At 49.0% G+C, this 144179-nt stretch overlaps 1 protein-coding gene and 1 pseudogene across 1 annotated transcript; one reads left to right on the top strand and one right to left on the bottom strand.

Moving 5' to 3' along the window:
* The first annotated feature begins 47766 nt into the window (after positions 1 to 47766).
* Positions 47767 to 123749, top strand: LOC139228318 (NACHT, LRR and PYD domains-containing protein 3-like). The gene is made up of 8 exons (XM_070859504.1): positions 47767 to 47791; positions 52456 to 52622; positions 74069 to 74240; positions 74344 to 74409; positions 85040 to 86777; positions 89672 to 89758; positions 90466 to 90636; positions 123338 to 123749. Exons 1-8 carry the CDS (start codon positions 47767 to 47769, stop codon positions 123747 to 123749), a joined length of 2838 nt encoding a protein of 945 aa, XP_070715605.1.
* A 6185-nt stretch (positions 123750 to 129934) lies between these two features.
* On the bottom strand, positions 129935 to 130169 carry LOC139251486 (U2 spliceosomal RNA; annotated as a pseudogene).
* Positions 130170 to 144179: the final 14010 nt, after the last annotated feature.

The raw sequence follows: 144179 nt of genomic DNA, 5'->3' as shown, positions 1-144179 counted from the left end.
TGCCATTTATTAGTGTAGTAGTTCAATCATGTTGAAAAGTTGAGGTAACAATATTGGATCAGGTAAGAAATAATTGTTTTATTTTTTAGAACTTGGAGCAGCGTCATTTAACAGAATAAAACTTCCAAATGTAACCTCACACATTAACATTCTGCTGTTGGAAATATTATTGAAATATATTTCTAATTTATGACACACTTATGAACAAACAGAGATTGAAACTTTTCATCATAAACCACAGCCTGTAACAATCACGGCAATCCTATATTTCCAGCCTCAGGATATTTAAATATTGACCCACATTATCCTGAGAATGCTTGGACCCAGTGGTGCCTTACCGGGGCAAACTCTATTGATGAGTCCTTTCGTCACTTTGTTGATCACTGTGGGGTGGCCTGAATCCGTCTGTCCTTAATATTGTGGCTAGGTCATTCATAGTCATCGAAACCATATCCCTCAGAGGTAAAATTCCACTTGTACAGTCAATTAACCATGATCAACATGTGCGGTAAGGTGCAGTATAAAGCTATAGCAAGTAACTCAGACAAATGTCAAGAAAAGCGGTAATCGAGAGGACAGAGAGAAGCATAGAAAGCAACAAAGGATACCAAGAAAATATTACGAACCCTGAAAAGGGAGTATGAAAATACCTTGAAAGTAATATAAAAGCTAATAATTAAAATGCATCTAAAAATATTAAGGTTAGGAGGGTGGCTGAGTGAAACGTGATCCATGAAAGACAAATACGGATGATGCGATGATAGAAACATAGAAACATAGAAAATAGATGCAGGAGTAGGCCATTCGGCCCTTCGAGCCTGCACCGCCATTCAATAAGATCATGGCTGATCATTCCCTCAGTACCCCTTTCCTGCTTTCTCTCCATATCCCTTAATCCCTTTAGCCGTAAGGGCCATATCTAACTCCCTCTTGAATATATCCAATGAACTGGCATCAACAACTCTCTGCGGCAGGGAATTCCACAGGTTAACAACTCTCTGAATGAAGAAGTTTCTCCTCATCTCAGTCCTAAATGGCCCACCACTTATCCTAAGACTGTGTCCCCTGATAGCTAACAAGGTAACAGCAGAATTATTTCACGAATACTTTGTCAGTTTTTAGAGTAGATGAAAAGGACAAAATACCAGCAAGAGAAGGCAAAATAAAAATAAATGAAGGGGAGGGACGTATTGTGCTCAGAATAGTAAACATGTGATGGAGAAAATATTGGATGTTAGGGGATACATCTCTCGGGCCTGATGATTTCCACCCAAGGTTATTAAAAGGTTATTAAAAGGAGTACGGTAGAAATTGCAGAAGTGTTAGTTAGAATCTTTCAAAGCTTTCTTGATTCGGGAGTTGTGCCGTTAGACTGGGAATTGCTAAAGGCGCTCCATTATTTCAGATGGCTGGGATAGAAATGGAAGTAACTACATACATGCCAGTTTAACGTCAGCTGAGCGGCAGCGACAAGAATCAGTTGTTGAGGATAGAGTGATTGGGCGAAATGGTCTGATCAGAGAGAGCCGGCATGGCTTTATAAAGCATTTCTGACTAATCTCGTTGAATATTTTGAGGAGGCCACTTAAAAGGTAGGCAAATGCGTGTGTATGGCTCAAATCTATGTCGCAGAAGGCATTCGTTAAGTTTCTGTGCAAAAAATAATTGCTTTAAATGAGAGCGCATAGAAACATAGAAATATAGAAACATAGAAAATAGGTGCAGGAGTAGGCCATTCGGCCCTTCGAGCCTGCACCGCCATTCAATAAGATCATGGCTGATCATTCCCTCAGTACCCCTTTCCTGCTTTCTCTCCATGGAGGGAGCATTTTAACTTGGGGTAGAAATTGTTGGGGAGTTGGAGAAATAATGGCATGTACTCAGATTGACAGGCTGTATACACTTGGTTTGTATTCGCTTGAGTATAGGAGTCTGAGCGGTGATCCAACCTCGCTGTTTAAAATGTTAAAACGTTTCGACAGGGTAGATGGAGAGAAACTATTGCCGCTGGTTGGAGAATCAACGTCAAGGGACATAATTCAACTTTAGAATGAGGTTCGAACCTAATGAAACTACAAAAAAGACAAAATAGTGGAATTTTTAACATGCAAATGTGCGAGCAAACAGTAAAGAGTAATGGAGATAACATGAGGTCAGGGTTGGTGCCTGCTTCATTCTGGTTGGTAGCAATTCCCGAACTTGTAGCAACATTGGGCCAGGATAACGTGGGGTGGACTTTTGGATTGTACATAACTTCCAGATATTATTTGTGATGGATGGGGAATCTAGACAAGCGACAATATGGAGAGGGAAGCAGGGCAGGTACTCAGACATGGGGCAGGTAGTCTCTGCACTGTTTAGTAACTTGTAAAGAAATGTAAATGTATCCTCATCCGTTCCCTGTACTGCTTTCATCTGCAAAGTGCTACATGTAACGTGATTGGTGATCGGTATTGAACCGTATCCTGGAATGTAATATAAACCTGTCCTTACCTGCTCCATGTAATACCCTCATTTGCACAGTACTACATGTAACATGATTTATGGATTGTACTAAACTGTACCTTGAAATGAAATGCTCACTAGTGCATTGTATGGAACTGCTGGCAGCATCCAAACCAATTGTATGGAATTGCTGACCGCACTGTAATGAGCTATTTTCCAGTGTATTGTGAAAATTTTATATGAATAAAGTATATTTTTGGAAAAAAAGACATGGGGCAGGTGGAACGGAAAGGAGCGGGAGGCCCATCAGATGTGGGAAGGTCAGACTGGGAACAGAAAGAAAGGAAGGAGAAGGCTTAAATTAGTATTGCAGCAGTTGGGGGAAGGAACAAAGGGTTCGGGGGAGTGAGGGCTGGAGGAAGCTTGTAGCCCCCCCCCTTTTAGCCAGGGGGCACTTGTATTATTTGTGTTTTTGGTGCCCTCAAAAAAAAAGGGGGTCACTTAAAGTTTTTGGAGTGTGAGCCCCCTTTAATCAGGAGGCACTTGTTTAATGCTCACAACTAAAATAGTTGTAGAGTAGAAGCTGGTTACTGATGTAGGGTGAAACTAGCCAAGGAACATCTGGGGAAGGGAAGTTAGAAGTTAGGACCGAGTCTGACACACAACTGATGGGAATGGGAACAGGGAGCGAGCCGGCAGAATCGGGTGTGGGAGAGAAGCAAACATTAAAGGACAGGCAGCGAACCGGTGGGGGAGGCAGACAGGTCAAATGTAGGGGTTCAGACACAGAGCAGGGAACACAATGGGAGCGGCAGCGTACAGCAGCAGCAGGAAGAGGAATAAGACACGGAGCAGTCACAAGAGTGAGCGTGAACTTTTAATACTGATATTAAATACAAGTCATTAGAAACTGAATTGAATGCTGTGAGTTTGCCAGTCTCACAATAAATACATCCACTGTCGAACTGTTGAAATAAATATTAAATGAAAAGGTGAAATTACATCCCGTTCACGAACAGATTGTCACTTGTTTACCGCACAACCTGGCTGATTCAGTTCCAGTTCCTGAAACCTGGAGCCTGATACATATGGGTGTGAACATCATCATTAAGGTCCAGGCTGTTAATCATTAACTGGAGACTATTTGCTGGAGATTATTATCAGCGAACTTTGTCCATTGCCGTCTCTGCCCTTCTGTGGTCCTATAATTAAGAAGTTTTATGGGGAATAATAACATAGAAACATAGAAAATAGGTGCAGGAGTAGGCCATTCGGCCCTTCGAGCCTGCACCACCATTCAATAAGATCATGGCTGATCATTCCCTCAGTACCCCTTTCCTGCTTTCTCTCCATATCCCTTGATCCCTTTAGCCGTAAGGGCCATATCTAACTCCCTCTTGAATATATCCAATGAACTGGCATCAACAACTCTCTGCGGCAGGGAATTCCACAGGTTAACAACTCTCTGAATGAAGAAGTTTCTCCTCATCTCAGTCCTAAATGGCCCACCACTTATCCTAAGACTGTGTCCCCTGATAGCTAACAAGGTAACAGCAGAATTATTTCACGAATACTTTGTCAGTTTTTAGAGTAGATGAAAAGGACAAAATACCAGCAAGAGAAGGCAAAATAAAAATAAATGAAGGGGAGGGACGTATTGTGCTCAGAATAGTAAACATGTGATGGAGAAAATATTGGATGTTAGGGGATACATCTCTCGGGCCTGATGATTTCCACCCAAGGTTATTAAAAGGTTATTAAAAGGAGTACGGTAGAAATTGCAGAAGTGTTAGTTAGAATCTTTCAAAGCTTTCTTGATTCGGGAGTTGTGCCGTTAGACTGGGAATTGCTAAAGGCGCTCCATTATTTCAGATGGCTGGGATAGAAATGGAAGTAACTACATACATGCCAGTTTAACGTCAGCTGAGTGGCAGCGACAAGAATCAGTTGTTGAGGATAGAGTGATTGGGCGAAATGGTCTGATCAGAGAGAGCCGGCATGGCTTTATAAAGCATTTCTGACTAATCTCGTTGAATATTTTGAGGAGGCCACTTAAAAGGTAGGCAAATGCGTGTGTATGGCTCAAATCTATGTCGCAGAAGGCATTCGTTAAGTTTCTGTGCAAAAAATAATTGCTTTAAATGAGAGCGCATAGAAACATAGAAATATAGAAACATAGAAAATAGGTGCAGGAGTCGGCCATTCGGCCCTTCGAGCCTGCACCGCCATTCAATAAGATCATGGCTGATCATTCCCTCAGTACCCCTTTCCTGCTTTCTCTCCATGGAGGGAGCATTTTAACTTGGGGTAGAAATTGTTGGGGAGTTGGAGAAATAATGGCATGTACTCAGATTGACAGGCTGTATACACTTGGTTTGTATTCGCTTGAGTATAGGAGTCTGAGCGGTGATCCAACCTCGCTGTTTAAAATGTTAAAACGTTTCGACAGGGTAGATGGAGAGAAACTATTGCCGCTGGTTGGAGAATCAACGTCAAGGGACATAATTCAACTTTAGAATGAGGTTCGAACCTAATGAAACTACAAAAAAGACAAAATAGTGGAATTTTTAACATGCAAATGTGCGAGCAAACAGTAAAGAGTAATGGAGATAACATGAGGTCAGGGTTGGTGCCTGCTTCATTCTGGTTGGTAGCAATTCCCGAACTTGTAGCAACATTGGGCCAGGATAACGTGGGGTGGACTTTTGGATTGTACATAACTTCCAGATATTATTTGTGATGGATGGGGAATCTAGACAAGCGACAATATGGAGAGGGAAGCAGGGCAGGTACTCAGACATGGGGCAGGTAGTCTCTGCACTGTTTAGTAACTTGTAAAGAAATGTAAATGTATCCTCATCCGTTCCCTGTACTGCTTTCATCTGCAAAGTGCTACATGTAACGTGATTGGTGATCGGTATTGAACCGTATCCTGGAATGTAATATAAACCTGTCCTTACCTGCTCCATGTAATACCCTCATTTGCACAGTACTACATGTAACGTGATTTATGGATTGTACTAAACTGTACCTTGAAATGAAATGCTCACTAGTGCATTGTATGGAACTGCTGGCAGCATCCAAACCAATTGTATGGAATTGCTGACCGCACTGTAATGAGCTATTTTCCAGTGTATTGTGAAAATTTTATATGAATAAAGTATATTTTTGGAAAAAAAGACATGGGGCAGGTGGAACGGAAAGGAGCGGGAGGCCCATCAGATGTGGGAAGATCAGACTGGGAACAGAAAGAAAGGAAGGAGAAGGCTTAAATTAGTATTGCAGCAGTGGGGGGAAGGAACAAAGGGTTCGGGGGAGTGAGGGCTGGAGGAAGCTTGTAGCCCCCCCCCTTTTAGCCAGGGGGCACTTGTATTATTTGTGTTTTTGGTGCCCTCAAAAAAAAAAAGGGGGTCACTTAAAGTTTTTGGAGTGTGAGCCCCCTTTAATCAGGAGGCACTTGTTTAATGCTCACAACTAAAATAGTTGTAGAGTAGAAGCTGGTTACTGATGTAGGGTGAAACTAGCCAAGGAACATCTGGGGAAGGGAAGTTAGAAGTTAGGACCGAGTCTGACACACAACTGATGGGAATGGGAACAGGGAGCGAGCCGGCAGAATCGGGTGTGGGAGAGAAGCAAACATTAAAGGCCAGGCAGCGAACCGGTGGGGGAGGCAGACAGGTCAAATGTAGGGGTTCAGACACAGAGCAGGGAACACAATGGGAGCGGCAGCGCACAGCAGCAGCAGGAAGAGGAATAAGACACGGAGCAGTCACAAGAGTGAGCGTGAACTTTTAATACTGATATTAAATACAAGTCATTAGAAACTGAATTGAATGCTGTGAGTTTGCCAGTCTCACAATAAATACATCCACTGTCGAACTGTTGAAATAAATATTAAATGAAAAGGTGAAATTACATCCCGTTCACGAACAGATTGTCACTTGTTTACCGCACAACCTGGCTGATTCAGTTCCAGTTCCTGAAACCTGGAGCCTGATACATATGGGTGTGAACATCATCATTAAGGTCCAGGCTGTTAATCATTAACTGGAGACTATTTGCTGGAGATTATTATCAGCGAACTTTGTCCATTGCCGTCTCTGCCCTTCTGTGGTCCTATAATTAAGAAGTTTTATGGGGAATAATAACATAGAAACATAGAAAATAGGTGCAGGAGTAGGCCATTCGGCCCTTCGAGCCTGCACCACCATTCAATAAGATCATGGCTGATCATTCCCTCAGTACCCCTTTCCTGCTTTCTCTCCATATCCCTTGATTCCTTTAGTCATAAGAGCCATATCTAACTCCCTCTTGAATATATCCAATGAACTGGCATCAACAGCTCTCTGCGGCAGGGAATTCCACAGGTTAACAACTCTCTGGGTGAAGAAGTTTCTCCTCATCTCAGTCCTAAACGGCTGACCCCTTATCCTTAGACTGTGACCCCTGGTTCTGGACTTCCCTAACATCGGGAACATTCTTCCTGTATCTAACTTGTCCAGTCCATCAGAATTTTATATGTTCCTATGAGATCCCCTCTCATTCTTCTAAACTCCAGTGAATACAGGCCCAGTCGATCCAGTCTCTCCTCATATGTCAGTCCTGTCATCCTGGGAATCAGTCTGGTGAATCTTCGCTGCACTCCCTCAATAGCAAGAATGCCCTTCCTCAGATTAGGAGGACAAAACTGAACACAATATTCCAGGTGAGGCCTCACCAAGGCCCTGTCCAACTGCAGTAAGACCTCCCTGCTCCTATACTCCAATCCCCTAGCTATGAAGGCCAACATGCCATTTGCCTTCTTCACCGCCTGCTGTACCTTAATGCCAACTTTCAATGACCGATGTACCATGACACCCAGGTCGCGTTGCACCTCCCCTTTTTCTAATCTGCCACCATTCAGATAATATTGTGCCTTCATGTTTTTGCCACCAAAGTGGATAACCTCACATTTATCCACATTATACTGCATCTGCCATACATTTGCCCACTCATCTAACCTGTCCAAGTCACTCTGCAGCCTCTTAGCATCCTCCTCACAGCTCACACTGCCACCCAGCTTAGTGTCATCTGCAAACTTGGAGATATTACACTCAATTCCTTCATCTAAATCATCAATGTATATTGTAAATAGCTGGGGTCCCAGCACTGAGCCCTGCAGCACTCCACTAGTCATCTAATTGAGAAACAGATTCACGGTGCAGAACACGATTTCAATGTGGCGTCCTATGAACCGCAGATGGAAGAGCTGTGGGGAGATTTAGTCATTGTTACCACGCAGAGGATTAATGATTTGGGGAAAAGATCAGTCATTTATCAGAACAATTCAAACTGAATGATTCAGCTCGAGCCCTGCAGCAGAGAGCAGGGCGGGAAGGGATTGTACTGATCAGGCTGCTCCTGGGCATGGCCAAGGGGGCTAAAAGGATCAAGGGGTATGGAGAGAAAGCAGGAAAGGGGTACTGAGGTGAATGATCAGCCATGATCTTATTGAATGGCGGTGCAGGCTCGAAGGGCCGAATGGCCTACTCCTGCACCTATTTTCTATGTTTCTATGTTAATACGAAGGGTTGAAGTTATGCTCCAGCTCAGGCGTGCGCAATTATTTGGGGTGATGGCCGCCCACCAAGGTTCCACCAATCGCGTGGTCCCATGCAGGCCACTCCCAAGCTCCTGCCACTGGAAAAGATACTGCGCATGTGCAGCTGCATGGTGGCTGGCCACGCAGCTAATTTAAAGGTACCGCACGCGAACAAAAATAGAGGGAACATGCGCATAAACGTAAACATTGCATCAACATAAATTCAGATAGTAGTCCAATGCTATCTTACATACACATGTGTTCGATACTGCTTAGAAATAAATCAAAGATAAAAAACTAGTTGTCGTGTCTTCTGGTCTCTGTAAATCAGTGCTGTGAAATAAAACGTCACGCTCTTTGAAGCGTATGTCAGCGTCAATTCCCCACCTCAGTCATCCTGATGTCCCTGTGCAATGATTACTAGTGCCGACCCAATTGGTGCCAGATGAAAACTCCCTCGCTGTTATACTCAGGATACCGGGAGAACAAAGATACAACGCTGGTCACTTTCTTCGGTAAAAGATTTGTGGAGATGAGCTGCCATGACTCCACTCTAAAATGCATTCTGGGTATGCAGTGCATTCTGGGTATGGAAGTCTGCCATTGGCGCCCAGAATCATGGAAGGGATCCTTTTAAGATCGGGCCAGGGAGAATCGCTTTTGTGAATTATTAATTTGAATGAAATATTACTATGTTTTTTCATTGCCTGCAGTTCAGTTGTGTCTCTGATGCATGAGAACTGAAAGTGGATAGATGAATGTGCAGCTCGCGATCCGGTTCGTGTTCGATTTCTGTCCCATTCAGCGAGCCAGATAGAATGACTTGGTGGCCTGATATGGCCCGCGGGCCGTATTTTACCCACCCCTGCTCTAGCTGCACAGAGCTTAGATTAGATCCCATTTAAAGTACTGTGTTAAGTCCTAGGTACCGCACCTCAGAAATTATATCTTGGCTTTGGAGGGTGTGCAACTGAGTTTCACTAGATTGATACCGGGGCTAAAAGGGTTAAATTATGAGGGCTGTTTACATAGACAATCGTGTATTACCTTGAATACACAGGCTGATCTAATGGAAGAATTTAAGATCATCAAAGGATTTGATAGGATAAAAAGAGATCAACTATCTCTTCTGGTGGACGAATCCAGAACAAATTGGCATAATGTTAAAAGCAGAATGAGACCGTTCACAGATAATGTTGGAAAGTACTTCTTAACACACAGGATATTGGAAATCTGGAACATTCGCCCACAAAAAACTGTCGAGGCTCGGCCAATCGTCATTTTTAAAATTGAGATTGATAGATTTTTGTTAAGCATGTGTATTTAGGATTAAGGTGTGTAGATGGAGTTAAGATAAAGATCAGTCATGATCTAATTGAATGGTGGAACAGGCTCGAGCGAATGAATAACCAACTCAAGTTCCTATGGTCCTATATTCCTCTGCTTCTATTTATAAAGCCATGGATCCACCATACTTTTCTACAAAGTCTTCTGAAACTCTCTTGTCATCTTCAAGCAGAGGGTTCAACTGTAAACTTCTCTCCTCTCTGAAAAACATACTTTCTGCCTCCTTTCACCCCATCCAATTTATTATCCACACTGCCATTGCACTTTTAATATGATTGGCTTAAAGTTTGTTACCATGTCCATTTTGTGATAATTCATCATAAGCTTTTGGAATGTCCATATTTACATCGTCAACTGCACAACCTCCCTCAACCCTCTACCTTATTTCATCGAAGAACTCAATCCATTCATTCGGACCCGGTTTGCCTTTAGATAATAGTTTTGGATGTCATTTATTAGCCCATGTTCTTCCAAGTGGCAATTGATTTTGTCTCAGATTATTGTCTCTCGAACTAGTTACAGTTGCCTGGGTTACCTCTCCCCTATTTTGAACATCCTCCAGTACTCTAGCACCACTCGCATGTCCACGGAGGATTGAATGATTGTGGCCAGAGCCTCCACAATTTCCACCCCTCCCTCTTCTACCGAGGATGCGCTCCATCCGATCCTGGTTAATTACCTACTTTGAACGCTGTGAGCCATTTTAGTGCCTCCTTTAACTATTTATGTCCTGTCCAATGTCTTTACCTTTACAGTAAAATTTGCAGCATCCACTTCTCCAGTGAAGACAGATGCAAAATACTCATTTAGTAGCTCTGCCTCCAGAAGAAGATTGATTGCATTTTAGGTCCTTAATCTGCCCACCTTTCCTTCGCCGATCTTGTTATTCTTCATATGTTTATAAAATACATCAGTTTTCCCTTTTATGTCACCGCTAAACATTGTTCACACACTCTCCGTGTACCTCTTGTTTCCTTTTACAGTTCTTTCTGTACTTTCTGAGTTCAACTTGATCGATTGCTTCCTGTGCTGTTGTTGCTGCTGTGTGTTTATTATACAAATGTCAGCATGTGTGAAACAGCACTATACTCAATACAATGTCTCAAACGTGGTTATAACTTAATGCTGGCGAATAACTTTAACTATAGTTTGGAGAAATTACTGATCCGAGACTGAATTGCTGTTACATTTCCCCAATGGGAAAAGGAATGGAAGCTGACTTGTTTGGATGTAGGTGCGTGGGCTCACAGACAGCGATGCATGTGCACAAGTGGAGAATACTGATTGTAAAACAGCAGTGAAATCTACCGCTTATATGTTTATGATTTTTCTGAGATTAGAAGATCCCTAAAGATATTCCACAGATAAATGCGATGCATCAGCTCACAATGTTAATATCAGTGGAACAGCGGTAAATGTCCATACTGCCTACACTGCTCATTCATAGGCAGTCCCACAAACGAGGATGACTTGCTTCCACACCAGGAGGGATGAGTTGACAGATGTTTCAATGAAGGACCGATATTCCAGTCCTGAACTCCAATTAAAAGGGTGGAAGATACCTGTGCGTGGATTTTTTTAACGTGTGGTGGCCGTTGCAATTCAGTCACTACACGGGCTTGACACGGTCTTTATCCAGTGGCAAGGGTTAACCAGGGCGACTGGAGACCTGCTCTGCTGCACGGACCGAGTGCACACACATATCGCAGTGTGGGCTGGATCATGCTACCCCTGGGCCCTCGGCTCTTCTGGCCCCGTTACACTCATTTGCTGCACCTCCGCCACGATCTCTCACCACTCCTCCGTCACAAACATTCGCACCTCCGCCACGATCTCTCACCACTCCTCCGTCACAAACATTCGCACCTCCGCCACGATCTCTCACCACTCCTCCGTCACAAACATTCGCACCTCCGCCACGATCTCTCACCAATCCTCCGTCACAAACATTCGCACCTCCGCCACGATCTCTCACCACTCCTCCGTCACAAACATTCGCACCTCCGCCACGATCTCTCACCAATCCTCCATCACAAACATTCGCACCACCGCCACGATCTCTCACCACTCCTCCGTCACAAACATTCGCACCTCCGCCACGATCTCTCACCACTCCTCCATCACAAACATTCGCACCTCCGCCACGATCTCTCACCACTCCTCCGTCGCAAACATTCGCACCTCCGCCACGATCTCTCACCACTCCTCCGTCACAAACATTCGCACCTCCGCCACGATCTCTCACCAATCCTCCATCACAAACATTCGCACCACCGCCACGATCTCTCACCGCTCCTCCGTCACAAACATTCGCATCTCCGCCACGATCTCTCACCTCTCCTCCGTCACAAACATTCGCACCACCGCCACGATCTCTCACCACTCCTCCATCACAAACATTCGCATCTCCGCCACGATCTCTCACCACTCCTCCGTCACAAACATTCGCACCTCCGCCACGATCTCTCACCACTCCTCCGTCACAAACATTCGCACCACCGCCACGATCTCTCACCACTCCGTCACAAACATTCGCATCTCCGCCACGATCTCTCACCATTCCGTCACAAACATTCTCACAACCGCCACGATCTCTCACCGCTCCTCCGTCACAAACATTCGCACCTCCGCCACGATCTCTCACCGCTCCTCCGTCACAAACATTCGCACCTCCGCCACGATCTCTCACCGCTCCTCCGTCACAAACATTCGCACCTCCGCCACGATCTCTCACCGCTCCTCCGTCACAAACATTCGCATCTCCGCCACGATCTCTCACCGCTCCTCCGTCACAAACATTCGCATCTCCGCCACGATCTCTCACCGCTCCTCCGTCACAAACATTCGCACCTCCGCCACGATCTCTCACCACTCCTCCGTCACAAACATTCGCACCTCCGCCACGATCTCTCACCGCTCCTCCGTCACAAACATTCGCACCACCGCCACGATCTCTCACCGCTCCGTCACAAACATTCGCACCTCCGCCACGATCTCTCACCACTCCTCCGTCACAAACATTCGCATCTCCGCCACGATCTCTCACCACTCCTCCGTCACAAACATTCGCATCTCCGCCACGATCTCTCACCACTCCTCCGTCACAAACATTCGCACCTCCGCCACGATCTCTCACCACTCCTCCGTCACAAACATTCGCATCTCCGCCACGATCTCTCACCACTCCTCCGTCACAAACATTCGCATCTCCGCCACGATCTCTCACCGCTCCGTCACAAACATTCGCACCTCCGCCACGATCTCTCACCGCTCCTCCGTCACAAACATTCGCATCTCCGCCACGATCTCTCACCGCTCCGTCACAAACATTCGCATCTCCGCCACGATCTCTCACCGCTCCGTCACAAACATTCGCATCTCCGCCACGATCTCTCACCGCTCCGTCACAAACATTCGCATCTCCGCCACGATCTCTCACCGCTCCGTCACAAACATTCGCATCTCCGCCACGATCTCTCACCTCTCCTCCGTCACAAACATTCGCACCTCCGCCACGATCTCTCACCTCTCCTCCGTCACAAACATTCGCACCTCCGCCACGATCTCTCACCGCTCCTCCGTCACAAACATTCGCACCACCGCCACGATCTCTCACCGCTCCTCCGTCACAAACATTCGCATCTCTGCCACGATCTCTCACCGCTCCGTCACAAACATTCTCACCACCGCCACGATCTCTCACCGCTCCTCCGTCACAAACATTCGCACCACCGCCACGATCTCTCACCGCTCCTCCGTCACAAACATTCGCATCTCTGCCACGATCTCTCACCGCTCCTCCGTCACAAACATTCGCATCTCCGCCACGATCTCTCACCACTCCTCCGTCACAAACATTCGCATCTCCGCCACGATCTCTCACCACTCCTCCGTCACAAACATTCGCACCACCGCCACGATCTCTCACCGCTCCTCCGTCACAAACATTCGCACCTCCGCCACGATCTCTCACCACTCCTCCGTCACAAACATTCGCACCACTGCCACGATCTCTCACCACTCCTCCGTCACAAACATTCGCACCTCCGCCACGATCTCTCACCGCTCCGCCACAAACATTCGCATCTCCGCCACGATCTCTCACCACTCCTCCGTCACAAACATTCGCACCTCCGCCACGATCTCTCACCACTCCTCCGTCACAAACATTCGCATCTCCGCCACGATCTCTCACCACTCCTCCGTCACAAACATTCGCATCTCCGCCACGATCTCTCACCACTCCTCCGTCACAAACATTCGCATCTCCGCCACGATCTCTCACCACTCCTCCGTCACAAACATTCGCATCTCCGCCACGATCTCTCACCACTCCTCCGTCACAAACATTCGCACCTCCGCCACGATCTCTCACCACTCCTCCGTCACAAACATTCGCATCTCCGCCACGATCTCTCACCGCTCCGCCACAAACATTCGCACCTCCGCCACGATCTCTCACCACTCCTCCGTCACAAACATTCGCACCTCCGCCACGATCTCTCACCGCTCCGTCACAAACATTCGCACCACCGCCACGATCTCTCACCGCTCCTCCGTCACAAACATTCGCATCTCCGCCACGATCTCTCACCACTCCTCCGTCACAAACATTCGCATCTCCGCCACGATCTCTCACCGCTCCTTCACAAACATTCGCATCTCCGCCATGATCTCTCACCGCTCCGTCACAAACATTCGCATCTCCGCCACGATCTCTCACCGCTCCGTCACAAACATTCGCATCTCCGCCACGATCTCTCACCGCTCCGTCACAAACATTCGCATCTCCGCCACGATCTCTCACCGCTCCTTCACAAACATTCGCATCTCCGCCATGATCTCTCACCGCTCCGTCACAAACATTCGCATCTCCGCCACGATCTCTCACCGCTCCTCCGTCACAAACATTCGCACCTCCGCCACGATCTCTCACCACTCCTCCGTCACAAACATTCGCACCTCCGCCACGATCTCTCACCGCTCCTCCGTCACAAACATTCGCATCTCCGCCACGATCTCTCACCGCTCCGTCACAAACATTCGCACCACCGCCACGATCTCTCACCACTCCTCCGTCACAAACATTCGCACCTCCGCCACGATCTCTCACCACTCCTCCGTCACAAACATTCGCACCTCCGCCACAATCTCTCACCACTCCTCCGTCACAAACATTCGCACCTCCGCCACGATCTCTCACCGCTCCTCCGTCACAAACATTCGCACCACCGCCACGATCTCTCACCGCTCCTCCGTCACAAACATTCGCATCTCCGCCACGATCTCTCTCCGCTCCTCCGTCACAAACATTCGTACCTCCGCCACGATCTCTCACCACTCCTCCGTCACAAACATTCGCATCTCCGCCACGATCTCTCACCACTCCTCCATCACAAACATTCGCACCACCGCCACGATCTCTCACCACTCCTCCGTCACAAACATTCGCATCTCCGCCACGATCTCTCACCGCTCCTCCGTCACAAACATTCGCATCTCCGCCATGATCTCTCACCACTCCTCCGTCACAAACATTCGCATCTCCGCCACGATCTCTCACCACTCCTCCATCACAAACATTCGCACCTCCGCCACGATCTCTCACCGCTCCTCCGTCACAAACATTCGCACCTCCGCCACGATCTCTCACCGCTCCTCCGTCACAAACATTCGCACCACCACCACGATCTCTCACCACTCCTCCGTCACAAACATTCGCATCTCCGCCACGATCTCTCACCACTCCTCCTTCACAAACATTCGCACCTCCGCCACGATCTCTCACCACTCCTCCGTCACAAACATTCGCACCACCACCACGATCTCTCACAACTCCTCCGTCACAAACATTCGCATCTCCGCCACGATCTCTCACCACTCCTCCTTCACAAACATTCGCATCTCCGCCACGATCTCTCACCACTCCTCCGTCACAAACATTCGCATGTCCGCCATGATCTCTCACCACTCCTCCGTCACAAACATTCGCACCACCACCACGATCTCTCACCACTCCTCCGTCACAAACATTCGCACCTCCGCCACGATCTCTCACCGCTCCTCCGTCACAAACATTCGCATCTCCGCCACGATCTCTCACCGCTCCGTCACAAACATTCGCACCTCCGCCACGATCTCTCACCGCTCCTCCGTCACAAACATTCGCACCACCGCCACGATCTCTCACCGCTCCTCCGTCACAAACATTCGCATCTCCGCCACGATCTCTCACCACTCCTCTGTCACAAACATTCGCACCTCCGCCACGATCTCTCACCGCTCCTCCGTCACAATCATTCGCACCACCGCCACGATCTCTCACCACTCCTCTGTCACAAACATTCGCACCACCGCCACGATCTCTCACCACTCCGTCACAAACATTCGCACCTCCGCCACGATCTCTCACCACTCCTCTGTCACAAACATTCGCATCTCCGCCACGATCTCTCACCACTCCTCCGTCACAAACATTCGCATCTCCGCCACGATCTCTCACCACTCCTCCGTCACAAACATTCGCATCTCCGCCACGATCTCTCACCACTCCTCTGTCACAAACATTCGCATCTCCGCCACGATCTCTCACCACTCCTCCGTCACAAACATTTGCACCTCCGCCACGATCTCTCACCACTCCTCTGTCACAAACATTCGCATCTCCGCCACGATCTCTCACCGCTCCTCCGTCACTTACATTCGCACCTCCGCCACGATCTCTCACCGCTCCTCCGTCACAAACATTCGCACCTCCGCCACGATCTCTCACCGCTCCTCCGTCACAAACATTCGCACCTCCGCCACGATCTCTCACCACTCCTCCGTCACAAACATTCGCATCTCCGCCACGATCTCTCACCACTCCTCCGTCACAAACATTCGCATCTCCGCCACGATCTCTCACCACTCCTCTGTCACAAACATTCGCATCTCCGCCACGATCTCTCACCGCTCCGTCACAAACATTCGCACCTCCGCCACGATCTCTCACCGCTCCTCCGTCACAAACATTCGCACCTCCGCCACGATCTCTCACCGCTCCGCCACAAACATTCGCATCTCCGCCACGATCTCTCACCACTCCTCTGTCACAAACATTCGCATCTCCGCCACGATCTCTCACCGCTCCGCCACAAACATTCGCATCTCCGCCACGATCTCTCACTGCTCCGCCACAAACATTCGCATCTCCGCCACGATCTCTCACCACTCCTCCGTCTCAAACATTCGCATCTCCGCCACGATCTCTCACCGCTCCGTCACAAACATTCGCACCACCGCCACGATCTCTCACTGCTCCGTCACAAACATTCGCACCACCGCCACGATCTCTCACCGCTCCGTCACAAACATTCGCACCTCCGCCACGATCTCTCACCGCTCCTCCGTCACAAACATTCGCACCTCCGCCACGATCTCTCACCGCTCCTCCGTCACAAACATTCGCACCTCCGCCACGATCTCTCACCACTCCTCCGTCACAAACATTCGCATCTCCGCCACGATCTCTCACCGCTCCTCCGTCACAAACATTCGCACCTCCGCCACGATCTCTCACCACTCCTCCGTCACAAACATTCGCATCTCCGCCACGATCTCTCACCGCTCCGTCACAAACATTCGCACCTCCGCCACGATCTCTCACCGCTCCTCCGTCACAAACATTCGCATCTCCGCCACGATCTCTCACCGCTCCGTCACAAACATTCGCACCTCCGCCACGATCTCTCACCACTCCTCCGTCACAAACATTCGCATCTCCGCCACGATCTCTCACCGCTCCTCCGTCACAAACATTCGCACCTCCGCCACGATCTCTCACCGCTCCTCCGTCACAAACATTCGCACCTCCGCCACGATCTCTCACCGCTCCTCCGTCACAAACATTCGCACCTCCGCCACGATCTCTCACCGCTCCTCCGTCACAAACATTCGCAGCTCCGCCACGATCTCTCACCGCTCCGTCACAAACATTCGCACCTCCGCCACGATCTCTCACCGCTCCGTCACAAACATTCGCATCTCCGCCACGATCTCTCACTCCTCCGTCACAAACATTCGCATCTCCGCCACGATCTCTCACCGCTCCTCCGTCACAAACATTCGCATCTCCGCCACGATCTCTCACCGCTCCTCCGTCACAAACATTCGCACCACCGCCACGATCTCTCACCACTCCTCTGTCACAAACATTCGCACCACCGCCACGATCTCTCACCACTCCTCCGTCACAAACATTCGCATCTCCGCCACGTTCTCTCACCACTCCTCCGTCACAAACATTCGCACCTCCGCCACGATCTCTCACCGCTCCTCCGCCACAAACATTCGCACCACCGCCACGATCTCTCACCGCTCCTCCGTCACAAACATTCGCATCTCCGCCACGATCTCTCACTGCTCCGCCACAAACATTCGCACCACCGCCACGATCTCTCACCACTCCTCCCTCACAAACATTCGCACCTCCGCCACGATCTCTCACCACTCCTCTGTCACAAACATTCGCATCTCCGCCACGATCTCTCACCGCTCCGCCACAAACATTCGCACCACCGCCACGATCTCTCACCACTCCTCCGTCACAAACATTCGCACCTCCGCCACGATCTCTCACCGCTCCTCCGTCACAAACATTCGCACCTCCGCCACGATCTCTCACCACTCCTCCGTCACAAACATTCGCACCTCCGCCACGATCTCTCACCGCTCCTTCACAAACATTCGCATCTCCGCCACGATCTCTCACCGCTCCGTCACAAACATTCGCACCACCGCCACGATCTCTCACCGCTCCTCCGTCACAAACATTCGCACCACCGCCACGATCTCTCACCACTCCTCCGTCACAAACATTCGCACCTCCGCCACGATCTCTCACCGCTCCTCCGTCACAAACATTCGCACCTCCGCCACGATCTCTCACCGCTCCTCCGTCAAAAACATTCGCACCTCCGCCACGATCTCTCACCGCTCCTTCACAAACATTCGCATCTCCGCCACGATCTCTCACCGCCCCGTCACAAACATTCGCACCTCCGCCACAATCTCTCACCACTCCTCCGTCACAAACATTCGCATCTCCGCCATGATCTCTCACCACTCCTCCGTCACAAACATTTGCATCTCCGCCATGATCTCTCACCGCTCCTCCGTCACAAACATTCGCATCTCCGCCACGATCTCTCACCACTCCTCCGTCACAAACATTCGCACCTCCGCCACGATCTCTCACCGCTCCTCCGTCACAAACATTCGCACCACCACCACGATCTCTCACCACTCCTCCGTCACAAACATTCGCATCTCCGCCACGATCTCTCACCACTCCTCCTTCACAAACATTCGCATCTCCGCCACGATCTCTCACCACTCCTCTGTCACAAACATTCGCATCTCCGCCACGATCTCTCACTGCTCCGCCACAAACATTCGCACCACCGCCACGATCTCTCACCACTCCTCCGTCACAAACATTCGCACCTCCGCCACGATCTCTCACCACTCCTCTGTCACAAACATTCGCATCTCCGCCACGATCTCTCACTGCTCCGCCACAAACATTCGCACCTCCGCCACGATCTCTCACCACTCCTCCGCCACAAACATTCGCACCACCGCCACGATCTCTCACTGCTCCGTCACAAACATTCGCACCACCGCCACGATCTCTCACCGCTCCGTCACAAACATTCGCACCTCCGCCACGATCTCTCACCGCTCCTCCGTCACAAACATTCGCACCTCCGCCACGATCTCTCACCGCTCCTCCGTCACAAACATTCGCACCTCCGCCACGATCTCTCACCACTCCTCCGTCACAAACATTCGCATCTCCGCCACGATCTCTCACCGCTCCTCCGTCACAAACATTCGCACCTCCGCCACGATCTCTCACCGCTCCTCCGTCACAAACATTCGCATCTCCGCCACGATCTCTCACCGCTCCGTCACAAACATTCGCACCTCCGCCACGATCTCTCACCGCTCCTCCGTCACAAACATTCGCATCTCCGCCACGATCTCTCACCGCTCCGTCACAAACATTCGCACCTCCGCCACGATCTCTCACCGCTCCTCCGTCACAAACATTCGCATCTCCGCCACGATCTCTCACCACTCCTCCGTCACAAACATTCGCATCTCCGCCACGATCTCTCACCGCTCCGTCACAAACATTCGCACCTCCGCCACGATCTCTCACCGCTCCTCCATCACAAACATTCGCATCTCCGCCACGATCTCTCACCGCTCCTCCGTCACAAACATTCGCACCTCCGCCACGATCTCTCACCGCTCCTCCGTCACAAACATTCGCAGCTCCGCCACGATCTCTCACCGCTCCGTCACAAACATTCGCACCTCCGCCACGATCTCTCACCGCTCCGTCACAAACATTCGCATCTCCGCCACGATCTCTCACTCCTCCGTCACAAACATTCGCATCTCCGCCACGATCTCTCACCGCTCCTCCGTCACAAACATTCGCATCTCCGCCACGATCTCTCACCACTCCTCCGTCACAAACATTCGCATCTCCGCCACGATCTCTCACCGCTCCTCCGCCACAAACATTCGCACCACCGCCACGATCTCTCACCGCTCCTCCGTCACAAACATTCGCATCTCCGCCACGATCTCTCACTGCTCCGCCACAAACATTCGCACCACCGCCACGATCTCTCACCACTCCTCCCTCACAAACATTCGCACCTCCGCCACGATCTCTCACCACTCCTCTGTCACAAACATTCGCATCACCGCCACGATCTCTCACCGCTCCGCCACAAACATTCGCACCACCGCCACGATCTCTCACCACTCCTCTGTCACAAACATTCGCACCTCCGCCACGATCTCTCACCGCTCCTCTGTCACAAACATTCGCACCACCGCCACGATCTCTCACTGCTCCGTCACAAACATTCGCACCTCCGCCACGATCTCTCACCACTCCTCCGTCACAAACATTCGCACCTCCGCCACGATCTCTCACCACTCCTCCGTCACAAACATTCGCATCTCCGCCACGATCTCTCACCGCTCCTCCGTCACAAACATTCGCACCACCGCCACGATCTCTCACTGCTCCGTCACAAACATTCGCACCACCGCCACGATCTCTCACCGCTCCGTCACAAACATTCGCACCTCCGCCACGATCTCTCACCGCTCCTCCGTCACAAACATTCGCACCTCCGCCACGATCTCTCACCGCTCCTCCGTCACAAACATTCGCACCTCCGCCACGATCTCTCACCGCTCCTCCGTCACAAACATTCGCATCTCCGCCACGATCTCTCACCGCTCCTCCGTCACAAACATTCGCAGCTCCGCCACGATCTCTCACCACTCCTCCGTCACAAACATTCGCATCTCCGCCACGATCTCTCACCGCTCCTCCGTCACAAACATTCGCACCTCCGCCACGATCTCTCACCGCTCCTCCGTCACAAACATTCGCATCTCCGCCACGATCTCTCACTGCTCCGCCACAAACATTCGCATCTCCGCCACGATCTCTCACCACTCCTCCGTCACAAACATTCGCATCTCCGCCACGATCTCTCACTGCTCCGCCACAAACATTCGCACCTCCGCCACGATCTCTCACCACTCCTCCGTCACAAACATTCGCACCACCGCCACGATCTCTCACCGCTCCGTCACAAACATTCGCACCTCCGCCACGATCTCTCACCGCTCCTCCGTCACAAACATTCGCACCTCCGCCACGATCTCTCACCGCTCCTCCATCACAAACATTCGCACCTCCGCCACGATCTCTCACCACTCCTCCGTCACAAACATTCGCATCTCCGCCACGATCTCTCACCGCTCCTCCGTCACAAACATTCGCACCTCCGCCACGATCTCTCACCACTCCTCCGTCACAAACATTCGCATCTCCGCCACGATCTCTCACCGCTCCTCCGTCACAAACATTCGCATCTCCGCCACGATCTCTCACCACTCCTCCGTCACAAACATTCGCAGCTCCGCCACGATCTCTCACCGCTCCGTCACAAACATTCGCACCTCCGCCACGATCTCTCACCGCTCCTCCGTCACAAACATTCGCAGCTCCGCCACGATCTCTCACCGCTCCGTCACAAACATTCGCACCTCCGCCACGATCTCTCACTCCTCCGTCACAAACATTCGCATCTCCGCCATGATCTCTCACCGCTCCTCCGTCACAAACATTCGCATCTCCGCCACGATCTCTCACCACTCCTCCGTCACAAACATTCGCACCACCGCCACGATCTCTCACCACTCCTCTGTCACAAACATTCGCACCACCGCCACGATCTCTCACCACTCCTCTGTCACAAACATTCGCACCACCGCCACGATCTCTCACCACTCCTCCGTCACAAACATTCGCATCTCCGCCACGATCTCTCACCACTCCTCCCTCACAAACATTCGCACCTCCGCCACGATCTCTCACCACTCCTCTGTCACAAACATTCGCATCTCCGCCACGATCTCTCACCGCTCCGCCACAAACATTCGCACCACCGCCACGATCTCTCACCACTCCGTCGCAAACATTCGCACCTCCGCCACGATCTCTCACTCCTCCGTCACAAACATTCGCATCTCCGCCATGATCTCTCACCGCTCCTCCGTCACAAACATTCGCACCTCCGCCACGATCTCTCACTCCTCCGTCACAAACATTCGCATCTCCGCCATGATCTCTCACCGCTCCTCCGTCACAAACATTCGCATCTCCGCCACGATCTCTCACCACTCCTCCGTCACAAACATTCGCATCTCCGCCACGATCTCTCACCGCTCCTCCGCCACAAACATTCGCACCACCGCCACGATCTCTCACCGCTCCTCCGTCACAAACATTCGCATCTCCGCCACGATCTCTCACTGCTCCGCCACAAACATTCGCACCACCGCCACGATCTCTCACCACTCCTCCCTCACAAACATTCGCACCTCCGCCACGATCTCTCACCACTCCTCTGTCACAAACATTCGCATCTCCGCCACGATCTCTCACCGCTCCGCCACAAACATTCGCACCACCGCCACGATCTCTCACCACTCCTCCGTCACAAACATTCGCACCTCCGCCACGATCTCTCACCACTCCTCCGTCACAAACATTCGCATCTCCGCCACGATCTCTCACCACTCCTCCGTCACAAACATTCGCATCTCCGCCACGATCTCTCACCGCTCCTCCGTCACAAACATTCTCACCTCCACCACGATCTCTCACCACTCCTCCGTCACAAACATTCGCACCACCGCCACGATCTCTCACCGCTCCGTCACAAACATTCACACCTCCGCCACGATCTCTCACCACTCCTCCGTCACAAACATTCGCATCTCCGCCACGATCTCTCACCACTCCTCCGTCACAAACATTCGCACCTCCGCCACGATCTCTCACCGCTCCTCCGTCACAAACATTCGCACCTCCGCCACGATCTCTCACCACTCCTCCATCACAAACATTCGCATCTCCGCCACGATCTCTCACCGCTCCTCCATCACAAACATTCGCACCTCCGCCACGATCTCTCACCGCTCCGTCACAAACATTCGCACCTCCGCCACGATCTCTCACCGCTCCTCCATCACAAACATTCGCACCTCCGCCACGATCTTTCACCACTCCTCCGTCACAAACATTCGCACCACCGCCACGATCTCTCACCGCTCCTCCATCACAAACATTCGCACCTCCGCCACGATCTCTCACCACTCCTCCGTCACAAACATTCGCACCACCGCCACGATCTCTCACCGCTCCGTCACAAACATTCACACCTCCGCCACGATCTCTCACCACTCCTCCGTCACAAACATTCGCACCTCCGCCACGATCTCTCACCGCTCCTCCGTCACAAACATTCGCACCTCCGCCACGATCTCTCACCGCTCCTCCGTCACAAACATTTGCATCTCCGCCACGATCTCTCACCACTCCTCCGTCACAAACATTCGCATCTCCGCCACGATCTCTCACCGCTCCTCCGTCACAAACATTTGCATCTCCGCCACGATCTCTCACCACTCCTCCGTCACAAACATTCGCACCTCCGCCACGATCTCTCACCGCTCCTCCGTCACAAACATTCGCACCTCCGCCACGATCTCTCACCGCTCCTCCGTCACAAACATTCTCACCTCCGCCACGATCTCTCACCGCTCCTCCGTCACAAACATTCACACCTCCGCCACGATCTCTCACCGCTCCTCCGTCACAAACATTCGCACCACCGCCACGATCTCTCACCACTCCGTCACAAACATTCGCACCCACGCCACGATCTCTCACCGCTCCTCCGTCACAAACATTCGCACCTCCGCCACGATCTCTCACCGCTCCTCCGTCACAAACATTCGCACCTCCGCCACGATCTCTCACCACTCCTCCGTCACAAACATTCGCACCTCCGCCACGATCTCTCACCGCTCCTCCGTCACAAACATTCGCATCTCCGCCACGATCTCTCACCGCTCCTCCGTCACAAACATTCGCATCTCCGCCACGATCTCTCACCACTCCTCTGTCACAAACATTCGCATCTCCGCCACGATCTCTCACCGCTCCTCCGTCACAAACATTCGCAGCTCCGCCACGATCTCTCACCACTCCTCCGTCACAAACATTCGCATCTCCGCCACGATCTCTCACCGCTCCTCCGTCACAAACATTCGCACCACCGCCACGATCTCTCACCGCTCCTCCGTCACAAACATTCGCACCACCGCCACGATCTCTCACCGCTCCTCCGTCACAAACATTCGCATCTCCGCCACGATCTCTCACCGCTCCGTCACAAACATTCGCACCACCGCCACGATCTCTCACCGCTCCGTCACAAACATTCGCACCACCGCCACGATCTCTCACCGCTCCTCCGTCACAAACATTCGCATCTCCGCCACGATCTCTCACCGCTCCGTCACAAACATTCGCAGCTCCGCCACGATCTCTCACCGCTCCTCCGTCACAAACATTCGCATCTCCGCCACGATCTCTCACCGCTCCTCCGTCACAAACATTCGCATCTCCGCCACGATCTCTCACCACTCCTCCGTCACAAACATTCGCATCTCCGCCACGATCTCTCACCGCTCCGCCACAAACATTCGCACCTCCGCCACGATCTCTCACCGCTCCTCCGTCACAAACATTCGCACCTCCGCCACGATCTCTCACCACTCCTCCGTCACAAACATTCGCACCTCCGCCACGATCTCTCACCGCTCCTCTGTCACAAACATTCGCACCTCCGCCACGATCTCTCACCGCTCCTCCGTCACAAACATTCGCACCTCCGCCACGATCTCTCACCGCTCCGTCACAAACATTCGCACCACCGCCACGATCTCTCACCACTCCGTCACAAACATTCGCATCTCCGCCACGATCTCTCACCACTCCTCCGTCACAAACATTCGCAGCTCCGCCACGATCTCTCACCGCTCCTCCGTCACAAACATTCGCATCTCCGCCACGATCTCTCACCGCTCCGTCACAAACATTCGCATCTCCGCCACGATCTCTCACCACTCCGTCACAAACATTCGCACCTCCGCCACGATCTCTCACCACTCCGTCACAAACATTCGCACCTCCGCCACGATCTCTCACCGCTCCTCCGTCACAAACATTCGCACCACCGCCACAATCTCTCACCACTCCTCCGTCACAAACATTCGCATCTCCGCCATGATCTCTCACCGCTCCTCCGTCACAAACATTCGCATCTCCGCCACGATCTCTCACCACTCCTCCGTCACAAACATTCGCATCTCCGCCATGATCTCTCACCGCTCCGTCACAAACATTCGCAGCTCCGCCACGATCTCTCACCGCTCCTCCGTCACAAACATTCGCACCACCGCCACGATCTCTCACCACTCCTCCGTCACAAACATTCGCATCTCCGCCACGATCTCTCACCACTCCTCTGTCACAAACATTCGCACCTCCGCCACGATCTCTCACCACTCCTCCGTCACAAACATTCGCATCTCCGCCACGATCTCTCACCACTCCTCTGTCACAAACATTCGCACCTCCGCGACGATCTCTCACCGCTCCTCCATCACAAACATTCGCACCTCCGCCATGATCTCTCACCACTCCTCCGTCACAAACATTCGCACCTCCGCCACGATCTCTCACCGCTCCGTCACAAACATTCGCACCTCCGCCACGATCTCTCACCGCTCCTCTGTCACAAACATTCGCAGCTCCGCCACGATCTCTCACCGCTCCTCTGTCACAAACATTCGCACCTCCGCCACGATCTCTCACCGCTCCTCCGTCACAAACATTCGCACCTCCGCCACGATCTCTCACCGCTCCTCTGTCACAAACATTCGCATCTCCGCCACGATCTCTCACCACTCCTCCGTCACAAACATTCGCACCACCGCCACGATCTCTCACCACTCCTCCGTCACAAACATTCGCACCTCCGCCACGATCTCTCACCGCTCCTCCGTCACAAACTTTCGCACCTCCGCCACGATCTCTCACCACTCCTCCGTCACAAACTTTCGCACCTCCGCCACGATCTCTCACCACTCCTCCGTCACAAACATTCGCACCTCCGCCACGATCTCTCACCGCTCCGTCACAAACATTCGCATCTCCGCCACGATCTCTCACCACTCCTCTGTCACAAACATTCGCACCTCCGCCACGATCTCTCACCGCTCCTCCGTCACAAACATTCGCACCTCCGCCACGATCTCTCACCACTCCGTCACAAACATTCGCACCTCCGCCACGATCTCTCACCACTCCTCTGTCACAAACATTCGCATCTCCGCCACGATCTCTCACCATCCGTCACAGACATTCGCACCTCCGCCACGATCTCCCACCACTCCTCCGTCACAAACATTCGCACCACCGCCACGATCTCTCACCACTCCTCTGTCACAAACATTCGCATCTCCGCCACGATCTCTCACCACTCCTCTGTCACAAACATTCGCACCTCCGCCACGATCTCTCACCACTCCTCCGTCACAAACATTCGCATCTCCGCCACGATCTCTCACTGCTCCGCCACAAACATTCGCACCACCGCCACGATCTCTCACCACTCCTCCGTCACAAACATTCGCACCTCCGCCACGATCTCTCACCGCTCCTCCGTCACAAACATTCGCACCTCCGCCACGATCTCTCACCACTCCTCCGTCACAAACATTCGCACCTCCGCCACGATCTCTCACCACTCCTCCGTCACAAACATTCGCACCTCCGCCACGATCTCTCACCGCTCCTCCGTCACAAACATTCGCATCTCCGCCACGATCTCTCACCACTCCTCCGTCACAAACATTCGCATCTCCGCCACGATCTCTCACTGCTCCTCCGTCACAAACATTCGCACCTCCGCCACGATCTCTCACCACTCCTCCGTCACAAACATTCGCACCTCCGCCACGATCTCTCACCACTCCTCCGTCACAAACATTCGCATCTCCGCCACGATCTCTCACCGCTCCTCCGTCACAAACATTCTCATCTCCGCCACGATCTCTCACCGCTCCTCCGTCACAAACATTCGCATCTCCGCCACGATCTCTCACCGCTCCTCCGTCACAAACATTCTCATCTCCGCCACGATCTCTCACCGCTCCGTCACAAACATTCGCAGCTCCGCCACGATCTCTCACCACTCCTCCGTCACAAACATTCGCACCTCCGCCACGATCTCTCACCGCTCCGTCACAAACATTCGCATCTCCGCCACGATCTCTCACCGCTCCGTCACAAACATTCGCACCTCCGCCACGATCTCTCACCACTCCTCCGTCACAAACATTCGCATCTCCGCCACGATCTCTCACCGCTCCTCCGTCACAAATATTCTCATCTCCGCCACGATCTCTCACCGCTCCGTCACAAACATTCGCAGCTCCGCCACGATCTCTCACCACTCCTCCGTCACAAACATTCGCATCTCCGCCACGATCTCTCACCGCTCCGTCACAAACATTCGCATCTCCGCCACGATCTCTCACCGCTCCGTCACAAACATTCGCATCTCCGCCACGATCTCTCACCGCTCCGTCACAAACATTCGCATCTCCGCCACGGTCTCTCACCAATCCTCCGTCACAAACATTCGCATCTCCGCCACGATCTCTCACCGCTCCTCCGTCACAAACATTCGCATCTCCGCCACGATCTCTCACCACTCCTCCGTCACAAACATTCGCATCTCCGCCATGATCTCTCACCACTCCTCCGTCACAAACATTCGCATCTCCGCCACGATCTCTCACCACTCCTCCGTCACAAACATTCGCATCTCCGCCATGATCTCTCACCGCTCCTCTGTCACAAACATTCGCACCTCCGCCACGATCTCTCACCACTCCTCCGTCACAAACATTCGCATCTCCGCCACGATCTCTCACCACTCCTCCGTCACAAACATTCGCATCTCCGCCATGATCTCTCACCGCTCCGTCACAAACATTCGCATCTCCGCCACGATCTCTCACCGCTCCTCTGTCACAAACATTCGCACCTCCGCCACGATCTCTCACCACTCCTCCGTCACAAACATTCGCATCTCCGCCACGATCTCTCACCACTCCTCCGTCACAAACATTCGCATCTCCGCCATGATCTCTCACCGCTCCGTCACAAACATTCGCATCTCCGCCACGATCTCTCATCACTCCTCCGTCACAAACATTCGCATCTCCGCCATGATCTCTCACCGCTCCGTCACAAACATTCGCATCTCCGCCACGATCTCTCACCGCTCCTCTGTCACAAACATTCGCACCTCCGCCACGATCTCTCACCACTCCTCCGTCACAAACATTCGCATTTCCGCCACGATCTCTCACCGCTCCGTCACAAACATTCGCATCTCCGCCATGATCTCTGACCGCTCCGTCACAAACATTCGCATCTCCGCCACGATCTCTCACCGCTCCTCTGTCACAAACATTCGCACCTCCGCCACGATCTCTCACCACTCCTCCGTCACAAACATTCGCATCTCCGCCATGATCTCTCACCGCTCCGTCACAAACATTCGCATCTCCGCCACGATCTCTCACCACTCCTCCGTCACAAACATTCGCACCTCCGCCACGATCTCTCACCACTCCTCTGTCACAAACATTCGCATCTCCGCCACGATCTCTCACCACTCCTCCGTCACAAACATTCTCACCTCCGCCACGATCTCTCACCACTCCTCTGTCACAAACATTCGCATCTCCGCCACGATCTCTCACCGCTCCTCCGCCACAAACATTCGCACCTCCGCCACGATCTCTCACCGCTCCTCTGTCACAAACATTCGCATCTCCGCCACGATCTCTCACCACTCCTCCGTCACAAACATTCGCATCTCCGCCACGATCTCTCACCACTCCTCCGTCACAAACATTCGCATCTCCGCCACGATCTCTCACCGCTCCTCCGTCACAAACATTCGCACCTCCGCCACGATCTCTCACCACTCCTCCGTCACAAACATTCGCATCTCCGCCACGATCTCTCACCGCTCCTCCGTCACAAACATTCGCATCTCCGCCACGATCTCTCACCACTCCTCCGTCACAAACATTCGCACCACCGCCACGATCTCTCACCGCTCCTCCGTCACAAACATTCGCACCTCCGCCACGATCTCTCACCACTCCTCCGTCACAAACATTCGCACCTCCGCCACGATCTCTCACCACTCCTCCGTCACAAACATTCGCACCACCGCCACGATCTCTCACCTCTCCTCCGTCACAAACATTCGCACCTCCGCCACGATCTCTCACCGCTCCGTCACAAACATTCGCACCTCCGCCACGATCTCTCACCGCTCCTCCGTCACAAACATTCGCATCTCCGCCACGATCTCTCACCGCTCCGTCACAAACATTCGCACCTCCGCCACGATCTCTCACCGCTCCGTCGCAAACATTCGCACCTCCGCCACGATCTCTCACCGCTCCGTCGCAAACATTTGCACCTCCGCCACGATCTCTCACCACTCCTCCGTCACAAACATTCGCATCTCCGCCATGATCTCTCACCGCTCCGTCACAAACATTCGCACCTCCGCCACGATCTCTCACCGCTCCTCCGTCACAAACATTCGCATCTCCGCCACGATCTCTCACCACTCCTCCGTCACAAACATTCGCATCTCCGCCACGATCTCTCACCACTCCTCCGTCACAAACATTCGCATCTCCGCCATGATCTCTCACCGCTCCGTCACAAACATTTGCACCTCCGCCACGATCTCTCACCACTCCTCCGTCACAAACATTCGCATCTCCGCCATGATCTCTCACCGCTCCGTCACAAACATTCGCACCTCCGCCACGATCTCTCACCGCTCCTCCGTCACAAACATTCGCACCACCGCCACGATCTCTCACCACTCCTCCGTCACAAACATTCGCACCTCCGCCACGATCTCTCACCGCTCCTCCGTCACAAACATTCGCATCTCCGCCACGATCTCTCACCGCTCCTCCGTCACAAACATTCGCACCACCGCCACGATCTCTCACCGCTCCTCCGTCACAAACATTCGCATCTCCACCACGATCTCTCTCCGCTCCTCCGTCACAAACATTCGCACCTCCGCCACGATCTCTCACCGCTCCGTCACAAACATTCGCACCACCGCCACGATCTCTCACCACTCCTCCGTCACAAACATTCGCATCTCCGCCACGATCTCTCTCCGCTCCTCCGTCACAAACATTCGCATCTCCGCCACGATCTCTCACCGCTCCTCCGTCACAAACATTCGCATCTCCGCCACGATCTCTCACCACTCCTCCGTCACAAACATTCGCATCTCCGCCATGATCTCTCACCACTCCTCCGTCACAAACATTCGCATCTCCGCCACGATCTCTCACCACTCCTCCGTCACAAACATTCGCATCTCCGCCATGATCTCTCACCGCTCCTCTGTCACAAACATTCGCACCTCCGCCACGATCTCTCACCACTCCTCCGTCACAAACATTCGCATCTCCGCCACGATCTCTCACCACTCCTCCGTCACAAACATTCGCATCTCCGCCATGATCTCTCACCGCTCCATCACAAACATTCGCATCTCCGCCACGATCTCTCACCGCTCCTCTGTCACAAACATTCGCACCTCCGCCACGATCTCTCACCACTCCTCCGTCACAAACATTCGCATCTCCGCCATGATCTCTCACCGCTCCGTCACAAACATTCGCATCTCCGCCACGATCTCTCACCACTCCTCCGTCACAAACATTCGCATCTCCGCCATGATCTCTCACCGCTCCGTCACAAACATTCGCATCTCCGCCACGATCTCTCACCACTCCTCTGTCACAAACATTCGCACCTCCGCCACGATCTCTCACCGCTCCTCTGTCACAAACATTCGCACCTCCGCCACGATCTCTCACCACTCCTCCGTCACAAACATTCGCATCTCCGCCACGATCTCTCACCGCTCCGTCACAAACATTCGCATCTCCGCCATGATCTCTGACCGCTCCGTCACAAACATTCGCATCTCCGCCACGATCTCTCACCGCTCCTCTGTCACAAACATTCGCACCTCCGCCACGATCTCTCACCACTCCTCCGTCACAAACATTCGCACCTCCGCCACGATCTCTCACCACTCCTCTGTCACAAACATTCGCATCTCCGCCACGATCTCTCACCGCTCCTCCGTCACAAACATTCGCACCTCCGCCACGATCTCTCACCACTCCTCTGTCACAAACATTCGCATCTCCGCCACGATCTCTCACCGCTCCTCCGCCACAAACATTCGCACCTCCGCCACGATCTCTCACCGCTCCTCCGTCACAAACATTCGCATCTCCGCCACGATCTCTCACCGCTCCTCCGCCACAAACATTCGCACCTCCGCCACGATCTCTCACCACTCCTCCGTCACAAACATTCGCATCTCCGCCACGATCTCTCACCACTCCTCCGTCACAAACATTCGCATCTCCGCCACGATCTCTCACTCCTCCGTCACAAACATTCGCATCTCCGCCACGATCTCTCACCGCTCCTCCGTCACAAACATTCGCATCTCCGCCACGATCTCTCACCACTCCTCCGTCACAAACATTCGCACCACCGCCACGATCTCTCACCGCGCCTCCGTCACAAACATTCGCACCTCCGCCACGATCTCTCACCACTCCTCCGTCACAAACATTCGCACCTCCGCCACGATCTCTCACCACTCCTCCGTCACAAACATTCGCACCTCCGCCACGATCTCTCACCATTCCTCCGTCACAAACATTCGCACCACCGCCACGATCTCTCACCTCTCCTCCGTCACAAACATTCGCACCTCCGCCACGATCTCTCACCGCTCCGTCACAAACATTCGCACCTCCGCCACGATCTCTCACCGCTCCTCCGTCACAAACATTCGCATCTCCGCCACGATCTCTCACCGCTCCGTCACAAACATTCGCACCTCCGCCACGATCTCTCACCGCTCCGTCGCAAACATTCGCACCTCCGCCACGATCTCTCACCGCTCCGTCGCAAACATTTGCACCTCCGCCACGATCTCTCACCACTCCTCCGTCACAAACATTCGCATCTCCGCCATGATCTCTCACCGCTCCGTCACAAACATTCGCACCTCCGCCACGATCTCTCACCGCTCCTCCGTCACAAACATTCGCATCTCCGCCACGATCTCTCACCACTCCTCCGTCACAAACATTCGCATCTCCGCCACGATCTCTCACCACTCCTCCGTCACAAACATTCGCATCTCCGCCATGATCTCTCACCGCTCCGTCACAAACATTTGCACCTCCGCCACGATCTCTCACCACTCCTCCGTCACAAACATTCGCATCTCCGCCATGATCTCTCACCGCTCCGTCACAAACATTCGCACCTCCGCCACGATCTCTCACCGCTCCGTCGCAAACATTCGCACCTCCGCCACGATCTCTCACTCCTCCGTCACAAACATTCGCATCTCCGCCATGATCTCTCACCGCTCCTCCGTCACAAACATTCGCATCTCCGCCACGATCTCTCACCACTCCTCCGTCACAAACATTCGCACCACCGCCACGATCTCTCACCACTCCTCTGTCACAAACATTCGCACCACCGCCACGATCTCTCACCGCTCCGTCACAAACATTCGCAGCTCCGCCACGATCTCTCACCACTCCTCCGTCACAAACATTCGCACCTCCGCCACGATCTCTCACCGCTCCGTCACAAACATTCGCATCTCCGCCACGATCTCTCACCGCTCCTCCGTCACAAACATTCGCATCTCCGCCACGATCTCTCACCACTCCTCCGTCACAAACATTCGCATCTCCGCCATGATCTCTCACCACTCCTCCGTCACAAACATTCGCATCTCCGCCATGATCTCTCACCGCTCCGTCACAAACATTCGCATCTCCGCCACGATCTCTCACCGCTCCTCTGTCACAAACATTCGCACCTCCGCCACGATCTCTCACCACTCCTCCGTCACAAACATTCGCATCTCCGCCACGATCTCTCACCGCTCCGTCACAAACATTCGCATCTCCGCCATGATCTCTGACCGCTCCGTCACAAACATTCGCATCTCCGCCACGATCTCTCACCGCTCCTCTGTCACAAACATTCGCACCTCCGCCACGATCTCTCACCACTCCTCCGTCACAAACATTCGCATCTCCGCCATGATCTCTCACCGCTCCGTCACAAACATTCGCATCTCCGCCACGATCTCTCACCGCTCCTCCGTCACAAACATTCGCACCACCACCACGATCTCTCACCACTCCTCCGTCACAAACATTCGCACCTCCGCCACGATCTCTCACCACTCCTCTGTCACAAACATTCGCATCTCCGCCACGATCTCTCACCGCTCCTCCGTCACAAACATTCTCACCTCCGCCACGATCTCTCACCACTCCTCTGTCACAAACATTCGCATCTCCGCCACGATCTCTCACCGCTCCTCCGCCACAAACATTCGCACCTCCGCCACGATCTCTCACCGCTCCTCTGTCACAAACATTCGCATCTCCGCCACGATCTCTCACCACTCCTCCGTCACAAACATTCGCATCTCCGCCACGATCTCTCACCACTCCTCCGTCACAAACATTCGCATCTCCGCCACGATCTCTCACCGCTCCTCCGTCACAAACATTCGCACCTTCGCCACGATCTCTCACCACTCCTCCGTCACAAACATTCGCATCTCCGCCACGATCTCTCACCGCTCCTCCGTCACAAACATTCGCATCTCCGCCACGATCTCTCACCACTCCTCCGTCACAAACATTCGCACCACCGCCACGATCTCTCACCGCTCCTCCGTCACAAACATTCGCACCTCCGCCACGATCTCTCACCACTCCTCCGTCACAAACATTCGCACCTCCGCCACGATCTCTCACCACTCCTCCGTCACAAACATTCGCACCTCCGCCACGATCTCTCACCATTCCTCCGTCACAAACATTCGCACCACCGCCACGATCTCTCACCTCTCCTCCGTCACAAACATTCGCACCTCCGCCACGATCTCTCACCGCTCCGTCACAAACATTCGCACCTCCGCCACGATCTCTCACCGCTCCTCCGTCACAAACATTCGCATCTCCGCCACGATCTCTCACCGCTCCGTCACAAACATTCGCACCTCCGCCACGATCTCTCACCGCTCCGTCGCAAACATTCGCACCTCCGCCACGATCTCTCACCGCTCCGTCGCAAACATTTGCACCTCCGCCACGATCTCTCACCACTCCTCCGTCACAAACATTCGCATCTCCGCCATGATCTCTCACCGCTCCGTCACAAACATTCGCACCTCCGCCACGATCTCTCACCGCTCCTCCGTCACAAACATTCGCATCTCCGCCACGATCTCTCACCACTCCTCCGTCACAAACATTCGCATCTCCGCCACGATCTCTCACCACTCCTCCGTCACAAACATTCGCATCTCCGCCATGATCTCTCACCGCTCCGTCACAAACATTTGCACCTCCGCCACGATCTCTCACCACTCCTCCGTCACAAACATTCGCATCTCCGCCATGATCTCTCACCGCTCCGTCACAAACATTCGCACCTCCGCCACGATCTCTCACCGCTCCTCCGTCACAAACATTCGCACCACCGCCACGATCTCTCACCACTCCTCCGTCACAAACATTCGCACCTCCGCCACGATCTCTCACCGCTCCTCCGTCACAAACATTCGCATCTCCGCCACGATCTCTCACCGCTCCTCCGTCACAAACATTCGCACCACCGCCACGATCTCTCACCGCTCCTCCGTCACAAACATTCGCATCTCCACCACGATCTCTCTCCGCTCCTCCGTCACAAACATTCGCACCTCCGCCACGATCTCTCACCGCTCCGTCACAAACATTCGCACCACCGCCACGATCTCTCACCACTCCTCCGTCACAAACATTCGCATCTCCGCCACGATCTCTCTCCGCTCCTCCGTCACAAACATTCGCATCTCCGCCACGATCTCTCACCGCTCCTCCGTCACAAACATTCGCATCTCCGCCACGATCTCTCACCGCTCCTCCGTCACAAACATTCGCATCTCCGCCACGATCTCTCTCCGCTCCTCCGTCACAAACATTCGCACCTCCGCCACGATCTCTCACCGCTCCGTCACAAACATTCGCACCACCGCCACGATCTCTCACCACTCCTCCGTCACAAACATTCGCATCTCCGCCACGATCTCTCTCCGCTCCTCCGTCACAAACATTCGCATCTCCGCCACGATCTCTCACCGCTCCGTCACAAACATTCGCATCTCCGCCACGATCTCTCACCGCTCCTCCGTCACAAACATTCGCACCTCCGCCACGATCTCTCACCGCTCCTCCGTCACAAACATTCGCATCTCCGCCATGATCTCTCACCGCTCCGTCACAAACATTCGCACCTCCGCCACGATCTCTCACCGCTCCTCCGTCACAAACATTCGCATCTCCGCCATGATCTCTCACCGCTCCTCTGTCACAAACATTCGCACCTCCGCCACGATCTCTCACCACTCCTCCGTCACAAACATTCGCATCTCCGCCACGATCTCTCACCACTCCTCCGTCACAAACATTCGCATCTCCGCCATGATCTCTCACCGCTCCATCACAAACATTCGCATCTCCGCCACGATCTCTCACCGCTCCTCTGTCACAAACATTCGCACCTCCGCCACGATCTCTCACCACTCCTCCGTCACAAACATTCGCATCTCCGCCATGATCTCTCACCGCTCCGTCACAAACATTCGCATCTCCGCCACGATCTCTCACCACTCCTCCGTCACAAACATTCGCATCTCCGCCATGATCTCTCACCGCTCCGTCACAAACATTCGCATCTCCGCCACGATCTCTCACCGCTCCTCTGTCACAAACATTCGCACCTCCGCCACGATCTCTCACCACTCCTCCGTCACAAACATTCGCATCTCCGCCACGATCTCTCACCGCTCCGTCACAAACATTCGCATCTCCGCCATGATCTCTGACCGCTCCGTCACAAACATTCGCATCTCCGCCACGATCTCTCACCGCTCCTCTGTCACAAACATTCGCACCTCCGCCACGATCTCTCACCACTCCTCCGTCACAAACATTCGCATCTCCGCCATGATCTCTCACCGCTCCGTCACAAACATTCGCATCTCCGCCACGATCTCTCACCACTCCTCCGTCACAAACATTCGCACCTCCGCCACGATCTCTCACCACTCCTCTGTCACAAACATTCGCATCTCCGCCACGATCTCTCACCGCTCCTCCGTCACAAACATTCGCACCTCCGCCACGATCTCTCACCACTCCTCTGTCACAAACATTCGCATCTCCGCCACGATCTCTCACCGCTCCTCCGCCACAAACATTCGCACCTCCGCCACGATCTCTCACCTCTCCTCTGTCACAAACATTCGCATCTCCGCCACGATCTCTCACCGCTCCTCCGCCACAAACATTCGCACCTCCGCCACGATCTCTCACCACTCCTCCGTCACAAACATTCGCATCTCCGCCACGATCTCTCACCACTCCTCCGTCACAAACATTCGCATCTCCGCCACGATCTCTCACTCCTCCGTCACAAACATTCGCATCTCCGCCACGATCTCTCACCGCTCCTCCGTCACAAACATTCGCATCTCCGCCACGATCTCTCACCACTCCTCCGTCACAAACATTCGCACCACCGCCACGATCTCTCACCGCGCCTCCGTCACAAACATTCGCACCTCCGCCACGATCTCTCACCACTCCTCCGTCACAAACATTCGCACCTCCGCCACGATCTCTCACCACTCCTCCGTCACAAACATTCGCACCTCCGCCACGATCTCTCACCATTCCTCCGTCACAAACATTCGCACCACCGCCACGATCTCTCACCTCTCCTCCGTCACAAACATTCGCACCTCCGCCACGATCTCTCACCGCTCCGTCACAAACATTCGCACCTCCGCCACGATCTCTCACCGCTCCTCCGTCACAAACATTCGCATCTCCGCCACGATCTCTCACCGCTCCGTCACAAACATTCGCACCTCCGCCACGATCTCTCACCGCTCCGTCGCAAACATTCGCACCTCCGCCACGATCTCTCACCGCTCCGTCGCAAACATTTGCACCTCCGCCACGATCTCTCACCACTCCTCCGTCACAAACATTCGCATCTCCGCCATGATCTCTCACCGCTCCGTCACAAACATTCGCACCTCCGCCACGATCTCTCACCGCTCCTCCGTCACAAACATTCGCATCTCCGCCACGATCTCTCACCACTCCTCCGTCACAAACATTCGCATCTCCGCCATGATCTCTCACCGCTCCGTCACAAACATTTGCATCTCCGCCACGATCTCTCACCACTCCTCCGTCACAAACATTCGCATCTCCGCCATGATCTCTCACCGCTCCGTCACAAACATTCGCACCTCCGCCACGATCTCTCACCACTCCTCCGTCACAAACATTCGCACCTCCGCCACGATCTCTCACCGCTCCTCCGTCACAAACATTCGCATCTCCGCCACGATCTCTCACCGCTCCTCCGTCACAAACATTCGCACCACCGCCACGATCTCTCACCACTCCTCCGTCACAAACATTCGCATCTCCGCCACGATCTCTCTCCGCTCCTCCGTCACAAACATTCGCACCTCCGCCACGATCTCTCACCGCTCCGTCACAAACATTCGCACCACCGCCACGATCTCTCACCACTCCTCCGTCACAAACATTCGCATCTCCGCCACGATCTCTCTCCGCTCCTCCGTCACAAACATTCGCATCTCCGCCACGATCTCTCACCGCTCCGTCACAAACATTCGCATCTCCACCACAATCTCTCACCGCTCCTCCGTCACAAACATTCGCACCTCCGCCACGATCTCTCACCGCTCCTCCGTCACAAACATTCGCACCTCCGCCACGATCTCTCACCGCTCCGTCGCAAACATTCGCACCTCCGCCACGATCTCTCACCGCTCCGTCGCAAACATTCGCACCACCGCCACGATCTCTCACCGCTCCTCCGTCACAAACATTCGCACCTCCGCCACGATCTCTCACCGCTCCTCTGTCACAAACATTCGCACCTCCGCCACGATCTCTCACCGCTCCTCTGTCACAAACATTCGCATCTCCGCCACGATCTCTCACCGCTCCTCTGTCACAAACATTCGCACCTCCGCCACGATCTCTCACCGCTCCTCTGTCACAAACATTCGCACCTCCGCCACGATCTCTCACCACTCCGTCACAAACATTCGCACCTCCGCCACGATCTCTCACCACTCCGTCACAAACATTCGCATCTCCGCCACGATCTCTCACCGCTCCGTCACAAACATTCGCACCACCGCCACGATCTCTCACCACTCCTCCGTCACAAACATTCGCATCTCCGCCACGATCTCTCTCCGCTCCTCCGTCACAAACATTCGCATCTCCGCCACGATCTCTCACCGCTCCGTCACAAACATTCGCAGCTCCGCCACGATCTCTCACCGCTCCGTCACAAACATTCGCACCTCCGCCACGATCTCTCACCGCTCCGTCACAAACATTCGCACCTCCGCCACGATCTCTCACCGCTCCGTCGCAAACATTCGCACCTCCGCCACGATCTCTCACCGCTCCGTCGCAAACATTCGCACCACCGCCACGATCTCTCACCGCTCCGTCACAAACATTCGCACCTCCGCCACGATCTCTCACCGCTCCTCCGTCACAAACATTCGCACCTCCGCCACGATCTCTCACCGCTCCTCCGTCACAAACATTCGCATCTCCGCCACAATCTCTCACCGCTCCTCCGTCACAAACATTCGCACCTCCGCCACGATCTCTCACCGCTCCTCCGTCACAAACATTCGCACCTCCGCCACGATCTCTCACCGCTCCTCTGTCACAAACATTCGCACCTCCGCCACGATCTCTCACCGCTCCTCTGTCACAAACATTCGCATCTCCGCCACGATCTCTCACCGCTCCTCTGTCACAAACATTCGCACCTCCGCCACGATCTCTCACCGCTCCTCTGTCACAAACATTCGCACCTCCGCCACGATCTCTCACCACTCCGTCACAAACATTCGCACCTCCGCCACGATCTCTCACCACTCCGTCACAAACATTCGCATCTCCGCCACGATCTCTCACCGCTCCGTCACAAACATTCGCACCTCCGCCACGATCTCTCACCGCTCCTCTGTCACAAACATTCGCACCTCCGCCACGATCTCTCACCGCTCCTCTGTCACAAACATTCGCATCTCCGCCACGATCTCTCACCGCTCCTCTGTCACAAACATTCGCACCTCCGCCACGATCTCTCACCACTCCGTCACAAACATTCGCATCTCCGCCACGATCTCTCACCGCTCCGTCACAAACATTCGCACCACCGCCACGATCTCTCACCACTCCTCCGTCACAAACATTCGCATCTCCGCCACGATCTCTCTCCGCTCCTCCGTCACAAACATTCGCATCTCCGCCACGATCTCTCACCGCTCCGTCACAAACATTCGCAGCTCCGCCACGATCTCTCACCGCTCCGTCACAAACATTCGCACCTCCGCCACGATCTCTCACCGCTCCGTCACAAACATTCGCACCTCCGCCACGATCTCTCACCGCTCCGTCGCAAACATTCGCACCTCCGCCACGATCTCTCACCGCTCCGTCGCAAACATTCGCACCACCGCCACGATCTCTCACCGCTCCGTCACAAACATTCGCACCTCCGCCACGATCTCTCACCGCTCCTCCGTCACAAACATTCGCACCTCCGCCACGATCTCTCACCGCTCCTCCGTCACAAACATTCGCATCTCCGCCACAATCTCTCACCGCTCCTCCGTCACAAACATTCGCACCTCCGCCACGATCTCTCACCGCTCCTCCGTCACAAACATTCGCACCTCCGCCACGATCTCTCACCGCTCCTCTGTCACAAACATTCGCACCTCCGCCACGATCTCTCACCGCTCCTCTGTCACAAACATTCGCATCTCCGCCACGATCTCTCACCGCTCCTCTGTCACAAACATTCGCACCTCCGCCACGATCTCTCACCGCTCCTCTGTCACAAACATTCGCACCTCCGCCACGATCTCTCACCACTCCGTCACAAACATTCGCACCTCCGCCACGATCTCTCACCACTCCGTCACAAACATTCGCATCTCCGCCACGATCTCTCACCGCTCCGTCACAAACATTCGCACCTCCGCCACGATCTCTCACCGCTCCTCTGTCACAAACATTCGCATCTCCGCCACGATCTCTCACCATTCCTCCGTCACAAACATTCGCATCTCCGCCACGATCTCTCACCGCTCCTCCGTCACAAACATTCGCATCTCCGCCATGATCTCTCACCGCTCCTTCACAAACATTCGCACCTCCGCCACGATCTCTCACCGCTCCTCCGTCACAAACATTCGCATCTCCGCCACGATCTCTCACCGCTCCTTCACAAACATTCGCACCACCGCCACGATCTCTCACCGCTCCGTCACAAACATTCGCACCTCCGCCACGATCTCTCACCGCTCCTCCGTCACAAACATTCGCATCTCCGCCATGATCTCTCACCACTCCTCCGTCACAAACATTCGCACCACCGCCACGATCTCTCACCGCTCCGTCACAAACATTCGCATCTCCGCCACGATCTCTCACCACTCCTCTGTCACAAACATTCGCACCACCGCCACAATCTCTCACCACTCCTCCGTCACAAAACAAAACCCAGGTCGCTGTTTGGAGCGTGGGCAGGAACATTGGTGGGGCCCAGGTACAGTGAAGGAGCGGGAAGATCGGGGCAGATAAGCGGCAAAAGATCGTGGCGGAGCTGCAGTGAATGTTTTGTGGCGGGGGACTGCTCATTAATCAGGTGCTGACACCATAAGGTAAATACATTCAAATAGAAGCATCAGCCAAGTCACACAGAAACATAGAAAATAGGTGCAGGAGTCAGCCATTCGGCCCTTCGAGCCTGCACCACCATTCAATAAGATCATGGCTGATCATTCCCTCAGTACCCCTTTCCTGCTTTCTCTCCATACCCTTTGATCCCTTTAGATGCAAGGGCCATATCTAACTCCCTCTTGAATATATCCAATGAACTGGCATCAACAACTCTCTGCAGTAGGGAATTCCACAGGTTAACAACTCTCTGAGTGAAGAAGTTTCTCCTCATCTCAGTTCTAAATGGCTTACCCCTTATCCTTAGACTGTGACCCCTGGTTCTGGACTTCCCCAACATCGGAAACATTCTTCCTGCATCTAACCTGTCCAGTCCCGTCAGAATTTTATATGTATGAGATTCCCTCTCATCCTTCTAAACTCCAGTGAATAAAGGCCCAGTTGATCCAGTCTCTCCTCATATGTCAGTCCTGCCATCCTGGGAATCAGTCTGGTGAACCTTCGCTGCACTCCCTCAATAGCAAGAGCGTCCTTCCTCAGATTAGGAGACCAAAACTGAACACAATATTCCAGGTGTGGCCTCACCAAGGCCCTGTACAACTGCAGTAAGACCTTCCTGCTCCTATACTCAAATCCCCTAGCTATGAAGGCCAATATACCATTTGCCTTCTTCACCACCTTCATAAACACACGCATAATATCACTGCCCATAGAGACCACAGCGATCACACCATTTGTGTATGTGACTAAATACCATATTCGTAAACTACTAGAATTTTAAATCAAAACTCAACAAATGAAAATTATTGAACACAAATCTGTGAATAAAAATAATACAACATCATCGGACTGTGTAAAAACGAGTGAAGGATAATTTAATACATCAATGACCATTTCCCTGCAGAATATTCTCTACCTCAGGAATAAGGCTGGCTTGGGCCTGCACTGTGAGTAAATCTCCCCACTGGGCGGCCCCAGTGCTGAGTCTCAGCTGATGGGAGCCCATGGGGAACTGGGTTGTGTAGAACAGCGGGACTCACTGGATTTCACTGAGCAGCTGTCTGTGTCACACCTGGTGTGGAGAGTTCATCGTAACACTCGGGAAATGCTCCATCCCAGAGTTAACAGCTGTTGTACTGATGGGGGAGGAGGGACTGGATATCATGTTTAACAAGGCAACATTCTCCATCTCTGTCGAATATTCCTGTCTACTCCTCCTATTAATGTTATATTTATTACAGAGCATCAGAATCTGGGCACGCCAGTCACCGCCATGTCTGAGGGTCCAAACAGGGGAGAAGTTCCAAAATCTTCATCGAGAATGGACACAGGTAGGTTCATAAAATTCTTTTGAGTTAGAATTTCTGACCTGACAAAGGGTCCATATCATTTTCCATGAACGTACAGCTCACATAGGAAGAGGGGACAGGACAGGGGCTGAGTAGAGAGAGGGAAGTGAGTGACCATCTAGAGGGGCAGCGCAGTCACAGGTGGAGTCCCTGAGTACTGGAACTGCCCAATAGATACCTGGTATTGGGGAGTGTAAGGTGGGTAGTGACAGTGAGGTGGGGGAACTGAGTACTGGAACTGCCCAATAGATACCTGGTATTGGGGAGTGTAAGGTGGATAGAGACAGTGAGGTGGAGGAACTGAGTATTGGAACTGTCCAATAGATACCTGGTATTGGGGAGTGTAAGGTGGGTAGTGACAGTGAGGTGGAGGAACTGAGTACTGGAACTGTCCAATAGATACCTGGTATTGGGGAGTGTAAGGTGGGTAGTGACAGTGAGGTGGGGGAACTAAGTACTGGAACTGCCCAATAGATACCTGGTATTGGGGAGTGTAAGGTGGGTAGTGACAGTGAGGTGGGGGAACTAAGTACTGGAACTGCCCAATAGATACCTGGTATTGGGGAGTGTAAGGTGGATAGTGACAGTGAGGTGGAGGGAGTCCCTGAGTATTGGAACTGCCCAATAGATACCTGGTATTGGGGAGTGTAAGGTGGGTAGTGACAGTGAGGTGGAGGGAGTCCCTGAGTATTGGAACTGCCCAATAGATACCTGGTATTGGGGAGTGTAAGGTGGATAGAGACAGTGAGGTGGGGAAACTGAGTACTGGAACTGCCCAATAGATACCTGGTATTGGGGCGTGTAAGGTGGATAGAGATAGTGACTCAGAGGAGGGTCTTCCTGAGCAACAGTGTGACATCAGGGAGCAGGAGGCCACCCCGTGTGTTGCTCTCAGAAGGTTCAGAGCAGTTTCCCACAGGAATAGGAAAACTAAAGAAGTGTTTGATTCTATACAGAGCAGATTGTTTCTGGTGCCAGAGGAAAGAACATATTGGAACTTCTTCAAAAACAAGGAACATCGCAGAACTCCTACCGAAGAGCAGTGAGGCAGCACTTTCACCCCGTGGACTGCAACGGTTCAAGAAGGTGGCCCAGCACCAACTACTCAAGGGCAATTAGGGATGGGCAATATTCCCGGTCAAAACCAATAACAAAATTAGGTTTTCCCAATGAATTTTGGACGTGCGTGTTGCTGGCCAGGACAGCATTTATTGCCCATTCCTAATTGCCCTTGATTAGTTGGTGCTGGGCCACCTTCTTGAACCGTTGCAGTCCACGGGGTGAAAGTGCTGCCTCACTGCTCTTCGGTAGGAGTTCTGCGGTTTAGACATTGGGACAATGAAGGAGTGGCGATATATCTCCAGGTTAGGATGGTCTGCGATTTTCAGGGGAAATCGAAGGTGTTCGTGCTCCTGTGCACCTGCTACCCTTATCGTTCGATTTGGCAGATGTTGAGGGTTTGGGAGGTGCTTTCGAAGATGGCTTGCTGAGTTGCTGCAGTGCATCCCATAGACAACACACTATAGCCACGGTACGTCAATGGTGGAAGGAGTGAACGTTTAACCCAATGGACAAGGTGTCGATCAAGCAGACTGATTAACCTGGCTGATGTCAAGCTTCTTCAGTGTTGTTGCAACTGCATTTGTCTGGGCAGATAGAGAGCATTGTAGAGTGGCTTGTAGATAATGGTGGATGCATTGGTCATCATTTTCCAACATTCTATCGACTCTGGATCAGTTCCTATGGACTGGAGGATAGCTAATGTAACACTACTTTTAAAAAAGGAGGGAGAGAAAAAACGGGTAATTATAGACCGGTTAGCCTGACATCGGTGGTGGGAAGTACTTGTTCAATTGGTCTGCCATTTCTTTGTTCCCCATTATGACTTCCCCTGATTCTGACTGCAGGGTACCTACGTTTGTCTTTACTAACCTTTTTCTCTTTATATATCTATCTACTGTCAACCCCTTAAGTATCATTCTCCAATCTATCCTAGCCAATTCACATCTCATACCTTCAAAGTTACCCTTCTTTAAGTTCTGGACCATGGTCTCTGAATTAATTGTTTCATTCTCCATCCTAATGTAGAATTCTACCATATTATGATCACTCTTCCCCAAGGGGCCTCACACAACGAGATTGCTAATTAATCCTCTCTCATTACACAACACCCAGTCGAAGATGGCCTCCCCCCTTGTTGGTTCCTCGATATAGTGGTCTAGAAAACCATCCCTTATGCACTCCAGGAAATCCTCCTCCACCGTATTGCTTCCAGTTTGGTTAGCCCAATCTATATGCATATTAAAGTCACCCATGATAACTGCTGCACCTTTATTGCATGCACCCCTAATTTCCTGTTTGATGCCCTCCCCAACATCACTACTACTATTAGGAGGTCTGTACACAACTCCCACTAACGTTTTTTGCCCCTTGGTGTTCTGCAGCTCTACCCATATAGATTCCACATCATACAAGCTATTGTCCTTCCTAACTATTGCACTAATCTCCTCTTTAACCAGCAATGCTACCCCACCTCCTTTTCCTTTTATTCTATCCTTCATGAATGTTGAATACCCTTGGATGTTGAGTTCCCAGACTGATCATCCTGGAGCCACGTCTCTGTAATCCCAATCACATTATATCTGTTAACATCTATTTGCACAGTTAATTCATCCACCTTATTATGGATACTCCTTGCATTAAGACACAAAGCCTTCAGGCTTGTTTTTTTAACACCCTTTGTCCTTTTAGAATTATGATGTAGTGTGGCCCTTTTTGTCTCAGCCTTCCACTATTGCTTTTTACCTTTCTACCATCTGTTTCTGACTCCATATTACTTTGCCCTGTCTTGCTGCATAGGTTCCCATCCCCCTGCCATATTAGTTTAAACACTCCCGAACTGCATTAGCAAATGTTACCCCCAAGACATCAGTTCCAATCCTGCCCAAGTGCAGACCGTCCCTTTTGTACAGGTCCCACTTCCCCCAGAACTGGTTCCAATGTCCCAAGAATTTGAATCCCTCCCTCTTGCACCACTGCTCAAGCCACGTATTTATTCTAACTATCCTGCTCCCTCTACTCTGATTAGCACATGGCACTGGTAGCAATCCAGAGATTACTACCTTTGAGGTCCTACTTTTTAATTTAACGCCTAGCTCCCTAAATTCAGCTTGTAGGACCTCTTTCCACTTCTTACCTATATCGTTGGTACCTACATGTACCACGACAACTGGCTGTTCACCCTCCCTCTCCAGAATGCTGTGCAGCCGCTCTGAGACATCCTTGACCCTTGCACCAGGGAGGCGACATACCATCCTGAAGTCTCGGTTGCGGCCGCAGAAACTCCTATCTATTCCCCTTACAATATAGTTCCCTATTACTATAGCTCTCCCACTCTTTTTCACGCCGTTCTGTGCAGCAGAGCCACCCATGGTGCCATGAACCTGGCTGTTGGTGCCTTCCCCTGGTAAGTCATCTTCCCCAACAGTATCCAAAATGGTATATCTGTTTTTGAGGGAGATGACCGCAGGGGACTCCTGCACTTGCCTTGTCTCTTGGTCACCCATTCACTATCTGTCCTAACCCTTACCTGCGCTGTGTCCAACTCACTAAATGTGCTATCCACAACATTCTCAGCATCGCGCATGCTCCAGAGTGAGTACATCTGCAGCTCCAGTGCCATCATGTGGTCTGTCATGAGCTGCAGCTGAACACACTTCCCGCACACATAGTAGTCAGGTTGGTCTAGTTCTATTTCTGGTCAACTGTAATAACCCCAGGATTGTGATGTGATGGACTTGACAATGGTATTGCCATTATGTCAATGAGAGGCTGTTATGCTCTCTCTTGTTGAGGATGGTCATTGGCCGATGCTTTTGTATTATTTGCCACTTATCAGCTGAACCCCAGTGTTGACCAGGTGTTGCTGCATGCGGGCATGGGCTGCTTGACCATCGGAGGAATTGCGAATGTAGCCGAGCACCTTGCGATCATCAGCGAACATCCCCACTTCTGACCGTATGATGGAGTGAATGTCATTGATGAAACTGCGGAAGATAGTTGGGTCTAGGACACTTCCCTGGTACAAGGGCGATGTTGAGGGGATTGAACGTCAGGCAATAGATTGCAAACAAGGCCTCAAGCTCGGGGTGTTGTTTTGCACTGGACGGCATGAGGAGGGAAATTTGGCAGCGGTCAAGGTGCTGCTGCAGGGCTAGAGCAGGGGCCAAGGGTTCATGTCCTTCGGACACTAGAGTGGGTTCAGGGAGAAGGGAAGGGTGGCCGCGATCTGATCTAGCCAACAATGGTTTCACAGAAAAGGTGAATGGAGCAGTGGGAATGTGTCAGGTGAAACGACTGTAGGGTGGGAAATATCCGGACCTGAGACTAAAGAGCGGAATTGATAAAACTGTTGGAGCTGCAACAGAAGTTGTGTGAAGCAGTGAAAGGTATTAGCAGGAAAAAGAGGGAGATTCTGAAGTAGTGAGAGATAAAGACACTTAATTAGTTTTAAGATAAAGGAACAGAGAGTGCGCATTTAAACAAACATCGACTGAATGTTTCTTTTGTGAATACAAAAATTATTTGAAACAAATTTGAAAGTTAAAAGCACCAGTGATGGGCCGAGTGGCCATGCAACGTGTCTTGGGTGTGTGGAGGACTCGGAGCAAACGTTTCCTGATTCGAACATTATCACTCAAGAGAGAAAGTGGTTGTGGCCGACTGTATTAATAACGGGTTTGTATCTGCACCAAAATAAACCTCAGAGCACTCAATACTGCAGGAAAGCACGATGAATGTAAAACGTATAGTATGAAGTTGAAAATGGAGATAGGGTGGTGGCGGTTAAAAGGGAATATGAAACCTAACAAGCGGATAATATAAAACGTCCGGATTAATAAAATAATCAATGTTGGACTTGGGATGAAGTGGGAGGGTGAAGTTTTGACGAGATACGGAGGAGGATGTGGGACCATACAGTCAGCTGTACAGAAGGAGTTAGACCTGAAAAAATAGCCAAGGTGGATAAGTCACTGGACCCAATTATAACACACCCCAAATTTGTCATGTATTCAACTATCATTGTAACCCATGTATAAGCTGACCTAAGTTGTACACCTTGAGAACATTGACTACAAGGGGGTGAACTTGTGGGAGACACTCCTAACCTGGACTTTCAGGTATAAAAGGGGAAGCTCCACCCACATTCATCACTTGAGGTCTTGGTAATAAAGGTTACTGGTCACAGAGTGACCTTCTCTCAAGTATGGGCCTCGTGTGCATTTATACTGTAAAGACATATCATTGGCGACGAGAAACTGGGATTTAAACCACGCGAGCATGGCCACTAGCAGCACAGAAGAGAGGTACTGTGTTGGTGATGATTGGGACGACTTTATTGTGCGACTACAGCAAATTTTTGTCACTAAGGAATGGTTGGGACAGGATTGGGCCGACAAACGCAGGGCTCATCTCCTGATGGTTTGTGGATCCAGAACGTACTCCCTGATGAAGGACCTTCTAGCGCCAGAGAAGCCGATGGACAAGACGTTCGAAGAGCTCAGTAAGTTGATCGGGGAACACCTTAAAACGGCGAGCAGCATGGACATGGCGAGACACCGGTTTTACATGCACCGGCGGCGAGAAGGGCAAAGCGTTCCAGACTTCGTGGCAGATCTCCGGCGACTGGCGAGCCTATGTAAGTTCCCAGATGCATGCAGAGCGGAGATGCTGCGAGACTTTTTTATTGAGGGCATCGGGCACGCTGGGGTTTTCAGGAAACTGATTGAGACCAAAGACTTGACCTTGGAAGCGATGGCTCTGATAGCCCAGATATTTATCTCAGGGGAGGAAGCGACCAGAATTATTTATGGCAAAAATCTTGGCTCAAATGCGGCAAACGACCAGGGAGTCAACATTGTTAACGCGGCACACAATTCTCTAGGCAGACAAGGGCAATCGGACATGCCCCAGCATGCAGTCGAACCCAAAGGGGGAATTCAACAAAGACAATGGCTAGCTGAACGGCGATTCATGCCATCGCAATGGACAATGCGGCCAGTAATAGGGCCATCAACACCTGTTAATGGTGCACTTAAGGACAGTTACAGAGACAGTCAGAGATGATCGACTGGTAATGGACCTTATGTTTCCAACAACGGGGCCTCCATGCTGGAGGTGTGGAGGCAAACACCCAGCCAGAGCTTGCAGGTATCAGCAATATACCTGCAGAAACTGTAACGTCAGCGGTCACTTGGCGCATATGTGCAGGAAGCCTGGAAGCCTGGAGCCAGGTTGATGTATGAGGAGGACGGGCCTGATGTAAGCCCTATGAGGCCAAATGAATACTGGGGGAAATCGCTGGAAGCTGAAGTTCAGCGAGTTCATATGGAGCACATATACAGTTCATAACCCAGGACGCTACCGATAATGATGAAAGTGCTCCTCAATGGCATCCCAGTATTAATGGAGCTAGACACGGGGGCCAGCCAGTCCCTGATGTGTATCAAACAGTTTGAAAGGTTGTGGGTGTCCAAGGCCAGGAGGCCAAAATTATTGCCAATTGACGCACAGCTACAGACATATACAAAGGAGATCATTCCGGTGCTAGGCAGCGCCACGGTAGTCGTGACCCACAAAGATTCGAAGAACGGGTTGCCACTCTGGATTGTCCTGGTGGACGGTCCCGCACTATTGGGGAGGAGCTGGCTTGCTGTCATGAACTCGAAATGGGGCGATGTCAATGCAATTTCTTCTGTGGAGCGAGTATCATGCTCACAAATCCTGGACAAATTTGACTCATTATTTCAACCCGGCATCGGCACTTTCATGAGGGCCAAGGTAGTGATTCACATAAACCCGGACTCCAGGCCAGTACACCACAAGGCCAGAGCGGTGCCGTGCGTGATACAGGAAAAGATAGAATGCGAATTAGACCGCCTGCTGAGGGAAGGCATCATCTCACCAGTCGAATTCAGTTACTGGGCGAGCCCGATTGTGCCAGTGCTCAAGGCGGATGGGTCGGTCAGGATATGTGGTGATTACAAGGCGATTACAATCGGGTGTCACTCCAAGACCAGTACCCGCTACCGAGAGCGGAGGACCTCTTTGCGACGCTATCCGGTGGCAAACATTTTTCAAAATTGGACCTGACCTCAGCTTACATGACCCAGGAGCTGGCGAGTGAGTCGAAGAAGCTGACCACCATCACGACACACAAGGGGTTGTTTGAGTACAACAGATGTCCGTTCGGGATTCGTTTGGGCGCCGCGATCTTCCAACGAAATATGCAAAACCTCCTCAAGTCGATTCCAGGGACGGTGGTTTTTCAAGACAACATCCTCATCACGGGTCGCGATACTGAAGAACAGAGGAGGTGCTACGCAGACTGGACCGGGTAGGGCTGTGACTGAAAAAGGCGAAGTGCGTTTTCTTAGCTCCAGAGGTAGAATTCTTGGGGAGGAGGGTAGCAGCAGATGGGATCAGACCTACTGCTCCAAAACGGAAGCGATCCAGAGAGCACCCAGACCCTGTAACACGACGGAGCTGCGTTCGTTCCTGGGGCTCCTGAACTATTTTGGTAACTTTCTTCCCAAATTGAGCACACTGTTAGAGCCGCTACACGTGCTCCTATGCAAAGGTCGCGAATGGGTCTGGGGGGACAGCCAGGAAAGGGCTTTTAATAGAGCACGCAATTTGTTATGATCCAACAAACAACATTATATGACCCGTGTAAGAAACTTGTGTTAACGTGCGATGCGTCGTCCTATGGTGTCGGGTGTGTGTTGCAGCATGTCAATGCCAAGGGTCAGTTACAGCCGATAGCTTATGCCTCCAGAAGTCTGTCCCAGGCAGAAAGGGGCTACGGGATGGTAGAAAAGGAAGCGCTAGCATGTGTATATGCAGTAAAAAAGATGCACCAGTACCTGTTTGGCAGGAAATTTGAGCTGGAGACAGGTCACAAACCCCTAACGTCCCTTTTGGCCGACAACAAGGCCATAAATGCGAATGCATCAGCCCACATACAGAGGTGGGCACTCATGTTAGCCGCCTATGACTATACCATTCAGCACAGACCGGGCACTGAAAACTGCGCCAATGCATTCAGCAGGCTCCCACTAGCCACCATTGAGGGGGCAACTGAGCATGATGCTGAGATGGTCATGGCTATTGAAGCTTTCGGAAGCGAAGGCTCACCTGTGACAGCCCATCAGATTAAAGTCTGGACAAATAAAGACCCGCTACTGTCTCTAGTTAAGAAATGTGTCCTGAATGGGGACTGGGCAGCCACGTATGGGGCATGCCCTGAGGAGTTTAAACCATTTCACAGGCGCAAGGATGAACTCTCGATTCAGGCCGATTGCCTACTGTGGGGAAACCGTGTAGTCATGCCCCAGATGGGCAGAGAGGTGTTTATCAGAGAACTCCACAATGGGCACCCGGGCATTGTCATGATGAAGGCAATTGCCAGGTCACACGTTTGGTGGCCAGGGATAGATGCAGATCTGGAACTTTGTGTTCGCAGGTGCAACACGTGTGCTCAGCTGGGCAATGCACCCAGGGAAGCCCCCCCCTTAGCCCCTGATCCTGGCCCGCCAAGCCATGGTCACGCATCCATGTGGACTACACAGATCCTTTCATGGGAAAAATGTTATTGGTTGTAGTAGACGCCTACTCCAAATGGATTGAGAGTGTCTTTTTAAGTTCAAGCACATCCTCTGCTACGGTAGAAAGTCTACGGGCAATGTTCGCCGCCCATGGTCTACCGGATGTTTTGGTCAGCGACAATGGCCCATGCTTCACAAGCACTGAATTCAAGGACTTCATGGCAGGCAATGGAATTAACCATGTCAGAACAGCACCGTTCAAGCCGGCCTCATAATCCAGGCAGAACAAGCAGTGCAGATAATCAAACAGGGGATGCTCAGAATCCAAGGGGGTTCCCTACAAAGCCGCTTATCACGCCTCCTGTTGGCCAATAGATCCCGACCACACTCGCTCACAGGGGTTCCACCCGCAGAGCTGCGAATGAAAAGGACGCTCAAAACCCTTATACACCCTACTATGAAAGAAATTGTTGAGAGCAGGCGTCAGTCACAATGTGACTACCATGACAGGTATGCGAGGGCGCGATCTATTGATGTCCTTAATTATGCTGCAGGGCCCAAAAGGCTTGCAGGCACTGTGATTGCCAAAGAGGGGAATAGGGTTTTGGTAGTTAAACTTACCAATGGACAAATCTAAAAGGAGGTTCAGCAACCCCATAGAAGAAGCAGAGGAAGAACACGACATAGAGTTTACTCCACCACAGGTTACCGAACACCGGAACCAAGTGGAGGAGAGCCCAGTCACTGGGCAATCCGGACAGGCCTGAGGCACCGCAAACAGCAGACACTCAGGCCAGCGCCCAACAACCGGAGCCCCAACTCAGGCGCTCTACAAGGGAGCGTAAACCACCAGAGAGACTTAACCTGTGATCCCAATAAGACTTTGGGGGGGGAGGTGATGTCATGTATTCAACTATCATTGTAACCCATGTATCAGCTGACCTAAGTTGTACACCTTGAGAACATTGACCACAAGGGGGTGAACTTGTGGGAGACACTCCTAACCTGGACTTTCAGGTATACAAGGGGAAGCTCCACCCACCTTCATCACTTGAGGTCTTGGTAATAAAGGTAACTGGTCACAGAGTGACCTTCTCTCAAGTATGGGCCTCGTGTGCATTTATACTGTATAGTAAGGGCATATCAAAGCTGTTAAAGGAAGTCACTGAGGAGATAGGAGAGACTCTGAGGATAATTATTCAATCCTCTTTAGATATAAATAATATACTTGAGCTTTGAAGGAGCCCAAGTCACGTCTTTGTTGGAGAAAGGAGAGAGGATAAATCAGGTAGCTAGAATAATTAATCCATGGCAGTTATGGGCCGATTCCTCGAATCGTAATTTGAGGTTGAATTAGTTAAATTTGAGGGGATCATGAGGGGAGGCTGGAAGGAATTGGCAGTAGACAAGTCGTGTTTGACAAATTTTCACCATGTATTTAAGAAGTGACGATATGGATCGATGGGATGTAGCATATGGGGGTGTATATGGTTTTTCAGAAGGTGTTTGATAATGTGGTTCACAGGAGGTTTCAGCTGTTTGGTACAAGAGCAGAGTAGCTGCCCGGATAGAATGGCAACAATGTGTTTCCTTGTTTCCTTTTCTCCATTTGTGTTCACAGATCCGAACTCTACAATCAGAGAGTTCTTGACACATTGCAGCGATTCCCAGCTGTTGGAGTTGACGAAATTCTACTGGGACAGACTGGAACAGGCGATGGAAGAAGGGGTGGATGGAGTCAGCTCGTTGTTAACATACACGAGGCATTTCAGTGGTCAAGAACATCGGGTGAGTGGGAGGGACACAGAGTGAGTTTGGATTGTTTAAACATCACAGTACTGGCAGGATATCCGAGCTTAGAATCAGAGAATGTTACAGAAGAGAAACACATGGATACAACTGTTAATGTTGTAAATCTGGAACAACACAAAAAGATGAAAATACCCAGGGGATCCCTCGGTCTCGGTACACAGAAAGGACAGGATAACGGTTACCACATAACCCTTTGTGGACTGAAATCAAAGGGAAACGAGAATTTAGTCGCACTGGGAAAAAAGAGAGGAGAAAAAATCGACAGGAGTTGAGGGAAAGTCAATGAGTTTACTGACCAACAAACTACTTCAAGTGAATCGAGGAACTGTGAGCTGACAAAACAATCTGTGCGGCAAATGAGAAATAGTTTTAAAAACTGCTAAACTGATGAACATTTATTTACCCAAACAGTAGGGAGTGTTGGATCAGCCGAATAGATTAATCCAAATTATATTGATTCAGATACCGGACATAAATAAATGTGTTGGTTTGATTAATATCCTCAGGACGTTGAAGAAAATTACCCCTCAATATTACTAGGAGTCTGACTACTAACTAATCCAGGCGAGTGCTGAGCACGGGATACCAGAGAAGGACTGAAAGTGACTATTTATCCACGTAGATTAGGGGAGTCAAACAGACTGCAACAGTTCCATCCAGAAAGCAGCTCATCCCTGCTACTGTTGTTGTAAATCTCCTCTGCACCCTATTGAAGAGCTGAACATACTTGCGAACGTGTGCTGCACAGAATTAGACATCATACTGAGTCCTAACATGTGTTTTATAAATGTTCAGCACAACTTCCTTGCATTTGTATGTATCTATTTAGAAATCAAAACAATCCCGTATGTTTTTTAACAGCCTTCTCAAATTATTCTGCCACTCTGTACGCAAACCCCCAGGCCTCCCTGTTCCAGAATCCCCTTTAAAATTGTAAGCTTTACTTTATTTTGCCTTTTATTCTTCCAGCCAAACTGTGTCACACCACATGTCTCTGCATTAAATGTCATCTGCCATTTAACCAGTCTGTTTATGCCCTCCTGAAGTCTGCTGTTACCTTTCTCACTGTTTACTACCTATCCGAGATTCGTATCGTCAGCAAGTTTTGAAATGATGCCACGTGCACCAAATTCCAGGTTATTAATATATATATATATATAAACAGCAGTGGTCCTAATATAATACGGAGCAGGCTCGAGGGGCTAGATGGCCTACTCCTGTTCCTAATTCTTATGTTCTAATACTGCCACCTGTTGGAGAACACTGTACACTTGCTTCCGGTGTGAAAAACTACTGTTCACCTCTACTCTCTGTTTTCTGCCCTGACCCACTTTGCTACTATGCTGCCACAGCCCAGTTAGTGCCGACGGATTCAATTTTACTAACAGGTCTATTACATGGGACTTGTTCAAACGTCTTTTGATGTGCACCACATCAACCGCACTATTGCCATAACCCTTCTCGATTATTTCATTAAAAAACTGAGTCAAGTTTGTCAGACACGATTTGCCTTTATCAAATCCATGGTGGCTGTAATTTAATAACCCATATTGTTCCTATTATGTTCATAATAAAGAATGCAATGAGTAAGTGTGACCTTAGCTCCTTTAATTAGACTCCAGAGTGCAGGTACAGCGTGGGTGGCCTGCTTATATACAGTGCTCCCAAGGGATGCTGGGATCCCTTGGGACTCCAACAGGTAGGCCCTCTGATGGTGGTGTGATACAGGTTGCCAAGGGTTACATACATAACATCACTCCCTCCCAAAGTCAATAATACACTTATTTACAGGGTGAGACGATCTGGGGCTTTTCGTTCCCTTGTCGATCGTCTCGGTACAAATGCAAGTGTGGGTGAGTTGGTTGGTTCTTCACTGGGCTGCTGGGCCGCTGGCCTTGCCGTGCTGCTGGGGTCAGTGAGTTCGGCTTCATGGTCAGCCGTGATGTCGGTTGCCACTTGTGTGTGTGTTGGAGGGTCAAAGTTGGTGGTGTCCTCTTCGGGTTGCTCTTAGCTGTTAGTGAACTGCAATTTGGTTTGGTCCAAATGCTTTCTGCATGTTAGTCCATTGGTCAATTTGACCTGAAACACCCTACTCCCTTCTTTGGCTATGACAGTGCCAGCAAGCCATTTGGGACCATGTCCATAATTGAGTACAAATACAGGGTCATTGATCTCAATATCGCGTGACAAGTTTGCGCGATCATGGTACATGCTTTGTTGATGCCGCCTGCCCTCGACGTGATCATGGAGATCAGGGTGGACAAGAGAGAGCCTTGTTTTGAGCACCCTTTTCATGAGCAGCTCGGCTGGAGGAACCCCGGTGAGCGAGTGGGGTCTGGTGCGGTAGCTGAGCAGCACTCGGGACAGTCGGATCTATAGGGAGCCTTCCGACATGCGTTTCAAGCTTTATTTGATGGTTTGGACTGCCCGTTCTGCCTGGCCGTTGGATGCGGGCTTGAACGGGGCAGATGGGACATGCTTGATCCCATTGCGGGTCATGAATTCCTTGAATTCAGCGCTAGTGAAACACGGCCCATTGTCGCTGACAAGGACATCAGGCAGGCCGTGTGTGGCAAACATGACTCGTAGGTTTTCGATGGTGGCAGTGGACGTGCTTACAGACATTATTACACACTCAATCCATTTTGAATCAGCCTCTACAACAACCAAGAACATTTTGCCTAGAAATGCATAGGATCCTAGACAGTTTGAAGGGCTACGACCACAAACTTAGCAGTGCTTCTCTGGGTGCATTGCTCAGTTAAAAGCAAGTGTTGCACTGGCGCACGCATGACTCTAAATCTGAGTCGATGCCAGGCCACCACACATGGGATCTGGCTATAGCTTTCATCATTACAATGCCTGGATGGGTGCTGTGTAGGTTACGTATGAACGTTTCTCTGCCTTTATGGGCAAGACCACGCGATTACAAAAGACAGTCCGCCCGTATGGACATTTTGTCTTTGCGCCTGTGGAATGGCTTAATCTCTTCCTGCATCTCTGCTGGGACGCTGGACCAGCTCCCATGGAGGACACAGTTTTTTTACCAGGAACAGTAAAGGATCCTCGCTGGTCCAAGTCCTGATCTGGCGGGCCGTAATGGGTGACTTTTCATTTTCGAATGCATCCATCACCATGAACAAGTCTGCAGGCTGTGCTATTTCCACCCCGGTGGTGGGCAATGGTAGCCGACTGAGAGCATCAGCGCAGTTCTCTGTGCCTGGTCTGTGGCGGATTACATAGTTGTATGGGCAGTGTGGGCAGAAGCATTGGTGTTAATCCCTTTGCTGTCTGAGAATAGCGATATGAGCGCCAAGGACAAGTCATATGAGGAGCTGATTGAACACATTCGTAACCAACTAAAACCGGCCAGGCACAAATTTTACCACCACTGCAGACCTGAGGGCCAGGATGTCACCAAATATGCTGCAGACCTCAGGAGACTCGCGGCGCCGTGCGATTTTGGCATGCACCTTGACGAGGCGTTGCAAGATGTTTTTGTTATAGGGATTGGCCATGAAGGTCTCCTTCACAAGCTGCTATCCATTGAACCTACAGTCAGCCTGAAGCAAGCCATCACCATCAGCCAGGCATATATGACCTCGACTTGCAGCACCAAGCAGATGATCCACACAGGCACTGTCCACAGGATAGCCCCCACCATGGACAAAACTGCAGAACATGGCTCTGCCCAGGGTCCTGGAACTCAGAGTCCGCTGAGGGGGGGCTAATCGAGTAGCACCATGCTGGCGCTGTGGAGGAAGCCATGGGGCTCACCGGTCAGGTTTGCGGAGTATATGTGCAATACCTGCCACACGAAAGGCCACCTTCAGCGTATGTGTAAAAGAAACACGACTCACCGTGTGGCTGAGGAGACGGTAGATGATCTGCTGTCCAGCGAGGAGTATTGCAGTTTGGCTCGACGGGCCTCCCAGCCCCAGGTAGAAGAAGATGAGGCGTTTGGACTGTATACGTGTCCCGACGATTCGGCTCCAGTGATTATGGAAGTCAAGATTAACGGAGTCCCAGTGAGTGTGGAAGTGGACACGGGGTCGGGTCAGTCGCTGATGAGTCAGGAAACGTTTGATAAACTGTGGATCAACCCAGCTGCACGACCCGAGCTGGTCCTGGTCACGGCGAAGCTGCATACCTACACCAAGGAACTGATACCTGTTCTTGGCAGAGCGATGTGCAGGTATCTCACGGGGGCGAGACGCACGGTTTACCTTTGTGGATCATTGCAGGCAATGGGCTGACGCTACTCGGCAGGAGATGGATGGGGAAGGTCCATGGGAGCTGGAAGACTTCATTCCTTCACAGGCCGCTGTCCCCCATGTTCACAGGCAGAGCAGGCCTCCACCTTGGGATGGGATGGCAGCGAAGGAAGCGTGTGTGGGGTTGGGCAGAGCAGCGGCGGCCGTCGACTCCCCCCTGCAACGTCTGAGAGTGAGAAAGAGGCGCTGGAACCAGCAGCAGCGCCGACTGAGCTGGAGAGGAGAGAGGGAGAGCAGGCAGCAGCTCGGTGGGTTTCTGGTAGCGGCGGATCTCCCTCAGAGCCACGGTGCCGGGTCTGTAGCGATGAGGCTTCTTCACTCCGCCCGTGGCCGGAGAGCTCTTCTGGGCCGCTTTGGTCACCAGCAGTTTGCAGAGAGAGAGAGGGAGAGCAGGCAGCAGCACAGCGAGTTCAAGATGGCGGCGAGCCTTGTGGCAGCAGAGTTCTGCAGAGAGAAGCAGGCAGGCACCAGCAGCGCAACTAAAATGGCGGCGCCCAGTAGAAACCTCGTGGAAAAAACAAAATGGCGTCTTAAAAGGGAAATGTACCCGTGAGTCTTAAAGGAGCCTGACACCGTTGGCAGTCACCACAAAGAGACTTTTGTAAGGGCAAGAGTGAGTCAAAATAATTACTGTGATTTGTATGATGACGTGATTCATGACAAGAGTTCATATTTTGATACTAAAATGATTACTGTGATTAAAATGATTGAGATGATTGGTGAAAAGAGTTAATATCACAATGCACAGTTAAAAGCGTTAATGGATCCGTGACTAACATGACTAATGGATTAATGCGATTTGTGATTTTATGTGATTTATGCAATGGTTCAGCGGCTGCAGACAAGCCGCAAAAGGCAACGCACCAGTTGCCATACCCTGTCTCAGAGCAGCCCATTACCTCGGGCAAAAAGGAGCAGTATTCCGTCACCACACCACACCAGTGGAGTTGCAGTGTACCTGCAACCTTTTGATATAACTCTTCAACGCATACTAATGTACGGTCTATGTGTACCTGCTTTCTACTGGAGATTATGTTTGTGTACTTGTATCACCCATGTAAGGACTGCAAATACCACATGCTTGCACTGGATCGCAAGCATAATCTCTACATGGGGTGGGAGGGGGAGGGTGGGGGGGAAGTGGATGGTCATGCACTCACACTCATAAATCAACCAGGACAAACCAGGCCGAGATTACCGACAATTTGCTTTTGGAACTGTGGGTGGAGTGAGATGTTATGTATTGTCCAGGTACATTAAATGTATAGTTACAATGGTGCGCCACAGAGGGCGCTGTGGTGGGAGAACCGAAAGTACCTGCAAGACAGAGTATAAAAGGCTGCCCACCACACCTGAGAGGCACTCTGGAGTTACACAATAAAGGACCAAGGTCACGGCAGTCCTACAACACCAGACTGTGTGGAGTCAGTGATTTGTGTGCTACATACATCACAGTCTCGGCGCGTCCTTGATGGCTTCCGTCTTGGCGTCAGTGGGTCTGATGCCGTCTGCTGCGATTCTTCTTCCCAAGAACTCGACCTCTGGCGCCAGGAAAACACACTTCGAGCATTTTAACCTGAGACCCACGTGATCTAGCCGACTTAGAACCTCTTCCAGATTCTTCAAGCGTTCAATGGTGTCCCAACCTGTGACCAGTATGTCGTCCTGGAAAACCACGGTGCGTGGAACTGACTTTAGCAGACTCTCCATGTTCCACTGGAAAATTGCCGCGGCCGAACGAATCCCGAACGGGCATCTGTTATACATGAACAGACCTTTGTGCGTGTTGATGCAGGTGAGGCCTTTCGAAGATTCCTCCAGCTCCTGCGTCATGTAGGCCAAGCTCAGGTCCAACTTGGTGAACATCTTTCCTCCAGCCAGGGTCGCAAATAGGTCGTCTGCCTCGGGTAGCGGAAATATTAGGGGACCGAGGGTCTCGTGCCATGTGCTAGTCAGAGTAGGAATCGCAGGATAGCCCAGATGAATACGTGGCTTGAGGAGTGGTGCAAAAGGGAGGGATTCAAATTCCTGGGACGTTGGAACCGGTTCTAGGGGAGGTGGGACCAGTACAAACCGGACAGTCTGCACTTGGGCAGGATCGGAACCAATGTCCTAGGGGGAGTGTTTGCTAGTGCTGTTGGAGAGGAGTTAAACTAACATGGCAGGCGGATGGGAACCTATGCAGGGAGACAGAGGGAAATAAAATGGAGGCAGAAGCAAAGGATAGAAAGGAGAATAGTAAAAGTGGAGGGCAGAGAAACCCAAGGCAAAAAACAAAAAGGTCCACATTACAGCAAAATTCTAAAGGGGCAAAGTGTGTTAAAAAGACAAGCCTGAAGGCTCTGTGCCTCAATGCGAGGAGTATTTGGAATAAGGTGGATGAATTAACTGAGCAGACAGCAATTAACGGATATGATGTAATTGACGTCACGGAGACATGGCTCCAGGGTGACCAAGGCTGGGAACTCAACATCCAGGGGTATTCAACATTTAGGAACGATAGGCAGAGAGGAAAAGGAGGCGGGGTGGTGTTGCTGGTTAAAGAGGAAATTAATGCAATAGTAAGGAGGGACATTAGCCTGGATGATGTGGAGCTACGGAATACCAAAGGGCAGAAAACGCTAGTGGGAGTTGTGTACAGACCACCAAACAGTAGTAGTGAGGTTGGGGACAGCATCAAACAAGAAATAAGTGATGTGTGTAATAAAGGTACAGCAGTTATCATGGAGGACTTTAATCTACAAATTGACTGGGCTAACCTAACTGGTAGCAATGCAGTGGAGGAGGATTTCCTGGAGTGTATTAGGGATGGTTTTCTCGACCAATATGTCGAGGAACCAACTAGAGAGCTGGCCATCCTAGACTGAGTGGTGTGTAATGAGAAGGGACTAATTAGCAATCTTGTTGTGCGAGGCCCCTTGGGGAAAAGTGACCATAATATGGTAGAATTCACTATCCTTAATTTCCCTTGTTAGCCACAGTTGAGCCACCTTCCCCGTTTTATTTTTACTCCAGACAGGGATGTACAATTGCTGAAGTTCATCCATGTGATCATTAAATGTTTCCCATTGCTTTTCCACTGACGTGGATAGAGAACTGGTTGGCAGACAGGAAGCAGAGAGTCGGGATAAATGGGTCCTTTTCAGAATGGCAGACAGTGATTCGTGGAGTGCCGCAGGGCTCAGTGCTGGGACCCCAGCTCTTTACAATATACATTAACGATTTGGATGAAGGAATTGAGTGTAATATCTCCAAGTTTGCAGATGACGCTAAACTGGGTGGCAGTGTGAGCTGTGAGGGGGACGCGAAGAGGCTTGTATTATAGTTACGAGCTCTGCATAAGTCTTCGCTGGGGCTAGCAGGTCCTTGACATGGCCGTAGACGTTGGGCCCACAACTGCTGAGCAGGATGGCTCTGTGCTTATCAGCCAGCGAGGTCGGTGTGTCTCCTGACAGGTCATTCACGATCCACAAAGGCAACCCAATCTTCCCCATCAGCGAATTGTTGGGAGTTGCTTCGGTTAGACATGTTGTGCATGGAAATTCATAACCTCGTCACCAGGTGTAGTATATGTAAGTACTCCAATAACGACTCCACAAGGTAAGGGTATAGTACTTGAAGTGTAGTGACCTTAGTCCATTTATTGCAGCTCCTTGAGTGAGGACACCAAGAGGTGACCTCCCTTTTATACTTGGTCACCTGCAGTGTGCAGGTGACCCTTAGGTCTCCACCAGTAGCACCCTCTGGTGGTACAGGTATGGTGCATACAGTGTGAAAGTACAGTCAGTGATCTAGTGTTACAGTACATACATTAACATACATAACAAAGACCAGGTATGGTTAACATCAGAATGAGACCAGGTATAGTTAACATCAGAATGAGACCAGATATGGGCAACATCAGAATGAGACCAGGTATGGGTAACATCAGAATGAGACCAGGTATAGTTAACATCAGAATGAGACCAGATATGGGTAACATCAGAATGAGACCAGGTATGGGTAACATCAGAATTAGATCAGGTATGGTTAATGTCAGAATGAGACCAGGTATGGTTATGACCAGAATTATACCAGTACTGAGAGCTCTCGCACAATCACAGAGCTGAATTAATTACATTTCAGAAAAAGACGAGAGAGCCATGAACCAGATCCTATAAATGCTGACATCCATACAGCAGTCTAACTGTAGATAGTGCTCTTGACCTTGGACAGTAAGTACAAAATCAAAGACACAATACAAGCCTCAGACGAGACCAATGGTCACCCCAATTCACATTGAATTGATTGTAGCAGCCCGTCCAGTACCGAAAGCATGAATAATGTGTCCAAAAAGTCTCGCAAACAATGGGTGCCAGGTTCATAGGAACTGTGGGTTATCGAAATTAAAGTAGAATTAAACTAATCCAATACTGAAGGAAACACAATGTTGCTACAGCAGAATAAAATGCAGAAATAAGCCATTAATTGTTAATTTGTGGAGATATCAATGAACAGATATTTAGGATTTTCTTTGACAGCATTTGAAGTGGTCAAAGAGAGCGTAATGAGGGGAGACTGAGGTCTGGAGACTAAGTACGTGCAGTACATATGTGGTGGCATGGGTCTACATGTCTTCAGCAGGAGCAGCCCTTTTAGGTAAAATAACCTCATTTTTTGCCATGGAATAAGCAACTTATCCCACCACTTCAATAAATCCCTGCACGAATCATTGATATTTCACGGACCTCAGAGTATCTGCACTTCCTGAGAAGGAGGAAAATGCTTGTGTGCGAATATTTATACTGTTATGTCCTTAGATGCTCTGATAATGACTCCACGAGGCAGTGTGTTGTACTTGAACTGTAGTGACCTTAGTCCTTTATTGATAACTCCAGAGTGGTGGCCTGCCTTTTATACTGGGCCTGACACACCTGTACAGGTAACCTACAATTCTCCCACTGCTGTGCCTTCTGGTAGCACACCTTGTGATAGTACCAACAGTGGTCATGTAGGATACATGACATCACTCTCCCCAAGTCCTTAGTGTAAATCACCTCTGTATTGACTGTGCTCTGGGCTTAGCTCTATCTGGTTGACCCTTGGCGGGTTGTTTCTATCTTGGGTGAGTGGTTGGTGTTTCGTTGGCAGTAGAGTGCTGGTGGTTGCTGTTTGTGTGTGACCCTGACCACTCCATTCTTCCCCCCCCACATATGGATTATGCTGGAGGCTCATTGCATTCATATACATTCAAGTCCAGAAGAACAAGTTTGCATTACATTTGTAGTTCAGTTGTGAGACAAGTACATTAGACTGGTGAGATACATTATCGATACATACTGGGGATTGGTAACCAGTGCATATGGACAAGTTGGTTCCAGAACTGCTGGATGGGAGGTTGAGAGGCGGAGTGGCAGTGTCCCAGGCCTATAAAAGGCCAGCGTGAGTCGGAGAGGCCCAGCGTGAGTAGGAGAGGACCAGCTGGAGGTCGAGAGGCGGAGTGGCAGCATCCCAGGCCTATAAAAGGCCAGCGTGAGTAGGAGAGGCCCAGCGGGAGGTCGAGAGGCTGAGTGGCAGTTCCCAGGCCTACAAAAGGCCAGCGTGAGTCGGAGAGGCCCAGCGTGAGTAGGAGAGGACCAGCGGGAGGTCGAGAGGCGGAGTGGCAGCATCCCAGGCCTATAAAAGGCCAGCGTGAGTCGGAGAGGCCCAGCGTGAGTAGGAGAGGACCAGCTGGAGGTCGAGAGGCGGAGTGGCAGCATCCCAGGCCTACAAAAGGCCAGCGTGAGTAGGAGATGCCCAGCGTGAGTAGGAGAGGCCCAGCGTGAGTAGGAGAGGCCCAGCGGGAGGTCGAGAGGCTGAGTGGCAGTTCCCAGGCCTACAAAAGGCCAGCGTGAGTAGGAGAGGCCCAGCGTGAGTAGGAGAGGCCCAGCGGGAGGTCGAGAGGCGGAGTGGCAGCATCCCAGGCCTACAAAAGGCAAGCGTGAGTCGGAGAGGCCCAGCGTGAGTAGGAGAGGCCCAGCATGAGTAGGAGAGGCCCAGCGGGAGGTCGAGAGGCTGAGTGGCAGTGTCCCAGGTTTACAAAAGGCCAGCGTGAGTCGGAGAAGCCCAGAGTGAGTCGGAGAGGCCCAGCGTGAGTAGGAGAGGCCCAGCGTGAGTAGGAGAGGACCAGCGGGAGGTCGAGAGGCTGTGTGGCAGTGTCCCAGGTCTACAAAAGCCCAGCGTGAGTCGGAGAAGCCCAGCGTGAGTCGGAGAGGCCCAGCGTGAGTAGGAGAGGCCCAGCGTGAGTAGGAGAGGCCCAGCGTGAGTAGGAGAGGCCCAGCGGGAGGTCGAGAGGCTGAGTGGCAGTTCCCAGGCCTACAAAAGGCCAGCGTGAGTCGGAGAGGCCCAGCGTGAGTAGGAGAGGACCAGCGGGAGGTCGAGAGGCGGAGTGGCAGCATCCCAGGCCTATAAAAGGCTAGCGTGAGTCGGAGAGGCCCAGCGTGAGTAGGAGAGGACCAGCTGGAGGTCGAGAGGCGGAGTGGCAGCATCCCAGGCCTACAAAAGGCCAGCGTGAGTAGGAGATGCCCAGCGTGAGTAGGAGAGGCCCAGCGTGAGTAGGAGAGGCCCAGCGGGAGGTCGAGAGGCTGAGTGGCAGTTCCCAGGCCTACAAAAGGCCAGCGTGAGTAGGAGAGGCCCAGCGTGAGTAGGAGAGGCCCAGTGGGAGGTCGAGAGGCGGAGTGGCAGCATCCCAGGCCTACAAAAGGCCAGCGTGAGTCGGAGAGGCCCAGCGTGAGTAGGAGAGGCCCAGCATGAGTAGGAGAGGCCCAGCGGGAGGTCGAGAGGCTGAGTGGCAGTGTCCCAGGTTTACAAAAGGCCAGCGTGAGTCGGAGAAGCCCAGAGTGAGTCGGAGAGGCCCAGCGTGAGTAGGAGAGGCCCAGCGTGAGTAGGAGAGGACCAGCGGGAGGTCGAGAGGCTGTGTGGCAGTGTCCCAGGTCTACAAAAGCCCAGCGTGAGTCGGAGAAGCCCAGCGTGAGTCGGAGAGGCCCAGCGTGAGTAGGAGAGGCCCAGCGTGAGTAGGAGAGGCCCAGCGTGAGTAGGAGAGGCCCAGCGGGAGGTCGAGAGGCTGAGTGGCAGTTCCCAGGCCTACAAAAGGCCAGCGTGAGTCGGAGAGGCCCAGCGTGAGTAGGAGAGGACCAGCGGGAGGTCGAGAGGCTGAGTGGCAGTTCCCAGGCCTACAAAAGGCCAGCGTGAGTAGGAGAGGCCCAGCGTGAGTAGGAGAGGCCCAGCGGGAGGTCGAGAGGCGGAGTGGCAGCATCCCAGGCCTACAAAAGGCCAGCGTGAGTCGGAGAGGCCCAGCGTGAGTAGGAGAGGCCCAGCATGAGTAGGAGAGGCCCAGCGGGAGGTCGAGAGGCTGAGTGGCAGTGTCCCAGGTTTACAAAAGGCCAGCGTGAGTTGGAGAAGCCCAGAGTGAGTCGGAGAGGCCCAGCGTGAGTAGGAGAGGCCCAGCGTGAGTAGGAGAGGACCAGCGGGAGGTCGAGAGGCTGTGTGGCAGTGTCCCAGGTCTACAAAAGCCCAGCGTGAGTCGGAGAAGCCCAGCGTGAGTCGGAGAGGCCCAGCGTGAGTAGGAGAGGCCCAGCGTGAGTAGGAGAGGACCAGCCGGAGGTCGAGAGGCTGTGTGGCAGTGTCCCAGGTCTACAAAAGCCCAGCGTGAGTCGGAGAAGCCCAGCGTGAGTCGGAGAGGCCCAGCGTGAGTAGGAGAGGCCCAGCGTGAGTAGGAGAGGCCCAGCGGGAGGTCGAGAGGCGGAGTGGCAGCATCCCAGGCCTACAAAAGGCCAGGGTGAGTCGGAGAAGCCCAGCGTGAGTGGGAGAGGCCCAGCGTGAGTAGGAGAGGCCCAGCGTGAGTAGGAGATGCCCAGCGTGAGTAGGAGAGGACCAGCGTGAGTAGGAGAGGACCAGCGGGAGGTCGAGAGGCGGAGTGGCAGCATCCCAGACCTACAAAAGGCCAGCGTGAGTAGGAGAGGCCCAGCGTGAGTAGGAGAGGACCAGCGTGAGTAGGAGAAGCCCAGCGTGAGTCGGAGAGGCCCAGCGTGAGTGGGGAGGCCCAGCGGGACATGAGTGCAAAGGCGGAGCTTGTGCAGCTCCAGCTGGGAGAGAAAGCAAAAAAGTAGAAAGAAATCAAAAGGTGACATCACAGCCAAAGGGGTAAGTGATTGGCTGGTGATTGGTGAGTAGCTTTTCTTTTTCTTTTTATATCAGTAAGTAACCTGTTAACATTGTTGTCGCCAAATTAAGTGTATTGAAGGGTTAAGTCATGGCAGGAGAGCTCGGACACGTGATATGCTCCTCCTGTACTATGTGGGAACTCAGGGACACTTCCGGCTGACGACAATGTGTGCGGGAAGTGTATCCGCCTCCAGCTCCTGACAGACCGCGTTGCGGAATTGGAGCTGAGGATGGATTCACTCTGGAGCATCCACGATGCTGAGAATGATGTGATTAGCACATGTAGCGAGTTGGTCTTACTGCAGGTAAAGGGTCCACAGCCAGATAGGGAATGGGTGACCAGCAGGAAGAGCAGTGCAAGGAAGGTAGTGCAGGGGTCCCCTGCGGTCATCCCCCTGCAAAACAGATACACCGCTTTGAGTACTGTTGAGGGGGATGACTCATCAGGGGAGGGCAGCAGCAGCCAAGTTCATGGCACCGTGGCTGGCTCTGCTGCACAGGAGGGCAGGAAAAAGAGTGGGAGAGCGATAGTGATAGGGGATTCAATTATAAGGGGAATAGATAGGCGTTTCTGCGGCCGCAACCGAGACTCCAGGATGGTATGTTGCCTCCCTGGTGCAAGGGTCAAGGATGTCTCGGAGCGGGTGCAGGACATTCTGAAAAGGGAGGGTGAACAGCCAGTTGTCGTGGTGCACATTGGTACCAACGATATAGGTAAAAAACAGGATGAGGTCCTACGAGACGAATTTAAGAAGCTAGGAAGTAAATTAAAAAGTAGGACCTCAAAAGTAGTAATCTAGGGATTGCTACCAGTGCCACATGCTAGTCAGAGTAGGAATCGCAGGATAGCTCAGATGAATACGTGGCTTGAGCAGTGGTGCAGCAGGGAGGGATTCAAATTCCTGGGGCATTGGAACCGGTTCTGGGGGAGGTGGGACCAGTACAAACCGGACTGCACCTAGGCTGGACTGGAACCAATGTCCTCGGGGGAGTGTTTGCTAGTGCTGTTGGGGAGGAGTTAAACTAATATGGCAGGGGAATGGGAACCAATGCAGGGAGACAGAGGGAAACAAAATGGAGACAGAAGCAAAAGACAGAAAGGAGAATAGTAAAAGTGGAGGGCAGAGAAACCCAAGGCAAAAAACAAAAAGGGTCACTTTGCAGCAAAATTCTAAAGGGTCAAAGTGTGTTTAAAAAGGCAAGCCTGAAGGCTTTGTGCCTCAATGCGAGGAGTATTCGGAATAAGGTGGACGGATTAACTGTAGATAGACGTTAATGGATACGATGTGATTGGCATCACGGAGACATGGCTCCAGGGTGACCAAGGCTGGGAACTCAACATCCAGGGGTATTCAACATTTAGGAAGGATAGACAGAAATGAAAAGGAGGCGGGGTGGCGTTGCTGGTTAAAGAGGAAATTAATGTAATAGTAAGGAGGGACATTAGCCTGGATGTTGTGGAATCTGTATGGGTGAAGCCAAGGAATACCAAAGGGCAGAAAACGCTAGTGGGAGTTGTGTACAGACCACCAAACAGTAGTAGTGAGGTTGGGGACAGCATCAAACAAGAAATTAGGGGTGTGTGCAATAAAGGTACAGCAGTAATCATGGGCGACTTTAATCTACATATCGATTGGACTAACCAAACTGGTAGCAATGCGGTGGAGGAGGATTTCCTGGAGTTTATTAGGGATGGTTTTCGAGACCAATATGTCGAGGAACCAACTCGAGGCCTGGCCATCCTAGACTGGATGTTGTGTAATGAGAGAGGATCAATTAGCAATCTCGTTGTGCGAGGACCCTTGGGGAAGAGTGACCATAATATGGTGGAATTCTACATTAGGATGGAGAATGAAACAGTTAATTCAGAGACCATGGTCCAGAACTTAAAGGGTAACTTTGAAGGGATTAAATGTAGTATTTCGAAATTTGCGAATGACACTAAGTTGGGTGGCAGTGTGAGCTGCGAGGAGGATGCTATGAGGCTGCAGAGTGACTTGGATAGGTTAGGTGAGTGGGCAAATGCATGGCAGATGAAGTGTAATGTGGATAAATGTGAGGTTATCCACTTTGGTTGTAAAAACAGAGACAGATTATTATCTGAATGGTGACAGATTAGGAAAAGGGGAGGTGCAACGAGACCTGGGTGTCATGGTACATCAGTCACTGAAGGTTGGCATGCAGGTACAGCAGGCGGTTAAGAAAGCAAATGGCATGTTGGCCTTCATAGCGAAGGGATTTGAGTACAGGGGCAGGGAGGTGTTGCTACAATTGTACGGGGCCTTGGTGAGGCCACACCTGGAGTATTGTGTACAGTTTTGGTCTCCTAACTTGAGTGAGGACATTCTTGCTATTGAGGGAGTGCAGCGAAGGTTCACCAGACTGATTCCCGGGATGGCGGGACTGACATATCAAGAAAGACTGGATCAACTGGGCTTGTATTCACTGGAGTTCAGAAGAATGAGGGGATCTTATAGAAACGTTTAAAATTCTGATGGGTTTAGACAGGTTAGATGCAGGAAAAATGTTCCCAATGTTGGGGAAGTCCAGAACCAGGGGTCACAGTCTAAGGATAAGGGGTAAGCCATTTAGGACCGAGATGAGGAGAACCTTCTTCACCCAGAGAGTGGTGAACCTGTGGAATTCTCTACCACAGAAAGTTGTTGAGGCCAATTCACTAAATATATTCAAAAAGGAGTTAGATGAAGTCCTTACTACTCGGGGGATCAAGGGGTATGGCGAGAAAGCAGGAATGGGGTACTGAAGTTGCATGTTCAGCCATGAACTCATTGAATGGTGGTGCAGGCTCGAAGGGCCGAATGGCCTACTCCTGCACCTATTTTCTATGTGTCTGTGTCCATGCAGTCTGGTGATGGTGCGGTGCCTAGTGCTGGCAGTGGGAACCCGGTTGGCTCAAGTTGCCTGCTCTCGGGGCTGTTGCTGCTGCTCCTAGCGTTGGGTAGGTTTACTGAAGCCTGTGACCTCCCTGTCCTTTCTTTGCACTCTGGGTCACTGCTGCTCCCTGAGGGGCAGTCGTCCAACAGTGCACAGGGAACTGCTGACTCGCTGGCCTGGGCCTTGTTTGGTTTGGGATCCTGGCTGGTCCCGGTCCCCTTTGGGAGGAGTGTAGCGGGTGACCCTTCATTCTCGGGTATGGCCTTGGTGCTGATGGGGTCTGGGGGCTGCGCCTTAGCACAGTCTGCTCTTTCAGGCTCGTGGCGGTTGGTGCCATCGGGTGCCTGAGAGGTGGAGCCGATCAGGGGCAGGGTATCGATACCGGTGCTGTTGCCCTCTTGAGATCGCTTGCTCTGCAGCTCGTGTGTATTGGCTGCTTGTGGCCACACTCCATGGTGCATAACTCTGGTCCCAGGGACGCAGGCTACAGCGTTGGGTAGCTCGCTGGACCTGTGTGCTCCTGATGGGTGTTTGCCCGCTGCATTGGCTGTATGCAGTTGAAAGCCTACATCACACAACATTTCATTACTTATTGTGAATACCCTGTAGCTCCTTGCTTATTGCATGTACACAATTCTGATCATCACTTACACATTTTATCTCTAACTCACAGTTGCTCTTACATTGATTAAGTGTGTGGAACTGTCCCTTTAAGTGTGGTGGGTTGCAGGCCTCCTTTAAGAGGGCCTTGCTATCTTTACCCCAATCCTTTTCTCCGTTTGGTACCACGTGTTGCTCCATCAGCGCTGCAGCTCGTGGTCTGGCCGCCATCTTTCCTCTATCCACAATGTCGACTGCAGTGATCCTCTTCTCCCCGGGTTCTGCCACTGAATCTGGGGAGTCGCCTTTGGATCCGATTTTCTTCCTCAGGAGTCCTGCCACTGGAGCCTGGAAAGTGCGTTCAGGTCGTCTCAACTGGATCATCTCCACGCAGTCGTGCTGAGCGGTCTGTGCCTCGGGTGCTGTGCTGGTCTGCTCTCTGGTGCCGGATCCAACCTCAGGTGGGGGCTTGCTTTGCCTCTGAGCGCAGGGGACATCGATCGCTGGAGGGGTGAAGTCTTCCGACTTCCAATGGATCTTCTCCATCCACCTTCATCTGAGTAGCATTGGTCCATCACCTGCAACAATCCACAGAGGTAGCTTGTGCACCGTGCCATCATGGAGTACCTTAACATCTGCGCTACCAAGGACTGGGATAAGTTCATCGGTGTAAGTGCACAGCTTTGCCTGAACCGGGACCAACTTGGGTCATTCAGCTTGATTGTCCCACAGCCTCTCAAAGGCTTCTTGATTCATTACTGACTGGCTCGCCCCTGTATCAACTTCCATGAAGACTGGAACACCATCTATCTCGACTTCCATCCTCAACGGGGAACACTCGGTGGTGCAGGTAAACATGTTATGTACCTCCCCTTGGGGCTGGGCTGCCTTTCTGCCTATCGTTTCATAATCCGCGGTGGATTCATGGCCATCTGCAGACTCCTCATCAACACAGTGAGTCATATTTCTCTTACATATTTGCTGGAGGTGCCCCTTTGTGCTGCAGCCTTTGCATACATTGTCTTTAAAACGGCTCTGGTGAGCCCTGTGATTCCCTCCACAACGCCAGCATGGAGCTACTCAATTAGCCCCCCTTGGCGGACTCTGAGTTAACGGACTCTGGGGCCTGTTCTCTCTTCCCTGAGAAGGTTCGCGCTCTACAGTCCAGCCTCTAAAAGACACCACTTTGTGCACAGTACCTGCTGGGTTTGAGTCCTGAGGGTAAGTCATCTGCCGAGAGCCGTAGGTCGAGGTCATGAATGCCTGGCTCACAGAGCTGGCCTTCTGCAGTGTGACTGTGGTATCCACCGACAGTAGCTTATGAAGAAGGCCCTCATAGCCGAGTCCAATGACAAAAATGTCCCGCAACGCTTCGGTGAGGTGATCGCTGAAATCACATGGTACCACCAGCCTCCTGAGGTCTGCCGCATATTTCGCGATTTCTTAGCCTTCGGGCCATCGGTGGGTGTAGAACCGGTGACTGGCTGAGAGGATGCTCTCCTTGGGCTTGAGTTACTCATGGATCAGTATTATGAGCTCCTTGTACGACTTGGTCATTGTCTTCACTGGTGCCAGCAAGTCCCTGACGAGGCCACAGACGGTGGGCCCACAACTGGTCAGCAGGATAGCTCTGTGCTTTCTGGTCAGTGTGGCCGGGTTGTCTCCTGCCAGGTCGTTTGCTGTGAAGAAATGGTCGAGCTTCTCCAATCATCACCATCGACGAATGCTGCAACGTACCAAGGGTAGCCATTTTCACGTGAAAGTCTCGTCACCAATTGTTATGTCTTTAGGTGCTCTGATAATGACTCCACAAGGCAGCGGTCCAGGTCAGCATGGATTTATGAAAGGGAAATCATGCTTGACAAATCTTCTGGAATTTTTTGAGGATGTAACTAGTAGAGTGGACAAGGGAGAACCAGTGGATGTAGTGTATTTGGACTTTCAAAAGGCTTTTGACAAGGTCCCACACAAGAGATTGGTGTGCAAAATCAAAGCACATGGTATTGTGGGTAATATACTGACGTGGATAGAGAACTGGTTGGCAGACAGGAAGCAGAGAGTCGGGATCAACGGGTCCTTTTCAGAATGGCTAGTGGAGTGACTAGTGGAGTGCCGCAGCGCTCAGTGCTGGGACCCCAGCTATTTACAATATACATTAATGATTTAGATGAAGGAATTGAGTGTAATATCTCCAAGTTTGCAGATGACACTAAACTGGGTGGCGGTGTGAGCTGTGAGGAGGCTGCTAAGAGGCTGCAGAGTGACTTGGACAGGTTAGGTGAGTGGGCAAATGCAAGGCAGATGCAGTATAATGTGGATAAATGTGAGGTTATCCACTTTGGGGGCAAAAACGCGAAGACACAATATTATCTGAATGGTGGCAGATTAGCAAAAGGGGAGGTGCAACGAGACCTGGGTGTCATAGTTCATCAGTCAGCATAAGGTACAGCAGGCAGTGAAGAAGGCAAATGGTATGTTGGCCTTCATAGCTAGGGAATTTGAGTATAGGAGCAGGGAGGTCTTACTGCAGTTGTACACGGCCTTGGTGAGGCCACACCTGGAATATTGTGTTCCGTTTTGGTCTCCTAATCTGAGGAAGGACGTTCTTGCTATTGAGGGAGTGCACCGAAGGTTCACCAGACTGATTCCAGGGATGGCTGGACTGACATATGAGGAGAGACTGTATCAACTGGGCCTTAATACATTGGAGTTTAGAAGGATGAGAGGGGATCTCATAGAAATATACAAGATTCTGACGGGACGGGACAGATTAGATACGGGTAGATTGTTCCCGATGTTGGGGAAGTCCAGAACCAGGGGACACAGTCTTAGGATAAGGGGTAGGCCATTTAGGACTGAATGAAGAGAAACTTCTTCACTCAGAGAGTTGTTAACCTGTGGAATTCCCTGCCGCAGAGAGTTGTTGATGCCACATCACTGGATATATTCAAAAGGGAGTTAGATATGGCCCTTACGGCTAAGGGGATCAAGGGGTATGGAGAGAAAGCAGGAAAGGGGTACTGAGGGAATGATCAGCTATGATCTCATTGAATGGTGGTGCAGGCTCGAAGGGCCGAATGGCCTACTCCTGCACCTATTTTCTATGTTTCTATGTGTGTTGTACTTGAACTGTAGTGACCTTAGTCCTTTATTGATAACTCCAGAGTGAGGATCACACCTGGTGGCCTGCCTTTTATACTAGGCCAGGCACACCTGTACAGGTAACCTCCAAGCCCTCTGGTGGCACACCTTGTGATAGTACCAATAGTGGCCTTGTAGGATACAGGACATATACCATGCTACGCAATAATCTGCTGAACAGAGTCATCCATTTCAAATCAACTGGCGAAGTTAATGTCAAAAAAACCAATCGGTAACCAACACTAATTGAAATTAAATTAACTACCCTGCTCTTGATCTTCAACGGAATAAAAAGTATCAAATTCAATAAACTGGGTGACATTGATCTTATCACGGGATATAATAAAGGGACAGTGGCAGCATGGATATGAAATTGGCCAAGTGACAGGAAACAGAGGTGGTGAAATTGCCCCGTACCCCCATTGTGGGCGTTAACCTTCCGGGGCTGGGACTTTTAGCACCCGGCACGTTAGTCCTTCCCCTGACATATTGGGCCTACTGCCCCTCAAAGAGTATCTGCGGTGCTCCACTTCCTTTGGGGGCGGTTCCCTGGGTGCTACTGCGGCACTAAGTCAAGTGCTGCCCGGATGATCCATACCGCTCAGACACTACAACGCCCCCCTCCCCTTCGATTTAAACAGCAGCTACGCGCTCTGCATGGCCCTTTGATGGCCACCACTGGGCCACCAGGGGCACGAGAGACCAGCACCCCAAGACGGAGTGCAGGGCTACACGATGGCAATTACCCCCGCAGGGCCGTAAGGGGTCGCCGCGCGTGGGGATGACGTTACCGCTGGTTGTACGGTGGCCTGGGATGCTAACTGTGGGGCGCGACATTGCCATGGCAGTGCCTGCAGCACCTTCTGGGTAATTTCCAGTGAAGAGGTAGCGCCCCCTCCCCTGGGCAAAAACTGCCTTGTGAGTCCCCCTGGATGTGCTAATGGGGCTATAAAACGGTGCAATTTCACCCCTCGAGCCTAGTGGTGAACGGTTGTTTCTGGGACTGAAGGAAGGTATACAGTGGTGTTCCCCAGGGGTCAGTACTGGGACCACTGCTTTTATTAATATATATTAATGACTTGGACGTGGGTGTACAGGGCACAGTTTCAAAATTTACAGATGAAACACTTGGAAATATAGTGAACAGTGAGGAGGGGGTTACGTTTAGAATAACTCCACAAAAGTGTTGTGACCTTGGTCTCTTTATTGTAACTCCAGAGTGAGGAGACAGCAAGGTAGTCTGCCTTTTATACCTGCTTTCCAGGGTGTGCAGGTAACTCTTGGGTCTCCCACAGCTGCGCCTCCTGGTGGCAAGTCTTACACATTGGTCGTGTTTACATACATAACATTGGGGAGCGACAGACTTCAGGAAGAAATGAGCGGACATGTTTTTTGGGAGGGCTAACAAGGGAAGGGAATACACATTAAATGGAGGATACTGAGAAGTGTAGAGGAACAAAGGGCCCTTGGAGTACATGTCCACAGATCCCTGAAGGTAGCAGGCCAGGTGGATAAGGTGGTTAAGAAGGCATACGGAATGCTTGCCTTTATTGGCCAAATGATAGAATATAAGAGTAGGGAGGTTATGCTTGAACTGTATAATACAGGTTGAGCCACAGCTGGAGTATGGCTCAGAGACTTGAAAGTCTTCCTCAATTTCGAGGGACTGCCTATGATGATGATAAAACACTGGTTAGGCCATAGCTGGAGTACTGCGTGCAGTTCTGGTCACCGCATTACAGGAAATATGTGATTGCACTGGAGAGGGTACAGAGGAGATTTATGAGGATGTTGCCGGGAGAGGAGAATTTTAGCTATGAGGACAGATTGGATCGGCTGGGTTGCTTTCCTTGGAACAGAGGAGGCTGAGGGGAGACATGATTGAGATGTATAAAATTATGAGGGGCCGAGATAGAGTGGATAGAAAGGGCCTTTACCCTAAGCAGAGGGGTCAACAACTAGGAGGCATAAATTTAAAGTAATTGGTAGAAAGTATAGAGGGGATCTGAGGGGAAATGTCTTCACGCAGAGGGATGTGGGGGTCTGGAACTTACTGCTTGAAAGGGTGGTAGAGGCAGAAACCCTCACCATATTTAAACAGTACCTGGATGTGCACCTGAAGTGCCGTAACCTGCAGGGCTACGGACCAAGAGATGGAAAGTGGGATTAGGCTGATAGCCTCTTGTTGGCCGGAATGGACACGATGGGCCGAAATGGCCTCTTTCCGTGCTATAAACTTCCACGATGCTATGATGTGACAGATGAGATTTAACGTAGAAACTACAGGCCCTTCACTCCGCTCATCAATATATTTATTATTATTCTTTACAGAAAGTCACTGAGCTCACGGAGCAGGGAAAGCGGGCGGACAGTTCCAAACTTCTCCTGAAGATGGTGATGGGGAAAGGCTCTGGGGCCCGAAGGGTGATGTGGGAATCCTTTGTGAATATGCGCCTTGGGGTACCAAAGCTGGACAAAGTACTGAGAGAAGTCGAGGAACACGGTACTGTAAAATCACACACTGGATTCAACCTCACATCCAAATTACATATTTTTATAATGTTGTGCACAGATTTGCTTTGATGAAAATTAATTTATTTAAACAGGTTTCTTTCGATTTGATGAAATGAAAGCCACAGAATTTTTTTCCGAAGTTCCCAGTCAGCTGAAAGGTCGGTGATTGGGGGAAGATTTCAATCAAATTATTTTGTTTCTGACTATCAGAAGCTTTTACTTCGACCAGTAGTTTAGCGATTTCTAGAATCTGGGGATGAAAAGTTCAACAGATAGGCAAACAGAATTCAATGTTATTTTCACTTGTCACTGATACTGAAATGTGACATTGAAATGTGTGGGGTGAGGTTACAATTTGCAGCGGGTTTGGGATTATCTGTAATATGCAGATGTTGTCATTGCTCCAGCTGTTCCTGTGACTGGCCTTTGCTGTGACACCCCTCCCTATCTCTGTAACCTCCTCAAGACCTATACCCCTCCCTATCTCTGTAACTTCCTCCAGCCCTACACCCCTCCCTATCTCTGTAACTTCCTCCAGCTCCTACACCTCTCCCTATCTCTGTAACCTCCTCAAGACCTATACCCCTCCCTATCTCTGTAACCTCCTCAAGACCTATACCCCTCCCTATCTCTGTAACCTCCTCAAGACCTATACCCCTCCCTATCTCTGTAACCTCCTCAAGACCTATAACCCTCCCTATCTCTGTAACATCCTCCAGCCCTGCACCCCTCCCTCTGTAACCTCCTCCAGCTCCTACACTCCTCCCTATCTCTGTAACCTCCTCGAGACCTATACCCCTCCCTATCTCTGTAACTTCCTCCAGCCCTACACCTCTCCCTATCTCTGTAACCTCCTCAAGACCTATACCCCTCCCTATCTCTGTAACCTCCTCAAGACCTATACCCCTCCCTATCTCTGTAACCTCCTCAAGACCTATATCCCTCATTTCCATAACCTCCTCCAGCCCTTACACTCCTCTCTATTTCTGTAATCTCCTCCAGTCCCTACACCCTCCCTATTGCTGTAACCTCCTCCAGCCCTACAACCCTCCCTATCTGTGTAACCACCTCCAGCCCTGCACCGCTCCCTCTGTAACCTCCTCCAGCTCCTACACTCCTCCCTATCTCTGTAACCTCCTTCAGTCCTACACCCCTCCATATCCCTATCTCTGTAAACTCCTCCAGCTCTACAACACTCCCTATCTCTGTAACCTCCTCCAGCACCTATACCCCTCCCTATCTCTGTAACATAGAAACATAGAAAATAGATGCAGGAATAGGCAATTCGGCCCTTCGAGCCTGCACCACCATTCAATAAGATTGTTAGCGCGAATGTTTTCCTGCAAGAATCACTCGACACTCTGGGTCGGTTCCAACGCCAAAACAGCTTTTATTACGCCGGCGGGGAGAGAGCCTCTGGTCCAACTTCAGGCACTCCATTCTCCACCGAACAAAGAAATTCATCGATATTTATATGTTTTACAATAGTTCATTACAGTTACTCAGCCCACTTCGGCTGGACACAATCCAATCATAACGATTATAGATTACATATAGGTTTCTTTAACCCAATAGAATTCTCCTGATACCTCAGGGGCTGTATGTTTGGTTCTTGTCAGCTGATTAATGACCTCGTTATGTGAGGTAGGCCTCCCCTTATCTCACTTCCTCGGGCTCTGCTGTGTGAAGTCCTTGATTAAGGACATTCCATACCAGGTACTATAATGGTTCGTTATAGTTATCTTGTCTCAAGCGTATGATCCAAGGCATTCCCGGTAGTGGTCCTCACAGGGTCATTGCTCGGTTATTACTCGGTCAGCCTCAGTTCATTACTTGACTAACTGAGTTCCCATCATGCTTGGGCAGCCATTTTATATTTGGCCATTTTAAACCTATATGAGTTTAGATATATTCAGCAGGTGTCTAATGCCTAGTGTTTAGATATATTCAGCAGGTGCCTAATGCCTACAACAATTCCCCCCTTTCGGTAAAGGGACTAGTCCTAGTCCCCCTTTAACCGACTGCCCTACTTTTATTAGATTTTGTGCACGGCCCGGTACTCCCTGCCTCAACGTACTGGCCAGTCAAGCGGTTTCAGGAGTCCCGGTTGCTTAAATCAAATTGACGAAGGCCAAATCCTCCTGCCCCTTTATTAGACAGGCTTGTTTAGTATCTGGACCGGTCATGGGTCCCTCTTCGTTGTGCGTGGTGCCTGCATGCCTGGCAGACCATTATGCCCCATGTTATTGCTAAGATCAATTGTATCCCGATCAGTATGTGTGAAATTATTCGAATCCAAGGATGGATGTTCACATTTATTCCCCAGTCCCAGACCTTTCTCCACCAACTCTGATTTTGTAAGTCTAATTTTAGTTTGCAGTTGGTGGTAGAGCTTTACGGATTGACCCACCCTGAGCCTCAATTCCCGTAATACCTCGGTTAGATGTGGGATAGGGACCTGATCTGGCTCGTCATAATCCTGCAAATGATCATGGAGCTGATCGGTCACATTGATACCTTCGGGCTTCTGGCGCCTGACCTGGGTGATATGCGCTTGCCCGATCGTAGTGGCGTAAAGCAAAAGTTTGGCTGTGGTATTGGACACTGCAGGTCATTATACTGGTATGAACGCTCTGTGGTAGAGACGCAGTATCTTCCCTTCCCTCCGTAGCCTGCCCTCGCGAAGTGTCTGTGTGCGGGCACTATTTCTAGTACACACCCGTCGGTTCGGTTGAACCCGCACTCGTCTAGCTCCCCTCGGCCCACCGGGTGAGGGCATACTGTGATCTCCCCCCTTTGCTTGCATTCTGTTCGGGAAATCCCGGTAAGTATGTCGTTTCGGCGGAGGTGGTGGTCAAATAGTAACGCATGGAGACATTTTCCCGTATTACTCCGATATTCTCTAGTTGGTATAGGGGGAACGGCCCTGAGTCCGGCGTGGCTATAGGGATCATCAGGACTATCCCTATCCCAGTTTTCCCACCCATCTGGCAATCTGGAATCGCTGGGTATACTCGGGTCAGTCCCTTCAGAGTACAATTATCCAGTGTCCCCCTCTGGTTTGCCAACTGAGCTAAATGGGAACTGTCTATCCAATCGGGTACTTCCCCGTGTTGGATCTGGTCGAGATTGTGGTGGATCTGTCCCACCATCCACAGACCATAAGCATGACAGAGTTGCCCCTGTCTTTGCTTTCCGGTACCTTCTTTTTCTCTATCAATGAGATGATTGATGGTTCTGGCATGAGCTTCCAGGACTGAGATGCCATCCAACTGGATTTCGGCACCCTCCTTTCCTAGGTTGGCTTGGTCTTCCTGGTTTTGCTCCACCCTCTCCAATAACCCCTTCATCACCCCTCTAAGCTGTTCCACCCTCTCATTTAACCCTTGTATATCGATCGAGTTTACTATGGAGGTCCCTGTATTGAAGCCGGTAGCAATATCATTAACTATTCCCCTCTTTATCCTGGGGGCTGACCCCTGTCCTCGGAATCTACTGACACCCATTGCATCGGCAGCCTGCTGCATTACGACTTTACTTAATACATTGTACATTTTCCTTGACTGTTCCGTACAGTATTCCGGCATCTGGATGCCTGAAATATTGATCAGGACAGGCACAATTTCATGCTTAACATTATCATACAATAATTCCCCTTCGTTGAACATTACAATCCCATTTTCTGGTCCCTTAATAGTTATGGGGCAAGACAGTTCCTCAGGCTGTGTGGTGGTTCTTATGGGGCGCGGTGTCGGAGGGGGTGAGAAGCATATATACAATGATATTGCGGCAGCCTCTACCTCCTCGTAGTACCCACACAGCCCCACTCCCTTTTTGTGGGTGACTAACGGTTGTGGTTGGGCAGGAGGTGCACAAATTATCCCAAATACATTTATCGAGCCCCTTGGCCTCCCTTCGCCCAATGCAACTGCTCCTTGTACCCGTGGAGCATTGCACGCATACTTTGTCCTTATTCAGGTTCACTTGTAGCCACGCATTAAAATAAGTCCTGTCCTTGCTCCAGTCCTTGGCTGCTGGGATGCACATTCCATCCGTTAAATTAAACAAGACTCCATAGTTCATGTAGTTGTTTATTTCCTGAGTGCGCTGCAATCCGTTGGTATCATCCAGTGTTTGCGTGGGTCTTAAGGTTCCCAATATTATGAGTTGACTCAGTTGCCGCGGTCCCATCTCGGTGAGTGTTTTATCTGCAATTTTAAACAGATAGCCTGGTCGTCACCAGGTGTTAGGTTCTGGTCTACTTGTGTCGCTGTCACTCTGTGGAATCGAAGGTAAGGATTAGGTTAACCATATTCTTTATAGTCGTACCATCTCTATCACTTCATGTCCCTGTCTGGGCTGCCATCGGTTTTGCATTTGAGCCTGCTGTGCTCGAGCCTGCACGCTGACCCATCTAAATATTATCCAAACTCCAATCAACACCAATGCCACCATTATTCCTCCAAACATCGCTGTCTGCTTTACCGTTAGGTTGGGTTTGTGGACTACACCTATCCATCGTGGGGTACATTGGTTCGATTGCCACAGGTGATGGTGCTATGGCTGCACACTGCACTATCCGTCTAGTCCCGTTATCTCTTCCAGCCTGTTTATCTTAGCTTTTAACTCTTGACCAGCTAGTTCTGTTTTATTTTTATTCTGACTATCCCACCATTTCACCATGTCAGGTGAGTCTTCTTTATTTTAGTAAGAAATTCAAATTAGTAAGGTCCAGTGTAAAACAGCTGTCAATGTAAAGGGTTAACTCCTTTACAGGTTTGTAAGAAGGTCTGATGTAATTACGTGACTTTGCGTAATCATCCAAATCTTTGTGCCTTCAAAACTTGCTTAGAAATTAGGAATCCGTTAAAACAGTAGAAATCATTAGTAAAGTGGTCATAAAAATCTTCTCATCAGGAAAGACAGCATTTTAGATTAAACTCCAAATTTTCTAAACTTCTAATTCAAGTACTTGCCAAGGATTTCTTTTTAAATGAGAGACTGAAATCCAATTTTCACACAAGCTGTATACATTCCAACATTTCGTTTTTTTTTAAATGGTTCCGTTCACTGGGCAAATCTTGTGTTTTATTTCTCTCTCTGCTGAGTTCGCATAGCTTAGATCTTTTCTCCTCGGTTATTTGAAAAACCCTCCTGCTTGTTTAGACTGTTCAGGACTTTTCTTGATAAACACCGTCTATTCTGGAAATCTTTTCAAACTGCAGTGAAACTTTCTCGTAATTTAAAATCATTATCAATGTAGAGTGTCTTTTACCTCTTCCAATTTTTTTTTCTTTTCCCAATTAAACCAATATCTTTTTCACAGCAAACATCAACTAGTATTTAGTAAGTTATGTCTTTTTCCATCGCAAACACATTTTTTTCAGCACTTATTTAGTACGTTACATCTTTTTTCAAACCTTTTAGTTTTATTTCTTTTTTTTTAAAGAGATCAGATTTAACTTTTTGTTTTAAATGTATCGCATTTTGTTGTGCCTTTTCTTAACCAGTGGTACTTGAAACCTTCACAACAAAATTAATTCTTCACTGTTCCCATCCTAATTTCTGCTCCTCTTTTGTAGAATTTATATTTATTGTTGAATTACAAAATGTCAAATATGGTAATACTGTTTTTTTTTTGCCTAACTTCTGTTTGAGAAGCTGATCAAAAACTTTAACCTTTTGCTCTGTAACTTCAATTTTGTGATACAGTATCTCATAAATTACATTTTTTTTAAGCTTTAGCTTCTGACGCAGCATGTGTAAAAATCTCTTTACTGAGCTGGAAACTTTCGCGTCAAGGTTTTACACAAAGGAAAAATGGGACCTTACTTCCCCAGCCTGCAGCCTCGACACACCCACACAGGCTTCTTTTTTTTTAAAAGGCATTACAGTTTCCCTTCTCTGTTCTTTATCTTATTCCTAGACAGACATTCACAAAAGTCTCTTTTCATTCAACAAAGTTTATTGTTTAGCCGGCTCTATTCTTGGATCCATACTTCACTTAAGATAATCACTATCAGGTTTTTTAAAAATTTCTTACATATTGATTTACTTCCTCTGTTAGTTTTACATGGGCTCGCAGTATCAAGACCACAGCCTTTTCAATTTTATCTTTCTTTTCCTTCTCCCACCATTCCCGCTGATTTGCTGGCAGGTCCTGGGGGTCCCATCCTGACTTAATCATCTTCTCAATTAGTTTCTTTTGTTTTTCCTCCAGGTGGTGGGTAAGGGACCCTTCTGGTCCCCACTCGAGGTTACTTGTTTTATTGACCATTCCTGGGTAGGACTAGAACCGTTAGGAATCTACTCTCAGAGGTCCGCTTTCTACCGAGCGTAACTTGTAGTAGACCGTCTCCTGGCTACTGTCAGGTCACAAGTTCTGCTGTTACACAAACTTATACAATTCTTAAAACGCGTTCAAGCAATTCCCGCAGTGCCCCACGCCTCCTTAACGACTACCTACCACCGCTCTGCCCATTGGTCCGACCCTGTTCACAGGTTTGATTTCCGTTGGTCGCTGTGCACCGCCTGGTCTCCGGGATATATTTTCAAATCACACTACTGGGTCCGGGAAGTGTCACTCAGTATCATGATCCCACAGTCTAAGTGTGTTCCCTACGCCTACTTAGTTCCTGGCCGTCATGTGGGACTAAAGTCCTCTTAATTCAGGCTCAGGCTAGGTGTTTGAGATATTAGACCGTCTCCTCGTGTCGATCAACCGGCTTCCACCTCCCACACCCTTTATAATTAAACATTTTTTTATACTCACCCGGGTTTTTCCATGGGCGTCCAGTGACTCCGAGAAATCCTGTTCGTGACGCCACTGTTAGCGCAAATGTTTTCCTGCAAGAATCACTCGACACTCTGGGTCGGTTCCAACGTCAAAACGGTTTTTATTACGCCGGCGGGGAGAGAGCCTCTGGTCCAACTCCAGGCACTCCACTCCACCGAACAAAGAAATTCATCGATATTTATGTGTTTTACAATAGTTCATTACAGTTACTCAGCCCACTTCGGCTGGACACAATCCAATCATAACGATTATAGATTACATATAGGTTTCTTTAACCCAATAGAATTCTCCTGATACCTCAGGTGCTGTATGTTCGGTTTTTGTCAGCTCGGGCTGATTAATGACCTCATTATGTGAGGTTGGCCCCCCCCTTATCTCTGTTGCTCGGGGCTCTGCTGTGTGAAGTCCTTGATTAAGGACATTCCATACCAGGTACTATAATGGTTCGTTATAGTTATCTTGTCTCAAGCGGATGATCCAAGGCATTCCCGGTAGTGGGCCTCACAGGGTCATTGCTCGGTCAGCCTCAGTCTAACAGTTCATTACTTGACTAACGGAGTTCCCATCATGCTTGGGCAGCCATTTTATATGTGGCCACTTTAAACCTATATGAGTTTAGATATATTTAGCAGGTGCCTAATGCCTACAACAAAGATCATGGCTGATCATTCCCTCAGTACCTCTTTCCTGCTTTCTCTCCATACCCCTTGATCCCTTTAGCCATAAGGGCCATATCTAACTCCCTTTTGAATATATCCAATGAACTGCCATCAACGACTCTCTGCAGCAGGGAATTCCACAGGTTAACAACTCTCTGAGTGAAGAAGTTTCTCCTCATCTCTGTCCTAAATGGCCCACCCCTTATCCTTAGACTATGTCCCCTGGTTCTGGACTTCCCCAGCATCGAGAACATTCTTCCTGCATCTAACCTGTCCAGTCCCGTCAGAATTGTATATGTTTCTATCAGATCCCCTCTTATCCTTCTAAACTCCAGTGAATACAGGCCCAGTTGATCCAGTCTCTCCTCCTCCAGCCCTACATAGCTCCCTATCCCTGTAACCTCCAGCCCTACACCTCTCCCTATCTCTGTAACCTCCTCCAGCCACTTCACACTCCCTATCTATGTAACCTCCTCCAGCCCTTCAACCCTGCCTATCTCTGAAACCTCCTCCAGCCCTACATCCCTCCTTATCTCCGTAACCTTCTTCAGCCCTAAAGCCCTTCCCTATCTCCGTAACCTTGTCCAGCCCTGCACTCCTCCCTATCTCTGTAACCTCCTCCAGCCCTACAACACTCCCTATCTCTATAACCTCCTACATCCCTCCCTATCTCTGTAACCTCCTCCAGCCCTACACCCCTCCCTATCTACGTAAACTTCTCCTGCCCTACACTCCTCCTTATCTCTGTAACCTCCTCCAGCCCTACACCCCTCCCTATCTACGTAAACTTCTCCTGCCCTACAACACTCCCTATCTCTGTAACCTCCTCCAGCCCTACACCCCTCCCTATCTACGTAAACTTCTCCTGCCCTACACCCCTCCCTATCTCCATAACCTCCTCCTGCCCTACATCCCTCCCTCTCTCCGTAACCTCCTCCTGCCCTACAACACTCCCTATCTCTATAGCCTCCTACAACACTCCCTATCGATAACCTTCGACAACACTCCCTATCTATAACCTCCTACAACACTCCCTATCTATAACCTCCTACAACACTCCCTATCTATAACCTCCTACAACACTCCCTATCTATAACCTCCTACAACACTCCCTATCTATAACCTCCTACAACACTCCCTATCTCTGTAACCTCCTCCAGCCCTACACCCCTCCCTATCTCTGTAACCTCCTCCTGCCCTACAACACTCCCTATCTCTATAACTTCCTACAACACTCTCTATCTCTGTAACCTCCTCCAGCCCTACATCCCTCCCTATCTCCGTAACCTCCTCCTGCCCTACAACACTCCCTATCTCTATAACTTCCTACAACACTCTCTATCTCTGTAACCTCCTCCAGCCCTACATCCCTCCCTATCTCCGTAACCTCCTCCTACCCTATCTCTGTAACCTCCTCCAGCCCAACATCTCTCCCTATCTCTGTAACCTCCTCCTGCCCTACGACACTCCCTATCTCTATAACCTCTGAAAACACTCCCTATCTCCGTAACCTCCTCCTGCCCTACAACACTCCCTATCTATAACCTCCTACAACACTCCCTATCTATAACCTCCTACAACACTCCCTATCTATAACCTCCTACAACACTCCCTATCCCTGTAACCTCTTCCAGCCCTACATCCCTCCTATCTCTGTAACCTCCTCCTGCCCTACAACACTCTCTATCTATAACCTCCTACAACACTCCATCTATAACCTCCTACAACATTCCCTATCTATAACCTCCTACAACACTCCCTATCTATAACCTCCTACAACACTCCCTATCTATAACCTCCTACACCCCTCCCTATCTCTGTAACCTCCTCCTGCCTTACAACATTCCCTATCTCTATAACCACCTACAAAACTCCCTATCTTTGTAATATCCTCCAGTCCTACACCCCTCCCTATCTCCGTTACCTTCTCCTGCCCTACAACCCTCCCTATCTCTGTAACCTCCTCCTGCCCTACAACACTCCCTATCTCTGTAACCTCCTCCTGCCCTACAACACTCCCTATCTCTATAACCTCCTACAACACTTCCTACTTCTGTATTCTCCTCCAGCCCTACACCCCTCCCTATACTCTGTAACCTCCTCCTGCCCTGCAACACTCCCTATCTCTACAATCTCCTGCAACAATCCCTATCTCTGTAATATCCTCCAGGCCTGCAATCCTCCTAAATCTGTGCACCCTCAATGTTGACCTTTGCACATCCCTGCTATTCAGTCCTCCACCATTAGCAACTGTGTCCGCAGCAGCCTCGGCCCTGAACTCTGGACTTCCCTCTCCAAACTTACCTGCCTCTCCTTATCCCCTTTCACATAATATTTTACCTCTTTGACGAAGATTTCGGTCACCCGTCCTACTATCTGTTTATTTTGCTTGGTGTTTCATGCTTTTCTGATTACATAGAAACATAGAAAATAGGTGCAGGAGTAGGCCATTTGGTCCTTCGAGCCTGCACCGCCATTCAATATGATCATGGCTGATCATTCCCTCAGTACCCCTTTCCCGCTTTCTCTCCATACCCCTTGATCCCTTTAGCTGTAAGGGCCACATCTAACTCCCTCTTGAATATATCCAATGAACTGGCATCAACAACTCTCTGCAGTAGGGAATTCCACAGGTTAACAACTCTCTGAGTGAAGAAGTTTCTCCTCATCTCAGTCCTAAATGGCCTATCCCTTATCCTAAGACTGTGTCCCCTGGTTCTGGACTTCCCCAACATCTGTTAAGCCTCTTGGGACATTTTTACTACGTTAAAGAGGTGATATGAATTCAAGATGTTGTTGTTAATCCACTTTTACCGTCACAATGACAGGAGCATTCTCCCCGTGACATGCTGAATGGAACTATGTAGAATTCCCCAAGTGCCCATCTGAGACCTGATCAAACCGCAGTACATTGTTAGCCTGTCCCTCTCTCAGTGTTACCCAATTCCCCATTTACTATTTGTACCAAAGCTCAGCCCTGCTGGGTGTGAGGGGAGGGGTTCAATCATTGATCCATTATAACCACGAGCCATATAACCAGCATGACATGTGGATTTGTAATGAGATGTCAGCAGTGCATTGTGGGCAGATAGTATTCACCACCAGCGGAACCCAGCTCACCATGTGAAGTAAATATTAGTGTAGATATGAAACTTCACCCTGAAATTTCAACCAAGGTCCTCACGAAGTGTTTGTTTCGGTTTTCAAACTGTCCTCGATGAACATTTCAAAATAGATCATGTTACACTTTACTGAAAAGCAGAATAGTATGTCGGAGCTTTCTTTGTCAATATAACTAACATTGAAACTGTTTCCTCTCTGATCTAATTGAAGATGTTCAACAGAAACACAAAGAAACACTCCGAGCACAAACTGAAAAACTGAGAGTGAACACTATCCTAATAAAGGAGAAGGTTAAGGTTTTCCCGCTGGTTGATCGATTTGCTGAGCTAACGGTCATTTCTACTGTTCGAGATCGGACACTTGTAGAACATGAACTGCTGGCAAGAGGCCGAGACCATGAAGAGTGGACAAAGAAACATCTCCGGAGAGAACTGGAGAAAATCCGACCTGATGAGTTGTTCCACAGCAGTTTTTCCCGGAACAAATCCAAATCTGGGAGTTCAGTGGCAGTGAGTGGAGTCGCGGGGATTGGAAAAACAACACTGGTACAAAAGATCGTTCATGACTGGGCCACGGGGAAAATATACCCACATTTTCAATTTGTTTTCAGCTTTAAATTCCGGGATTTGAACGTCATTAACCAAAGAATAAACCTGAGGAATCTGATACAAGATCAGTATCCTTACTTTGGGAATGATCTGAGAAAGCTCTGGGAGAACCCGGAGGCATTGCTATTTATATTCGATAGTTTGGATGAATTCAGGGACAGCATCGATTTTGCTGACAATCAGAGAAATACCGAACCTCAACACAGGTGCACAGATCCCGAAGACTGGTGTGAAGTGTCGGACATTGTGTACAGTTTAATACAGCACAAGCTGCTCCCAGGATGTTCAGTGCTAGTGACCAGCCGTCCCACTGCATTACATTTATTGGAAAAGGCTGAGATCAGTGTCTGGGCTGAAATCCTGGGATTTGTTGGTGAAGAACGGAAGGAATATTTCAACAAGTTTTTTGAAGATCAGACGGTGGCAGCAGCTGTTATCAAACACGTGGAGGAGAACGAGATCCTGTACACCATGTGCTACAACCCTTCCTACTGCTTTATCCTCGGTCTGTCACTGGGTCCCTTCTTTACACAAAGAGACAGGAGACATCAGCGAGTTCCCAAGACCATCACCCAACTGTATTCCTACTATATCTACAACATTCTGAAAAACCACAGTCTAGAGATTGAAAGCCCCCGTGATGTGTTCCTGAAGCTCGGTGAGATGGCCTTCACAGGAGTCTCCGAGAGGAAGATTGTGTTTAGAGATGGAGATTTGATCAAGTACAATCTGCAGCCTTCCCAGTTCCTGTCTGGGTTCATGATGGAACTTTTGGAGAGAGATGATTCTGCCCAGAACGTAGTGTACACATTCCCACACCTCACCATCCAAGAGTTTGTAGCCGCACTCGCCCAATTCCTGACCCCAGATCCCGGGGACATCCTGAAACTCCTCCATGAATCCCACAGCAAGGAAGATGGGCGATTTGAGATATTTCTCCATTTTGTTGCTGGTCTCTCCTCCCCACGTGCAGCTGGGCCCCTGGAGGAGTTTCTGGGTAAATTTCTTCATCAAACCACCTGCCGAGTGATTGACTGGGTGAAGGAGAAGGTTGAAGGACAGATTGAGAACATACAGAGCGAAACTGGTAAACGGAACCTCCTGAACACATTGCATTACCTGTTTGAGTCTCAGAATGCAGAACTGGCTCGGCTCACAGTGGGATCTGTGGAAACACTTACATTTAGTGGATTGACATTGACCCCGATTGACTGTGCGGTCCTGTCTCATGTCATTCGATTCTGTGATAAAATAAAAGACCTCGATCTGGAGAGCTGTAACATTCAGTGTGAAGGACTCCAGCGGCTGGGACGCGTATTGCACAAATGCCGGGTGTTGAGGTAACTATTTATTTGTCTCTCACTGTTGGCTGAATTGTACAACAGTCACGGATTATGTTGTTGCTCCGTAATGAAGGGAAACAAACAGTTCAGTTAAATAGAGAGAAGCAGATTGAACACAAATTGACCAATAATAAGAGGATCGATTAGTAATTCCCCAAGGACTGGAGAATCCAGAACGGATCCTTGTGGACAAGTAGGGGTTTTACAATCTTTATTGGATCAGTAAATACATGTCACTGAGAGTCTGATAATTTAATTAAAATAAATCATATTTAATACGGCTGGACAGTGGAATGTAAACAAAATATAATCTGGCATTAAAGATCAAATGAATTTAAAACGTTTTCCACGTCCACCATTTCAACTGAAAACAGGCCAGAAACCTGAGTTTAAATCACTAACTGTGAGATATTTGCTCCAATACCGTGCAGGGTTTGTCTTGTCGAGGGGGAAGTTTCCTGGTTTGGGAATATTGGGGATCGGGAATTCTTTCAGCTGTAAATGTTTACAATTATTCACAGACCTGAACATTAAGCCAAGATTGATATTCAGGATCTTCAATCTGCCGGTAACAAGGTTCCAATCTAGCGTGGTGTGGGGTATTAGTCCCGGGGCACAGACACACACTGGCTAGCGGTGAGGGTCTCGCACACAGCGGGTGGCTCCTGGGTAAACCGGGGGCAGTGAACCCGTGAATTCCACATAATCCGCCCCGTGTGTGAGGCCCCGCTCGGGGAGGATAACCTGGAATACATGTAGAGTCAGTTTAATGGGGAGTAAAGTGAGAGACTCCCCTCCCCTAAAAACAAGGAGTACAGGGACATTTAAACCTTGTAACGGGACAGAATAAACTCTCCTTGTTACATCAAATCCTGGGGGTGGATTATACAGCAGCAGTTAGTGCCATTTCACAATATAACTCGCCCCGAGATATTATACAGATTGATATGATGCATAGAGTATAAAGTACAAGGAATCACCGCTTTATCATTTAATTGGGGGAAATCGCCCCATTCCCAATAAACCTGGGATTTAAGGAGCTGCAGAAATGAGACAAGTTTCTCCAAACATGATGGGTCCGGTCACTGAGCTCCAGGAGGGTAATTCTGATCATCAGGGAATGAGACTGGACTGAGGGATATTAAAGGTTCACACAGACAGCACTTTATTTAATAAATACTGATAGTCCCTGAATAAATGGGGAGTTGGACAGAGTGAGATTCATTCCCAGTGACATGCAGCGATGGGGAAGGAAATTCAGGTCATTGTCATAAGGATTAACAACAATTTTCAGCTCACTTCAGAGTTGATCAGTTCGCCCAGGGGTCCACACTGCTTGGGGATCACGTCAGTTAAGCAAGGTTTGAATGGCCATGGAATCATCTCATTACCTGAAAGCTGGAAGTGTGCTATAAAAGCTCTGAGCTCACAACTGCTCACTTTCCAGGCTCAGAAGCAGTTGCTGACTGCATTTGGAAGACAGATTGAGCTTTTTGGAGCAAACTCTCTCTAACTAGTGTCACCTCATTGTAACAATCTCTCTTACTATTGACAGATCGCTTCTGTCATCTCCAGTTCACCTGCCATCTATCACATCAGAATGGTTACAGTTTATACTGTCTCATCTTGGTCCTCAGAATTTGACCATGATCAGCCCTGGCAGCACCAACAACCACACCAACTCTTCTCTGCAATCACTTGATGTTGCCGAGAACACAGGTCATCAGCACCCAACCACACTGCTGCCCGGGAGGGCAGGGATGGCATCACCATGACCACATTTACTTCACTTGATGCTGTACAACTTGGCTGTCACATGATGTGCCAGGTTGACACCACACAACACCAACAACATAAAGCATCCCTACAATGCTCAAGCCATTCCTTTCAAACTCATCAGCATTGTGGGGGGTACCCTCATGTCTCACCATTCACTGCAGCTCACTACACCACTTCCAAAGGTGCACACAGATCTGTACAAGTACATAAAGTTCTGAAAATAAAAATGTCAAAGTTTGACAGCACATGAACAGAAACAACTGGTAAACATTGTCTGTCGCTAGTTGGTATGATTGTCCAAGGATGATGGTGAGTGTGAGGGCTGGCTAGTGAGATGGGGAAGTGATCATGTAGTTAGAGAGAGAGAGAGGGATGGGTGGAGGTACAAGGTCAGTTGGTGTGAGTAAGGATGTGCAGGAGTAGGGTAGGGAAGGCAGATTGATGGGGATGTGATGAGTGACACAGCAGGATGAAGTTCAATGTGGTTTGCAGTGATGTTTCGTGATCTACTGAGATCATTGAAAGATTTGAGCCACTGCAGCCTGGTCCTTCTGACCACATACCTGCTGTGCGCTCCTGTGCAATGTGCAACCAGGCTGCGTTGATGTCCTGGGTAGGTTGCTGCCGCCCATGGGAAGGGAAGACAGCCTCCCTTCCCTGTGTGCTGTGACTCCCTCTGTAACCATATGGAGGGGATGATGGGAGAGCATGGGCACAGTCATGTACCTCTGTGTTGTGATCATCACCGTTTGTTGCAGAACACTCACAGGACAATGCCAACCAATTTGCACATGGCCCCTTTAAGGAAACTGGCTGATGACGCGGCATTGTGACGTTGTCAGACTCACTTCCTCCAATTGGTGGGGAACCGTGCTGGGCGGGGTTTAACACGCCCAATCAGGGCAGAGTTTCACAGAGTGGGCTGGAGATCGAGACCCGCCACTGACCCTGGGTGTACTGGACCCGTCCAGGTGGGGAAATCGCGGCCCAAATCCGGGGTGTTAATTTCCTCAAGTGCATTCAGTGATTGCTGTAATATCCGAGAGAGAAAATATATCCGATCCGGGATTTGGTTCAGTTTGTTTTTCTCTCTCTCTCTCTGTTTGTGTTAGACTGAGCAGGAATAAACTGGGAGATTCAGGAGTGAAACTGCTGTCTGTGGCTCTGAGGCACCCCAACTGTAAAATACAGAAACTGTGGTAAGTACCAGACTGTGTGAGATTGTAGATTGTGCTTATAATCACTGGACGTCTGACACTGAACATTAGTATTAGTATCAGTAATAGAGTTATTAATAAACATTGTATAGTATTAGTATCAGTAATAGTGTTATTAATAAACACTGTACATTATTAGTATCAGTAATAGTGTTATTAATAAATATTGTATAGTATTAGTATCAGTAATAGTGTTTTTAATAAACACTGTACATTATTAGTATCAGTAATAGTGTTATTAATAAACATTGTATAGTATTAGTATCAGTAATAGTGTTAATAAACACTGTACATTATTAGTATCAGTAATAGTGTTATTAATAAACATTGTATATTATTAGTATCAGTAATAGTGTTAATAAACACTGTACATTATTAGTATCAGTAATCGTGTTATTAATAAACATTGTATAGTATTAGTATCAGTAATAGCGTTAATAAACACTGTACATTATTAGTATCAGTAATAGTGTTATTAATAAACACTGTACATTATTAGTATCAGTAATAGTGTTAATAAACACTGTACATTATTAGTATCAGTAATCGTGTTATTAATAAACATTGTATAGTATTAGTATCAGTAATAGTGTTAATAAACACTGTACATTATTAGTATCAGTAATAGTGTTATTAATAAACACTGGGGATTTACTCTGATTCCTGTTATTTCTCTCTCTGATCCCCAGGCTGCGTGCTGTCGGTCTCACAGATTCTTGTGTCGAGGATCTCGCCTCCGCTCTCTGTACAAACCGCTCACTGACGGGTCTGGACCTGAGCCTCAATAAACTGGGAGATTCAGGAGTGAAACTGCTGTCTGTGGCTCTGAGGCACCCCGGCTGTAAAATACAGGATCTGCGGTAAGTACCAGACTGAGTGAGATTGTGTTTATAATCATTGGATGTCTGACACTGAACATTATTAGTATCAGTAATAGTGCTATTAATAAACGCTGTACATTATTAGCAGTAATATAGAAACATAGAAACATAGAAAATAGGTGCAGGAGTAGGCCATTCGGCCCCTCAAGCCCGCACCGCCATTCAATATGATCATGGCTGATCATGCAACTTCAGTATCTAATTGCTGCCTTCTCTCCATACCCTCTAATCGTTTAGCCGAAAGGGCCACATCTAACTCCCTTTTGAATATATCGAACGAATTGGAGTCCACAACTTTCTGTGGTAGAGAATTCCACAGGTTCACCACTCTCTGGGTGAAGAAGTTCCTCCTCATCTCAGTGCTAAATGGCTTACCCCTTATCCTTAGGCTATGTCACCTGGTTCTGGACTTCCCCAACATTGGGAACATTCTTCCTGCATCTAACCTGTCCAATCCCGTCAGAATTTTATAAGTTTCTATGAGATCCTCTCTCATTCTTCAAAATTCCAGTGAGTATAAGCCTAGCCGATCCAATCTTTCCTCATATGTCAATCCTGCCATCCCGGGAATTAGTCTGGTGAACCTTTACTGCACTCCCTCAATAGCAAGCACGTCCTTCCTCAGATTAGGAGACCAAAACTGCACATAATACTCAAGGTGTGGTCTCAGCAAGGCCCTGTAGAACTGCAGCAAGGCCTCCCTGCTCCTACACTCAAATCCTCTCGCTATGAAGGCCAGCATGCCATTTGTTTTCTTTACTGCCTGCTGTACCTGTACGCCTACCTTCAGTGACTGATATACCATGACACCCAGGTCTCGTTGCACCTCCCCTTTTACTAATCTGTCACCATTCAGATAGAAACATAGACACATAGAAAATAGGTGCAGGAGTAGGCCATTCGGCCCTTCTAGCCTGCACCGCCATTCAATGAGTTCATGGCTGAACATGCAACTTCAGTACCCCATTCCTGCTTTCTCGCCATACCCCTTGATCCCCCTACATCTAACTCCTTTTTGAATATATTTAGTGAATTGGCCTCAACAACTTTCTGTGGTAGAGAATTCCACAGGTTCACCACTCTCTGGGTGAAGAAGTTTCTCCTCATCTCAGTCCTAAATGGCTTACCCCTTATCCTTAGACTGTGACCCCTGGTTCTGGACTTCCCCAACATTGGGAACATTCTTCCTGCATCTAACCTGTCTGAACCCATCAGAATTTTAAACGTTTCTATGAGGTCCCCTCTCATTCTTCTGAACTCCAGTGAATACAAGCCCAGTTGATCCAGTCTTTCTTGATAGGTCAGTCCCGCCATCCCGGGAATCAGTCTGGTGAACCTTCGCTGCACTCCCTCAATAGCAAGAATGTCCTTCCTCAAGTTAGGAGACCAAAACTGTACACAATACTCCAGGTGCAGCCTCACCAAGGCCCTGTACAACTGTAGCAACACCTCCCTGCCCCTGTACTCAAATCCCCTCGCTATGAAGGCCAACGTGCCATTTGCTTTCTTAACCGCCTGCTGTACCTGCATGCCAACCTTCAATGACTGATGTACCATGACACCCAAGTCTCGTTGTGCCTCCCCTTTTCCTAATCTGTCACCATTCAGATAATAGTCTGTCTCTCTGTTTTTACCACCAAAGTGGATAACCTCACATTTATCCACATTATACTTCATATGCCATGCATTTGCCCACTCACCTAACCTATCCAAGTCACTCTGCAGCCTCATAGCATTCTCCTCGCAGCTCACACTGCCACCTAACTTAGTGTCATCCGCAAATTTGCAGATACTACATTTAATCCCCTCATCTAAATCTTTAATGTACAGTGTAAACAGCTGGGGCCCCAGCACAGAACCTTGCGGTACCCCACTAGTCACTGCCTGCCATTCTGCAAAGTACCCATTTACTCCAACTCTTTGCTTCCTGTCTGACAACCAGTTCTCAATCCATGTCAGCACACTACCCCCAATCCCATGTGCTTTAACTTTGCACATTAATCTCTTGTGTGGGACCTTGTCGAAAGCATTCTGAAAGTCCAAATATACCACATCAACTGGTTCTCCCCTGTCCACTCTACTGGAAAGATCCTCAAAAAATTCCAGAAGATTTGTCAAGCATGATTTCCCTTTCACAAATCCATGCTGACTTGGACCTATCATGTCACCTCTTTCCAAATGCGCTGCAATGACATCCTTAATAATTGATTCCATCATTTTACCCACTACTGAGGTCAGGCTGACCGGTCTATAATTCCCTGTTTTCTCTCTCCCTCCTTTTTTTTAAAAAGTGGGGTTACATTGGCTACCCTCCACTCGATAGGAACTGATCCAGAGTCTGTGGAATGTTGGAAAATGACTGTCAATGCATCCGCTATTTCCAAGGCCACCTCCTTAAGTACTCTGGGATGCAGTCCATCAGGCCCTGGGGATTTATCGGCCTTCAATCCCATCAATTTCCCCAATACAATTTCCCGACTAATAAGGATTTCCCTCAGTTCCTCCTCCTTACTAGAACCTCTGACCCCTTTTATATCCGGAAGGTTATTTGTGTCCTCCTTCGTGAATACCGAACCAAAGTACTTGTTCAATTGGTCTGCCATTTCTTTGTTCCCCGTTATGACTTCCCCTGATTCTGACTGCAGGGGACCTACATTTGTCTTTACTAACCTTTTTCTCTTTACATATCTATAGAAACTTTTGCAATCCGTCTTAATGTTCCCTGCGAGCTTCTTCTCGTACTCCTTTTTCTGTGCCCTAATCAAACCCTTTGTCCTCCTCTGCTGAGTTCTAAATTTCTCCCAGTCCCCGGGTTCGCTGCTATTTCTGGCCAATTTGTATGCCACTTCCTTGGCTTTAATACTATCCCTGATTTCCCTTGATAGCCACGGTTGAGCCACCTTCCCTTTTTTATTTTTATGCCAGACAGGAATGTACAATTGTTGTAGTTCATCCTTGTGATTTTTAAATATTTGCCATTACCTATCCTCCGTCAACCCTTTATGTATCATTCGCCAGTCTATCCTAGCCAATTCATGCCTCATACCGTCGAAGTTACCTTTCTTTAAGTTCAGGATCCCAGTCTCTGAATTAACTGTGTCACTCACCATCTTAATGAAGAATTCTACCATATTATGGTCACTCTTCCCCAAGGGGCCTCGCATGACCAGATTGCTCATTAATCCTCTCTCGTTACACAAGACCCAGTCTGGGATGACCTGCTCTCTAGTTGGTTCCTCGACATATTGGTCCAGAAAACCATCCCTTGTACACTCCAGGAAATCCTCCTCCACAGTATTGCTACCAGTTTGGTTAGCCCAATCTATATGTAGATTGAAGTCACCATGATAACTGCTGTACCTTTATTGCACACATCCCTAATTTCCTGTTTGATGCCATCCCCAACCTCCCTACTATTGTTTGGTGGTCTGTACACAACTCCCACTAACGTTTTCTGGCCTTTGGTGTTTCACAGCTCTACCCATATAGATTCCACATCATCCAAGCTAATGTTCTTCCTTGCTATTGCGTTAACCTCCTCTTTAACCAGTAACGCTACCCCACCTCATTTTCTTTCCTGTCTATCCTTCCTGAATATTGAATACCCGTGCACGTTGAGTTCCCAGCCTTGGTCACTCTGGAGCCATGTCTCTGTAATCCCAATTACATCATAGTACATCATACATTAATAACACTATTACTGATCTTAACACTGTACATTGTTAATAACAATTACTGATACTAATGTATTTATTAATAACACTATTACTGATAATAACATTATTAGTATCAGTAATATCAGTAACGGTGTTACTAATAAACACTATTACTGATACTAATAATACATTTTATTAATACTATTACTGATACTAATAAACACTGAACATTATTAGTATCAGTAATATCAGTAAGTGTTATTAATAAACACCACATTATTATTAGTATCAGTAATAGTGTTATTAATAAACACTATTAGTATCAGTAATATCAGTAATAGCATTATTAATAAACACTGAACATTATTATTAGTATCAGTAATAGTGTTATTAATAAACATTGTTATTAGTATCAGTAATATCAATAAGTGTTACTAATAAGAATGTACAGTGCTTATTAATATTAGTAATAGTGTTATTAATAAACACATTGTTATTAGTATCAGTAATATCAGTAATAGTGTTACTAATAATGTACAGTGTTTATTAATAGCAGTAATAGTGTTATTAATAAACACTGCACATCATTATTAGTATCAGTAATAGTGTTATTAATAAACACTGCACATCATTATTAGTATCAGTAATAGTGTTATTAATAAACACTGCACATTATTATTAGTATCAGTAATAGTGTTATTGATAAACACTGGGGATTTACTCTGATTCCTGTTATTTCTCTCTCTGGTCCCCAGGCTGTGGGCTGTAAATCTCACAGATTCTTGTGCCGAGGATCTTGCCTCCGTTCTCTGTACAATCCCCTCACTGACGTTTCTGAATCTGGGATCAAGCTCCTTCACAGACCGGTCCGTCCCTGCTTTTCAACGCCTCATACAGACCTGCAGGAGTCTGGAGTGGATCGAGTGAGTGTTTGTGTTAATATTTAATGTAGTATATAAAATATAAATGGGATTCAGTCACTTTTATGAGTATTATGTGTCTGTAATTATTGAAATATTAACCCCAGTCTCCCTGTTATTTACACTGTTGTTCAAACTGTTTATTTCCTGTTTATTCCCTGTAGCAATGCGGTGGAGGAGGATTTCCTGGAGTGTATTAGGGATGGTTTTATAGACCAATATGTCGAGGAACCAACTAGAGAGCTGGCCATCCTAGACTGGGTGATGTGTAATGAAAAGGGACTAATTAGCAATCTTGTTGTGCAAGGCCGCTTGGGGAAAAGTGACTATAATATGGTAGAATTCTTCATTAAGATGGAGAGTGACACAGTTAATTCGGAAACTATGGTACTGAATTTAAGGAAAGATAACTTCGACATTATGAGGCGTGAATTGGCTAGAATAGACTGGCAAATGATACTTAAAGGGTTGATGGTGGATAGGCAATGGCAAACATTTAAAGATCACATGGATGAACTTCAGCAATTGTACATCCCTCTCTGGAGTAAAAATAAAACGGGGAAGGTGGCTCAACCGTGGCTAACAAGGGAAATTAAGGATAGTGTTAAAGCCAAGGAAGGGGCATATAATTTGGCTAGAAAAAGCAACAAACCTGAGGACTGGGAGAAATTTAGAATTCAACAGAGGAAGACTAAGGGTTTAATTAAGAGGGGAAAATAGAATACGAGAGGAAGCTTGCAGGGAACATAAAAATTGACTGCAAAAACTTCTATAAATATGTGAAGAGAAAAAGATTAGTGAAGACAAACGTAGGTCCCTTGCAGTCAGATTCAAGTGAATTTATAATGGGGAACAAAGAAATGGCAGACCAATTGAACAAATACTTTGGTTCTGTCTTCACGAAGGAAGACTCAAATAACCTTCCAAATGTACTAGGGGACAGTAGGTCGAGTGAGAAGGAGGAACTGAAGGATATTCTTATTAGGTGAGAAATTGTGTTAGGGAAATTGATGGGATTGAAGGCCGATAAATCCCCGGGGCCCGATAGTCTGAATTCCAGAGTACTTAAGGAAGTGACCCGAGAAATAATGGATGCATTGGTGATCATTTTCCAACAGTCTATCGACTCTGGATCAGTTCCTATGGACTGGGGGGTAGCTAATGTAACACCACTTTTTAAAAAGGGAGGGAGAGAGAAAGCGGGTAATTATGGATCGGTTAGCCTAACATCAGTAGTGGGGAATATGTTGGAATCAATCATGAAATAGCAGCACATTTGGAAAGCAGTGACAGGATCGGACCAAGTCAGCATGGATTTATGAAATGGAAATCATGCTTGACGAATCTGCTGGAATTTTTTGAGGATTTAACTGGCAGAGTGGAGAAGGGGGAACCAGTGGATGTTGTGTATTTGGATTGACAAAGTCCCGCACAAGAGATTTGTGTGCAAAATCAAAGCGCATGGTATTGGGGGTAATGTACTGATGTGGATAGAGAACTGGTTGGCAGACAGGAAGCAGAGCGTCGGGATAAACGGGTCCTTTTCAGAATGGCAGGCAGTGACTAGTGGAATGCCGCAGGGCTCAGTGCTGGGACCCCAGCTATTTACAATATACATCAATGATTTAGATGAAGGAATTGAATGTAATATCTCCATGACAACTGGGTGGCGGTGTGAGCTGTGAGGAGGATGCTAAGAGGCTGCAGGGTGACTTGGACAGGTTTGGTGAGTGGGCAAATGCATGGCAGATGCAGTATAATGTGGATAAATGCGAGGTTATCCACTTTGGGGGCAAAAACACGAAGGCAGAATATTATCTGGTTGGCGGCAGATTAGGAAAAGGGGAGGTGCGACGAGACCTGGGTGTCATGGTTCCTCAGTCACTGAAAGGTACAGCAGGCGGTGAAGAAGGCAAATGGGTATGTTGGCCTTTAAAGCTAGGGGATTTGAGTATAGGAGCAGAGAAGTCTTACTGCAGTTGTACAGGGCCTTGGTGAGGCCTCACCTGAAATATTGTGTTCAGTTTTGGTCTCCTAATCTGAGGAAGGACGTTCTTGCTATTGAGGGAGTGCAGCAAAGGTTCACCAGACTGATTCCAGGAATGGCTGGACTGTCATAGGAAGAGAGACTGGATCAACTGGTCTTTGTACACTGGCGTTTAGATGGATGAGAGGGGATCTCATAGAAATGTATAAGATTCTGACGGGACTGGACAGGTTAGATGCAGGAAGAATGTTCCCGATGTTGGGGAAGTCCAGAACCAGGGGACATAGTCTTAGGATAAGGGGTAGGCCATTTAGGACTGAGATGAGGAGACACTTCTTCACTCAGAGTTGTTAACTGATGGAATTCCCTGCCACAGAGAGTTGTTGAGGCCAGTTCATTGGATATATTCAAGAGGGAGTTAGATATGGCCCTTATGGCTAAGGGGATCAAGGGGTATGGAGAGAAAGCAGGAAAGGGGTACTGAGGGAATGATCAGCCATGATCTTATTGAATGGTGGTGCAGGCTCGAAGGGCCGAGTGGCCTACTCCTGCACCTATTTTCTATGTTTCTATGTTTCTATGTTTAATCTTTAATCTGTTTCAGGCTGGGGGCAAATAAGTTCAGTTCAGATGGAGAGGATCAGCTGACGTCGTTGCGGGGATACAGACCCAGACTGAGAGTGGATGTGAACATTTCAATGTATTGACCTCACTGTGTGCGGGGATACAGCCCCAGACTGAGTGTGAATGTGTGAACACATCACTGTATGACCATCACTGCTCCCATTGTGTGACCATTTCACTGTATGACCATCACACTGTATGACCATCACTGCTCTCATTATATGAACATTTCACTGTATGACCATCACTGCTCTCATTGTGTGAACATTTCACTGTATGACCATCACTGCTCTCATTATATGAACATTTCACTGTGTGACCATCACTGCTCCTATTGTGTGACCATTTCATTGTATGACCATCACACTGTATGACCATCACAGCTCTTATTATATGACCATCACACTGTATGACCATCACTGCTCTCATTATATGAATATTTCACTGTATGATCATCACTGCTCCTATTGTGTGACCATTTCATTGTATGACCATCACACTGTATGACCATCACTGCTCTTATTATATGACCATCACACTGTATGACCATCACTGCTCTCATTATATGAATATTTCACTGTATGACCATCACTGCTCTCATTGTGTGACCATTTCACTGTATGACCATCACACTGTATGACCATCACTGCTCTCATTATATGAACATTTCACTGTATGACCATCACTGCTCCTATTGTGTGACCATTTCATTGTATGACCATCACTGCTCTCATTATATGAACATTTCACTGTATGACCATCACTGCTCCCATTGTGTGACCATTTCATTGTATGACCATCACACTGTATGACCATCACTGCTCTCATTATATGAACATTTCACTGTATGACCATCACTGCTCCCATTGTGTGACCATTTCATTGTATGAACATCACACTGTATGACCATCACTGCTCTTATATGAATATTTCACTGTATGACCATCACTGCTCTCATTGTGTGACCATTTCACTATATGACCATCACTGCTCTCATTATATGAACATTTCACTGTATGACCATCACTGCTCTCATTATATGAACATTTCACTGTATGACGATCACTGCTCCCATTGTGTGAACATTTCACTGTATGACCATCACTGCTCTCATTATATGAACATTTCACTGTATGACCATCACTGCTCTCATTGTGTGACCATTTCACTGTATGACGATCACTGCTCCCATTGTGTGAACACATCACTGTATGACCATCACTGCTCTCATTATATGAACATTTCACTGTATGACGATCACTGCTCCCATTGTGTGAACATTTCACTGTATGACCATCACTGCTCTCATTATATGAACATTTCACTATATGACCATCACTGCTCCCATTGTGTGAACACATCACACTGTATGACCATCACTGCTCTCATTATATGAACATTTCACTGTATGACCATCACTGCTCCCATTGTGTGACCATTTCACTGTATGACCATCACTGCTCTCATTATATGAACATTTCACTGTATGACCATCACTGCTCTTATTATATGAACATTTCACTGTATGACCATCACTGCTCTCATTATATGAACATTTCACTATGACGATCACTGCTCCCATTGTGTGAACATTTCACTGTATGACCATCACTGCTCTCATTATATGAACATTTCACTATGACGATCACTGCTCCCATTGTGTGACCATTTCACTATATGACGATCACTGCTCCCATTGTGTGAACATTTCACTGTATGACCATCACTGCTCTCATTATATGAACATTTCACTGTATGACCATCACTGCTCCCATTGTGTGAACATTTCACTGTATGACCATCACTGCTCTCATTATATGAACATTTCACTGTATGACCATCATTGCTCTCATTATCTGACCATTTGGGCCGATTTCCTGCCCCTCCCCTTTAACCACCCATGCTCTGGGTTTAAATCCTAACAGTCCTTTCAGGGTTTCCCGCTCGAGCTGAGCACGCATCATCTCCCATTGTGACGTCAGAGGGCCGCCCCAGGGTCAGGTGACTCACGCCCCCCGCCGCCCCCCCCCCCCAGCTCTGCTTCTGCAGGATATCCGGGGCCGAATGTTCCCCAGTGGGGCACTGGGGAAATGCACAGACAGGAAGGGCCCAGGGTGGGACTCAGTCTGGGCTGCAGGGAGACACTGACTATTGCACCCAGTGTTCCTGGGTTTGGGGGTAACATTACCCAGGGTTCCCGCTCAGTGCCCAGTGACCCTGCTGGGAAGTGTAACCTGTGTGGGTTCAGGATGGGCACAGGCTCTGTTCAGCTGGGATGGATAGTGAGGCAGGGAGTGTATCCTATTGGGTGGTTCCTGAGGATGGTGCACCTGTGGAATAGGATCATATTATCAATCTTTTTCTGTCTTGCCAATATAATGAGACGACCGTTGCTGGAAGTTCCAATGATGTTCCTGTGATTTGCGCACTGACGGTGAATTATCTACACATGGGGAGAGGGGAATGCCAAATAAAGGTGAAATGGGAGATTCCCCTGCCCCCTCAAAGATTAACAAGCTGTGAAAGCTCAATCAGCCAGTTGAAGCTACACTGCAGTAAATGGACAGGACCTATGTAGGGCCCCACAATCCCAACCACTCTGGGCCTCCACCCCGACTGTGGGCTAAATACAGTGCAGCGTTGGCAGCATTTAAGCGGAGATGTTTCAGATAAAGTTTCTTGTGATGCAACTCTTTTCCAATGACACTATTGTCCAGATACTGATGGATCTGCTGTATATTATATTATCTGTTTTATATACATTCCATACCATGTGCAATCTGTCCTGCTCTCCTATAATAAATAATGACATTTCACTGTATTTATCAGAAGTTAAAGATCAGAGGATATGAACGCACAATCCATTGTAATCAATGAGCAATTTGGAACAACACGCACACACAAGGGTAATGGCCCAGTGTGGGATATCACCTGGGACACTCACTGACAGAGCGAGGGGCCGAGGGACCAGACTGTGGTTCAATGTAAATATCACCAATCAGAAATGTCAAGTTAATCACTATTCATTGAAAGGAAGGAACAGGTAATTGGAGAAAGAAAAGCACTTGCATTTGATCACAAAATTCACATATCTCTGAGGTGGAGTCACTGCTAAAATGGAAAGAAACCTCACTGCCAATTAGCATTCCTAGCCCACACATTGCAATGAGCTAAAGGGCCATTTGATGGAGTAGATTCCATCGAGCAGGTTAGTGTAGTGTAGTGGTTATGTTGCGGGACAATAATCCAGAGACAGGCTAATTATCCCGAGAACACAAGTTCAGATAGCAGTTTGAGAATTTTAATCCAGTTTTAAAGAAATCAGCGTTTAAAGAAAACAGTAATATTTGTGACCATTAATCTGCCCGAGTTTCGTGATATAAAACCTGTCGTCCTTCCCAAGTTTGGCCTATATAAATTCAGATTCTCACCAATGTGTTTCACTGTTGTGTTAGCTGCTCTCTGAAGTGCCCCTGTAAGCCACTCGATTATCTCAAACACCTACAGCAACGGTTCTAGAGGATGATCCACCAGCACCTTCTCAGACCAATTAGAGTGGGTAATTAATGGGGCCTTACCAGCGACACCCACAGCTCAAACATTGTGGGAAAAATCTTGCCAGTCTGGCATAAAACTGTTTTTTTGGCTCATTGAAATGTAAATCAAACAGGTTCTGTGGACCCGATTTCTGCTGCCAGATTCACACCAGAGCATTAAATTGAGGGATAAATGTCCATACGGACATTGGGAAACTTCCCATCTCCTCTTGTATCACTGTGTTGGATCGGGTAGGTCCATTGAAGCAAAGAGAGGGGCTCTGGTCTAACAAGGCACTGCTGAAAGCACCAGTTAATGTGCTGCTCATTAGGTGGGAGAGAGAGAATCGGTCTGTGTGCACAATGTGGTCCTCATTGGGTGGGAGAGAGAGAGAGAATCGGGCCGTGTGCACAATGTGTTCGTCATTGGGTGGGAGAGAGAGAGAGAATCGGGCCGTGTGCACAATGTGTTCCTCATTGGGTGGGAGAGAGAATCGGGCCGTGTGCACACTGTGTTCCTCATTGGGAGAGAGAGAGAATCGGGCCGTGTGCACAATGTGTTCCTCATTGGGAGAGAGAGAGAATCGAGCCGTGTGCACAATGTGTTCGTCATTGGGAGAGAGAGAGAATCGGGCCGTGTGCACAATGTGTTCCTCATTGGGAGAGAGAATCGGGCCGTGTGCACAATGTGTTCCTCATTGGGAGAGAGAGAGAATCGAGCCGTGTGCACAATGTGTTCCTCATTGGGAGAGAGAGAGAATCGGGCCGTGTGCACAATGTGTTCCTCATTGGGAGAGAGAATCGGGCCGTGTGCACAATGTGTTCCTCATTGGGAGAGAGAATCGGACTGTGTGCACAATGTGTTCCTCATTGGGAGAGAGAGAGAATCGGGCCGTGTGCACAATGTGTTCCTCATTGGGTGGGAGAGAGAATCGGGCCGTGTGCACAATGTGTTCGTCATTGGGAGAGAGAGAGAATCGGGCCGTGTGCACAATGTGTTCCTCATTGGGAGAGAGAGAGAATCGGGCCGTGTGCACAATGTGTTCCTCATTGGGAGAGAGAGAGAATCGGGCCGTGTGCACAATGTGTTCCTCATTGGGAGAGAGGGAGAATCGAGCCGTGTGCACAATGTGTTCCTCATTGGGAGAGAGAGAGAATCGGGCCGTGTGCACAATGTGTTCCTCATTGGGAGAGAGAATCGGGCCGTGTGCACAATGTGTTCCTCATTGGGTGGGAGAGAGAATCGGGCCGTGTGCACAATGTGTTCCTAATTGGGAGAGAGGGAGAATCGAGCCGTGTGCACAATGTGTTCCTCATTGGGAGAGAGAATCGGGCCGTGTGCACAATGTGTTCCTCATTGGGAGAGAGAATCGGGCCGTGTGCACAATGTGTTCCTCATTGGGAGAGAGAATCGGGCCGTGTGCACAATGTGTTCCTCATTGGGAGAGAGAATCGGGCCGTGTGCACAATGTGTTCCTCATTGGGAGAGAGAGAGAATCGAGCCGTGTGCACAATGTGTTCCTCATTGGGAGAGAGAATCGGGCCGTGTGCACAATGTGTTCCTCATTGGGAGAGAGAATCGAGCCGTGTGCACAATGTGTTCCTCATTGGGAGAGAGAGAGAGAATTGGGCCGTGTGCACAATGTGTTCCTCATTGGGAGAGAGAGAGAGAATCGGGCCGTGTGCACAATGTGTTCCTCATTGGGAGAGAGAGAGAGAATCGGGCCGTGTGCACAATGTGCTGCTCATTGGGAGAGAGAATCGGGCCGTGTGCACAATGTGTTCCTCATTGGGAGAGAGAGAGAATCGGGCTGTGTACACAATGTGTTCCTCATTGGGAGAGAGAGAGAATCGGGCCGTGTGCACAATGTGTTCCTCATTGGGAGAGAGAGAGAATCGGGCCGTGTGCACAATGTGTTCCTCATTGGGAGAGAGAGAGAATCGGGCCGTGTGCACAATGTGTTCCTCATTGGGAGAGAGAGAGAATCGGGCCGTGTGCACAATGTGTTCCTCATTGGGAGAGAGAATCGGGCCGTGTGCACAATGTGTTCCTCATTGGGAGAGAGAATCGGGCCGTGTGCACAATGTGTTCCTCATTGGGAGAGAGAGAGAATCGAGCCGTGTGCACAATGTGTTCCTCATTGGGAGAGAGAGAGAGAATCGGGCCGTGTGCACAATGTGCTGCTCATTGGGAGAGAGAATCGGGCCGTGTGCACAATGTGTTCCTCATTGGGAGAGAGAGAGAATCGGGCTGTGTACACAATGTGTTCCTCATTGGGAGAGAGAGAGAATCGGGCCGTGTGCACAATGTGTTCCTCATTGGGAGAGAGAGAGAATCGGGCCGTGTGCACAATGTGTTCCTCATTGGGAGAGAGAGAGAATCGGGCCGTGTGCACAATGTGTTCCTCATTGGGAGAGAGAGAGAATCGGGCCGTGTGCACAATGTGTTCCTCATTGGGAGAGAGAGAGAGAATCGGGCCGTGTGCACAATGTGTTCCTCATTGGGAGAGAGAGAGAATCGGGCCGTGTGCACAATGTGTTCCTCATTGGGAGAGAGAGAGAATCGGGCCGTGTGCACAATGTGTTCCTCATTGGGAGAGAGAGAGAGAGAATCGGGCCGTGTACACAATGTGTTCCTCATTGGGAGAGAGAGAGAATCGAGACGTGTGCACAATGTGCTGCTCATTGGGAGAGAGAATCGGGCTGTGTACAATTCTAGGGAGGTCCCAGCAGACTGGATAACTGCAAATGTAATGCCCCTATTTGAAAAAGGAGGCAGACAAAAAGCAGGAAACTTTCGGCCAGTTAGCCTGACATCTGTGTTTGGGGAAATGTTGGAGTCCATTATTAAAGAAGCAGTATCAGGACATTTTGAAATGCATAACTCAGTCAGGAAGAGTCAGCATGGATTTATGAAGGGGAAGTCATGTTTGACAAATTTGCTAGAATTCTTTGAGGATGTAACAGACAGTATGGACAAACTGGAACCAGTGGATGTGGTGTATTTGGACTTCCAGTGAGAATGTGTAAAGAAGGGTTGCGAATGTGGTAGATGGATAGAGAATGTGGCAAAAGGATGGAGATAGGGAATCATGGGAAAATAGCTAAAGAAATGTCAAGATGCAGACAACTGCAGAATCGACAGAAAAAAAAGGGGTTACCAAGAGTTGAAGTTGAGGTTAAACACGAGTCATGAGAAAGACGGAAGGCGGCACAAAGAAAGCAAGCAATCCTAGATAGGAGGGGAAAAGTAATAGCTTTTACTGATAAGGAGGAAGGAAAACTAATTGGGTTATGTACTGATAAGGGAAGACAGTGTAGCAAAGCTATAACTAACCTGACCTGACCTGACACCAGCCCTAATTGGGAGACTTTCTTGCCTGCCATTGGATGTACTCGGGGGGGAGGCAGAAAGGGATTGGATAGACCAAGTGCTCATCAAATGTGTTCTGTTTTGAAAATGTATAACTACTGTGCTTTTCGCACTGTAAAGGGGCTTGTCCAGGGGAAGGTAAACAGGCTCTGATTGAGAGTGTCCCTTTGTCTTGACAAGTCCCGGCCGGAGAATCTTCAATAAAGGTCTTTTACAGAAAAGGCAGTAAGGTGTTCGTGTGTCAGTTTATTCGCTGAAACAGATTGAGGGAAAAAGAATCCGTATTAACATTTGGTGTCAGAAGTGGGATCTCAATGGACGGCTGCCAAAAGCTTGCGAATTAAGAGCCAGACTAGCCTTGGACGAGACGGGAGGAAAGTGGCCACTGGAGTGAGTACCCTTTAAAATACCACTTCAGTTTCCTTCAGTTCCAAAAGCCTGAGGAAAGTTTGGCCACTCGCTGGTTCTCAGGTAGCGTCTGAACGAGATCCAGGTCAACTGGCGAATACCTTTTAACTTAGGAAATAAGTGTCCAAGTCAGGTACGACGTCAACTTTGTATATCACTTCATCCGTCTAGGCGCTGATCGGACTTAAATAGACTAACACGCGGCGAAGCGAATAGGAAAACCGCGGGGCGATGCAGAGGGAAAAGGAATTCGCGGGGCGACATGAGAAATAGACTATCGCGCGGCGACGCGAATAGGAACACCGCGGGGTGACGCGGAAGAAAAGGGAAATTGTGTAAAACTAAATCGTGGGACGATGCGAGGAATTGTGTAAAACTAAATCGCGGGGCGACGCGAGGAATTGTGTAAAGATAAAAGGAATTGTGTAAGGATAAAATATTTCTTTACCGGGGGGCAACACGCGAATGGGCAATCATGGATCCAAAAATAGAGCCGGCCAAAGAAAAAAATTAATTAATAAGCTTTGTTGAATGAAGAGAGACTTTTGTGAATGTCTGTTTTTGAATGAGAGTACTTGTGTGATTTTTTGACTGCGGAATGAATTTTTATGTTTTCATGTTTTAAAAGCCTGTTTGGAAGAGTGGAGCAGCTGTTTCTTTATTTTAACTCCACCCACTTCTCCAAACAGAGTGAAAGTTTTTTCAACCCTTTGTAGTGTTGTCCTGTATGTGGAAAGTTTTAAGACATTTTAAGTTAGGAACGCAGGTGTGGATTTATTCGGATGATAAGTTACGGAGCTAGAAAATGCACAAAGGATTGATTACATTGGGTTTAAAGACATAAATTTAGTCTCAGAATGAGATAAAGAATGCCTTTTTTTAAAAAAAGCTTCTAGCTCAAAAAAAAAGTTTTAAATAAAGATTGAAATTACAAAATTTGAATTGGGATTTTGAGATATTAAGAGAAGGCCCAGCAAAATACTGAGGTGGATAAAACTAAAAGGTTTGAAAAAAGATGTAACGTACTAAATAAGTGCTGAAAAAATGTTTGTGATGGAAAAAGACATAACTTACTAAATACTAGTTGATGTTTGCTGTGAAAAAGATATCGGTTTAATTAGGAAAAAAAATTTGGAAGAGGTAAAAGACACTCTACAGTGATAATGATTTTAAATGATGAGAAAGTTTCACTGCAGTTTGAAAGATTTCCAGAATGGACGTTGTTTATCAAGAAAAGTCCCGAACAGTCTAAACAAGCAGGAGGGTTTTGAAAATAATGAGGAGAAAAGATCTAAGCTATGCGAACTCAGCACAAAAGAACTGGGAATTAGAGAATCTTACTAAATTTTAAAATTCTTATAGAAAATGGAACTGGCACGAATGTTTAGATTTTGTGCTGAGAGAGAAATAAAACACAAGATTTGCCCAGTGAACGGGACCGTAAAATAAAACGAAATGTTAGAATGTACACAGCGTGTGTGAAAATTGGATTTCAGTAAACAAAATAGCTATTAAAAATGTGTGGTCTCGTTTTAAATCAATCAAAATAAAATCTTTGGCAATTAGAAGTTAAGAAAACATTGGAGTTTACTCTAAAATGCCATCTTTCCTGATGAGAAGACTTTTATTATGACGGCTTTACTAATGATTTCTGCTGTTTTTACCGATTCCATTTTCTAAGCAAGTTTTGAAGGCACAAAGACTTAAAAAAAAAAGAATTTTTCGGATGATTACGTGAAGTCACGTAATGACATCAGGCTTTCTTACAAACCTGTAAAGGAGTTAACCCTTTCCATTGACAGCTGTTTTATACTGGACATTATTCATTTGGATTTCTTAATAGAATAAAAAAGACTCACCTAACAGAGGAAATGGTGTGATAGTCAGAATAAAAATAAAAACAGAACTAGTCTATGTAATAATACTCACCTGATACAAATAAAAGAAAGATACTCAAACAAAACAAATTCAAGAGTTAAAAGCTAAGATAAATAAGCTGGAAGAGATTTTTTTTTTAAAAACGGGGCCAGACGGATAGTGCAGTGCGCAGCCATAGCACCATCACCTATGGCAATAGAGCCAATGTACCCCACGGTGGGTAAGTGTAGTCTACAAACCCAACCTAACCTTACCTCCGATTTCACAGAGTGACCGCAACATGCATGGATATAAGATGAGTAGAGCAGAACCTAACACCTGGTGACGACCAGGCTATCTGTTTAAAATTTGCAGATAAAACACTCACCGAGATGGGACCACAGCGGCTACTTCGACTCTGGAGACTCAGGATACTGGGGACCTTGAGGCCCACGCAGGCACTGGATAATACAGATGGACTACAAGAGATATAGCACACACAGGAAAGACACAACTACATGAACGAGCTTTGTTTAATTTGACTGCCGAAATATGCAACCCAGCGGCCAAGGACTGGAGCAAGGACAGAACGTATTTTAACACATGGCTATGTATAGTGTATTAAGTAAGGTTGTAATGCAGCAGGCTGCTGATGCCATGGGCGCCAGTAGATTCCGAGGACAGGAGCAAGTTCATAGGATCAAAAGGGGAAGGGCGCAGAAATCCAACTGGATGGAATTTCAGTTCTAGAAGCTCATGCCTGGGCAGACGAAGCTGCAAACAAGCAGTCAAATCCACCCCGCAAGGACAGAAGGGTGGGAAGAGAACGGAGCAAAGGGGGGGGATAGTAATAAAAGAATCTAAAGAAAGGATATAATTTGGGGTGCGTCTGCGACTACTTATCCTAAACCTAATGGATATCATTTTTCCTAGCTTCTGTGGGAATGAAACTATAAGACTATTCCAGAACCTGGCACAACGGATCCTCGAAGGCCCGGAACCCACTACCCTGAGATTTAATGTTAGAAATGGAACAGGGCAAGGTCGAAAAAAAAAGGGGTTATGACAATGAATTCCATAGGCCTGTAGGCAATATACGACCAGGTTAACAACTTAATGGCGTAGTCTGGAGTGGTTTAGTGGGGAGGGACTTGGATAACCAAGCCCTACAAGCGCGGTGGGGAAATGGCGTGGAAGGGGAACTGTTACAAGTGGCCCATACATTGCCGAAATGCCAAGACAATAAAATTGATCCACGCAATGGGGAAAGATATAAGTAAACGATTACAGGCTGAGATAGTTTGCTCTGGGTATGGGGCCTGGATATTAAGTGAGGTACAACATAATTTGGAGCAACTCCAGAATGGAGACATACCAGATTGGATTCCAAACAGCTGACTTAACAATTGGATTCTAGATAAAAAAATGAATAACGCATGCGAGGTACGAAGGAATAGTCACGCATGGTGCCGGAATTCAGATATATTACTGGGCGGGTGAATATGATCGGATTTGTGTTGTCCATACCACAGTATGATGTAACAAAGGGAGACCCCTTATATCAGATCGATAATATTGGTGCAGTGAGAAACCAAACTCGGTTACGTTACCATCAGCCTGCCAGACGGGTAATTAAAATTAACAATAGTACCAAAGGCATTGATATAACTGACTGCTATAAAATTAACCAAGTGGTTTTATGTCGAGGTACGCCACGAATGACGAATGATGATTGCAGATTCCACCAAACAAACGGATGCATGCTGAGTATCACTCCTCTCAAACATGATTCCGAAACAATCGCTGCTCTCCAAGGGAAACATAGAAACATAGAAACATAGAAAATAGGTGCAGGAGCAGGCCATTCAGCCCTTTGAGCCTGCACCGCCATTCAATGAGTTCATGGCTGAACATGAAACTTAGTACCCCATTCCTGCTTTCACGCCATACCCCTTGATCCCCCGAGTAGTAAGGACTTCATCTAACTCCCTTTTGAATATATTTAGAGAATTGGCCTCAACTACTTTCTGTGGTAGAGAATTCCACAGGTTCACCACTCTCTGGGTGAAGAAATTTCTCCTCATCTCGGTCCTAAATGGCTTACCCCTTATCCTCAGACTGTGACCCCTGGTTCTGGACTTCCCCAACATTGGGAACATTCTTCCTGCATCTAACCTGTCTAAACCCGTCAGAATTTTAAACGTTCCTATGAGGTCCCCTCTCATTCTTCTGAACTCCAGTGAATACGAGCCCAGTTGATCCAATCTTTCTTGATAGGTCAGTCCCGCCATCCCGGGAATCAGTCTGGTGAACCTTCGCTGCACTCCCTCAATAGCAAGAATGTCCTTCCTCAAGTTAGGAGACCAAAACTGTACACAATACTCCAGGTGTGGCCTCACCAAGGCCCTGTACAACTGTAGCAACACCTCCCTGCCCCTGTATTCAAATCCCCTCGCTATGAAGGCCAACATGCCATTTGCTTTCTTAACCGCCTGCTGTACCTGCATGCTAACCTTCAATGACTGATGTACCATGACACCCAGGTCTCGTTGCACCTTCCCTTTTCCTAATCTGTCACCATTCAGATAATAGTCTGTCTCTCTGTTTTTACCACCAAAGTGGATAACCTCACATTTATCCACATTATACTTCATCTGCCATGCATTTGCCCACTCACCTAACCTATCCAAGTCACTCTGCAGCCTAATAGCATCCTCCTCGCAGCTCACACTGCCACCCAACTTAGTATCATCCGCAAATTTGGAGATACTGCATTTAATCCCCTCGTCTAAATCATTAATGTACAATGTAAACAGCTGGGGCCCCAGCACAGAACCTTGCGGCACTCCACTAGTCACTGCCTGCAATTCTGAAAAGTACCCGTTTACTCCTACTCTTTGCTTCCTGTCTGACAACCAGTTCTCAATCCACGTCAGCACACTACCCCGAATCCCATGTGCTTTAACTTTGCACATTAATCTCTTGTGTGGGACCTTGTCGAAAGCCTTCTGAAAGTCCAAATATACCACATCAACTGCTTCTCCTTTGTCCACTTTACTGGAAACATCCTCAAAAAATTCCAGAAGATTTGTCAAGCATGATTTCCCTTGGAGCTCAGGAGCAGCCAACCCGACGATTAAGACCAGGGGAGGAGTCACCCCGTGTGTCATCACCAACCCTAACTTCTGTTTCAGGCCCATGGGAAAAATAGATGTAAATGGATACCACATATATCCCGAGACAACGGAAATCATCCAGGGAACAATCACGGATACCCTCCGAGAAGGGTATGAAGAGGCGGTATGGGAACCGCAAGGCAAACAGATACCAGAACTAAATGAGGAACAATTACGTTTGGTGCAAGGAATCCAGAATCAAAGACGACAGTATGTCCAGCTGATGGAAGAAATAGACAACTTACAGAGAGACACTAACGCAATGCTGGCTGATCAGCCCTGGTACTCAAAGCTGTGGGACATTGGACTTAATATTCAAATTCACCCATGGATAAGAATAATATCACATGTACTTGTAGGAATACAGAGTCTGGTTCTGATGGTCATGATGGGATTAACATGTGCACGAATTAAACAGGCCAAACGATAAGTCAGGGCACGCACTATGATTAAGGCCATAAGGGATGAAAATTTAAGCAGTCCGACAGGAAGGACTTACCTTATATAACTGTGTGGGAAGGTTTCAAGAGGTCCCGAAGCTTGGGAGATGGCCACCCAGGTGAACGGACCTATCTGGAACTTGCCTACAGGGAGATAGCTATTGGGAAATATGGCCAGCTTGGCGTATAGCCAAGGGCCAAAAGGGGGGAAATGTAAGAGAAATTTGACATTAGGGGTACCAGCGGGACAAGGGTTAAAGTGCTGGTTCTTGCACTGGCCCATAAGGAGGTAAAAGGCCTCTCTTCGGCCTTGTACCAAGGCTCTAGAAGTTATCAATTCAATAATATTCCGACAGGATACGATGTGAGAACCTAAACAGACATTGATAAGACCTTGAAAAGAGGCTCGAGGCGGACTCACAGACAACAAGGAGGATCAGGAAAGAGAGTGCGCATGGCTAAACGCGATACTCCTGTAATAAGCACCAGGGTTATCATGGAATGATAAAAGGGGGGAATGAGAATGTGTAAAGAAGGGTTGTGAATGTGGTAGATGGATAGAGAATGTGGCAAAAGGATGGAGATAGGGAATCATGGGAAAATAGCTAAAGAAATGTCAAGATGCAGACAACTGCAGAATCGACAGAAAAAAAAGGGGTTACCAAGAGTTGAAGTTGAGGTTAAACACGGGTCATGAGAAAGACGCAAGGCAGCACAAAGAAAGAAAGCAATCCTAGATAGGAGGGGAAAAGTAATAGCTTTTACTGATAAGGAGGAAGGGAAACTAATTGGGTTCTTTACTGATAAGGGAAGACAGTGTAGCAAAGCTATAACTAACCTGACCTGACACCAGCCCTAATTGGGAGACTTTCTTGCCTGCCATTGGACGTACTCGGGGGGGGGAGGCAGAAAGGGATTGGATAGACCAAGTGCGAATCAAATGTGTTCTGTTTTGAAAATGTATAACTACTGTGCTTTTCGCGCTGTAAAAGGGCTTGTCCAGGGGAAGGTAAACAGGCTCTGATTGAGAGTGTCCCTTTGTCTTGACAAGTCCCGGCCGGATAATCTTCAATCAAGGTCTTTTACAGAAAAGGCAGCAAGGTGTTCGTGTGTCAGTGTATTCGCTGAAACAGATTGAGGGAAAAAGAATCTGTATTAACACCAGAAATCAGTTGAGAAGGTGCCACATAAAAAATTACTGCACAAGATAAAGGTTCACAGGGTTGAGAATAATATATTAGCATGGATAGAGGAGGATTGGCTAACTAACAGAAAACAGAGAGTTGGGATAAATGGTTCATTCTCGGGTTGGCAATCAGTGGGGTGCCGCAGGGATCAGTGCTGGGACCCTAACTATTTACAATCTATATTGACGACTTGGATGAAGGGACCAAGTGTAACGTAGCCAAGTTTGCTGACGATACAAATTGGGAGGGAAAGCAATGTGTGAGGAGGACACCAAAAATCTGCAAAAGGACATAGACAGGCTAAGTGAGTGGGCAAATATTTGGCAGATGGAGTATAATGTTGAAAAGTGTGAGGTTATGCACTTTGGCAGCAAAAAAATCGAAGAGCAAGTTATTATTTAAATGGAGAAAAATTGCATAGTGCTGCAGTACAATGGGACCTGAGGGTGCCTGTACATGAAACACAAAAGCATAGTATGCAGGTACAGCAAGTGATCAGGAAGGCCAATGGAATCTTGGCCTTTATTGTAAAGGGGATGGAGTATAAAAGCAGGGTATTGGTGAGGCCACACCTGGAATACTGCGTACAGTTTTGGTTTCCACATTTAAGAAAAGATATACTTGTTTTTGAGGCAGCTCACTAGGTTAATTCCGGAGATGAGGGGGTTGACTTATGAGGAAAGGTTGAGTAGGTTGGGCCTCTGCTCATTGGAATTCAGAAGAATGAGAGGTGATCTTATCGAAACGTATAAGATTATGAGGGGCTTGACAAGGTCGATGAGGAGAGGATGGTTCCACTGATGGGGGAGACTAGAACTAGGGGGCATAATCTTAAAATAAGGGGCTGCCATTTCAAACTGAGATGAGGAGGAATTTCTTCTCTCAGAGGGTCTGTGGAATTCGCTGCCTCAGAGAGCTGTGGAAGTTGGGTCATTGAATAAATTTAAGACCAAGATAGACAGTTTCTTAACTGATAAGAAATAAGGGCTATGGGGAGCGGGCAGTGAAGTGGAGCTGAGTGCATGGTCAGATCAGCCAAGATCGTATCAAATGGCGGAGCAGGCTCGAGGGGCAGTGTGGCCTACTCCTGCTCTTATTTCTTATGTTCTTATATGAAATTGGCTAAGTGACAGGAATCAGAGAGTAGTGTTGAACGTATGTTTTTCGAACTGGAGGAAGGGATACAGTGGTGTTCCCCAGGGGTCGGCACTAGACCCACTGCTTTTCTTGATATATATTAATGACTGGACTTGGGTATACCGGGCACAATTTCAAAATTTGCAGATGTCACAAAACTTGGAAGTATAGTGAATAGTGAGGAGGAGAGGGATAGACTTCAAGAGGACAAAGGCTGGTGGAATGGGCGGACACGTGGCAGATGAAATTTAATGCAGAAAAGTGCGAAGTGATGCATTTTGGTCGGTAAAACGAGGAGAGGCAATATAAACTAAAGGGTAATATTCTAAAGGGAGTGCAGTAACAGAGAGACACAACGAATCGTTGAAGGTGGCAGGGCAGGTTGAGAATGTTGTTAAAAAAGCTTACGGGATCCTGAGCTTCATAAATAGAGGCACAGAGTATTAGCAAGTAAGCTATGATGAATCATTTTAAAGTCCTGGTCTGACCTCAAGTGGAATATTGTGTCCAATTCTGGGCACCACACTTTAGGGAGGATGTGAAGGTCTTAGAGAGGGTGCAGAAAAGATTTACGAATGATTCTCGGGACAAAGGACTTCAGTTACATGGATAGACTGGAGAAGCTGGGGTTGTTCTCCTTGGAGCAGAGAAGGTTGAGAGGAGATTTGATCGAGGTGTTCAAAATCATGAGGGGTCTGGACAGAGTAGATAGAGAGAAACTGTTCCCATTGGCGGAAGGGTCGAGAACCAGAGGACAAAGATTTAAGGTGATTTGCAGAAGAACCAAAGGTGACATGAGAAAAAACTTTTTTATGCAGCGAGTGGTTAGGATCTGGAATGCACGGCCTGAGAGGGTGGTGGAGCCAGATTCAATCGTGGCTTTCAAAAGGGAATTGGATAAATAATTGAAGTAAAAGAATCTGCAGGGCTATGGGAAAAGGACGGGGGAGGGGGACGAGCTGAAGTGCTCGTGCAGAGAGCCGGCACGGGCTCGATTGGGAAAAGGATGGGGAAGGGGACTAGCTGAAGTGATCTTGCAGAGAGCCGGCCAAATGGCCTCCTTCTGTGCTGTAACCATTCTATGATTCTATGATAGCGCGCTGCTTCTGTTGTTTCGTATCCACGTTGTCCTGTATCCCCAGGTTGGCATTTCATTTTTAGGTACTCCTGGTGCTGCTCCTGGCATGCTCTTATACACTCCTCATTGAACCAGAATTGGTCCCCTGGCTTGATGGTAATGGGAGAGTGAGGGATATGCCGGGTCACAAGGTTACAGATTGGGGTGGGATACAATTCTGCTGCGGCTGATGAACCACAGTGCCTCATGGATGCCAAGTTTTGAGCTGCTAAATCTATTCTGAATCTATCCCATTTAACACAGTGGTAGTGTCACACTACATGATGGAAACATATAAAATAGGTGCAGGAGTAGGCCATTCGGCCCTTCGAGCCTGCACCACCATTCAATATAATCATGGCTGATCATTCGCCTCAGTATCCCTTTTCCACTTTCTCTCCATACCCCTTGATCCCTTTAGCCATAAGGACTACATCTAACTCCCTTTTGAATATATCCAACGAACTGGACTCAACAACTTTCTGTGGAAGAGAATTCCACAGGTTGACAATTCTCTGAGTGAAAAAGTTTCTCCTCATCTCGGTCCTATTTGGCTGATCTCTCAGCCTTAGACTGTGACCCCTGGTTCTGGAATTCCCCAACATCGGGAACATTCTTCCTGCATCTAACCTGTCCAATCCCGTCAGAATTTTATGCTTCTTTAAGATCCCCTCTCATTCTTCTAAATTCCAGTGAATATAAGCCTAGTTGATCCAGTCTTTCTTCATTTGTCAGTCCTGCCATCCCGGGAATCAGTCTGGTGAACATTCACTGCACTCCCTCAATAGCAAGAATGTCCTTCCTCAGATTAGGAGACCAAAACTGCACACAATACTCAAGGTATGGTCTCACCAAGGCCCTGTACAACTGCAGCAACACCTCCCTGCTCCTATACTCAAATCCACTCGCTATGAAGACCAACATGCCATTTGTTTTCTTAATCGCCTGCTGTACCATCATGCCTACTTTCAATGAATGATGTACCAAGACACCCAGATCTAGTTGGACCTCCTCTTTTCCTAATCTGCCGTCATTCAGATAATAATCTGCCTTCCTGTTTTTGCCACCAAAGTGTGATAACCTCACATTTATCCACATTATACTGCATCTGCCATAGAAACATAGAAAAGAGGTGCAGGAGTAGGCCATTCGGCCCTTCGAGTCTGCACCACCATTCAATAAGATCATGGCTGATCATTCACCTCAGTACCCCTTTCCTGCTTTCTCTCCATACCCCTCGATCCCTTTAACCATAAGGGCCATGTCTAACTCCCTCTTGAATATATCCAACAAACTGGCATCAACAACTCTCTGCGGCAGGGAATTCCACAGATTAACAACTCTCTGAGTGAAGAAGTTTCTCCTCATCTCGGTCCTAAATGGCCTACCCCTTATCCTTAGACTGTGTCCTCTGGTTCTGGACTTCCCCAACATCGGGAACATTCTTCCTGCATCTAACCTGTCCAGTCCTGTCAGAATTTCATATGTTTCTATGAGATCCCCTCTCATCCTTCTAAACTCCAGTGAATACAGGCCCAGTCGATCCAATCGCTCCTCGTTGTCAGTCCTGCCATCCCGGGAATCAGTCTGGTGAACCTTCACTGCACTCCCTCAATAGCAAGAACGTCCTTCCTCAGATTAGGAGACCAAAACTGAACACAATATTCCAGGTGAGGCCTCACTAATGCCCTGTACAACTGCAGTAAGACCTCCCTGCTCTTATACGCAAATCCCCTAGCTATAAAGGCCAACATACCATTTGCCTTCTCATCAGCTGCAGTACCTGCATGCCAACTTTCAATGACTGATGTACCATGACACCCAAGTCTAGTTGCACCTCCTCTTTTCCTAATCTGCCGCCATTCAGATAATATTATGTCTTCGTGTTTTTCCCCCAAAGTGGATAACCTCACATTTATCCACATTATACTGCATTTGCCCACTCACCTAACCTGTCCAAGTCACCCTGCAACCTCTTAGAACATAAGAACATAAGAATTAGGAACAGGAATAGGCCATCTAGCCCCTCGAGCCTACTCCGCCATTCAACAAGTTCATGGCTGATCTGGCCGTGGACTCAGCTCCACTTACCTGCCCGCTCCCCATAACCCTTAATTTCCTTATTGGTTAAAAATCTATCTATCTGTGACTTGAATACATTCAATGAGCTAGCCTCAACTGCTTCCTTGGGCAGAGAATTCCACAGATTCACAACCCTCTGGGAGAAGAAATTCCTTCTCAACTCGGTTTTAAATTGGCTCCCCCATATTTTGAGGTTGTGCCCCCTAGTTCTAATCTCCCCGACCAGTGGAAACAACCTCTCTGCCTCTATCTTGTCTATCCCTTTCATGATTTTAAATGTTTCTATAAGATCACCCCTCATCCTTCTGAACTCCAACGAGTAAAGACCCAGTCTACTCAATCTATAATCATAAGGTAACCCTCTCATCTCCGGAATCAGCCTAGTGAATTGTATCTGTACCCCCTCCAAAGCTAGTATATCCTTCCTTAAGTAAGGTGACCAAAACTGCACGCAGTACTCCAGGTGCGGCCTCACCAATAGCCTATACAGTTGCAGAAGGACCTCCCTGCTTTTGTACTCCATCCCTCTCGCAATGAAGGCCAACATTCCATTCGCCTTCCTGATTACCTGCTGCACCTGCAAACTAACTTTTTGGGATTCATGCACAAGGACCCCCAGGTCCCTCTGCACCTCAGCATGTTGTAATTTCTCCCCATTCAAATAATATTCCCTTTTACTGTTTTTTTTCCCAAGGTGGATGACCTCACACTTTCCGACATTGTATTCCATCTGCCAAACCATAGCCCATTCGCTTAACCTATCCAAATCTCTTTGCAGCCTCTCTGTGTCCTCTACACAACCCGCTTTCCCACTAATCTTTGTGTCATCTGCAAATTTTGTTACACTACACTCTGTCTCCTCTTGCAGGTCATCTATGTGTATTGTAAACAGTTGTGGTCCCAGCACCGATCCCTGTGGCACACCACTAACCACCGAATTCCAACCCGAAAATGACCCATTTATCCCGACTCTCTGCTTTCTGTTAGCCAGCCAATTCTCTATCCATGCTAATACATTTCCACTGACTCTGCGTACCTTTATCTTCTGCAGTAACCTTTTGTGTGGCACCTTATCGAATGCCTTTTGAAAATCTAAATACACCACATCCATCGGTACACCTCTATCCACCATGCTCGTTATATCCTCAAAGAATTCCAGTAAATTAGTTAAACATGATTTGCCCTTCATGAATCCATGTTGCGTCTACTTGATTGCACTGTTCCTATCTAGATGTCCCGCTATTTCTTCCTTAATGATAGTTTCAAGCATTTTCCCCACTACAGATGTTAAAGTAACCGGCCTATAGTTACCTGCCTTTTGTCTGCCCCCTTTTTTAAACAGAGGCGTGACATTAGCTGCTTTCCAATCCGCTGGTACCTCCCCAGAGTCCAGAGAATTTTGGTAGATTATAACGAATGCATCTGCTATAACTTCCGCCATCTCTTTTAATACCCTGGGATGCATTTCATCAGGACCAGGAGACTTGTCTACCTTGAGTCCCATTAGCCTGTCCAGCACTACCTCCCTAGTGATAGTGATTGTCTCAAGGTCCTCCCTTCCCACATTCCTGTGACCAGCAATTTTTGGCATGGTTTTTGTGTTTTCCATTGTGAAGACCAAAGCAAAATAATTGTTTAAGGTCTCAGCCATTTCCACATTTCCCATTATTAAATCCCCTTCTCATCTTCTAAGGGATCAACATTTACTTTAGTCACTCTTTTCCGTTTTATATATCTGTAAAAGCTTTTACCATCCGTTTTTATGTTTTGCGCAAGTTTACCTTCGTAATCTATCTTTCCTTTCTTTATTGCTTTCTTAGTCATTCTTTGCTGTCATTTAAAATGTTCCCAATCTTCTATTTTCCCACTAACCTTGGCCGCCTTATACGCATTGGTTTTTAATTTGATACTCTCCTTTATTTCCTTGGTTATCCACGGCTGGTTATCGCTTCTCTTACCGCCCTTCTTTTTCAGTGGAATCTATTTTTGTTGAGCACTATGAAAGAGCTCCTTAAAAGTCCTCCACTGTTCCTCAATTGTGCCACCGTTTAGTCTGTGTTTCCAGTCTACTTTAGCCAACTCTGCCCTCATCCCACTGTAGTCCCCTTTGTTTAAGCATTGTATGCTCGTTTGAGACACTACTTCCTCACCCTCAATCTGTATTACAAATTCAACCATACTGTGATCACTCATTCCGAGAGGATCTTTTACTATGAGATCGTTTATTATTCCTGTCTCATTACACAGGACCAGATCTAAGATAGCTTGCTCCCTTGTAGGTTCTGTAACATGCTATTCGAAGAAACAATCCCGTATGCATTCTATGAATTCCTCCTCCAGGCTATCCTGTGCGATTTGATTTGACCAATCGATATGTAGGTTAAAATCCCCCATGATTACTGCTGTTCCTTTTTCACATGCCTCTTAGCATCCTCCTCACAGCTTACACCGCTACCCAGCTTTGTGTCATCTGCAAACTTGGAGATATTACACTCAATTTCTTCATCGAAATCATTCATGTATATTGTAAAGAGCCGGGGTCCCAGCACTGAGCCCTGCGGAACTCCACTAGTCACTGCCTGCCATTCTGAAAAGGACCCGTTTATCCCGACTCTCTGCTTCCTGTCTGCCAACCAGTTCTCTATCCATGTCAATACATTACCCTCAATACCATGTGCTTTAATTTTGCACACCAATCTCTTGTGTGGGACCTTGTCAAAAGCATTTTGAAAGTCCAAATACACCACATCCACTGGTTCTCCCTTGTCCACTCTACTCGTTACATCTTCAAAAAATTCCAGAAGATTTGTCAAGCATGATTTTCCTTTCATAAATCCATGCTGACTTGGACCGATCCTGTCACTGCTTTCCAAATGCGATGCGATTTCATCTTTAATAATTGATTCCAACATTTTCCCAACTACTGATGTTAGGCTAACCCATCTATAATTACCCGTTTTCTCTCTCCCTCCTTTTTAAAAAAGTGGTGTTACATTAGCTACCCTCCAGTCCATAGGAACTGATCCAGAGTCGATAGGCTGTTGGAAAATGATCACCAATGCATCCACTATTTCTAGGGCGACTTCCTTAAGTATTCTGGGATGCAGACTATCAGGCCCCAGGGATTTAGTGGCCTTCAATCCCATCAGTTTCCCTGACATAATTTCCCACCTAATAAGGATTTCCTTCAGTTCCTCCTTCTCACTAGATCCTCGGTCCCGTCGTATTTCCGGAAGGTTATTTGTGTCTTCCTTTGTGAAGACAGAACAAAGTATTTGTTTAACTGGTCTGCCATTTCTTTGTTCCCCATTATAAATTCACCTGAATCTGACTGCAAGGGACCTACGTTTGCCTTCACTAATCTTTTTCTCTTCACATATCTATCGATGTTTTTGCAGTCAGTTTTTATGTTCCCAGCAAGCTTCCTCTCATATTTTCCCCCTCCTAATTAAACCCTTTCTCCTCCTCTGCTGTATTGCAAAATTCTCACAGTCCTCAGGTTTGCTGCTTTTTCTGGCCAATTTACATGCCTCTTCCTTGGATTTAACACTATCCTTAATTACCCTTGTTAGCCACGGTTGAGCCACCTTCCCCGTTTTATTTTTACTCCATTCAGGGATGTACAATTGTTGAAGTTCATCCATATGATCTTTAAATGTTTGCCATTGCTTATCTGCCGTCAACCCTTTAAGTATCATTTGCTAGTCTATCCTAGCCAATTCACATCTCATACCATCGAAGTTACCTTTCCTTAACTTCAGGACCCTAGTCTCTGAATTAACTGTGTCACTCTCCATCTTAATAAAGAATTCAACCATATTATAGTCACTCGTCCCCAAGGGGCCTCGCACAACAAGATTGTTAATTAGTCCTTTCTCATTACACATCACCCAGTCTAGGATGGCAGCCCTGTAGTTGGTTCCTTGACATATTGGTCTAGAAAACCATCCCTAATACACTCCAGGAAATCCTCCTCCACTGTATTGCTACCAGTTTGATTAACCCAATCTATATGTAGATTAAAGTCGCCCATGATATCTGCTGTATCTTTATTGCACGCATCCCAAATATCTTGTTTGTTGCGGTCCCCAACCTCACTACTACTGTTTCGTGGTCTGTCCACAACTCCCACTAGCGTTTTCCACCCTTTGGTATTCCGCAGCTCCACCCATACCGAGTCCACATCATCCAAGCTAATGTCCTTCCTTACTATTGCATTAATTTCCTCTTTAACCAGCAACACTACCCCACCTCCTTTTCCTTTCTGTCTATCTTCCTGAATTTTGAATACCCCTGGATGTTGAGTTCCCAGCCTTGGTCTCTCTGGAGCCATGTCTCCGTGATGCCAATTATATCATATTGCAGTTAATTCATCCACCTTATTATGAATACTCCTCGCATTGAGGCACAGAGCCTTCAGGCTCCTTTGCCCCTTTAGAATTTTGCTGTAATGTGGTCCTTTTTGATTTTTGCCTTGGGTTTCTCTGCCCTCCACTTTCTTTACTTCTTTTTGTCTTTTGCTTCTGCCCCCATTCTACTTCTATCTGTCTCCCTGCGTAGGTTCCCATCCCCCTGCCATATTAGTTTAACCCCTCCCCAACAGCACTAGCAATCACTCCCCCTTGGACATCGGTTCCGGTCCTGCCCAGGTGTAGACTGTTGTACTGATTTCACCTCCCCCAGAACCGGTTCCAATGTCCCAGGAATTTGAATCCCTCCCTTCTGCACCACTCCTCAAGCCACGTATTCATATGAGCTATCCTGCGATTCCTACTCTGACTAGCACATGGCACTCGTAGCAATCCTGAGATTAATACCTTTGAGGTCCTACTTTTTAAATGCCATGCATTTGCCCACTCACCTAACCTGTCCAAGTCACCCTGCAACCTCTTAGCATCCTCCTCACAGCTCACACTGTTACCCAGATTAGTGTCATCAGCAAACTTGAAGATATTACATTCAATTTCTTCATCTAAATTATTAATATATATTGTAAATAGCTGGGGTCCCAACACTGAACCTTGCAACACCGCACTAGTCACTGCCTGCCATTCTGAAAAGGACCCGTTTATTGGCTGATCTCAGCGTGAAGTCGGGACTTCATCTGCACAAGGACTGTGCGATGGTCGTTGCTATTAATGCTGTCATGGACAGATGCATCTGCGACAGGTAGATTGGTGAGGATGAGGTCAAGTAGGTTTTTCCCTCATGTTGGTTCTCTCACCACCTGCTGCAGGCCCAGTCTGGCAGCTATGTCCTTCAGGACTCAGCCAACTCGGTCAGTAGTAGTGCTACCGAGTCCCTTTTGATGATGTACATTGAAGTCCCCCACCCAGAGTAGATTCTGTGCCCTTGCTACTCTCAGTGCTTCTTCCAAGTGGTGATCAACATGGAGGATACTGATTCCTCAGCTGATGGAGGGCAGTGGGTGGTAATTCTGTGCTTTGCTCACCTCAGTGTTTCTTCCAAGTGGTGCCCTTCCTCTAGCCCACTGGGCCAAACTTCCTCTAAGGATCCCCCTTGCCCTGACCTCACATCTTTCTCCAGTTTCTCTCCGATCTCCCCACATGACCTCTCCGAGCTCATCTTGTCCACGAGACCCACTTTGCACCAAACTGTGACCACCCAACATCCTTTTCTGGCTCCCATGTTAGCTGACATTGTTAACGATTCCCTCTCCTCAGATACTGTCTCCCTCTTCTTGAAATTTGCTGTTGTCACCCCCTCCTCAAAAAAACAACCCTTGACCCCTCCATCCTTGCAAACTACCGCCGATTCTCCAATCTCCCTTTCCCCTCCAAAAGTAGTTGAATGTGTTGTCACCTCCCAAATCCGTGCCCATCTTTCCCACAACTCCATGTTTGAATCCCTCCAATTAGGTTTACGCCCCTGTCACAGTACCGAAATGGCTCTCATCAAAGTCATAAATGACATCCTTTGTGACTGTGCTGAAGGCAAACTATCCCCTCCTCGTTCTACTTGACTTGTCTGCAACCTTTGACACGGGCGTTGTCCAGCTCGGTGGGACTGCACTCAGCTGGTTCCATTCTTATCTATGTAATCGTCGCCAGAGAATCACCTGCAACAGCTTCTCTTCCCGCTCCCGCAGTATTACCTCTTAAATGTCAGCTGTGGCTCAGTGGGTAGCACACTCGCCTTGGAGTCAGAAGGTTGTGGGTTCACGTCTCACTCCAGGGACTTGAGCACATAAAACTACACTGACATTCCAGTGCAATGCTGACTGAGAGTGCTGCTCTGTCGGAGGTGCTGTCTTTTGGATGAGATGGTAAACCTTTTTCAGGTGGATGTAATAGATCCCATGGCGCTATTTCGAAGAGCAGAGGAATTATCCCCAGTGTGCCGACCAACATTTCTCCTTCAATGAACATAACAAAAACAGATTATCAGGTCATTATCACATTGCTGTTTGTGGGAGCTTGTTGTGCCCAAATTAGCTGCCGTGTTTTCCACGTTACTACACTCCAAAAGTACTTAATTGCCTGTAAAGCACTTTGTGACGTCCAATGGTCATGAAAGGCGCTATATAAATGCAAGTCTTTCTTTTTCTTTCTCTGGTGCCCCCCAAGGATCTATCATTGGCCCTCATCTACATGTTGCCCCTTGGCAACATTATCCAAAAATACAGTGTTTGTCTTCACCATACATGTGGAAACTCCCAGCTCTACCTCACTACCACTTGTCTCAACCCCTCCACAGTCTCCAAATTGTCAGACTGCTTGAGTTCTGGATGAGCAGAAAATTTCTCCAATTAAGTATTGGGAAGACCGAAGCCATTGTTTTCGGTCCTCGCCACAAACTCTGTTCCGTAGACACTGACTCCATTCCTCTCCCCAACTTCTGTCTGAGGCTGATCCGCACTGTTCGCAATCTTGGTGTCACATTTGACGTTGAAATGAGCTGAAATAAACAACACAACTAAAACGACTATTTCCATCTCCGTAACATAGCCATCTCCGTCCTTGCCTCAACTCATCCACTGCTGAAACCCTCATCATAGAATCATAGAAGATTACAGCACGGAAGGAGGCCATTTTGGCCCACCGTATCCGTGCCAGCTAACAAGAGGCTTGTAATATATTTATGCTTGGGGTCACCAGAGGGCGCCACTGTCGGAGGTCATGCAGGCAATACAGCAAGTCGGGTCTTGTACTTATCCGAGGTGGAATAAAAGAGATCGGATACACACCCGAAGTGTTGATAAGAGCCAGCCGATAACTGTTAATGTGAAGCTGAATGGCGTGCCTGTATCAATGGAGCTGGACACGGGTGCAAGTCAGTCGATCATGAGCCAAGTGACATTTGACAAGCTGTGGGACACTGAGGCTGTGAAGCCTAAGCGGAGTCCAGTCAAGGCCAAGTTGCATACTGATACGAAGGAACTTATACCTGTGATTGGTAATGCAGTAGTCAAGGTGTCGTATTATGGTGTGATCAAGATCTATCATTATGAATTGTCCCAGGTAATGGTCCAACACTATTCGGTCGGAATTGGCTCAAGAACATCAAACTGGACTGGAATGATGCCAAAGCATTGTCCTCGGTGGATGACACTTCTTGTGCTCAAGTGTTGAAGAAGTTTCCTTCTTTGTTTGAGCCTGGCATTGATAATTTTACTGGAGCCAAGGTGCAGTTTCAGCTGGATTCTGATGCAAGGCCTGTCTATCACAAAGCTTGGTCTGTCCCTTATATGATGAGGGAGAAGATTGAGATCGAGCTTGACAGACTCCAACATGAAGGGGTCATATCACCTGCTGAGTTCAATGAGCGGGCCAGACTCATTGTTCCTGTGCTGAAGAGTGATGTCATTGTCAGGATTTGCAGAGACTACAAGGTTACGATTAACCGACTCTCGAAACAGGTTCAGTACCCGTTACCGAAGGCTGATGACCTATTCGCTATGCTAGCTGGCAGAAAGTCGTTCACTAAGCTAGATCGGACATCGGCCTACAGGACACAGAAGCTTGTCGATAATTTAGAAACTGACCTGCATCAGCACCCATAAAGGAACTGTTTGTCTACAACAGGTGTCCTTTCGGAATTCGTTCGGCTGCAGCCATATTCTAGAGGAATATGGAGAGTCTACTGAAATCCATTCCTAGAACTGTCATGTTCCAAGATGACATTCTGGTCACAGGTCATGACACCGCTGAACATCTGAACAATCTGGAGGAAGTTCTACATCGTCTGGACAAAATGGGACTCAGGCTGAAACGTTCGAAGTGTGCCTTCATGGCACCTGAAGTTGAATTCCTTGGTAGGAAGATTTCTGCTGATGGAATCAGGCCTACTGATTCAAAAACCAAGGCCATCAAAAATGCACCCAAGCCTCAGAATGTGACAGAGCTGCATTCATTCCTTGGGCTACTCAGAAAAGGTAACAATTGAGTCTGGGGTATGTCTCAAGATGGAGCCTTTGAGAAAGCTAAGAGTCTGCTCTGTTCAAACAAGTTGCTTGTTCATTTTGATCCGTGTAAGCATCTTGTATTAGCCTGTGATGCTTCATCATACGGTGTTGTTTATGTACTCCAACAAGCCAATGAGTCGGGTAAGCTACAACCTGTTATGTATGCTTCGAGAAGTTTATCAAAAGCGGAAAGCATGGTAGACAAAGAAGCTTTGGCCTGTGTGTATGGTGTAACAAAGGTGCATCAGTACCTGTTTGGTCTCCGTTTTGAACTCGAAACAGATCACAAGCCACTCATTTCATTGTTTTCTGAAAACAAAGGTATTAATACCAATGCATCGTCCCGTGGGCATGGACATTGTCTGGCTATAATTACATTATTCGTCATAGACCCGGTACTGAGTCGTTTGCCTTTGCCTACACCTGATGTGAAAACGCCTCAACTCGCAGATCTAATATTGGTGTTGTGGAAAAATATTTCCGAGACTGTATAATATATATAAAGAGAGGTTTATTAAATTGGAGACAAAGCTTTGGGAGAAGTGTTAAAGATCCCTGTCTTTAACCATTTCTCAAATTGGTATCTGCAGTGATGTCCTTTTATCTTACAAATTACGTCACTTTACAACATATGCTTTAGCACTACAAAAGTGTTACTATCGAAGACTAAGCTTTTGATATATAACCCATCCTGCACTGTGACAGGGCAGTATAAACAAGTGCAGGCTTTTTTGACACCGGTTTAAACAAACATTCTCAGCACTTAACTCTCCAGTGTTCATTATCTCACATTCCAATCTCCATTAACTCAAGGCCAGCATGCCTTAAAGTCTAACTGTTTAAAGCATAATGCATCATTATTATCCCTTACAAAATTCATTTAAAGGGGAAAATAAAACAAATGTTTGGTCCCGTATACAATCAAATATATGTCCAAAAATCCGCTCCAACATTGGTAATGGATGCTTTTGAGTGATGAAACTCCTGTCACTGCTCAACAAGTCAGAATTTGGACCAGCTATAACCCTATTTTGGTGGTTGTGAAACGTGTCCTCAGTAGTGATTGGTCTGATATACCTATGGAGATGTGTGAAGAGACCAAACCTTACACCCGTCACAAGGATGCACTGTCCATTCAGTCAGATTGCTTACTGTGGGGTGTAATCGTGTCATCATGCCTAAGAAAGGTAGAGAAAGATTTGTACGTGAGCTACATAGCGCTCATCCCGGTATTGTTATGATGAAAGACATTGCTAGGTCTCATATATGGTGCCCTGGAATTGACTCTGATCTGGAATCATGAGTGCATCAGCGTAATACTTGTATGCAGCTAAGTAAAGTACCAGCGGAATCTCCACTGAGTGTTTGGTCGTAGCCATCTAAACCATGGCCAAGGATCCACATCGATTTTGCGGGTCCATTCATGTGGTGGATGCATATTCAAAGTGGATAGAGTGTATTATTATGTCATCCAGTATATCTACAGCCACTATGGAGAGCCTACGTGTCATGTTTGCTACTCATGGTTTACCTGATATTGTTGTGAGGTCTTGTTTCACAAGTCTTGAGTTTCAAGAGTTCATGAAGCTCAATGGTATTAGACATGCGAGGTCAGCTCCATTCAAACCTGCTTCTAATGGTCAAGCAGAGCGTGCTGTTCAAACGATCAAGCAAAGTATGAAATGTGTAACTCAGGGTTCACTTCAAACTCGTATATTGCTCAGTTATAGAACACAACCTCATACGCTTACTGGTGTTTCCCCTGCTGATCAACTGATGAAGAGAAATCTCAAGACCAAGCTTTCTCTTGATCATCCTGATTTGAATGATCGTGTTGAAAATAGACGTCAAAGTCAGCAATTGTATCATGATCGTACTGCTGTGTCACGAGATCGCTCTGTCAATGATCCAGTGTTTGTACTGAACTATGGTCAAGGTCCAAAATGGATCTCTGGTACAGATACAGATAAGGAGTGTAACAGAGTGTTCATTGTCATGCTCAAGAATGGCCAAACATGCAGAAAACATGTTGACCAGGTATAACTGCGGCACACAGATGAACTGGAACCGTTTGAGGAAGATTTAGAGGCCTCTGTTTTTTTTATTTCAAAATATACTTTATTCATAAAAAATTCTGTACAGTACATTCAATGGCATTTCAGTACATTCAGCTGCGGTCAGCAATCCCATACAATACATCTGGGTGCTGACGGCAGTTCCGTTAGTTACATTTCTTGTTTTTCAGTTCAAGTGCGGTTCGGTACAATAAACGGGATACATTGTGGTACATTCACACAAATTACGTTTCATGTGTTATGATACAGTGCATGGAATGGGTGACGGTACATTTACATTTTTCTTTTCAAACATGCATTTCGTAACACACCTTGCATTGTACATGGCACGACATTGGTGTTTACAGGTTTGGTGCTCTATGTACACAAAAAGTAAATTACAAATTCAGCCCGAGGGGGGTTTGTACTGATTCCTGCCCCCGGGTTTTCCATGGCAGAAGGGCTTTAAACTGTGGCCCTTCCCCACCGTGCCTTTGCGGCGACTGCACCAATTTTCAGTGCGTCCCTCAGCACGAATTCCTGGATCTTGGATTGCACCAGTCTGCAACATGCGGACGTGGTCATCTCCTTGTTCTGGAAGACCAGCAAGTTTCGGCAAGACCAAAGAGCGTCATTGACCGAGTTGATGGCCCTCCAGCAGCAGGTGATGTCTGTCTCGGTGTGTGTCCCTGGGAACAGCCCGTAGAGCAGAGTCCTGTGTTACAGAGCTGCTCGGGATGAACCTCGACAGCAACCACTGCATCTCTTCCCAGACCTGCGTTGCAAAGGCGCAATCCTGAAGGAGATGGGTGACAGTCTCGTCCGCCCCGCAGCCGGCCCGGGGGCACCGTGCCGTGTTGCTGAGGCGTCGGCTGTGCATGAACACTCTGACGGGTAGGGCCCCCCTCACCGCCAACCAAGCTACGTCTTGGTGCTTGTGTGAAAGCTCTGGCGGCGAGACGTTCTGCCAAATGAGTTCGACAGTCTGCTCAGGGAACCACCCGACAGGGTCTACCGTCTCCTTCTTTCGGAGGGCGTCCAGGACCTTACGTGCTGACCACTGTTTGATGGCCTTGTGGTCAAACGGGTTTCTTTTGAAGAACTTTTCCACGAAGGACAGGTGGACAGGCATGGTCCAACTGGTGGGGGCGTTTCGCGGCAGCGTGGCCAAACCCATCCTTCTCAACAATGGGGACAGGTAGAACCTCAGCACGTAGTGACACTTGGTGTTTGCGTACTGGGGGGCTGTGCATAGCTTGATGCAACCGCACACAAAGGTGGCCATCAGGGTGAGGGCCATGTTCTGAACATCCTTTCTTCCATTGTCCAGAGATTTGTACATCGTGTCTCTGTGGACACGGTCCATTTTGGATCTGCAGACAAAGTGGAAGACGGCTCGGGTGACTGCCGCGGCGCTGCAGCGTGAGATGGGCCAGACCTGCGCCACGTACAACAACACCGAGAGCACCTCGCTCCTGATGACCAGGTTCTTGCCTGTGATGGAGAGGGAGCGCTGCTCCCAAAATGCCAGTTTCTGTTTGACCTTGGTGATACGCTCGTCCCAGTTTTTGGCGTACGCCCCGTCCGCTCCGAACCATATTCCCAGCACCTTCAGGAAATCTGGCTTGACGGTGAAGGGAATGGAGGCTCGGTCGGACCAGTGGCCAAAGAGCATGGCCTCGCTCTTGGTGCGATTGACTTTTGCTCCCGGGGCCAGTTCAAACTGGTCGCAGATTGCGAGCAATCTGCGGACCGACTGCGGATCCGAGCAAAAGACGGCGACGTCGTCCATGTACAGGGAGCTCTTGACCTGAGCGCCTCCGCTGCCTGGGATTGTCACCCCTTGAATGCCCGCATCCTTCCTGATGGTGTGGATATATGAACGGGATATATGGAATTAAAAACAGTAAAGTAAACTGGATATATGAAAATGTATAAGCCATGGAAAAATAACTGAGAATGTCAGATTGCAAATAATACATCAGCACAATTAATAGGCTTTCTCAAGGTTTTAAGTTACTAATCCTGCCAATACCATAAATTGTAACATGAAATGAATATATGGATAAATCTGCAGAATTGCAAGGTCTCAGTTAGTGATCACGCCAGAAAAGTTGTAACATCCAGAGGCAATACTTGAGCTTTCGTAAAAACATCCCATATGGATTGACTAATGAGTGGCTGAATTGGAATATCAATCTCATTGTCTTTCGTTATCTATTTTCAAAAATGTATAACTGTTGTCGCTTTACGATGTAACTTCACTTATCCGTAGGGAGTGTGTACGCTCTATCGAGAGAGTATATCTTCTGTCTGATAAGTCTTGCCGGCCAGTAAAATAAAGACTGCTTTGTTGAAAGCACAATAGGTATTCGACTCAGTAATTTTACTGAACCAGATTGAGAGAAAAGAATCTACATTTACAATGGACTCGGCAAAGGGCTCGATACAACACACAAACAAGACAGCCGAGAGAGGACAGCCTTGCCTGACTCCAGATCTGATTGGAAAGCTTTGAGTTTCCCACCCGTTGATTAGAACTGCACTACTGATGTTTGTGTAGAGCAGTTTGACCCAATTGCGGATACCCTCCCCAAACCCCATTTTGGAGAGCACGTCCATCAGGTACGTGTGCGATATCAGGCCTCTGTTTTTTTTTTGTTTTATTTTTTAAATTCGTAGCCAATCGTTCCAATTCTTTGTCAAATCACAAACGCCAGAGGTCACCTTGCACATGCCAAGGATCACTCTGCGCCAATGCTCTTAGCCAAAAGGCCTAGAGCCACTGCACCGTTCCTGGAAGTACTGCAATACCAGGTTCGTGCCATGGAGGTGGATGGGTCAGGTCCCCCACACACCTCCGTGGAGGTGGATGGGTCAACCCTCCCCACCCACCTCCTGTTTCCTCTGTTTTTTTTTTGTTTTTTTTTTAAATTCGTAGCCAATCGTTCCAATTCTTTGTCAAATCACAAACGCCAGAGGTCACCTTGCACATGCCAAGGATCACTCTGCGCCAATGCTCTTAGCCAAAAGGCCTAGAGCCACTGCACCGTTCCTGGAAGTACTGCAATACCAGGTTCGTGCCATGGAGGTGGATGGGTCAGGTCCCCCACACACCTCCGTGGAGGTGGATGGGTCAACCCTCCCCACCCACCTCCTGTTTCCTCTGTTTTTTTTTTGTTTTTTTTTTAAATTCGTAGCCAATCGTTCCAATTCTTTGTCAAATCACAAACGCCAGAGGTCACCTTGCACATGCCAAGGATCACTCTGCGCCAATGCTCTTAGCCAAAAGGCCTAGAGCCACTGCACCGTTCCTGGAAGTACTGCAATACCAGGTTCGTGCCATGGAGGTGGATGGGTCAGGTCCCCCACACACCTCCGTGGAGGTGGATGGGTCAAACCTCCCCACCCACCTCCTGTTTCCAAAAATGCAAGCATATACCTTCCTGGCCAGGGAGAAACCACCCGGAGGTCATGGTGGCTGGTCAGAAACGGTACTACACTTGATCTTAGCCAAAAGGCCGAGAAGCGATTTCCTCTGTTTTTTTTTATTTCAAAATATACTTTATTCATAAAAAGAATCTGTACAGTACATTCGATGGCATTTCATTACATTTCGCTGCGGTCAGCAATCCCATACAATACATCTGGGTGCTGACGGCAGTTTCGTTCGTTACATTTCTCGTTTTTCTGTTCAACTGCGATTCAGTACAATAAACAGGGTACATTGTGGTACATTTACACAAATTACATTTCATGTGTTACATTACAGAGCCCGGAATGGGTGATGGTACATTTACATTTTTTCTTTTCAAACTTGCATTTCATAACACACCTTACATTGTACATGGCACTACATTGATGTTTACAGGTTTGGTGCTCTATGTACACAAGGTGTAAATTACAAATACAGCCCGAGGGAGTTTGGTGCTGATTTCTGCCCCCGGGTTTTCCGTGGCGGAAGGGTTTTAGACTGTGGCCCTACCCCACCGTGCCTTTGCGGCGACTGCACCAATTTTCAGTGCGTCCCTCAGCACGTATTCCTGGATCTTGGATTGCACCAGTCTGCAACATGCGGACGTGGTCATCTCCTTGTTCTGGAAGACCAGCAAGTTTCGGCAAGACCAAAGAGCGTCATTGACCGAGTTGATGGCCCTCCAGCAGCAGGTGATGTCTGTCTCGGTGTGTGTCCCTGGGAACAGCCCGTAGAGCACAGAGTCCTGTGTTATGGAGCTGCTTGGGATGAACCTCGACAGCAACCACTGCATCTCTTTCCAGACCTGCGTCGCAAAGGCGCAATCCTGAAGGAGATGGGTGACAGTCTCGTCCGCCCCGCAGCCGGCCCGGGGGCACCGTGCCGTGCTGCTGAGACGTCGGCTGTGCATGAACACTCTGACGGGTAGGGCCCCCCTCACCACCAACCAAGCTACGTCTTGGTGCTTGTGTGTAAGCTTTGGCGATGAGACGTTCTGCCAAACAAGTTCGACAGTCCGCTCAGGGAACCACCCGACAGGGTCCACCCTCTCCTTCTTTCGTAGGGTGTCCAGGACCTTACGTGCTGACCACTGTTTGATGGCCTTGTGGTCAAAGGGGTTTCTTTTGAAGAACTTTTCCACGAAGGACAGGTGGACAGGCATGGTCCAACTGGTGGGGGCGTTTCGCGGCAGCGTGGCCAGACCCATCCTTCTCAACAATGGGGACAGGTAGAACCTCAGCACGTAGTGACACTTGGTGTTTGCGTACTGGGGGGCTGTGCATAGCTTGATGCAGCCGCACACAAAGGTGGCCATCAGGGTGAGGGCCACGTTCGGAACGTCCTTTCCTCCACTGTCCAGAGATTTGTACATCGTGTCTCTGCGGACACGGTCCATTTTGGATCTCCAGACAAAGTGGAAGACGGCTCGGGTGACTGCCGCGGCGCTGCAGCGTGAGATGGGCCAGACCTGCGCCACGTACAACAACACCGAGAGCACCTCGCTCCTGATGACCAGGTTCTTGCCTGTGATGGAAAGGGAGCGCTGCTCCCAAAATGACAGTTTCTGTCTGACCTTGGCAATGCGCTCGTCCCAGTTTTTGGCGCACGCCCCGTCCGCTCCGAACCATATTCCCAGCACCTTCAGGAAATCTGGCTTGACGGTGAAGGGAATGGAGGCTCGGTCGGTCCAGTGACCAAAGAGCATGGCCTCGCTTTTGGTGCGGTTGACCTTTGCTCCCGAGGCCAGTTCAAACTGGTCGCAGATTGCGAGCAATCTGTGGACCGACTGCGTGTCCGAGCAAAAGATGGCGACGTCGTCCATGTACAGCGAGGTTTTGACCTGGGCGCCTCCGCTGCCTGGGATCGTCACCCCTCTGATGCCCGCGTCCTTCCTGATGGACTCGGCAAAGGGCTCGATACAACACACAAACAAGACAGACGACAGAGGACAGCCTTGCCTGACTCCAGATCTAATTGGAAAGCTTTGAGTTTCCCACCCGTTGATTAGAACTGCACTACTGATGTCTGTGTAGAGCAGTTTGACCCAATTGCGGATACCCTCCCCGAACCCCATTTTGGAGAGCACGTCCATCAGGTACGTGTGCGATATCCTGTCAAAGGCTTTCTCCTGGTCTAAGCTGATTAGACAGGTGTTCACCCTCCTGTCCCGCACGTAGGCGATCGTATCTCTGAGTAGCGCGAGGCTATCAGAGATCTTCCTGCCGGGGACAGCGCAGGTCTGGTCCGGGTGAATCACCAGCTCCAGAGCAGACTTGACCCTGTTGGCGATGACCTTTGACAGGATCTTGTAGTCCACATTGAGCAGCGAAATGGGCCGCCAGTTTTTGATTTCCTCCCTCTCCCCCTTCTGCTTGTAGATGAGGGTGATGATGCCTTTCCTCATCGATTCTGACATGCTGCCAGCCAGAAGCATAGCCCCGTACACTTCCAGCAGGTCCGGGCCTATCCAGTCCCACAGAGCCGAGTACAACTCGACCGGTAAGCCATCGCTTCCGGGAGTTTTATTCGTCTCGAAGGACCGGACGGCCTTTGTCAGCTCGTCCAGAGTTAGCGGGTGGTCCAGACTCTCTCGCTTGCCGTCGTCTAAGACATCCGAAATAGACGACAGGAAAGACTGGGAGGCCGCGCGGTCTGTGGGCTTGACTTCGTACAGCCTGGCGTAGAAGGATTCGCTGATCCGCTGCATGTCAGGCTGCGAAGACGTCACAGAACCGTCTTCTTCCTTTAGGCTGGTGATCACAGAGCTCCCCCTGTGTACCTTTTGGAAGAAGAAACGCGAACACATCTCATCCTGCTCGACGGAGCGGACTCTGGAGCGGAAGATGATTTTGGAGGACTCCGAGGCAAAGAGCGAGGCTTGCTGGCCCTTCACCTCTTCGAGTTCCTCCGCGACATCGACCCCCATCGACTGCAGCAGGAGCAGGTTTTGCATATTTGTCTGGAGTCGGGATAATTCCCTCTGTCTCCCTCTCGCCTCCTGAACACCTTTGAGGATGAAGAACCTCTTGATGTTCGTCTTGATTGTTTCCCACCAGTGCATCGGGGAATCGCAGAGGGGTTTTACGGTTCTCCAACCTTTATAATCCCTCTTGAGTTCCTCAATGTTTTCCCGAGTCAACAGTTTCACGTTCAGCTTCCATATCCCTCTGCCAACTTTCTGGTTGTCCTGCATGTGACAGTCAGCCAGTAGGAGGCAGTGGTCAGAGAAGAACACCGGCGTGACGTCGGTGGATCTGACCTGGAGCGTGTGGGACACAAACAGGAAGTCTATTCTGGAACGGACGGACCCGTCTGGTCTCGACCAGGTGTATCTGCGCGGTGCTCCGTCTGCAGGGTTGCTGAAGACGTCACACAGCTTGGCATCTTTTACCGCATCCATCAGGAGTCTGGACGTGGCGTCCAGTTTGCTGTCGGCTCTGCTGGATCGTCCAGCCGCATCGATGATGCAGTTGAAGTCACCGCCCAGAATGACCGGCCTGGACGTTGCCAGTAACAGTGGGAGCTGCTGGAAGAGGGCCAGCCTCTCGTTCTTCACAGCTGGAGCGTAAACATTAATTAACCTGAGAGGGGAGTTTTTGTACATTACATCTGCTACGAGGAGGCGGCCGCCCACCAACTCCTTAACTTCGGTGATGGTGAAGTGGCCTCCCCGCAGCAGAATGCCCAGGCCGGAAGCTCGGCTGTCGTTGCCCCCTGACCAAATGGATGGTCCATGGGTCCACCATCGTGACCACTGCCGGTAACTGCTGAAGTGCGGCAGGCCGCACTCCTGCAAGAACAGCAGGTCCGCTTTGACCTTGGCGAGGTACCCCAAGGTGGAAACACATCGCGTAGTCGATTTCACGCTACGCACGTTAATACCAGCAATTTTTAAATCCATTTTTACGCTATGTTTTACATTTACATACATTGCAGTTCAGTTACATCGTTTTCAATTTCAGGTAAACCGTTTTCAGTTCCCCCATATTCCACAATGGCGATTTCCAGCATGTCTAAGTTATTACTGTTTACATCAAATTCCACATTTACTGCACCTGGGGTGGCGTGGTCATCATCGTCCTCTGCTGTGGGGATGTTTTGACCAGGGGACTGCTGCAGTTCTGTGATTAAGTCCTCAATGTTCTCTGCAGTGTCCTCGCCTGGTGTTGGTGGTTCCCCCTTTTCCTCAGTCGCGGCGGTGTCGAGCTGGTGTGCGTCGATCGCTGCGTCGCTCCCGGTGTTCCGGAGGTGGGGTGTGCTGGGCACTTCGCTGCTCCCGTTATCCCGGGGCTGGTCTGCGTTGGTTGCTCCTTCGCTCCCGGTTTCCCGGAGCTCGTGTGCGCTGGGACCTTTGTTGCTCTCTGGTTCCTGGGGCAGGGCTGTGTTGGTCGCTTCCCTGCTCCCGTTTTTCCGTGGCCGTGGGATGGCGCATTGCCTCTTCTTCAGGCGGTGGCACTTTTCCTCATCAGACACGCTGCCGTCGCTGGTTTCTGCCGAGCTTGGTGGTCGCCTCTTGGCCTTGCGCCTTTTCCCGACTATCTGCCATTCCGCTTCCTCGTCTGATGTCAGCTCGTCTCTGGGTTCGGTGCTCTGGGGGCGAGGTTCGCTGCTGGCTGCTGGTGGCTCGCAGCTCGCGGTAGCAGTGTTCTCTTCCTCGCCGTCTTGTCCCGAGTTCATGGTCGGGGGGAGGGTGTGGCTCTCCTCTGGAGCGTTGTGTTCCTCAGCTTCCTCCTCCTCTGGTGCAAAGTTCTTTGCTGCCTGCGCATAGCTGCGATTGCGTTTGGGGCAGTTTTTGTAAAGGTGCCCCGCCAGACCTCAGAGGTTGCAGCACTTGGTCTCCTTGCAGTCTTTTGCCTGGTGGCCCTCGTTCTTGCAGTTTCGGCAGATGACCGTCTTGCAGCTTGCCGCCACATGGCCTGCCTTCCCGCAGGTGCGGCACACGTTGGGTTGGCCAGCGTACACCATGTAGCCCCGGCTTCCTCCGATGGAAAAGCAGGAGGGTGGGTGCAGGATGGTCCCGCTGGCGTCCACCCTCAAGGTGGCCTGGATCTGGCGCTTGCTGGTCCATATTCCGTACCCGTCTTTCACGTCTTTCACGTCACTGCTGCTTCCTGCCCCATCGACAAACCTGTTGAGGAAAGTCAGCACATCGATGACGGGGATGTGGGGGTCGAACATTTGCACTGTGATAGTGCGTCTTCGCTGCGACGGGAGGGTGAACAGCGGCTCCCAGTTAGCACTGAGCGCACCGGTTCACTCGCCTCCTTCAAACCCTTCAGGAACTTCAGGCAGAGGGTGACGGTTCTGAAGGTCACATCGAAGTAACCTCTCTTCGGGAGGTCCTGCAAGGCGAAGACGTCGGCGACTTTCATGCCACATGTTCCCAGCAGGAGTTTCTTCACGAAAAGTTCCCGGTTGATCATTGTCTGTCCTTCCACTTTCTTCACCGTCACTCGGATGGTGTTTCGGACTCCCTGGTTCACCGCTTGGTTGGCCGCCATCCAGGTTGCAGATTCCTCCTTTCGCTGTGAGTTTTGGCCGAAGCCTTCAACCTGGCGTTGCCCCAGTCCGGGGCACGGGCGGACCTCCAGGCCCGCCCCTTGACAGGCCCAAAGGCCCGTCGAATCGTCAGTCGACATGCAGATTTTGTCTCCTCTCTCCAATTGGCGCCTGGCTCAAGCCAAAGGCCAGAGCCAGCAAAACTGGAAAAACGAGTTTCTGCAGTCAGTCGATTTGCATATGAATGCCCAATCAACAGGTACTCCACTTGATCTTAGCCAAAAGGCCGAGAAGCCTCAAAGTCATCGCACACTTGGAGCAGCTCGCACTGGAAGTTGCACTGGCATGCTCCAGCTCTTTTATCCTCCCGACTTGCGGTGGTGTCCTCTCGCAGGTCAGGGTGGCCCACGACTATAACACAGCTCACTCCATTACACCTCTCACTGCCTCCCCCTGCTGGTGTCTCCCTATATCACAGCTCACTCCATTACACCTCTCACTGCCTCCCCCTGCTGGTGTCTCCCTATATCACAGCTCACTCCATTACACCTCTCACTGCCTCCCCCTGCTGGTGTCTCCCTATAACACAGCTCACTCCGTTACGCCTCTCACTACCTTCCCCTGCTGGTGTCTCCCTATATCACAGTTCACTCCGTTACACCTCTCACTGCCTCCCCCTGCTGGTGTCTCCCTATATCACAGCTCACTCCATTACACCTCTCACTGCCTCCCCCTGCTGGTGTCTCCCTATATCACAGCTCACTCCGTTACACCTCTCACTGCCTCCCCCTGCTGGTGTCTCCCTATATCACAGTTCACTCCGTTATACCTCTCACTGCCTCCCCCTGCTGGTGACTCCCTATATCACAGCTCACTCTGTTACACCTCTCACTGCCTCCCCCTGCTGGTATCTCCCTATATCACAGCTCACTCCGTTACACCTCTCACTGCCTCCCCCTGCTGGTGTCTCCCTATATCACAGCTCACTCCGTTACACCTCTCACTGCCTCCCCCTGCTGGTGTCTCCCTATATCACAGCTCACTCCGTTACACCTCTCACTGCCTCCCCCTGCTGGTGTCTCCCTATATCACAGTTCACTCCGTTACACCTCTCACTGCCTCCCCCTGCTGGTGTCTCCCTATATCACAGTTCACTCCGTTATACCTCTCACTGCCTCCCCCTGCTGGTGTCTCCCTATATCACAGCTCACTCCGTTACACCTCTCACTGCCTCCCCCTGCTGGTATCTCCCTATATCACAGCTCACTCTGTTACACCTCTCACTGCCTCTTCGTGCTGGTGTCTCCCTATATCACAGCTCACTCCGTTACACCTCTCACTGCCTCCCCCTGCTGGTGTCTCCCTATATCACAGCTCACTCCGTTACACCTCTCACTGCCTCCCCCTGCTGGTGTCTCCCTATATCACAGCTCACTCCGTTACACCTCTCACTGCCTCCCCCTGCTGGTGTCTCCCTATATCACAGCTCACTCCATTACACCTCTCACTGCCTCCCCCTGCTGGTGTCTCCCTATATCACAGCTCACTCCGTTACACCTCTCACTGCCTCCCCCTGCTGGTGTCTCCCTACATCACAGTTCACTCTGTTACACCTCTCACTGCCTCCCTCTGCTGGTGTCTCCCTATATCACAGCTCACTCCGTTACACCTCTCACTGCCTCCCCCTGCTGGTGTCTCCCTATACCAAACTGGAAGCAATACGGTGGAGGAGGATTTTCTGGAGTGCACAAGGGATGGTTTTTTAGACCAATATGTCGAGGAACCAACTAGGGGGGAGGCCATCTTAGACTGGGTGTTATGTAATGAGAGAGGATTAATTAGCAATCTCGTTGTGCGAGGCCCCTTGGGGAAGAGTGACCATAATATGGTGGAATTCTGCATTGGGATGGAGAATGAAACAGTTAATTCAGAGAATATGGTCCAGAACTTAAAGAAGGCTAACTTTGAAGGTATGAGGCGTGAATTGGCTGGGATGGATTGGCGAATGATACTTAAGGGGTTGACTGTGGATGGGCAATGGCAGACATTTAGAGACCGCATGGATGAACTACAACAATTGTACATTCCTGTCTGGCATAGAAATAAAAAAGGGAAGGTGGCTCAACCGTGGCTATCAAGGGAAATCAGGGATAGTATTAAAGCCAAGGAAGTGGCATACAAATTGGCCAGAAATAGCAGCGAAGCTGGGGACTGGGAGAAATTTAGAACACAGCAGAGGAGGACAAAGGGTTTGATTAGGGCAGGGAAAATGGAGTATGAGAAGAAGCTTGCAGGGAACATTAAGACGGATTGCAAAATTTTCTATTGACATGCAAAGAGAAAAAGGTTAGTAAATACAAACGTAGGTCCCCTGCAGTCAGAATCAGGGGAAGTCATAACGGGGAACAAAGAAATGGCGGACCAATTGAACAAGTACTTTGGTTCGGTATTCACGAAGGAGGACACGAACAACCTTCCGGTTATAAAAGGGGTCGGGGGGTCTAGTAAGGAGGAGGAACTGAGGGAAATCCTTATTAGCCGGGAAATTGTGTTGGGGAAATTGATGGGATTGAAGCCCGATAAATCCCCAGGGCCTGATGGACTGCATCCCAGAGTACTTAAGGAGGTGGCCTTGGAAATAGTGGATGCGTTGACAGTCATTTTCCAACATTCCATTGACTCTGGATCAGTTCCTATGGAGTGGAGGGTAGCCAATGTAACCCCACTTTTTAAAAAAGGAGGGAGAGAGAAAACAGGGAATTATAGACCGGTCAGCCTGACATCGGTAGTGGGTAAAATGATGGAATCAATTATTAAGGATGTCATAGCAGTGCATTTGGAAAGAGGTGACATGATAGGTCCAAGTCAGCATGGATTTGTGAAAGGGAAATCATGCTTGACAAATCTTCTGGAATTTTTTGAGGATGTTTCCAGTAGAGTGGATAAGGGGGAACCAGTTGATGTGGTATATTTGGACTTTCAGAAGGCGTTCGACAAGGTCCCACACAAGAGATTGATGTGCAAAGTTAAAGCACATGGGATTGGGGGTAGTGTACTGACATGGATTGAGAACTGGTTGTCAGACAGGAAGCAAAGAGTAGGAGTAAATGGGTACTTTTCAGAATGGCAGGCAGTTACTAGTGGGGTACCGCAAGGTTCTGTGCTGGGGCCCCAGCTGTTTACACTGTACATTAATGATTTAGATGAGGGGATTAAATGTATTATCTCCAAATTTGAGGATGACACTAAGTTGGGTGGCAGTGTGAGCTGCGAGGAGGATGCTATGAGGCTGCAGAGCGACTTGGATAGGTTAGGTGAGTGGGCAAATGCATGGCAGATGAAGTATAATGTGGATAAATGTGAGGTTATCCACTTTGTTGGTAAAAACAGAGAGACAGACTATTATCTGAATGGTGACAGATTAGGAAAAGGGGAGGTGCAAAGAGACCTGGGTGTCATGGTACATCAGTCATTGAAGGTTGGCATGCAGGTGCAGCAGGCGGTTAAGAAAGCAAATGGCATGTTCGCCTTCATAGCAAGGGGATTTGAGTACAGGGGCAGGGAGGTGTTGCTACAGTTGTACAGGGCCTTGGTGAGGCCACACCTGGAGTATTGTGTACAGTTTTGGTCTCCTAACCTGAGGAAGGACATTCTTGCTATTGAGGGAGTACAGTGAAGGTTCACCAGACTGATTCCCGGGATGGCGGGACTGACCTATCAAGAAAGACTGGATCAACTGGGCTTGTATTCACTGGAGTTCAGAAGAATGAGAGGGGACCTGATAGAAACATTTAAAATTCTAACGGGGTTAGACAGGTTAGATGCAGGAAGAATGTTCCCAATGTTGGGGAAGTCCAGAACCAGGGGTCACAGTCTAAGGATAAGGGGTAAGCCATTTAGGACCGAGATGCGGAGGAACTTCTTCACCCAGAGAGTGCTGTACCTGTGGAATTCTCTACCACAGAAAGTTGTTGAGGCCAATTCACTAAATATATTCAAAAAAGGAGTTAGATGAGGTCCTTACTTCTCGGGGGATCAAGGGGTATGGCGAGAAAGCAGGAATGGGGTACTGAAGTTGAATGTTCAGCCATGAACTCATTGAATGGCGGTGCAGGCTAGAAGGGCCGAATGGCCTACTCCTGCACCTATTTTCTATGTTTCCATCACAGCTCACTCCGTTACACCTCTCACTGCCTCCCCCTGCTGGTGTCTCCCTATATCACAGCTCACTCCGTTACACCTCTCACTGCCTCCCCCTGCTGGTGCCTCCCTACATCAGAGCTCACTCCGTTACACCTCTCACTGCCTCCCCCTGCTGGTGTCTCCCTATATCACAGCTCACTCCGTTACACCTCTCACCGCCTCCCCCTGCTGGTGTCTCCCTATATCACAGCTCACTCCGTTACACCTCTCACTGCCTCCCCCTGCTGGTGTCTCCCTATATCACAGCTCACACCATTACACCTCTCACTGCCTCCCCCTGCTGGTGTCTCCCTATATCACAGCTCACTCCGTTACACCTCTCACTGCCTCCCCCTGCTGGTGTCTCCCTATATCACAGCTCACTCCGTTACACCTCTCACTGCCTCCCCCTGCTGGTGTCTCCCTATATCACAGCTCACTCCGTTACACCTCTCACTGCCTCCCTCTGCTGGTGTCTCCCTATATCACAGGTCACTCCGTTACACCTCTCACTGCCTCCCCCTGCTGCTGTCTCCCTACATCACAGTTCACTCCGTTACACCTCTCACTGCCTCCTCCTGCTGGTGTCTCCCTATATCACAGCTCACTCCGTGGCAGACATTTCGAGACCGCATGGATGAATTACAACAATTGTACATTCCTGTCTGGCGTAAAAATAAAAAAGGGAAGGTGGCTCAACCGTAGCTATCTAGGGAAATCAGGGATAGTATTAAAGCCAAGGAAGTGGCATACAAATTGGCCAGAAATAGCAGCGAACCTGGGGACTGGGAGAAATTTAGAACTCAGCAGAGGAGGACAAAGGGTTTGATTAGGGCAGGGAAAATGGAGTACGAGAAGAAGCTTGCAGGGAACATTAAGGTGGATTGCAAAAGTTTCTATAGGTATGTAAAGAGAAAAAGGTTAGTAAAGACAAATGTAGGTCCCCTGCAGTCAGAATCAGGGGAAGTCATAACGGGGAACAAAGAAATGGCGGACCAATTGAACAAGTACTTTGGTTCGGTATTCACTAAGGAGGATACAAACAACCTTCCGGATATAAAAGAGGTCAGAGGGTCTAGTAAGAAGGAGGAACTGAGGGAAATCCTTATTAGTCGGGAAATTGTGTTGGGGAAATTGATGGGATTGAAGCCCGATAAATCCCCAGGGCCTGATGGACTGCATCCCAGAGTACTTAAGGAGGTGGCCTTGGAAATAGCGGATGCATTGACAGTCATTTTCCAACATTCCATTGACTCAGGATCAGTTCCTATGGAGTGGAGGGTAGCCAATGTAACCCCACTTTTTAAAAAAGGAGGGAGAGAGAAAACAGGGAATTATAGACCGGTCAGCCTGACCTCAGTAGTGGGTAAAATGATGGAATATATTATTAAGGATGTCATAGCAGTGCATCTGGAAAATGGTGACATGATAGGTCCAAGTCAGCATGGATTTGTGAAAGGGAAATCATGCTTGACAAATCTTCTGGAATTTTTTGAGGATGTTTCCAGTAAAGTGGACAAAGGAGAACCAGTTGATGTGGTATATTTGGACTTTCAGAAGGCTTTCGACAAGGTCCCACACAAGAGATTAATGTGCAAAGTTAAAGCACATGGGACTGGGGGTAGTGTGCTGACGTGGATTGAGAACTGGTTGTCGGACAGGAAGCAAAGAGTAGGTGTAAATGGGTACTTTTCAGAATGGCAGGCAGTGACTAGTGGGGTACCGCAAGGTTCTGTGCTGGGGCCCCAGCTATTTACACTGTACATTAATGATTTAGACGAGGGGATTAATTGCAGTATCTCCAAATTTGCGGATGACACTAAGTTGGGTTCCAGTGTGAGCTGCGAGGAGGATGCTATTAGGCTGCAGAGTGACTTGGATAGGTTAGGTGAGTGGGCAAATGCATGGCAGATGAAGTATAATGTGGATAAATGTGAGGTTATCCACTTTGGTGGTAAAAACAGAGAGACAGACTATTATCTGAATGGTGACAGATTAGGAAAAGGGAAGGTGCAACGAGACCTGGGTGTCATGGTACATCAGTCATTGAAGGTTAGCATGCAGGTACAGCAGGCGGTTAAGAAAGCAAATGGTATGTTGGCCTTCATAGCGAGGGGATTTGAATACAGGGGCAGGGAGGTGTTGCTACAGTTGTACAGGGCATTGGTGAGGCCACACCTGGAGTATTGTGTACAGTTTTGGTCTCCTAACTTGAGGAAGGACATTCTTGCTATTGAGGGAGTGCAGCGAAGATTCACCAGACTGATTCCCGGGATGGCGGGACTGACCTATCAAGAAAGACTGGATCAACTGGGCTTGTATTCACTGGAGTTCAGAAGAATGAGAGGGGACCTCATAGAAACGTTTAAAATTCTGACGGGTTTAGACAGGTTAGATGCAGGAAGAATGTTCCCAATGTTGGGGAAGTCCAGAACCAGGGGTCACAGTCTGAGGATAAGTGGTAAGCCATTTAGGACCGAGATGAGGAGAAACTTCTTCACCCAGAGAGTGGTGAACCTGTGGAATACTCTACCACAGAAAGTAGTTGAGGCCAATTCACTAAATATATTCAAAAGTGAGTTAGATGAAGTCCTTACTACTCGGGGGATCAAGGGTTATGGCGAGAAAGCAGGAATGGGGTACTGAAGTTTCATGTTCAACCATGAACTCATTGAATGGCGGTGCAGGCTAGAAGGGCTGAATGGTCTGCTCCTGCACCTATTTTCTATATTTTTATGTTTCACTGCCTCCCCCTGCTGGTGTCTCCCTACATCACAGTTCACTCCGTTACACCTCTCACTGCCTCCCCCTGCTGGTGCCTCCCTACATCAGAGCTCACTCCGTTACACCTCTCACTGCCTCCCCATGCTGGTGTCTCCCTCTATCACAGCTCACTCTGTTACACCTCTCACTGCCTCCCCATGCTGGTGTCTCCCTCTATCACAGCTCACTCTGTTACACCTCTCACTGCCTCCCACTGCTGGTGTCTCCCTATATCACAGCTCACTCCGTTACACCTCTCACTGCCTCCCCCTGCTGGTGTCTCCCTATATCACAGCTCACTCCGTTGCACCTCTCACTGCCTGCCCCTGCTGGTGTCTCCCTATATCACAGCTCACTCCGTTACACCTCTCACTGCCTCCCCCTGCTGGTGTTTCCCTATATCACAGCTTACTCCGCTACACCTCTCACTGCCTCCCCCTGCTGGTGTCTCCCTATATTACAGCTCACTCTGTTACACCTCTCACTGCCTCCCCGTGCTGGTGTCTCCCTATATCACAGCTCACTCCGTTACACCTCTTACTGCCTCCCCCTGCTGGTGTCTCCCTATATCACAGCTCATTCCGTTACACCTCTCACTGCCTCCCCCTGCTGGTGCCTCCCTACATCAGAGCTCACTCCGTTACACCTCTCACTGCCTCCCCATGCTGGTGTCTCCCTCTATCACAGCTCACTCTGTTACACCTCTCACTGCCTCCCCCTGCTGGTGTCTCCCTATATCACAGCTCACTCCGTTACACCTCTCACTGCCTCCCCCTGCTGGTGTCTCTCTATATCACAGCTCACTCCGTTGCACCTCTCACTGCCTGCCCCTGCTGGTGTCTCCCTATATCACAGCTCACTCCGTTACACCTCTCACTGCCTCCCCCTGCTGGTGTCTCCCTATATCACAGCTTACTCCGCTACACCTCTCACTGCCTCCCCCTGCTGGTGTCTCCCTATATTACAGCTCACTCTGTTACACCACTCACTGCCTCCCCCTGCTGGTGTCTCCCTATATCACAGCTCACTCCGTTACACCTCTTACTGCCTCCCCCTGCTGGTGTCTCCCTATATCACAGCTCATTCCGTTACACCTCTCACTGCCTCCCCCTGCTGGTGTCTCCCTATATCACAGCTCACTCCGTTACACCTCTCACTGCCTCCCCCTGCTGGTGTCTCCCTATATCACAGCTCACTCCGTTATACCTCTCACTGCCTCCCCCTGCTCGTGTCTCCCTAGATCACAGGTCACTCCATTACACCTCTCACTGCCTCTTCCTGCTGGTGTCTCCCTATATCACCGCTCAATCTGTTACACCTCTCACTGCCTCCCGCTGCTGGTGTCTCCCGATATCACAGTTCACTCCGTTACACGTCTCAATGCCTCCCCCTGCTGGTGTCTCCCTATATCACAGCTCACTCCGTTACACCTCTCACTGCCTCCCCCTGCTGATGTCTTCCTATATCACCGCTCACTCCGTTACACCTCTCACTACCTCCCCCTGCTGGTGTCTCCCTATATCAACGCTCACTCCATTACACCTCTCACTGCCTCCTCCTGCTGGTGTCTCCCTATAATCACAGTTCACTCCGTTACACCTCTCACTGCCTCCCCCTGCTGATG

This window comes from Pristiophorus japonicus, chromosome 2, assembly GCF_044704955.1.
Source record: "Pristiophorus japonicus isolate sPriJap1 chromosome 2, sPriJap1.hap1, whole genome shotgun sequence".
Classification (NCBI taxonomy): Eukaryota; Metazoa; Chordata; class Chondrichthyes; family Pristiophoridae; genus Pristiophorus; species Pristiophorus japonicus.
The sequence above is the reverse complement of the archived record's forward strand: the minus strand, read 5'-3'. Positions and strand labels throughout refer to the sequence as shown.

Excerpts from the sequence above, each read along its gene's own strand:
- LOC139228318 (XM_070859504.1), top strand. The coding sequence starts at position 47,767 with ATGGACAAGACGTTCGAAGAGCTCA. Across the intron at positions 74,410-85,039 it reads AGTTCCCAGTCAGCTGAAAG|ATGTTCAACAGAAACACAAA; the intron begins GTCGGTGATTGG and ends ATCTAATTGAAG. Across the intron at positions 90,637-123,337 it reads TGTAAAATACAGGATCTGCG|GTGGAATAAAAGAGATCGGA; the intron begins GTAAGTACCAGA and ends TACTTATCCGAG.